At 45.2% G+C, this 123200-nt stretch overlaps 1 protein-coding gene across 1 annotated transcript; it reads left to right on the top strand.

Moving 5' to 3' along the window:
• Nucleotides 1-6613: 6613 nt before the first annotated feature.
• On the top strand, nt 6614-108092 carry inpp5jb (inositol polyphosphate-5-phosphatase Jb). The gene is made up of 13 exons (XM_070887926.1): nt 6614-6793; nt 6907-7008; nt 38851-38958; nt 71110-71218; nt 73387-73503; nt 77169-77344; nt 77815-77926; nt 83445-83554; nt 88638-88854; nt 95740-95877; nt 101539-101622; nt 103054-103158; nt 106649-108092. The coding sequence occupies exons 2-13, from the start codon at nt 6917-6919 to the stop codon at nt 107465-107467; spliced, it is 2187 nt and encodes a 728-aa protein (XP_070744027.1). The 5' UTR covers nt 6614-6793; nt 6907-6916; the 3' UTR covers nt 107468-108092.
• The last annotated feature ends 15108 nt before the right edge of the window (nt 108093-123200 follow it).

The following is a 123200-nucleotide window of genomic DNA, read 5'->3' as shown; positions in this document are numbered from 1 at the left end:
GTATGGTTGTTGGGTTTATCCTTACATCCTCTTTTGAACAAAGGTGTAACATCATTTGCAATTCTCCAGTCCTCTGGCACCACCCCCGTATCTAAGGAGGATTGGAAGATTATGGCCAGTATCTTGCAATTTCCACCCTTACCTCCCTCAGCATCCTAGGGTGCATCCCAAACAGCATCTCAAACAATACAGCTTATATTTCATAATGATACAAAATAAAGAACACACTTCACTTTCCCACATTGTTCATCTTACTTGACTTAAATAAGATCATTTTTGACTATCCTCTCCTGCACTTCAATCTTCTCACAATCTTTAGTTGCCTGATTGCTTTACATTATTCTGTTTCAGAAAATATCAGTTTCACTGTCAGTGTCTGTTAGTTTTATCTCTTGCTATTCATCACCAGAAAAGGAAGATCTCCTGCTGAGCTCCTGGGATCTGCAATTGCCCAACACTGGCCGTGGAGTGTTGATTAATTCATGGGACAAGCTAATAAATTGCATATTATTTACAGTCTATGAGGAAACAACCTCAAAGTTAACTTATTAGCATATTACCTAACTATAATTTCAGACACACCCTATGCTTTTAAAAACCCAACATTAAAAGTAGCTCTTTATATAAATCCTGTCTGTAGAATAAAATGGTCAAAACATTATAAAAAGTGACAATTATTTATAAAGGACATGCATAACATTATACATAAAACATTTTCCTTTTATATATATATATATATATATGTATATATATATATATATATAGGATAAATGCTATATTTTATATATAAAAATATACACATGATACATTTATTATATATCGTCGATACACATATATAGAGGATACACACTATTATATATAATAGCTGCACACTATTATATAGGGGTAGATTTTCCTCTTCACTGCCTGGGCATTAAGCATCACCTGGGCACAGCGCAGAATGAAAGCTCTGTCAGGGAGGATTACAGACCGGTAACATTTTCCTTCCATTGAAATTAATGAAAGGATAATCCATCGGAGTCTGTAATCCTCCCTGTTAAATCTTTCTGTAATTAGCTGAGGCGATACTTAAGGCCCAGATGGTAAAGATCAAAATCTACCCTTATAATGGATGCAGACTCTATTATATTGGGAGGATACATGTGTGTTATATAAAGAGTAAGGATAGCTACAGAAAGAAAAAAAATGTATATTGACAAAGAGGTACTCGTTTTAACTATACTCTACTAATAGGCTCACTGATATACAAGTATACCAGGCAAGATGTTCTGAAAGCTAGTCCATTAATGTGAATTTTGACATGCTTGGTTTCCAATTAGTTGCTTCAAATCTGGGTTGTACTCTTGCATTCCTCCTCTCTCCTTACCTTACTTCTCCATTTGCATCTTATTCCCTCTACTTCTCTCCCCTTCCTGCTGTCACTCTCTCTCATTCCCTGTGACCTTGTCATTCCCTCCCATTCTGTCTCTCTTTCATTCCTGACAACACAGTACTGCACTGATGTGGTAACCTAAACTAGGTGCGCAAATACCTGGGGTAGGGCTTGAACCATGATCTTCTAAATTAGAGGTGTATTACCACTGAGCAAGCTGACACACTAGTTGATTTCCCAAGATGTTGCAGAAAGGGAGTCAAGACCATGTGTAGTCTTCAGCTAAGACAGGGCTAGAGCGTGGGGGATAATTAGACCAGTCCTCCATTCTGTCCTTATTTTTATATAATATTTTGATTTTATATTATTTACTAATTGATCTCCCATAGTATTGCACATGCAAATCAGAGAATATGATATAATCACCAGTCTCTGTTGTCTTCATGCTGTTTCTGTAATTCTCTTCCGCATAGCTCTCTTTCTTTCTGTTGACATCTGATCCCCTCCCTAACTCTTCTTTTTGCTCCTGTCACTGAGGTGATGGGTGAGCCACATGGTGTGCTGGGTGGTATGGTGTGTGGTGTTCTGGGTGGTATGGTGTGTGGTGGGTGGTATGACATGGTGTGCTGGGGAACAGGCTGCATTTGAGGTGGTGATCTCACATGTATCCTAGTATCACGTGTATGTATGCCCAAATTCTTTGCCGTTGATTGGCTCACAAAACAATAACAAATCATAGCTGAAGATTGGAATTGTACAACTCAAACAAATAGAAACATGTGGATAAGCATCCACTGAGGAACCACGAATGATATATGAAAACAATGAATCAAGCGTGATCAGTTAGCGGAAAGTCCAATTTAGTATTATATATAGGCTATACACTGCATTTTATATATATAGAACCTCTCTAAACATTTCCGCCTCTCTACCTCTCTTTGCTCCTTCAAGACGCTCCTTAAAACCTACCTCTTTGACCAAGCTTTGGTCACCTGCCCTAATTTGTCCTTATGCGGCTCGGTGTCAATTTTTTAATCTCATAATACTCCTGTGAAGTACCTTAGGATGTTTTAGGCTGTTAAAGGCACTATATAAATACAAGTTGTTGCTGCTGTTGTAGGATACACTATTATATATAGGCAAGACACATTTTTTGATGAAGACAACGCCCCTTTAAGAAGTAGGCCAAATAGAATAGGTTTGACATGAGGCACTATTTCTCCAAGTACATCCATAGAGCTAAAATATATTCCTATCAAATATAAACACTTTTGCTCATAAGCAGCTTTCTGGATCAGCAGCAATGGTGATCTGACTTGTCATCAATCATTCATGTTCCGTGGTTGGCTCCACTCCTGGCCGATTCATGAACCTACACTGCCTGGCAACAGAAGATTTGCTTTTGAGTGGATTAATGTTGTTCTTACATGGTTTCTGAGCACTGCAATATTTGCAAAAAGTCATTATCTGCAGGAGGGATAGGCTGAATCCGATAAGTGCGGAGGTCAGAGGTTTCTACAGTTACCACCACAACTGTTTGTAATATATTAATTGAGTTAATATACTGTAAATCATTCATTCAGATTAAGCAGTTCCTGTGTTACACTATGACATCACGTGCCTATATGCAAATTTATTGTGGTTGGTTGGCACATAAAACGGCAACAAATGAACAATCCAGCAATAGGTTTCTGTCTCTTATTATTTATTTTACTTTTATTATCAGTTTTGTGCTCATTAAGGTGTGATATACCTGTGCTATGGAAAGAATACTTTCAGTATTCATATTCAGGCACTGAGACACCAGAAGAACTTCAGGTCAGGTGTATAGCAAAGACAGATGTGGTGAACATCTGCAGTCTGCCCCAGTCATGGCTGAGCTCCAACATCACATCAATCCCTCTTCAGCTGTGTCAGCTGTGGCTCAGTGGGTAGCACTCTCGCCTCTGAGTCAGAGGTTGTGAGTTCAAATCCCACTCCAGGGACTTGAGCCCCCCAAATTCTAGGCTGATACTCCAGTGCAGTGCTGAGGGAATGCTGCGCTGTCAGAGGTGCTGTCTTTCGGATGAGATGTTAAACCGAGGCCCAGTCTGTTCTCTCAAGTGGATGTAAAAGATCCCATGGCATGATTTCAAAGAAGAGCAGGGAAGTTATCCCTGGTGTCCTGGCCAATATTTATCCCTCAATCAACAAAACAAAAACAGATTATCTGGTCATTATCACATTACTGTCTGTCATCATCATCATAGGTGGTCCCTTGAAACGAGGATGACTTGCTTCCATGCCAAAAAAGGATGAGTTCTCAGGTGTTTCAATGAAGGACCCGAACTACATCCTCAAGGTTGGAAGATGCCTGTGTGTGGATTTTTAAAAAACTTGTGTTGCATACCAGCCACCACATGGGCTTGACAGAGCTAAGCCTTTATCCAGTGGCAAAGATTACCCAAGACGACTGGAGACCAGCTTTGCTGCACGGACCTAGTGCGCGCACATATCACAGTGTCGGCTGACCCGTGCTGCCCCTGTGCCCCTGGCCCTGAACTCACGCCTCCCCTGGTCCCCGATCATGTCCCTTTACAGTCTCTCGCCGCCCCTTCGCCACGACCTCACCGCTCCTGCTGTATCTGCCCACGCTCCAATCACCGACCTGGACCTTGATGACATCACTCTTCGCTGCCGTCGCCCTCCTGCACCAGCTTGCGCTGCTCCCTGAAGGGGCCTCCACACTGTTCAGGGCCGCTGCTCGTCGCTCCTTTTATGGCCCCGACCTGCCTCTGGTGTTCTTGTGGGAGTATGCTTGTGTGCAAATTGACTATCGTGTTTCCCACATTACAATAGTGTCTACACTCCAAAGAAACCTAATTGGCTGTAAAGCGCTTTGAGACGTCCGGTGGTCGTGAAAGGTGCTATATAAATCCAAGTCTTTCTTTCTGCATTCATGCTCCTCCAGGCCCCACTAAGGAAAGTTTTGTTACCTTATCTTAGAGGGACTCGCTGGCCTCCCAACAACTCTCTGTGGCGAAGGGCTGCCCAGGAGTGGGTTAAAATCCCATTGCCCATGTGTGTCATGGGACCCCTTTATTAGTGGGTCCCAGAGTACGGCAGAACCTCCTCCACTGCCAAAGTTCTGCTGGAGTTCAGAAGAATGAGAGGTGATATCATTGAAACATATAAGATTCTGAGGGGAATTGACAGTGTAGGTGCTGAGAAATTGTTTCCCCTGGCTGGAGAGTCTAGAGCTAGGGCGCACATTCTCAGGATAAGTGGTTGGCCATTTACGACTGAGATGAGGAGAAATGTATTCACTCAGAGGGTTTTGACTCTTTGAAATTCTTTACCTTAGAGGGCTGTGGATGCTGAGTCGTTGAGTATATGCAAGGCTGAGATCGATCGATTTTTGGACTCTAGGGGAATCAAGGGATATGGGATAGTGCAGGAAAGTGGAGTTGAGGTCGAAGATCAGCCATGATCTCATTGAATGGCGGAGCAGACTTGAGGGGTCATATGGCCTACTCCTGCTTCTAATTCTTATGTTCTTAAAACCAGTGGTGTTAAAATGGGGAACTGGTAGGAATCAAACAGGAAATAGAGCTGCTCCATTTTAATTGCCCCTCCTTCTCCTTTCCTGCCAGAAGTGTCAAATTCCCCTTAAAATGTTGGCTAAGGTTTATTCCGTGAAACAGAAGTTTAGGATTTTAATCATAATGAGAGATAAGCTTGAGTATCTACAATAATTATCAATGCTCCCAAAATGATGAGAAGGGCTAAAAGATAGTCAAATATATACCACTTTTTTTCAGAGAAAAGAGAGCAATGCAATTGTGATTAAATTTGTATAACTTTATTCCTATTTTAGGAAAATGAATAAACTAGTGAAATTCGAGCACTACATCGCTAGATTACTGGTAATATTGATATTACAGCGTTAGATGGAACTCAGACAGTATAGAACATTTAGCAAAAATAGACCACAGACCATGTCAGTTCACCCTAAACTGGACTGCACCCACTCCTGGGTAAAGGTTATGTTAAATTGTTCCTGGCTTCCAAAGGTAGAACAAACAAAACTCTAAAAGATTCACCTAATCTCACAACCTACATTTTACAATGGGGAGGGAACCAACATTTCTGTTCCTGATTGCTATCCAGTGACCCCTATCGGAAAATGTGTGTGGTGTGTGTACACCATGGAATCATACTGTGATGCCCCTCATGGTGGAATAGTCTTTCAACACTCAACGCCAAGGCTCAATTGGGTGAAATCCAGGAGGATCCCCCAGATAGTCAGTGTTTGCAGGAGAGAAGGGAAAGATGGAATATAAAGATTTGCATTTATATACAACAACAACAACTTGTATTTATATAGTGCTTTTAACGTAGTAAAACATCCCAAGGTGCTTCACAGGAGTGTTATAAGTTGACAACGAGCCACATAAGAAGAAATTACGACAGATGACCAAAAGCTTGATCAAAGAGGTAGAGCCTTTCATGACCAACAGATATCCTAAAGCACTTGACAGCTAATGAAGTACTTTTGAAGTGTAATCACTGTTGAAATGTAGGAAATGCAGCAGCCAATTTGCACACAGCAAGCTTCCACTAACAGCAATGTGATAATGACCAGATAATCTGTTTTTGTTATGTTGATTGAGGGATAAAAATTGGCCAGGTCACCAGGGATAACTCCCCTGCTCTTCTTCGAAATAGTGCCTTGGGATCTTTTACATCCACTTGAGAGGGCAGACAGCCCTCAGTTTAACGTCTCATCCAAAAGACAGCCCCTCCGACAGTGCAGCGCTCCCTCACCACTGCACGGGAGTGTAAGTCTTGATTTTAGTGCTCAAGTCCCTGGAGTTGGACTTGAACCCACAACCTTCTGAGTCAGAGGTGAAAGTGCTACCCACTGAGGCATAGCTGACACCGAGAATGGTGTTACAGCCCCCCACCAAAGTGCAAGCAAGAGGCAGTGTGTTTTTGTGGGAGCATGTCTGCCTGTGCCTTTAGGCAGGGTTGTGCAGACCGTGACTACCCCTGTCTCGGTGCTGAACGCCCATTTCCCCTTTAAATCGCTCGCTCGGTGTGTTATTGCAATGACGTCAGGGACAGGAGCAGTCTGGAGAGACAGGCGGTGAGCTGCGATCTGCCGGGAGTGTGGGCAGCGCATCGAGCCGCTGCCAAGCCAGCAGCAGCTGCAGCCCCGACCGGCCGACACTGCAGCCAGAGTCAACGTGGATCGGCCAGAGGTCACAGCCTGAGACCAGAGGACACCGAGCGACATCTGATCCGGAGACGCTCTGATCTCCTTCGCTCTCGCTCAGGTTTAAATATCAGAGAGCCGGCGGCACAGAGCGATCCAACCTCAGGACAGACACTGTCTGACCTTCCTGGATACAATCTTACAGTTTATAGATACTCTGCAATGTACGTCTGCTCTACAGTCTTTGCCTTTGGTGGATACATTTATATTTAATGTCTCTTCCTCTCTCTGCGGTGGATATCTCTCACAATCTGTTTTATCTCTTGCTTCCCCGCAGAACCTGCAGGATGAGCGGTTGTGTGGTCCAGGACCAGCCAGCGGTGAGTCTTGGCTCTCTGTCTGGACCAGAGGCAGTCTATCCTGGAGACGATGGGTTCAGGTGAGAATAGGATCTGTCACTATCTCAAACCATCTTATTTTGAACACTCACCTAATCTACATGTGATAACATGGCAAGATTGGAGTCGTGCTTTTTAAAAAATATGTCTCCCTTTCCTCTGCCTCCATCCCCTCAGTCCAGTTCCCACCCTGCACAATGCACTGGTTAGATTTGCATGACATTTTCTGTGATTGTGACTGTGGTGCGGAATTCAACATGGTTACCAACTCCATCCTCCTCCACTGCCTCTCTTCACTTTGTTTCACTGCAGCCAGCTCACCTGTAGCAATGGCTTTATCTCGGGTCACCTTGGGAGTACCCCAAGGCACCATCCTTGGTCCCCTCCTTTTCCTCGCTCACGTAGTGCCCCAGAGACATTAACTGTGGGTGTGGGGTCAGCTTCCACACGTATGTAGACGACACCCAGCTCTACTCCTCCACCACCATCCTTAACTTCACGACCAGCACTGTGCTGTCAGATTGTTTGTCTAACATCAAGCCAGGGATGAATCATAGAATCATAGAAATTTACAGCATGGAAGGAGGCCACTTTGTCCACGCCGGCCGAAAAAAGCTATCCAGCCTAATCCCGCTATCCAGCCTAATCCGCTTTCCAGCTCTTGGTCCGTAGCCTTGTAGGCTATGGCACTTCAAGTGCACATCCAAGCACTTTTTAAATATGGTGAGGGTTTCTGCCTCTACCACATAAGAACATAAAAACATAAGAAATAGCTGCAGGAGAAGGCCATATGGCCCCTCGAGCCTGCTCTGCCATGTAATACGATCATGGCTGATCCGATCATGGACTCAGGTCTACTTCCCTGCTTGCTCTCCATAATCCCTTATTCCCTTTTCATTTAAGAAACTGTCTATTTCTGTCTTAAATTTATTCAATGTCCCAGCTTCCACAGCTTTCTGAGGCAGCGAATTCACAGATCCACAACCCTCTGAGAGAAGAAATTTCTCCTCATCTTAGTTTTAAATGGGCGGCCCCTTATTCTAAGATTATGCTCTCTAGTTCTAGTCTCTCCTATCAGTGGAAACATCCTCTCTGCTTCCACCTTGTGAAGCCCCCTCATAATCTTATACGTTTCGATAAGATCACGTCTCATTCTTTTGAATTCCAATGAGTAGAGGCCCAACCTACTCAACCTTTCCTCATAAGTCAACCTCCTCATCTCTGGAATCAACCTTGTGAACCTTCTCTGAACTGCTTCCAAAGCAAGTTAATATGGAAACCAAAACTGCACGCAGCATTCCAGGTGTGGCTTCATCAATACCCTGTACTATTGTAACAAGACTTCCCTGCTTTTATACTTCATCCCCTTTGCAATAAAGGCCAAGATTCCATTGGCCTTCCTGATCACTTGCTGTACCTGCATACTAACCTTTTGTGTTTCATGCACAAGTACTCCCAGGTCCTGCTGTACTGCACCACTTTGCAATTTTTCTCCATTTAAATAATAACTTGCTCTTTGGATTTTTTTCTGCCAAAGTGCATGACCTCACACTTTCCAACATTATACTCCATCTGCCAAATTTTTGCCCACTCACTTAGCCTGCCTGTGTCCTTTTGCAGAATTTGTGTGTCCTCCTCACACATTGCTTTTCCTCACATCTTTGTATCATCGGCAAACTTAGCTACGTTACACTCAGTCCCTTCCTCCAAGTTGTTAATATCGATTGTAAATAGTTGGGGTCCCAGCACTGATCTCTGCGGCACCCCACTGATTGCCAAACCGAAAATGGACCATTTATCCTGACTCTTTGTTTTCTGTTAGTTAGCCAATCCTCTATCCATGCTAATATATTACCCCAACCCCGTGAACTTTTATCTTGTGCAGTAACCTTTTATGTGGCACCTTGTCAAATGCCTTCTGGAAGTTCAAATACACCACATCCACTGGTTCCCCTTTATCCATCCTGTTCGATACATCCTCAAAGAATTCCAGCGAATTTGTCAAACATGACTTCCCCTTCATAAATCCATGCTGACTCTGCCTGACCGAATTTTGCTATTCCAAATATCCTGCTATCGCTTCTTTAATAATGGACTCCAACATCTCCTTCCCAACCACAGAGGTTAGGCTAACTGGTCTATAGTTTCCTGCTTTTTGTCTGCCTTTGTTAAATAGGGGCATAGGGAAGTAAATAGGGAAGTAGGACCTCATCCCACCGTGCCTCTCCAGCCTTTCTCAAGTGTCTGCTTGGCTCAGCTGCTAATATTCTTGCCCGAGTCGGAAGGTTATAGGCAATCTTGTGACATAGAATGGGCTTAGTTGGGAGGTAAGAGACAGAGAGTAGGGATAAAGGGAATATACTCTGACTGGGGGGCTGTGGTATGCAGTGTTCCGCAGGGACCTGTACTGGGGCCTCAGTTTTTCACCATATATATTAATGACGGATGAAGGAATATAAAGCTGTCTTTCCAAGTTTTCAGATGACACTGTTTGGAGGCACAGTCAAGTTGTGTAGATGGGAGCAGGAAATTAAAAGGGACATAGACAGATAGAGTGAGTGGACAAAGCTGTGGCAGATGGAATAAAAACAGCAAATGCTGAAAATACTCAGCAGGTCAGGCAGCATCTGTAGATAGAGAACAGAGTTACCATTTCATATCGATGACCTTTTGTCAGAACTGGAAAAAGTTAGAGGTGTAACAGGTTTTAAGCAAGTAACAGAGCAGGGAAACGGTGGTGGTGGGTGGGGGGGGGGGTGGGGGGGTTGGAGGAAAGAACAAAAGAAAAGGTCTGTGATCGGGTGGAAGGCAGGTGAGATTAAATGATGAATGGGCAGATGGTGTTCAATGTGGGGAAGTGTGGGGCCATCCACTTTGGTTCTGAGAAAGACAAATCTAAATATTTTCTAAATAGTGAACTGTGGGGGAGCAATGGTGTTTGGGTGTCCAGGTGCATAAATCACTAAACACTAGTGCACAGGTACAAAAAGTAATTACAAATGCTAGTGGAATGTTGGCCTTTATCACAAGGAATGCTTTTCCCATACAAAGGACATTGGCGGTCAGATTGACCAAAGGGCTGATCTTACCTTGATTTCCTTTGGGTTCTCTTCTTTGGCTAGCTGCCTGCAACTTGCTTCAAGCTATGGTGTGCCATTGTGAATTATCTTTTGCCACATTTTCCTGTCACAAGTATCATGTTCCCATGTGTCAGTTGAGATGCCACATTCTTTTAGATTAAGGATTGCCTAAAGACCAGATATTTTGAGTTGACTACCACAAGAGCATTGAGAATGCTTCAGATCACCATAGAATAGCTTTTTGGGTAGTCTAGTATTAGGCATTATAACTCTGTGTCCAGCCCACCTTAGTTTTGCCTTTACTATCATTGCCTCTATGCCTGGCATATATGTTCTTCTGAGGACCTCAATATCTGGAACCTTGTGCTACCATCCAATTTTTCATGATCATCACTATGATCTGTCTGAGGCAAACTGGGTGGAAATGATTGAGTTTTTTGAGGTGATGACTGCAAGTGGTCCAGCTATTGCACACATTCAGCAAGGATATTCTAACTATTGCCTTGTAGACCTTAAGTTTGATCTTCAGTTTAATGCCCCTTTTATCCCATAACCTCACATGGAGCCTTCCAAAAGCATTAGAGGCTTTAAACAATCTGTGGTTCACATCATAATCTCGGAGTGCATCACGTGACATGGTGCTTCCTTGGTAGGGGAACCTATCCATTGCAGACAGCACGTGCCTCTGGATGGCAATATTGGGTGGCACCTAGGGTTTTTGCAGGGGCAGGCTGGTATATAACTTCCGTTGGCTTCAAACCGATAGTGAGGCCAGATTTCTTACACGTTTCTGAGAAATGGTCCATGATGACTTGGAGGTCCTCTGTGTGGGTAACAAGGGCACAATAATCACCAAACAAGAGCTCCCGAGCAAGTTCGTCAGGTGTTTTATTTTTGGACTGCAGGTGGTAGGGGATTGTACAATTTTCCATCCATTCTAAAGTGAATATACATTCCTTTATCCAAATTCCCAAAGGCATAAGTAAGCATAGAAGCAAACAAGATACTAAGCAAGATGGGAGCTAGAACACATTTTCTAGGACAGCCAACCTTGGCCAGTCGTTTCCAGAGGCCCTCTCTACTGACTATAGATCAATAAAGACACAGTAAAGGTCCAAGTTTTGTTCTTGACACTTTTCCTGAAATTGTCTGGCAGTAAAGACCATATTAGTGGTCTTGTATTAAAGCAATCTGAATGACAGGAAGAACATATTATGCTAACAGCCTGAATAAATTGCAGTATTGGTTGAAAAGCATTTAACATTTGGCTTACCAGAGACCAAGAAATAATGGCAGCACCTAGTTGTATCTCCAACGAGAATTAGTTTTCCTAATTCCAGGTATGAAAAATTGGCACAATTATCAAATCATCACAAAGGGTAGCAATAGTTTGGTTTCAGATTAGCTGAGTTCACATCCATATGGCATAACTCCTTTTAGCACAACAGCAGTTCAACCTTTAACTTGGTTCAACTTCATATAACATCTCATCAGTTCAGCATTCTCTATTGAAAATTACATATCGGTAGTCTTCCGTTTGTGTAGCAGCATAATCAATAGCAATTGTATTCTCTCCGTTTAAGGCCATGGTATTAATAGAAGGTTTACAATCACTTGCTCTGGAAGTAGTTGCCCTGTTGGGCCAAGATTGAATGCTCTTTATATTACCATCATAGGCAGTGCCTCAAAATCAAGGAAAACTTGCTTCCACTCCAGAAGTCCACTCAGGTGACTGAACAGCCCAATACAGGAATTACAGTCTCTGTCACAGGTGGGACAGACAGTCATTGAAGGAAAGGGTGGATGGGGAGTCTGGTTTGCTGCACACTCCTTCCGCTGCCTGCGATTGATTTCTGAATGCTCTCAGCAATGAGACTTGAGGTGCTCAGCGCCTTCCCGGATGCTCTTCCTCCACTTAGGGCGGTCTTTGGCCAGGGATTCCCAGGTGTCGGTGGGGATGTTGCACTTTATCAAGGAGGCTTTGAGGGTGTCCTTGAAACATTTCCTCTGCCCACTTGGGGATCGCTTGCAGTGTAGGAGTTCCAAGTAGAGCGCTTGCTTTGGGAGTCTTGTGTCGGACATGCGAACAGTGTGGCCCGTCCAATGGAGCTGGTCAAGTGTGGCCAGTGCTTCAATGCTGGGCATGTTGGTCTGATCGAGAACATTGATGTTAGTGTGTCTATCCTCCCAGAGGATTTGCAGGATCCTGAGAAGACCGCGTTGGTGGTATTTTTCCAGCGATTTGAGGTGTCTACTGTATATGGTCCACGTCTCTGAGCCATATAGGAGGGCAGATATCACTACAGCCCTGTAGACCATAAGGTTGGTGCCAGATTTGAGGTCCTGGTCTTCAAACACTCTCTTCTTCAGGCTGGCGCACTGGAGGTGGTGTTGGACCTTGTCATCGATGCCTGCCCTTGCTGATAGTAGGCTCCTGAGGTATGGAAAATGGTCCACGTTGTCCAAGGCCACGCCGTGGTTTTTGATGATCGTGGGGCAGTGCTGTGTGGTGGGGTAAGGTTGGTGGAGGACCTTTGTCTTATGGATGTTTAGTGTAAGGGCCATGTTTTCGTACGCCTTGGTGAAAATGTTGACGATGGCTTGGAGTTCAGCCTCTGAATATGCGCAGACGCAAGCATCATTTGCGTACTGTAGTTCGATGACAGAGGATGGGACGGTCTTGGATCTAGCCTGGAGACGACGAAGGTTGAACAGGTTCCCGCTGGTTCTATAGTTTAGTTCCACTCCAGCGGGGAGCTTGTTGAGCGTGAAATGGAGCATGGCAGCGAGGAAAATCGAGAAGGGGGTTAGCGCGATAATACAGCCCTACTTGACCCCGGTCCGGATGTGGATTGGGTCTGTGGTGGATCCATTGGTCAGGATCACGGCTTGCATGTCGTCGTGGAGCAGGAGGAAGATGGCGACAAACTTTTGGGGGCAGCTGAAATGGAAGAGGACGCGCCGTACTCTCTCGCAGTTAACAGTGTCAAAGGCCTTTGTGAGGTCAAAGAAGGCCATGTTCAAGGGTTGGTGCTGTTCCCTGCATTTCTCTTGCAGTTGTCGTGCCGTGAAGATCATTTATATAACATACTTGTTACGGCGGGTTAAGACTTCAGCAAGTTCAGCTTTCATGCCTGGTTCATCAGGTGGCTGTTTCTCTGCTTATTCTGCTAATTCTATACTCTAGACACTACTGTTGCTAATAATATAAGCAAATAATTGCTTAACTCATTTGTATAACATTCCCATGCCTGCTTTGTTAATTGATCCTTATTCTATTTAGGGGCTAATGCTCCATTAAATTGCAGACAGTGGAATTTATATGCATGTGTGAAGTGCTCCACTGCTAATGTTCATCAACATGACTTCTAGATGTCTCTTTCTTATACCTTCAGAACTTACCATACAGAAATAATTGGTCACAATAACTGCTAGCTCTCTCTCTAAACTGAACTAACTTTCTCTTGACTCCTGTTAGCTTCTTAAGAACATAAGAAATAAGAGCAGGAGCCATTTGGCCTCTTGAGCCTGCTCCACCATTCAATAAGATCATGGCTGATCTGATCATGGGTTCAGCTCCACTTCCCTGCCCTCTCTCCATAATCCTTTACTCCCTATTGCTCAAAAATCTGTCTATCTCCGCCTTAAATATATTCAGTGATCCAGCCTTCACAGCTGTCTGGGGCAGAGAATTCCACAGATTTACAGCCCCCTGAGAGAAGAAATTCCTCCTCGCCTCAGTTTTAAATGGGCGACCCAATATTCTAAAACTGTGCCCCCTAGTTCTAGATTCCCCCAGGAGTGGAAACATCCTCTCTGCATCTACCTTGTCGAGCTGCCTCATTATCTTATATGTTTCAATAAGATCACCTCTCATTCTTCTGAACTCCAATGAGTACAGGCCCAACCTGCTCAATCTTTCTTCATAAGTCAACCCTTTCATCTCAAGAATCAACCAAGTGAACGCTTCTCTGAACTGCCTCCAATGCAAGTATATCCCTCCTTAAATAAGGAGACCAAAACTGTACGCAGTACTCTAGGTGCGGCCTCACCAATACTCTGTACAGTTGTAGCAGGAGTTCTCTGCTTTTATACTCCATCCCCCTTGCAATAAAGGCCAACATTCCATTGGCCTTCCTGATCACTTGCTGTACCTGCATTCTAACCTTTTGTGTTTCATGCACAAGGACCCCCAGGTCCCTCTGTACTGCAGCATTTTGTAATTTTTCTCTATTTCAATAATAATTTGCTTTTTTATTTTTCTTGCCAAAGTGGATAACCTCACACTTTCCCACATTATACTCCAGCTGCCAAATTTTTGCCCACTCACTTAGCCTATACAGATTTTTTTTGTGTCCTCCTCACAACTTGCTTTCCCACCCATCTTTGTATCATCAGCAAACTTGGCTACATTATACTCAGTCCCTTCATCCAAATTATTAATATAGATTGTAAATAGTTGAGGCCCCAGCACTGATCCCTGTGGCACCCCACTAGTTACTGTTTGCCAACCGGAAGATGACCCATTTTTCCTGACTCTCTGTTTTCTGTTAGTTAGCCAATCTTCTGTCCATGCTAATATATTACCCCCAACCCCATGAACTTTCATCTTGTGCAGTAACCTTTTATGTGGCACCTTGTCAAATGCCTTCTGGAAATCCAAATATTGATGAAGTCTTTTTTCTCTACTGGTTCCCCTTTATCCACCCTGCTTGTTACATCCTTAAAAAGAACTCTAGTAGATTTGTCAAACATGATTTCCCTTTCATAAAATCATGCTGACTCTGCTTGACTAAATGATGCTTTTCCAAATGTCCTGCTACTACAAATTTATCTCTGTTTCTGAAGTGGTCTCTTCCTTAGTCGTGTCTCATGTTTCTTCTAGTCTTGCCAGTCTCCTTCGTCCTCTCTCACATCTAGAAACATGGGATAAAGTAACCTCTCTTTCACTTGAGTATCAATGGACACTTTAGGCAGTCCGATCTGCCAATCATTTCTTCATCAACACTGGATCATTTTTCCTTTAAATGATCTAAACCCATCTGTCAAAACACTAAAAGCTCTGGGTTCCAATAAGTTTTGTCTCCAAACTCCATTATATTCGGCAACAATCTTGAAGTGCCCTTTCTTTACTAGTTCAATACATCTCTATGGTTCTTAATCATGAATTAATATAGTAAGTATGTTTATTACAGTTGATGCCCAAGGTTTGGTGCTCAACAGTCCTTTAGCACTCCACATGAGAACAGAGAATTTGTAACTCTGTTATTTTCTTGTTGAAATTGAAAGTATATCCGGCACTTGTCATTCAGAAACTTTTTGTTATGCATCAATGCATCAATAAACACAGAGAGAGAAAAAAGACTTCATCAGTTTAGGGCCCATAAAGTTTAGTCATTTGTTTGCCGTCAGTATCAGTATCCTTTAAACCATAGATATAATCTAATCTTTTAAAGAATCCGCAAATATTATGCAAAATGGAATATAAACCTGATTCACCCCTAGTTTCCTTGGCCTCCTCCAGACTTGATTACTCTAATGCTCTCTTTGCTGGCCTCCTATCCCCTTCCTTCCATAAACTCCAAACTTCTGCCTGTGCGGCAGAGAGTCCTGTACACCCATTACCCCATTGTCTCTGCCACACTGGCTCCCAGTCCAACACATTACATTTAAAGTCCTTACCCTCAGCTATCAGTTCCTCCCCAGCTTATCTTTAAAATCCAGCAGCCCTCTATCCCCTCCTGAGTGCTTCATCTTTTTGACTCCATCCATCTGTATGTCTCCCCCACCTGCCTTTTCTGCTTTCAGCCGCCTCACTCCCACACTTTGGAACACCCTCCCTAAACCTTTCTGATTTTCAACCTGTTTCTCCATCTTTAAAAACCTTCTCTATGCTTGTCTCTTTGACCAAACTTTCAATCACCCCACCTAATCTTTCCCTGAGGACATTTCCTACCTTAAAGGAGCTTCATAAATACAAGCTATTGTGATTTTTTTCCTAGAATAGGTATAACACTCCTGTATAAAGAAAGAAAGAACTTACATTTATATAGCGCCTTTCTCACCCTCAGGATGGTGAATGGTAGCATAGTGGTTATGTTATTGGACTAGTAATCCAGAGGAATGGACCAATGATACAGAGACATGAGTTCAGATCACACCATGGCAGCTGGAGAATTCAAATTCAGTTAATTAAATAAATCTGGTATCAGTAATGGTGATTATTGTAAAAATCCAACTGGTTCACTGATGTCCTTTAGGGAAGGCAATCTGCTGTGCTTACCCGGTCTGGCCTATATGCAACTCCAGACCCACAGCAATGTAGTTGACTCTTAACTGCTCCTTTGAAGTGGCCTAGCAAACCACTCAGTTGTCAAGAAGGTGGATCACCACCATCTTCTCAAGGGGTAATTAGAGATGGGCAATAAATGCCGGTATTGCCAGAGACATCCACATCCCGTGCATGAATTTAAAAAAAAGATCATCCAAAGTCCTTTATAGCCAATGAAGTACTTTTTATTTGTAGTCACTGTTGTAATGTAGGAACTGCTGCAGCCAATTTTCAGAGGGCAAGGATCCACAAACAATAAAATAATGACCAGATCATCTGTTTTAGGTTGTATAACACACTGTATTAGTGGATAGAAGAACACAGCGCACATTGTATTATAACACACTTTGTGCAAATCGGTATAAACATTATTTTGCAGATTATATAACAACTCTGTAATATATTAAAAGCCCTGTCTATCCTGCAGCTAACACTTTAAATTTGTCATAGCAAAAAAAACTCTTGCTTCTGTGATTAGCTCAAATTTCCCCTGAACCAATCAAAAAGCAGCAGGTCAGGATTCACTTAGCCTGATCGGCTTTATTGTCCCTCATCATCTCTGTCACAAATTTCTACCTTTTCCTGGTAAGTTTGCTCAGACCTGGGAATGAAGCTCGACCCTCTGTCCTGTAAGGCTCAGTACCACACTGGGTGCATGTACACAATAAAATGTCAGAGGCAGCAGGTGATTGAAAAATATTTTCTATATCCAGTTGCGCTGCCGTTTTCAATCTCTGTTACTCTGACAATATAAATTCCTCTGAAGCATATCAGATTTTTCCCAGCTTCTGCTTTGAAACTCCCTCACCCGTTCTGAGTTTCACTCTGCCCTAGCTGACCCTGTTTGCATTCTTTACCAGCTAGTCAGATTGCAGGACTCCTTCATTTAAACTTTTGGTGATAGTGTAAATGGATAGATATCGGATCGCCTGCCCGATATACACCTCTCCCAATATTCGTTTCCAGAACCAAAAATCAAGAGAGGGGTATATGGGCAGGCAGTCTGTTAGAATGACCTCCATGGAGTGTGCATATTTCCATGAAGCAAAGAGCAGGACAGAATCCACCCACAGGGTGCCTCGCTAATCTGGTGTCCTCAGGATGAAAGATTTTTATACATCACAGACAGAATTGGGTCAAGCAGTGATGCCTGTAATATACTTTGCATTCAGCAAATGCATAGCATAATTGGTCGGATAGAGATCTGAGAGGAATGTTCCAGAATCAGGTCCTAACAGAGGCATACCCTTGAAAGTTCAAACAAAATACATTTTTCTTCCAGTATTTAATTAAAAAAATGACTTTGTGGTAAAAGTAATTCTAAAATATGACTGTGTGCAAAAAGTATAAGCTGTCTGCCTGGTATATCTGAGGCTTTGAAACATTTAACATACATTCTCATGGATCAGGTTGTTGTAGGTCTGTTCTTTAAACTTGTTGAGGCTGATTTAAAAAAAAAATTATGTATACATATTTCTTCTCCTGTTGTTATGGAAAATAATAAAACCCATTGTCTGCGTAGTTAAGATCTCAGCTCTGCGGGAGAACATAAACAAAGTGTCAGCTGAGAAAGTGCCCTGGGTGTATCTATGGTGTGTGATTGCTCTTCTAGCTAAGCATGACCCTATCAGCACTTTGATCAATGCTGGAGTCATCAGCAGCAATATCCTGTTTGATCTGAATCTGGTACGTGTATCTTTATATGGGTATTATATGTGTGCTAGTTTGACTTAGTTGGTAGAATTCCCACCTCTGATTGAGACAATTATGGACTCTAAGCCATATTCCAAGACTTGAGCACATTATCTAGGCTGACCTTTCAGTACAGTACTGAGGGAGTGCTGCAGTGGTAGATGTGCCGTCTTTCAGGTGAAATTTCAAGTCAAGTCCCTGTCTGCCTTTTCAAGTGTACATAAAGGATCTATTCAGAGAAGAGTAGCGAGTTCTCCTGGTGTCCTGGCAAGCATTCTTTTCTTACCCCAAAAAGGCAGATTAACTTATCTTTCATTCATTTGCTATTTATGAGACCTTGCTGTGTGTAGGTTGGATGACGTATTTGCTTACATAACAAGGGTGATTGCACTTCAATAAGGAATTCATTGGTCTTCTTCTGTCATATGGTAGTAGCAAAGCAAATCAAATGTCAATATCTAAGTTGGACATCCAGGCCAAAGCTTCTACTGTAACAGCATGGATATCTTGTAGGCTGCCTGCAAATTTCCTCTATGGGCAGTGCTCAGTGAAGTGCTCCAGGGTCTGATTAGGAGCTCCACAGTTGCATGATGGGGATGCTCTAATCTTCCACCTATGGAGAAGGTGACAGCATCTACCATGACCAGTTCTGAGGCGGTTGATGGTTGTAGAGCACTTCGGGATGTTTTTTAGGGCATGATAAGAAAGGAAGAAAGACTTGGATTTATACAGCGCCTTTCATGACCACCGGACATCTCAAGGTGCTTTACAGCCAATTAAGTACTTTTGGAGTGTAGTCACTGTTGTAATGTGGGAAAGGTGCTCCATGAATGCAAGTTCTTTCTTTTACTGCCTCTGCCTCTTTGAATGTCTGTCCCTGTTACCTTTTCTCTTTCCCTGTGTGTGTCACAAGATCAGAAGATAGACACAGATGAATCAAATCATTTGCCCCATCCTAGCTCATTGAACTAGAATAAAACGACAGCTTCGTGGCAGAATGCAGCAGCTTCTAAAACGATTTCAAAGCTGTGCCATTACCCTACCATTCCGTGTGTTGATTACTCCTTACGTGGGGAATAACTTCCTGACATCAGTCTAAATTTACCTTTTGCCAATTTGAGCCTTGTCCTGCGGTCATAGATTTACTTGAAGCAATGTTCTCGATTTACTGCTTGTATAATATTTACTAACTCATACGTTTCTGTGAGGTGTCCTCTCAGTCACCTCCTTTCAGGGCTGAAGAGTCCAATTTTAGCCAACCTTGCTGTTATGTATGGAGAAAGAGTCAGACTGAACACTGTGAGCTCAAAGTAAAGTATGACCGTAGTCTTTTATTGCAGGTCTCCAGAGTGCCTCTCCAACCTATGAGGCCTCCTTAAATACCTGTGCTCCCAAGGGATGAGCCCTCTGGTGGCTGTACAGAGTAAATACAAGTTTACACATTTAACAACACTCCCCCTCAAAGTCAATAGTGTAACTATTTACAATGTGAGTCGATCTGGGGCCCTTCTTGCCCTGGTTGATTGTCTCAGTGTGAAATCTGATATTGTTGAATCATTTGTTGGGCCCTCGCTGGGCTGCTGTGCAGCTTGCCTTGCTGGGCTGCCTGGTGTGTTGGGTCCTCCTGGGCTGCTGTGGATGATGGATTCTGCTTCGTGGTCAACCGTGGTGCCGGTTGCCACTGGTGTGTATGTTGGGGGATCAAAAAAGGTAGGGTCCAAGGTGGATTGCTCAGGATAGTCCGTGAATCTTAGTTTGATTTGGTCCAAGTGTTTCCGGTGAATGAGTCCATTTGAAAGTTTGACCCGAAACACCCTGCTCCCCTCTTTGGCCACGACAGTGCCGGGAAGCCATTTGGGACTTGTCCATAATTCAATACAAATACAGGATCATTGATTTCAATCTCATGTGACACATTTGCGCTATCATGGTATGTACTTTGTTGAAGTCGCCTGCTCTCTACCTGTTCATGTAGATCAGGGTGAACTAACGAGAGCCTTGTCTGAAGTGCTCTTTTCATGAGCAGTTCAGCAGGTGGGATCCCAGTGAGTGAGTGGGGTCTCGTGCAGTAGCTAAGCAGGACTCGGGATAGGCGAGTCTGCAGTGAGCCTTCAGTTACCCTCTTCAAGCCTTGCTTGATAATTTGCACTGCTCTCTCTGCCTGACCATTGGACGCTGGTTTAAATGGGGCAGATGTGACATGTTTGATCCCGCTACGGGTCATGAATTCTTTGAACTCAGCACTGGTAAAACATGGCCTGTTGTCGCTCACCAGGACATCGGGTAGGCCGTGTGTGGCAAACATAACCCGCAGACTTTCAGTAATGGCAGCGGATGTGCTAGCCGACATTATATTCAATCCACTTGGAGTACGCGTCTATAACCACAAGGAACATTTTACCCAAGAACGCCTCCCTGGGTACATTGCTTAACTGTGAGCATGTAATACATCTGTGAACGCAGGACTCTAAGTCCACATCAATACCTGGCCACCACATGTGGGATCTGGCTATTGCTTTCATCATTACGATGCCTGGGTGGGTACTGTGGAGGTCATTGATGAAGGTGTCTTTGCCCTTTTTGGGAACCACTACACGATTGCCCCACAGAAGGCAGTCTGCCTGTATAGATATTTCATCTTTGCGCCTCTGGAACGGCTTTACCTCTTCCTGCATTTTCACTGGGACACTGGACCAGCTCCCGTGAAGCACACAGCTTTTGAATAGAAATAATAAGGGATCCTGGCTTGTCCAGATTTTGATCTACCGGGCAGTGACGGGTGATTGCTCACTCTCAAATGCTTCCATAACCATGGCTAGATCTGCGGGCTGCACCATTTCCACCCCCGTGGTGGGCAATGGCAGCCTCCTGAGAGCGTCGGCGCAGTTTTCTGTGTCTGGCCTGTGGCAGATGGTGCAGTTGCATGCGGACAACGTGAGTGCCCATCTCTGGATGCGGGCCAATGCGTTGGTATTTATCCCTTTACTCTCAGAAAACAGGGATATGAGTGGCTTATAGTCAATTTCCAATTCGAATTTTAGCCCAAACAGGTATTGATGCATTTTCTTTACCCCATAGACACACGCTAGGGCTTCTTTCTCAATCATGCTGTAGGCTCTCTCAGCCTTAGACACACTCCTGGATGCATAAGCAACCAGTTGTAGTTTCCCGAAATCATTAGCTTGTTGCAATATGACGACGCATCACATGCTAGTACCGAAAGCTTACATGGATCATACAACACAAGCAATTTGTTTGAACATAATAATTTTCTCGCTTTTACAAAGGCATTTTCTTGGCTTTTGCCCCAAACCCATTCATCTCCTTTTTGTAGTAAGACATGCAGTGGTCTAACAGTGTGCTGAGACCCGGTAAGAAGTTACCAAAGTAGTTCAGGAGTCCCAGAAACGAACTTGTTTAAGACCTGGGCGCACGAAGTGTCGTCAGCGGGCAATAGCGCTTGGACGTCGTCCCAGTTCCAGCGTATCTTTCCCAGCCAGCTCCTGCCAAGCAGCGTGGCACCATTGCCCGGTACCACCCGATAGCTTGTGCACCGCTCCATCGTAGGAAACCTTTACAGTAGCACTGTCGATTAAGGGAATCAGTTCTTTCGTGTAAGTTCTTAGTTTCATACGAATTGGAGTTAAGACTGTCCTTGAGGCCTTGTTGCACCACAATCTTTCGAAAGTCTTTTTACCCATGCTGGACTAGCTCGCGCCCGTGTCCAGTTCCATTGACACCGGGAGTCCATTTAGTTCAACATTCAGCATTGTCGGGGGACAATTCGAGGTGAATGTGTACACCCCATGTACCTCTGCCTCCTCGGTCTGAGGCTCTGGTTTGTCGTGATCCTCCATGGATCTGTCCTCCTCTGCAACATGGTGGTTTGCAGGTTTAACAGGATTAGCAGCTCGCCTGCACATACGTTGGAACTGTCCCATTGTTCCACAGTCCTTGCAAACATACCCTTTGAATCGGCATGAATGGAAACGATGATCACCCACGCAACGCCAACCAGATGTTAATGGCCTTGCATTCATCACCCTTGATGTTGGACTCTGAAACATCTGCGGACGTGCAGCTGCAGGTGTGTGTGACCTGCCCTACGTTGTGATTCGAAAACAACATCACTTTGTCCACAGTACTTGTAGCAGCACTTGTGTGCTGAGAGATTTGCTTAGTATTGTCACTGGTGGCAATGAACGCCTGGGCTATCGCTATGGCCTTACTCATGGTTGGGGTCTCTACAGTCAAAAGTTTGCAAAGTATGGTTTCGTGGCCAATGCCAAGTACGGAAAAGTCTCTGAGCACGTGCTCCAAATGTCCTTCAAATTCGCAATGTCCTGCAAGGCGTCTTAGCTCGGGTTCAAATGCTCTCGGGCCAGTGTGCAAAATCATTGTACGATTTCTCCGTGGGTTTCGCTGGAGATTTTTCATGAGGCCATACGTTGGTGCCCCGCAGATGGTGAGGAGATCACCCTTCGTTTGGCAGCGTTCTCTTCCCCATCTCGCTCGTTGGCCACGAAGTATTGGTTGAGTCGCTCCGCAAAAGTTTCCCAATCATATCCCTCTGAGAATTTCTCCAGGATGCCCACTGTTCTCTGCATCTTTGGGTTCGCTATCTGTATCTCGTCACCAGTTGTTATGTATGAAGAAAGAGTCAGACTGAACACTGAGCTCAAAGTAAAGTGTGACCTTATCTTTTAGTCTTTTATTGCAGGTCAGAGTGCCTCTCCCACCTGTGAGGCCTCCTTAAATACCTGTGCTCCCAAGAGATTATGGGATCCCTTGGGACTCCAGGAGATGAGCCCTCTGGTGGCTATATACAAGTTTACATATATAACACTTTCCTCATAACTTAGTGCTCCAACATTAGCAATCAGCTTCATGGTTATTGTCTGTACTGCCTTAAAAGCTTGAGTGTCTCAGTCACAGTACTTATGCTGCAATCTGACTGGAGCACTGTACAGTTTTATTGTGATGTCCTTCAACTTGTACTTCATTGACATATTATTCAGCATTCTATTTGTTTTGACTCAACATGTTCAGGGTCGAGTCTACTAACATCCCTACATCTCTTTCACAATCATCCTTAGCTACTTTAGCACCATGCTGCGTATGTTACTCAATAGCCAGAATTTTAACTTGGAGATGGGTAGGGAGCGGGGTGAGGCGGGGTGGTTGGGGTGGGGGTGGAATGCAGCCGGGAGAATGGGTTTGCCTCTGCCCCTGCCGAACTTAACACCAAAGCCTGATTAACATTTTGGCTCTCTGTTTCCTGGCAGCAGCCAGCCAAATTGAGAGGCTGTTTGCCTGTTGGGCGGGTAGCAGAGAGGAGGGAAGGAGGAATCATAAATCCGGAGAGGGTGTTAGGAAAGCTGGGGATCGGAGGGTCTGGAGATCGGGGAGATGGGTTAGGAAAGCCGGGGATTGGAGGGGGGACTGAGATCAGGGGTGGGGTGTGGGGGCTGGTGGTAGGAAGGCTGGGGATCGGAGGGAGCTGGAGATCGTGGGGGTCGGTGGGGGTAGGAAGGGCGGAGGTTGGAATGCTGGAGGGGGGGCGGGGGGGTTGGGTCGCAGGTTGGTGAGGGGTTCAGGGGCCAGGGATCAGAGACAGGACAGGGTGTCGGGGGTGTTGGGGGCCGGGACCGAGGATTGGAAGCTAGAGAGGGGTCGGGGGCCGAAGATCGGAAGGCTGAGCGGGTTCAGTAGGCCGGACGGGGGATTGGAGATCGGTGGTCTCGTGGGGGGAGAGGAGGAGATTGGAGGCCTCGGGGGCGGAGGGAAGGTAGGAGGGAGATTCGAAGGTTTGAGGTGAGGGGTGCGATCATTGGGATTGGTGAGGCAGGAACGCTGAATCCAGCTGGTAAGTAGAAATGCTCTTACCTCCTTGATCCAGCAATCCCCGCCTTCCTTTAGCCGGTGGATTTTTCCCGAGGCCTGAGAAACCTGGCCAGACAGAATTAAATTCAAAATTGTGCTTCTAAATGAGACACGGAGCCTCATTATAATACTTAAAGTGCTGCCAGCTTCACCCCCCAGCATCCTGCCTCCATTAAAACCAGAGGTGGGTGAGTTGGAGGTGGGTTGAGGTTGGGATTCAGTTTTCTAACACAGTAACCTCACACCCGACCCCAACAATTTTTTGGATTTAACATTCCCCCCAATGTGTCCGACTCTAAGGCCGGAATTTTCTGGGGTGTCAGCGGGCGGGATCGGTGGCGGGATGGGTGAGAAAGTGTTTTTTTTTTACAGCAGCTCAGGAACCGTTCTGTATGGTACCTAATGTACCTGTTCTGTATGGCTCAGCTAATCACCGCCTTGACCAACTCATCCACAGTGAAGCCTGTGTTTGTAATTCCAGAGTTACTTATATTGAAGAGAGACTCAGGCTTACTTACGATGCTTCCCATAGTGGAGAAGCCCATTGACACTCATTGTCTGGTCTCATAAATGAAGAATGAGCACTTGGGTGAACGATCAGAGGGTTGTTGGTGCTGGGATTCTGTACCCTAGCAAGAAACAGAGGCTTATGATGAGGGTGTGGGGTGGGGGAACCTTTTAATATTGCAATGATTTTAAAACTTGACCTTCTTCCATCATTGACAATTATCCTTGGGCTACCCCATCCTGCTGTCACTGTTTGTGACAAAGGAGGATTTTATGGAATAAATAATTCAAATACCATCTGGCGCTGTATCAACACCCGTCTTCGCACCTCAGTATGTATCGGGGTGGGGGGGAGCGGGGGGGTGGGTGAGAGTATTTTTCAGAAATGAGCACCTGTAGTCTGGGACAGGTCCTGGAGCTGGCTGTTGCTCACCGAGATTACCTTTCTTAGAAAGATGAAGCTGAGCCCTCCCAAGGAGATGATGTTTTCCATCCTAACTGCAGCTTTGGAAAATGCAGCCCTGTATTTAGCCACGTCAGCCACACGGTCTGACTGCTCTCCTGAGGTGGAATGTCTGATAAGGTAGAAGCTAAGAATAGTCTTGCTGTGTCTAACGAGAAAGGACAGAGGAAGCTGTTGCTGAACCAGTAACAGAGCGCTGAGCAGACGGAGGCAGATCCTACTCTGGCCGTACACAGCTCTGGGCTTGGCTCAGCTCTGGTTCTCATTTCTCACCCCGATTTTCTTTGGCTGAGGTCTAGTTCTAGATCCAATGGCTTTACCCACACTTGCTTGGACATGGAATTATGTCTGGTCAGATGGGAGCTGCCTGCTGCTGCTCTCTAAGTACGCAGTCTGGATAATAGTTTACTCATTGTGTGGTTCAGACATGCATGAAGGAGTTTCTCAGGGCAGTGTTCTAGGCACAACCATCTTCAGCTGATTCATCAATGACCTTCCCTCCATTATAAGGTCAGAAGTGGGGATGTTCACTGATTCTATCACACTGTTCAGTTCCATTCATAGAAACATAGAAAATAGGTGCAGGAGCAGGCCATTCGGCCCTTTGAGCCTGCACTGCCATTCAATAAGATCATGGCTGATCATTCAACCTCAGTATCCCTTTCCTGCTTTCTCTCCATACCCCTTTGGCCGTAAGAGCCATATCTAACTCCCTTTTGAATATATCTAATGAACTGGCCTCAACAACTTTCTGCGGTAGAGAATTCCACAGGTTAACCACTCTCTGAGTAAAGAAGTTTCTCCTCATCTCGATCCTAAATGGCTTACCCCTTATTCTTAGACTGTGACCCCTGGTTCTGGAACTCCCCAGCAACAGGAACATTCTTCCTGTCTCTAACCTGTCCAATCCTGTCTGAATGTTATATTTTTCTATGAGATTCCCTCACATTCTTCTAAACACCAGTGGATACAAGCCCAGTTGATCCAGTCTCTCCTCATATATCAGTCATGCCATCCCGGGAATCAATCTGGTGAACCTTTGCTATACTCCCTCAATAGCAAGAGCATCCTTCCTCAGATTAGGAGACCAAAACTGAACACAATATTCTAGGTGTGGCCTCACCAAGGCTCTGTACAACTGCAGTAAGACCCCCTTGCTCCTATACTCAAATCCTCTAGCTATGAAGGCCAGTATGCCATTTGCCTTCTTCACTGCCTGCTGTACCTGCATGCCAACCTTCAATGACTGATGTACCATGACATCCAGGTCTCGTTGTACCTCCCCTTTTCCTAATCTGTCACCATTCGGATAATATTCTGTCTTCCTGTTTTTGCCACCAAAGTGGATAACCTCACATTTATCCATATTATACTGCATCTGCCATGCATTTGCCCATCACCTAACCTGTCCAAGTCACCCTGCAGCCTCTTAGCATCCTCCTCACAGCTCACACCGCCACCCAGCTGTGTCATCTGAAAACTTGGAGATATTACATTCAATTCCTTCCTCTAAATCATTGATGTGTATTGTAAATAGCTGGGGTCCCAGCACTGAACCCTGCGGCACCCCACTGGTGACTGCCTGCCATTCTGAAAAGGACCCGTTTATTCCGACTCCTCAGATAATGAAGCAGTCTGTGCTCACATACAGCAAGACCTGGATGACATTCAGGCTTGGGCTGATAAGTGGCAAATAACATTTGAACCACACAAGTGCCAGGCAATGACCAGGCATGCTTAAGTGATCCCATCATTAGAAGGCGTCTATTTTAGCCCTTCACTTCCTGATGAAACCAAAACTGTAGCTTGAGGGCAGCGCCTGTCAGCCGGGTACTGAAGTGTTCAGCAGCGCTCCTCTGTGCTCTTTGCACTTTGCTTTATGGTGAGGTAGTATCAAAACCGATAGCAGAGCTGTAATATAAAAAGGCAGCACTAGTGCTTCAGCGGCACAGCTTACCACTGCAATAGATGGTTTCGCCCCCCTGCTACATTTTGTTCTAGCTGTGGGTCAGCCCACTTATACAAGCTTGCAATGCAGTTTAGTGTTGTTGGGTCGTGCGGACCTTCCCGCTTCAGCATGGTCCTCAGCGAGAAAATGAAAGCGGTAATCATGATTTTGAACCAACAGCTGTTCACAAGTGCACACACTCACCACTCTTCACCTGGCACTGCCAATGGTGGCTGTGCCTTCAGCTGCCAATGCCCTCTCTGGAATTCCCTCCCTAAACCTCTCCACCTCTCTCTCCTTCTTTAAAACCAACCTCTTTGACCAAGCTTTTAGTCATCTGCCCTAATTTCTCCTTATGTAGCTCAAAGACAAATTGTGTTCGATTATGCTCCTGTGAAGCACTTTAGGATGTTTTACTACATTAATACAAGTGCCAGGCGCTATATAAATACAAGTTGTTGTTGCCCGTGCTTGGAATCTACTAGGCCACGTACACTAAGCAATGCCACCGGGACAGTGGGATCCAAGACAAATGCAACCAGTTTTGTTTGGCGGTTTAATGTAATTTTTAAGATAGCTCTTCGAGGAGATGTATTTGGAGCCTGCAGTGATGATTCTGACACAATACACATTGGTTTGTTTCTCCTGACCAAAAACAACCCTCCAACAAAGACAACAAAATGTGCATTCAGTTAATTAGAATTCTGCTCCCATGGTGATGCTTTGTCAATCAAAACACACAAGAATTTTTCAAAAAAGTAAACATCTGAGTGTAATGTATTTGCTTCATGGGTTCTTTGCTTAAGGATTCATAGCAACACATTGTTATTAAGAACTAGTTGGTTTATTAACAAAGGTTTAACAATCACACTACACATTACCAGTTCATCCACTAGGCTCACAACTGCACATCTCATCGTGGATGACCTAGACCCAACTGACTGGGGTTTTATTGAGTCTTGTGAACATCACATGACTGGCTAAGCCACTCACAATGCAACAGCTCTACAAACCTGTGAGCATACTCAAAGGCGCATACATTACACTGAGTTTCCCCAATGATTCAGTGGGTAAGTACATCGCCCGATGTGGAGCTAGTCATGGAGACCAAGGGCTGGACTTTCCCCTGATGATCGCTGGGCTAACGTTCATCTATCGCCCAAATAGGCAGGCTATCGCCCAGTTTACTTAAAAAGTGGAAAGTTGGGCCGGAACATCACCCAAAGATTGTGCACAAGAATTTCACATCGCTGAGGTGATCGCCCACCGCAACTTTCAGCACATTGCCCACACATTTTTGATCCGTGCCAAGTCAGCTGATCTCAGTCAGAGTGGCAGTAGGACTGCTATTGGTCTCAGCACCACTGAGTTGGGGACGGGAGAAAAACATCAGGCAGATTCCCGATCCTGATTATTTTCCACGTGTGAACATTTGAAGAGGCTGAGGACCAGGCTTGCAGGTGAAGAACAAATAGTTCCTGTTACTCATTGGTCAAGGCTCACGTATGCAGTGGTCATTGGACGATGTACTGGAGGGTGACCAGTTCCTATGGAATCATATTTCAGGTTAAATATTTCTTACTGTGTTCTACTGTGTCCAGCTAGTTAATTCTCAATGGCCCTGGCCATGATTAGAAAAGGCAGGTCAATAAAATAGATTTTTTGAGCTGCCAGTAAAACTCTGCTTTTAAAGTCAATTGGTTCAAGCAGGAAGTTACTGATGACTAAGTACACAGTGACACTAAACATCAACGTAGGAGGCTTTTATAAGACAATTTGATAAAAATAGGTTATAAGTAAACAGAACAATTTTCTATGTATTTTTGGCTATTCTGTATGTTCCTGAACAAAGAGAAGTTAGATTTCATGTTCAGCACTTTGAAGTTTCTTGATATTTCTTCACTGTGATATGGGAACATAGACGTCCTTAGGCACAGGAAAAAGCCACTTGGCCAACATGCCTGTCTTTCTTCATTTAGCTCAGCTCCGTCTTCAATCCCTGCTCTCTCCAGAAATATCAAGATATATATGTTAGCAGAATAATGACAGTTAAAGAAAGACTTGCATTTATATAGAGCCTTTCATGATCATCGGACGTCCCAAAGCGCTTTACAGCCAATGAAGTACTTTTGAAGTGTAGTCACTGTTGTAATGTAGAAAATGCAGCAGCCAATTTGCACACAACAAGCTCCCACAAACAGCAATGTGATAATGGCCAGATAATCTGACTTTGTCATGTTGATTGAGGGATAAATATTGGCCAGGCCACCGGGGATAACTCCCTTGCTCTTCTTTGAAATAGTGCCATGAGATCTTTAACGTCCACTTGAGACAGCAGATGGGGGTCTCGGTTTAATGTCTCATCCGATCGGAGATCGTGAGAGGCGGGAGTTCGTCGAGAGGCAGCGGCCTATAAAGGCTCAGCAGTCGGGCAGTCCGGGGAATTCATGAGAAGTGGGAGTGCTTCGAGAGGCAGCAGCATATAAAGGCTCAGCAGTTGGGCAGTCCGGGGAGTTCGTGAGAGGCGGAAGTTCGTCGAGAGGCAACGGCCTATAAAGGCTCAGCAGTCAGGCAGTCCTGGGAGTCGTGAGAGGCCAGCCAGTGCAGCTGCAGCAGGGAGGCAAAAAAGAAGTAGAAAGAAATCGAAAGGTGACGTCACAGCCAAGGGGGTAAGTGATTGGCTGGTGATTGGTAAGTAGTTTTTCTTTTTCCTTTCTAAATCAGTAAGTAACCTTTAGCATTGTTGTTGCCAATTTAAGGGTTAAGTCATGGCAGGACAGCTCGGACATGTGTTATGCTCCTCCTGTACTATGTGGGAAGTCAGGGAAGCTTCCGGTGTCCCTGACGACTACGTGTGCGGGAAGTGCATCCGCCTGCAGCTCTTGATGGACCACATTGCAGCACTGGAGCTGTGGTTGGATTCACTCTGGAGCATCCACGATGCTGAGAATGACATGAATAGCACGATTAGCAAATTGGTCTTACCGCAGGTAAAGGTTACACAGCCAGATAGGGGATGGATGAGCAACAGGAAGAGCAGTGCAAGGAAGGTAGTGCAGGTGTCCCCTGCGGTCATCCCCCTGCAAAACAACACCGCTTTAGGTACTGTTGAGGGGGATGACTCATCAGGGGAGGGCAGCAACAGCCAAGTTCATGGCACCATGGGTGGATCTGCTGCACAAGAGGGCAGGAAAAAGAGTGGGAGAGCGATAGTGATAGGGGATTCAATTGTAAGGGGAATAGATAGGCGTTTCTGCAGCCGCAACCGAGACTCCAGGATGGTATGTTGCCTCCCTAATGCAAGGGTCAAGGATGTCTCAGAGCGGGTGCAGTGCATTCTGAAAAGGTAGGGTGAACAGCCAGTTGTCGTGGTGCATATAGGTACCAACGATATAGATAAAACACGGGATGAGTTCCTGCAAGACGAATTTAGGGAGCTAGGAGCTAAATTAAAAAGTAGGACCTCTGAAATAGTAATCTCAGGATTGCTACCAGTGCCATGTGCTTGTCAGAGTAGGAATCGCAGGATAGCTCAGATGAATTCGTGGCTTGAGGAGTGGTGCAGAAGGGAGGGATTCAAATTCCTGGGACATTCGAACTGGTTCTGGGGGAGGTGGGACCAGTACAAACAGGACGGTCTGCACCTGGGCAAGACCGGAACCAATATCCTAGGGGGAGTATTTGCTAGTGCTGTTGGGGAGGAGTTAAACTAATATGGCAGGGGGATGGGAATCTATGCAGGGAGACTGAGGGAAGTAGAATGAGGGCAGAAGCAAAAGATAGAAAGAAGAAAAGTAAACGTGGAGGGCAGAGAAACTTAAGGCAAAAAGCAAAAAGGGCCACATTACACCAAAATTCTAAAGGGGCAAAGTGTGTTAGAAAGACAAGCCTGAAGGCTCTGTGCCTCAATGCGAGGAGTATTCGGAATAAGGTGGACAAATTAACTGCGCAAATAGCAATTAATGGGTATGATGTAATTCGCATCACGGAGACATGGCTCCAGGGTGACCAAGGCTGGGAACTCAACATCCAGGCGTATTCAACATTTAGTAAGGATAGACAGAAAGGAAAAGGACGCATGGAGGCATTGCTGGTTAAAGAGGAAATTAATGTAATAGTAAGAAAGGACATTAGCTTGGATGATGTGGAATCGGTATTGGTGGAGCTTCGGAATACCAAGGGGCAGAAAACGCTAGTGGGTGTTGTGTACAGACCACCAAACAGTAGTAGTAAGGTTGGGGACAGCATCAAACAAGAAATTAGGGATGCATGCAATAAAAGGTACAGCAGTTATCATGGGGGACTTTAATCTACATATTGATTGGGCTAACCAAACTGGTAGCAATGCGATGGAGGAGGATTTCCTGGAGTGTATTAGGGATGGTTTTCTAGACCAATATGTCGAGGAACCAACTAGGGAGCTGGCCATCCTAGACTGGGTGATGTGTAATGAGAAAGGGCTAATTATCAATCTTGTTGTGCGAGGCCCCTTGGGGAAGAGTGACCATAACATGGTAGAATTCTTTATTAAGTTGGAGAGTGACACAGTTAATTCAGAAACTAGGGTCCTGAACTTAAGGAAAGGTAACTTTGATGGATTGAGGCGTGAATTGGCTAGAATAGACTGGCAAATATTACTTAAAGGGTTGACGGTGGCTAGCCAATGGCAAACATTTAAAGATCTCATGGATGAACTTCAGCAATTGTACATCCTGTTTGGAGTAAAAATAAAACAGGAACAGTGGCTCAACCGTAGCTAACAAGGGAAATTAAGGATAGTGTTAAATCCAAGGAAGAGGCATATAAATTGTCCAGAAAAAGCAACAAACCTGAGGACTGGGAGAAATTTAGAATTCAGCAGAGGAGGACAAAACTTTTAATTAAGAGGTGGAAAATAGAGTATGAGAAGAAGCTTGCCGGGAACATAAAAACTGACTGCAAAAGCTTCTATAGATAAGTGAAGAGAAAAAGATTACTGAAGACAAACGTAGGTCCCTTGCAGTCGGATTCAGGTGAATTTATAATGGAGAACAAAGAAATGGCAGATCAATTGAACAAATACTTTGGTTCTGTCTTCAAGAAGGAAGACACAAATAACCTTCCAGAAGTACTAGGGGACCGAGGGTCTAGTGAGAAGGAGGAACTGAAGGATATCCTTATTAGGCAGGAAATTGTGTTAGGGAAATTGATGGGATTGAAGGCCGATAAATTCCTGGGGCCTGATAGTCTGCATCCCAGAGTATTTAAGGAAGTGGCTCTAGAAATAGTGGATGCATTGGTGATCACTTTCCAACAGTCTATCGACTCTGGATCCGTTCCTATGGACTGGAGGGTAGCTAATGTAACACCACTTTTTAAAAAGGGAGGGAGAGAGAAAGCGGGTAATTATAGACTGAGTAGCCTGATATCAGTAGTGGGGAAAGGTTGGAATCAATTATTAAGGATGAAATAGCAGCGCATTTGGAAAGCAGTGACAGGATCGGTCCAAGTCAGCATGGATTTATGAAGGGGAAATCATGCTTGACAAATCTTCTGGAATTTTTTGAGGATGTAACTAGTAGAGTGGACAAGGGAGAATCAGTGGATGTGGTGTATTTGGACTTTCAAAAGGCTTTTGACAAGGTCCCACACAAGAGACTGGTGTGCAAAATTAAAGCACATGGTATTGGGGATAATGTACTGATGTGGATAAAGAACTGGTTGGCAGACAGGAAGCAGAGAGTCGGGATAAACGGTCCTTTTCAGAATGGCAGGCAGTGACTAGTGGAGTGCTGCAGGGCTCAGTGCTGGGACCCCAGCTCTTTACAATATATATCAATGATTTGGATGAAGGAATTGAGTGTAATATCTCCAAGTTTGCAGATGGCTGGGTGGCGGAGTGAGCTGTGAGGGGGACGCTAGGAGGCTGCAGGGTGACTTGGACAGGTTAGGTGAGTGGGCAAATGCATGGCAGATGCAGTATAATGTGGATAAATGTGAGGTTATGCACTTTGGGGTCAAAAATGCAAAGACAGAATATTATCTGAATGGCGGCAGATCAGGAAAAGGGGAGGCGCAACGAGACCTGGGTGTCATGGTTCATCAGTCAATGAAAGTTGGCATACAGGTACAGCAGGCGGTGAAGAAGGCAAATGGTATGTTGGCCTTCATAGCTAGGGGATTTGAGTATAGGAGCAAGGAGGTCTTACTGCAGTTGTACAGGGCCTTACTGAGGCCTCACCTGGAATATTGTGTTCAGTTTTGGTCTCCTAATCTGAGGAAGGACGTTCTTGCTATTGAGGGAGTGCAGCGAAGGTTCACCAGACTGATTCCTGGGACGGCAGGACTGACATATGAGGAGAGACTGGATCAACTGGGCATTTATACATTGGAGTTTAGAAGGATGAGAGGGGATCTCATAGAAACATATAAGATTCTGACGGGACGGGGCAGGTTAGATGCAGGAAGAATGTTCCCGATGTTGGGGAAGTCCAGAACCAGGGGACACAGTCTTAGGATAAGGGGTAGGCCATTTAGGACTGAGATGAGGAGAAACTTCTTCACTCAGAGAGTTGTTAACCTGTGGAATTCCCTGCTGCAGGGAGTTGTTGATGCTAGTTCATTGGATGTATTCAAGAGGGAGTTATGGCTAAGGGGATCAAGGGGTATGGAGAGAAAGCAGGAAAGGGGTACTGAGGGAATGATCAGCCATGATCTTATTGAATTGAGGTGCAGGCTCGAAGGGTCGAATGTCCTATTCCTGCACCTATTTTCTATGTTTCATCTGAAAGACGGTACCTCCGACAGTGCAGCACTCCCTCAGCATTGCACTGGAGTGTCAGCCTGGATTTTTGTGCTCAAGTCTCTGGAGTGGGACTTGAACCCACAACCTTCTAAGCCAGAGGTGAGAGCGCTACCCACTGGGCTACAGCTGACACAAGTTAAAATCTAATTTGGGCATGTGTAAAGAACTGCATATAATAAACGAAAATGGGTGACAATCATACTTAGTGAATTGTATTGGAATAGCTAATAAATTGAAACAGATCGAGGGGTGTTTGTATATTTGGTGCTCAGTGTCCAGCCATTGAAGAGCAACAATCAGCAAAGCAAATGTGGAGCTATATGGTCTAGTGTTAGAGGTCTGCATTCTGAAGAAAGACTGAAGAAATGTGTTTTTCAGCCTTTAAAGGTGACCGAAAGGTGACCTTATAGAAGTACATGAATAAACCCAGAAAATTGGTACAAACTAAATAGTGAGAGTCGGAGAAGGGGACACACGTGCAACTAGTAAAATGCAAATGATATCAGAAAATTCTTCACACAGACAATGATTAACACATTTGAATGGAGTTCCAGATGGAGCAGTGATTCAAAAACCTTGGAATTATTTAAGAAACAATTCCGTGTTGCAATGGGGAGACTGTAGGGTCTTGCTGGATGGATGAACGAAGTTGGGCTTATTGGTCTTCCTTGTCCAGAACTATCTTGTGATAGGCAGCTTGAGAGGATTTACTGACTGCATTTGAATTCTAGTCTTCCACTCGATGGGTTTCTTTTATATAACGTACGTGTGCCCTGAAATAACTGTGTGAATGAAATGACACCAATGAGAGGTGATTATAGGGTAAATAACAGAATTAACTGCCAGGTGACAGGGAAGCAATGCAATAGGGCTGAGGAGTTAATGGGTTATATTTCTTTGTGAACTGTCTTTATTTGTCTTTTAGACCCATTCATACTTCAATGCATGCTTGAAAGGCCTCCCCAGTAACTTATTTCACAATTTTTTTAATGTGCTGGTATGTGCACTTCCTAGCCTAGAATCATAGAAAATTATGATACAGAAGGAAGCCACTTGGCCCATCGTGTCCGTGTCGGTCAAAAAAGAGCTACTCAGTCTAATCCTACCTTCCAGCACTAGGTCCGTAGCCCTGTAGGTCAGGCTCTTTAAGTGCACATCCAAGTACTTTTTAAATGTGATGAGGGTTTCTGCCTCTACCACTCTTTCAGGCAGCAGTGAGTTCCAGACTCCCACCACCCTCTGGGTGAAAATTTTTGTCCTCATCTCCCCTCTAATCCTTCTACCAACTACTTTAAATCTATGTCCCCTGGTTATTGAACCCTCTGCTATCCACTCTATCTAGGCCCTCGTAATTTTATACACCTCAATTAAATCTCCCCTTAGCCTCCTCTGTTCCAAAGAAAACAACCCCAGCCCATCAAATCTCTCCTCATTGCTAAAATCTTCCAGTCCTGACAACATCCTCGTAAATCTCCTCTGCACCCTCTCACGTATAATCACATCTTTCCTGTAATGTGGCGACCAGAACTGCATGCAGTACTCAAGCTGTGGCCTAACCAGTGTTGTATACAGTTCTAGCATAACTTCCTTGCTCTTGTATTCTATGCCTCGGCTAATAAAGGAAAGCATTCCATATGCCATTTTAACTATCCTATCGACTTGTCCTGCTACCTTTAAGGATCTGTGGACATACACTCCAAGGTCCCTCTGTTCCTCCACACCTCTCAGTATCCTCCCATTTATTGTGTACTCCCTTGCCTTGTTGCCCCTCCCCAAATGCATTAACTCACACTTTTCCAGATTGAGAATTCTATTTTCCTGGATAGTGATCAGGAGAAGCAACACTGGGAGATTTTTTTTGTCTCTGCAGCTCAAGGACACAAACGGCGGTCTCGCGCTAGCGCAGATCAGGCATCAAACGTGGAGCCTTCCTGGTCTGAAGGCCTCCTGCTGCAAAGTAAACAAATGTCAGCCTGAAGTGACGACAGGATCAGACTTGCCAGTGGTTGAAAGCTTTCTGGCACTTGCCATCTAAGTACACATGTGAGGGATGCCACTTCGCTGAGATACTGTGGGGTGGCCAGAAAAGTAGAGCTCTACCTCAGCAAAGGTCATAGTCTCCAGGAGAGTAGTGAAGGTAAAAAAGCTGAGCTGGTTATTTTTAGTTATACCTTTGAACTATTTGGATTCAACTTACCCAGCCTCTGATACTATGAGATCATATATGAAAAGCAAAAATTATGCAAATTGAGTTTCCTTGGTACATAATGAGCTGTGTGTTCCAGTACAATGAAGGGGTTACAGCTGTTGAAGTAATTATTCCTTATCTTTAAGTAACTATTACAGGCAGATCTAAACGAGCTATTGTGTGATCTGAATGTCAATGATGCCCAGCTCGTATGGAACATGGAAGCAACTGTTAATCGCTGGTCACCTGGAGCAGACTCGAGGGGCCTGTTTAATCAATGAGAAAATGGCTAACTCAAAGCTCCATAAAAAGGCAGTGGAGAGACTCCCGCCAGTGATTGTTTCACCAGAAGTGGATTGCATGTCAGTCACAACATGTTCTGTTGTAGGTATTCTATTTGAGGCATGATAAGGCATGCTCGGGCTGCTGGAAGAGCCTTTCCCTCTCCCTGTCCGTGCCTCCAGCTTCACAAGACCCGGTGGTGCCATTGGTTCTTTCAAAATGGGACAACTGCCCTGTTGATGACCCGACATCTGCACTTGTAATTCTGTGAGGAGTCCCAACAGCAGAAAGAGAGCAAATTGAGGAGGAGGAGACGGCAGCTTGAGAACAGTTGGAGAGAATCTCCTGACGTCATCTCAATTGTAGCCTTCGACTCGATGGGTTCTTTTTATATAATGTGCTGCGTCTTGAAACTGTGTGCATGAAATTATATTGATTCATACCACTGAGAGGAGATTATAGGGTAAATAACAGAGAATGAACTGCTAGGTGTTTGGGCAGGAATGCAGTTTGGCTGAGGACTTAATAGGTTATATTACAGTGTAATTACTGCTGATCTGTTTAATCAAAGTCCCCCAGCCACTAGAGGAATTCTATATATAGAAGATGCAGGTTATAACCTGTTGGTGCTCCGATGGTAAATTAACAACTGCTTTTTGTCCATGTTTTAAATTTTTGTATTGAGCCTGTGGAATCTCAATTATCATACGCTGTTTTTTGTTCTGTGGGGGTGGGGGTGGCGTTTATTTCCCCCTGCAGATTGTGGACAATATTTCCACAGCTAAGCTTCCACCAGTGAAGGTATGACTCTGCCCTGGTGATGGCCTTCCATCTTAGACTTTTTGCCTCTCCTCTCCTGAAGATGCTGACTCATGTCAGGGTATGGTTCCATAGGCCTAGGGGAACCCTCCCATATCCCACCCAAATAGAAAGAAAGACTTGCGTTTATACAGCGCCTTTCATGACCTCAGAACTCCCCAAAGTGCTTTACAGCCAGTGAAGTACTTGAGAAGTGTAGTCACTGTTGTGAATGGCCCTTTTTAATGTGTGAGCCCAGGCAGTGATCATTGGCAGGCTATTTTACCATGGGGACCATCACAAGCCAATGTTCCCTTCCAACATCCATTCATGCATTTTTTTGCAAAGGTCAAGAAGCAGCAATCAGGAATGTTTCCCTCCCTAGTTAGGAAAACTAAGACCAATTATAGCACTAATGCCAAAGCAAAATACTGCGGATGCTGGAATCTGGAATAAAAACAGAAAATGCTGGAAATCTCAGCGGGTCAGGCAGCATCTGTGGAGGGAAAGCAGAGATAACGTTTTGGGTCGACGTTTTATAGCATCAATTATAGACCAATTACAGCACCCTTCTCACCACTCTGACAGAGATCGGATAACTCAGTCAAGACTCATCAATTCCCAGCAGACTTGAACGAGGTGAGTGATATGAATGAAAAGTGCTCACATTATTTTGAGGAGAGTTACATTCTACTGCATACACTGAATGTTTCTCATTCTCTTCTGGAAATTCTTAAATGAGAAATTGCAAATAAAGTAAATTCCTTTAATTAAAAAAGGACTTTCTAACTAAAACATATTAAATAGGACACACATTTAGAACAGGTAGATTCCAGGATGAGGCCAGGGATGGGAAACTAAAGTTATGAGGAGAGACTTGAGATACTGGGATCATCTTTGCTTGAGCAGAGAAGGCGAAGAGGAGATTTAATGGAGGTTTTTTAAAATTATGATGGGTTTTAATAGTGCATTTACCTGTTCCAAATGGTCTCCTGTTCATGATAATATATTTTAGTTTGAAAGTCTTTTTTATTAAAGGAAGTTACTTTATTTGTAACTTTGTATTTGAGAATTTCCAGGACAGAATGAAATAACATTGAGAAAAATGAACATTCAGTGCATGCAGTTGAATGTAAGTGTCAAAAAGTAGTCCAGATATTAAAATTGAATAAATGGATATTGACGTGAGGTGACGGAATCCAGCAGGCCGAGAGTCAGTGCAAAACCAGAACCTCCTGGGAATAAAGTCATGTTAAGAAAGGAACAAGGGAAGTCAAAATGAAAAAGTGCCATTTGCCCCATCAAGCCCTTTTCTTCCATCCACCATGTGCAGTTTATCCTATCATGGACTCTACCCACCTGTTTAATCTCTTGAGACACAGTTCTGCACAAATACTCCCTGATAGCCTAAAACCCATCATCATTTTAAAAACCTCCATTAAATCTCCTCTTCGCCTTCTCTGCTCAAGTGAAGATGATCCCAGTATCTCAAGTCTCTCCTCATAACTTTAGTTTCCCATCCCTGGCCTCATTCTGGAATCTACCTGTTCTAAATGTGTGTCCTATTTAATATGTTTTAGTTAGAAAGTCCTTTTTTAATTAAAGGAATTTACTTTTTTAAAGCAAAACCCCAGAATACTGATCCATCTCCAGAACGCCAGTACTTGATCCTTCCTTGTCCGCTGTCTCACAAACATTCCTCGCTAGCCTCCTTCCCCCCAACTCCCCCACCCTTTCGAGCAGGCCAAAAAACATTATAACCCAGACTATTTGATCCTCTCAGTTTACACCTATCCTTATAGGCTCCAATCCCATTTTATTCAGCAACGATTTGAAAAAAAATCATTGGACCTGTGCTTGTTCAACATGCGCTGCTTCTTCAATGTTCTGTCTTCTCCTTTTTAAAACTTATTTCCAATTTTGACAGTATGCAAATAGTCACATGGAATGTTGGCACCGCTGTTCCGCCTGATGATGTCACTTCCCTTTTGGGGCTTAATGCGGTTGATGGAAAAATTGACATGTACGTCATTGGGTAAGTGAAGGCTTTTCTCTTTCTGGGGAGTTGGGAATGATGAGTGATGAAATGGAACATCTTTTCATTTACATTTGCTAACTCAGCACAAATTGGGTATCAATCCCAAGATCTTCTGGTCCGAATGGCTCATAGATAGTCTCTCCTAATGTGGTGTTGTACAGAAGGTCCAAGGTTTGATTGTTAGTTTGTGCTGAGTTATTCCATGTGAGCTGAGATAAAAGATGGGTGTTATAGTTGGCCTCAGTTCCCACTGGTAAGAGGGAAATGAGTTAATCCGAGTTCCCGTTTGCTGTCCAGTGGCTCCTGCTGGAAATTGCATCTGCAGACCTCGGGCGAGAAGAGGATTGGGCTGAGTGTGATGGCTACATTAATGAATAGCCTGTTGACACTGACCGTCTAGGTTCACACATGAAGAATGGCCACTTGAACAAAGTACAGGGAGATGGCTAGTGACCGTGGAACTGTTCTACAGCAGGAGAGGAGAAGAGAAAATGGAAGGCTTTGAGGGGCAAGGCATTCCCAGATCAGGTTAGATGTAAGTGATCTACCTGAGCGAGAGAAGGAGAGAAATGAGCAAGTGAAGTAGAAGTTGTATTTCCAGAGCTGCAGTTTTGGACAATGTGGAACTTTAGAAAAGACCAGTAGCTGTAATCCCCATCTCCCGGAGAGGATCAGTACAGAGTGGGGGAAGATTAGGGTCTGCTTGTGAAAAGAAATGTAGACCGTTACTGGGATTAGGTTCTGACATCTGATCCTGACATTCACTGCCGAGGGATCAGGGGCAGGGATGTTGGTTCATTTTCCCCTCTCAAGCCCAGGGACACTTCGACTAGCGGTAACTGCCCAGCTGAGATCTGCATGCTCAGCACTGATCAGCAGTTGAACCTGGGATCCTCCTGGTCTGTGAACCTTTGCTTTAAAACATTAGGTTCCTCGTGAGCCTCTCCAGGTGTGCATTAGATTCACTCTTATGGGCAGGTAGAATTTTCTACTTTCATTTCTGAGTGAATCTTCCTTTAGAATAAATGAAATTGCTTAGTCAGAGAGGGAGCCAGCAAGAGTCAGGAGCGAAAGGGAGCGACATGTGTTTGTGGTTCTTGTGTTTGAGCATCAGTGAGCACAAGAGTGAGGCAGTTAGAGGGAAATGAATCTGTCCAAACATTTCATCAATCAAATTAGTTAGAGAGGAAGAGATGGAAAAATACCAGAAAAACTAGGCAGCTCAATTGATGCCTACATTAATTATTGATCTGGGTTCATTATACTTGTTGCTGGCAGGAAGCTGGAGGACAAGCTTGTTGGGATTATGCACAGCGTAAATTACTGACTTCTTCAAAACCTTTTCACAACACTCTGTTAAGGCTGGATTTTCGGTTGTCTACAGCCTCCGTTAGCGGCCAGAGGGGGCGTTAATGCGAGAGTTAGAGCTTAGCGACCGGGCGTGCAGCTTTTAGCGCCCCGACGGAAAATTCATTGGAGGCTCACAGTGGGTACAAACCATTAGTGCCTGGTTGCTGACGATCACTCCAATCATGACGTATTCCTGGTGCAATGCACACGTTTGCGCACTGGTCGGTAAATTCAGTGCATGTGACTCATTGAGCATCCGCCAATAACAACGTCTGGAAAAACTGTTGGTATAGGATTGCAGAGTCGTTAGCTGGTGGCTACTTAAAGGGATGAGGAAGTACTTCTGTCGGAGGTCAGTCAGTGCAACGTTTACACAGAGCATGGTGTGTGAGCCTCCAAGTTTGCAGTGGCAGACAGACATAACAGTACAGATTGAAAACAAGTGATTTTGAAAACTTTAATGGGTGCATTACTGTGCCGCACCTTTAAGACTCAGCTTTTCCCGGGATCAGATTCGGAGTTCCGCGCATTTGCAAAGGGTCTGCAAAATTTACCTTCCAAACTTTTGTTATCGCCCCCCACGCGAGCTCTGCAACGGCTGATTTATCGCCCTTGTCAGCACTTCGACTGATTCTGACGAATTTCTGGGCAAACATTTTCAAGATGCTAAAAGTACCGCTCTGCCTGGATTAACGCCGCAACAGATGCACAACCGAATTTTTTACCCACAGTGTTTTACAGTGCTGAATCATTGGTATGATCCTATGAGGTGTGTTGAAGGAGCAGCGGTTCTGGCCTATGTGTTGGAATGAAATGAACGCCTATTGTATCAAAATATGTGGCAACCTGTCAAGGACCAAGATCCTTCATGCTCCGTATGGTTAATATGGGGACAGAGAGCTGATGAAAGTGCAAGATCACGCACCATCCCAGTGTGAATCTTATGTTGTTAACACTTGTCCATATACCTGAGGTCCTTTGTCTTGTGCTCTGCAACTTCCTCACATCCAGTTGAGTTGGATGAAGTAATTTGATTTATATGGAAACATTTCTATCTACAATGTATGAAATGGCTCATTAAAACTCAAAATATGCCCATAATCTGACCTGAAATCAAAGAACTGAAATCACCTCCAAACTGTTACGCTGTGTAAAAGCCCTTCAGACCCAGTGGGATGGATTTTGACTTTGTGCAATAGAGTAAAATGGTTGATAGTGAATTGGCAGTCTGTTGTACATCGCTATCCATTGACTTCAATGGAAATGGAAATCAGGAGCGATGCAAAACAGACTACCAATTTGCTATCACCTATTTTGTTTGGCGGCCTTGCCTTCAGCTGTCTAGGCCGTAAGCTCTGGGATTGGTTCCCTAAACCGCTCTGCTTCTCTACTTCTCTCTCTTCCTTTAAGACACTTCTTAAAATCTACCTTTGACCAACCCGTCCTAATATCTCCTTATGTGGCTCGGTCAGATTTTGTTGGCAATCACTCCTGGGAAGCGTCTTGGAACATTTTACTACATTAAAGACGCTATATAAATGCAAGTTGTTGTTACACTATCGCACAAAGCCAAAATCTACCCCGGTGAATCTTGACCCTGGGTGGTCCCTCCCTGTCTCACTGACACTGCTCATCCCCTCCTTTTATCACTTATCCTTCTGCAGCTGAGCAGCACCTCTGTCTCTCTGTTGGTCACATGTTCCTTCCGTCCCTGTGTTACTGATCTTTATATAGAATTACATAGAATATATAGAAACATGCCATTCAGGTCAATTGGTCCATGGCGGTGTTAATGCTCCACACAAGCCTCCTTCCACCCTAATTCATGTAACCCTATCCACATACCCGTCTTTTCTCCTTCATATTTATATCTAGCTTCCCACATTGATTCTCCTTTTCTATTAAAGGAATGCTGGCTCTATGAATTAGTGTTTGGCAATTTTTTCTTGTTGGGTGAGGTACAAAATTCAGAGGAGCTGTATGTGCTGTTCATCCTGCTGGTGTTATGTGCTAATAAAATAATGAATTTTGACATAATTTACACATTTACAAACAGATGAGGAAAAGTTCGGCATGCATTTTTTCCATGAAGACAATGCCCCTTTAAGCAGCCTACCACTGGTGCGTGTCACTCACATCCAGCCCTCTTCACTCTGCACTCACGACTGAATTTTAAATGGAGCAGGCTTGTTGCAACAGCTTAAATTACCAGAAGCTAATAAACAGCATTGTAAAAGTGATTATTTACGCAATACCGATTTTCCTTACCCTCCCCTTGCCAAACAAGGTATCAGAGACTGTATAAACATCAGAGTACAATATTGGATAAAGATTTTATATTATTTATTAACACTCTTAAGAATCCAAATCAATATTTTAACAGCAGGGGAAATGGTGGTGTCTTTTGTGGCTTCATTTGTGTTGTCTGAACAAACCGCACTTGGTTTGACTGTGGGCCATGACCCTAAAAGGTGTTTTGGGTAGTTTAAAAATATATATTTGTGGCATACTTGCACCTATTCTGTCCCTTCTCCCACACCTGCTGACAGATAATTTAAGCCGCCCTTATTTTGTTCTGCTGCCGTTGGCAAAGCTAAACCGATCAGATTTTTTTTTAACGACTGATGTTTAGCAAACCCGTCTTCCTGACTCCCTCTGGTCTTTCTGAGCCCAGTAAATGCCCTGTTCCATCGACAGCTTGACCTCGTAGTGACATTGTGATGTCAGCATGCAGATGTGCACGGCAATTCATTGTCATGTTGTCATGGCACTTTCTGCATGTGTGTTGGCCAAACTGTCACAGCCACCCTGTGCCTGCGCAATATACCAGGACCCAGATGCACATTTTGAGCGTAAATGCAGGGGAGCACTGCACTTAGGTAGTTCTCCCAAGGGCCAACTTGCAAAATGTAAGCCACTTAAAAGAAATGAAACATGGATGAAGAAAATCAATTTTTTCCAAAATATGGATATGTGCAATTAGACCCTGTTTTGGGGCATATTTTAAATGCCTTGCTTTCTCATGCTCCTATCCTTCTGCCCTGTTTTGGACAGGGTAAAATGTTGCCACCTTTTCTAGAAGCAAATGACTGGGAATAGGATATGGACTGGGGGATGGACAAGAACAGGTCAGAGTGAGATCATGGCTTGAGTTCTGAGGATTGATTGGCTAACGTTGAAAGTTCAGTTAAAACCTCAGTAACATCAATAACATGAATCATTAATTGCTGCCTCTACATTTTGAGACAGAGTAGTAAGCATGATAAAAATGGATTTTTATTTTAACAAACAGTTTTATTTTGTGTGTTCAGTTCACTCAAAGCCAAACCGTCAGATCCAATCCCGACAGGTAGTAATTCTATCTGGAAACTCTTTTAGACATCATGACAAACCGTTAGCTTCATGAAAACATCTGTTCAGGTTGTCTTGCTGAAACTGTCTGCTCGCAGTATACCCTTAGGCTTTGTGATTTTCCTGAATTTATTTCAAAGTTCAGAATTTGTTTCAAATCAAAAATAAACAGAATGTTCATAATCAAAACTTTAACCAGCAAATTATTTTTGGAAGGACGATTACGAAGTTTTAAGTGAATAAATTCATGCAAATTATAACGCTAAACAAAATTAATGTGCATTGTCAGCTGAAAGAAAGAAAGACTTGGATTTATATAGCACCTTTCACGACCACTGGACATCTCAAAGCGTTTTACTCAAAGATACATTTTTTATCTCATAATACTCCTGTGAAGTGCCTTGGGATGTTTCACTACATTAAATGCGCTATATAAATACAAGTTGTTGTTGTTTACTGCCAATTAAGTCTTTTTGGAATGTAGTCAATGTTGTAATGTGGGAAACGCGGCAGTCAATTTGCGCACAAGCAAGCTCCCACAAACAGCAATATGATAATGACCAGATAATCTGTTTTTTGTTGTTATGTTGATTGAGGGATAAATATTGGCTCGGACACCGGGAATAACTCCCCTGCTCTGCTTCAAAATAGTGCCCTAGGATCTTATGCGTCCACTTGAGAGAGCAGATGGGGCTTTTGACTGCACCTATAGTAACCCCTTCACCAGGGAGCCTCATTTAATAGAAGACTGAAGACGCTCTCAATGTCAAAGCTGCCAAACTCGATGAAGAGTAAACGAAGACAGAGAAAGCAACTGCACATGTCACACCAGAACTGCAGTTTGTTGACACTGTCCCTTCTGGGTTTATAATCAAAATCAGAAGGTCTATTAATCCTCAATAGCAAGGGTACTCACTAACTCTTTTTATGAGTCCTGGACAATGACTTGTTTAAGGGTCACTCTTATAGACCCACAGTAAAGCTTTATGAGTTATACATTGGCTGATTGCTCAGTTGGTAAAGCCAATGTGTAGCTGAGCCATATGGACCATAAGGTCCTCAGTTTGATTCCTGCCTGGGCAGCTGGATGGAGTTAAAATACAGATCAGCGATGATCTAATTGAATGGTGGAACATGCTTGAGGGGCTGAATAGCCTACTCCTGTTGCACTGGAATGACGGTATTTTATTTTCCATCTATCAAAAGGGGAAAAAAATATGGTGGGCTTCCCACATATTCTCCACTGTTCAATTTGTTGCACTAGGGGTTAATGGTTAAATCTTGGCGTACTTAATGGTATATGGCCCATATAAAGGAATAGGTTTCAGATTATTAGATTCAGCAAACTGCTTTTCTGACATGACTATGGAGGCGTTACAGCCACATCTTATCCTGTTTATACAGGTTTACTTTCCAGCAGATTTGAGGGCCTGGTCTTCGAATGACCACCAAACTTATGGTCTACAGGGCTGTAGTAATACCCGCCCTCCTATTTGGCTCAGAGACATGGACCATGTACGGTAGACAGAACCAAAGGTGGACAGAGGAAACGTTACAAGGACCCCCTCAAAGCCTCCCTGATAAAGTGCAACATCCCCACCGACACCTGGGAGTCCCTGGCCAAAGACCGCCCTAAGTGGAGGAAGGGCATCCTGTAGGGTGCTGAGCGCCTCGAGTCTCATCGCCGAGTGCATGCAGAAATCAAGAGCAGGCAATGGGGAAAGAACATGCGGCAAACCTGTCCCACCCTCCCTTACCCTCAACGACTGTCTGTCCCACCTGTGGCAGGGACTGCGGCTCTCATATTGGACTGTTCAGCCACCTAAGGACTCATTCTAAGAGTGGAAGCAAGTCTTCCTCGATTCCGAGGGATTGCCTATGATGATGACTTTCCAGCAAGGATCTGATCAGAAGGGATTTTTGTCCTCTCTAGACCAGGAAAGCTAAGGCCAATTGTAGTGTCTGTGCTGCCACTCTGGCTGAAGTTACACAACTCAGTCCACGGCTGTAATGCCTTCACTGTGCGGAGCCTAGAACTGTACACTGTACTCCAAATGTGGTCTAACCAGGCTTTGTAAGCTGCAGCAAAACTTCCTCCCCTTTATATTCTAGCCATCTAGTGATAAAGGCTAACATTTCATTAACCTTTTTGATTATTTTTGTACCTGACTACTACTTTTTAATTATTTGTGTACATGGATCACTAAATCTCTTTGGACCTCCACTGTTCCTAGCTTTCCACCATTTAATAATACTCAGATCGCTCCTTTTTTGATCCAAAAGGGATGACCTCACACTTAACTACATTGAAATCCATCTGCCACAGTTTTGCCCACTCACTTAATCTATCAATGTCACTTTGTAATTTTATGCCCCCGTCTATACTACTTACCAATTCTTGTGTCATCGGCAAACTTGTATATGTGGCTCTCTATTGTGTTATCTAAGTCATCAATAAATATAGTGACTAGTTAAGACCCCAGCACAGATCCTTGTGGGACACCACTAGTCACTCCCTTCCAATTTGAGTACATACCCATTATCCCTACTCACTCTCTTCTGCCGCCTAACCAATCTCCTCACCAAGTCAATAATTTGCCTTCAATTCCATGAGCTTTAAATTTTACCTAACAGTCTCTTAATTGAAACCTTATCGAATGCCTTCTGGAAGTCCATATAAACTACGTTCATAGACATTCCCCTGTCTACTACTGTCTAGTTACTTGCTTAAAAAATTCAATTAGGTTCGTTAGACCTGACCTACCTATCACAAATCCATATTAGCTTTCTCTAATCAGCTCAATTTTCTCTAAACGCTCAGTCATTTGGTCCTTACATGCTAAAACTGCTTGGTCAGATTTATTCACACAATTTCTGTGTATTATTAAATCTAAGACACAACAAGATACTGAAACATTACAATAAATAAAAATAATAAAAATAGATTAAGTCCAAGAGGGGTTACTAGAGCATTTTTTTAGGGAGTTGTTTTGTAAAGAATCTGGTCAACAACAGGACTTTTGGGTGGAATAGTCAGGCTTTATCTTGGTATAAATTGATATAAATTCCAGTTCATCCAGAGATTCCAGAACCCTTGCCAGAACTAAGACTCAGCTATGATTTGTGCCACGGGATGTCTTTCACATTTCGGTGATGTAAACAAACAGACTGAGGCCTAGAAATTGGCCCACTTACCAGCTTGAGTTTTTGCCGCAATCTGGTTTAAAAATGGCAGCCACCATTGTAGCGTCCTTCTCTGGCGTGGGGCTCGGTAGCTGCCGATAGCAGCACTGGCCCTGGAAATGTAAATTAAGAGAGGGTGACATCAGTCAGCGTGCAACGCCAACTTAATGTCACCTCAGCAAACTTGGATTCTAGTGCTAAGCTCAACGCTAGATCCTAAGCTCACCACGAAAATCCAGCGTTCAGCAGGCTGACAGGGGCGCTGTCAGCACCTCTTAAAACACACACATCTTTCAGGTAAGTTTGCATTTAAGCTTTTGGACTGGATTTTTAAAATGTTATTGAAGTAGTGATGCCAGAGGACTGGAGAATTGCAAATTTTACACCCTTGTTCAAAAAAGGGTGTAAGGATAAACTCAGCAACAACAGGCCAGTCAGTTTAACCTCAGTGATGGGGAAGCTTTTAGAAATGATAATCCAGGACAAAATTGACAATCACTTGGACAAGTGTGGATTAATTAAGGAAGGCCAGCATAAATTTGTTAAAGGCAAATCATGTTTAACTAACTTGATTGAGTTTTTCGATGAGGGTTGATGAGGGCAATGTGGTTGATGTGGTGTACCTGAATTTCCAAAAGGTGTTTGATAAAGTGCCACATAATAGGCTTGCCATCAAAGTTGAAGCCCATGGAGTAAAAGGGACAGTGGCAACATGGATATGAAATTGGCTAAGTGACAGGAAACAGAGAGTGGAGGAAGGTACACAGTGGTGTTCCCCAGGGGTTGGTACTAGGACCACTGCTTTTCTTGATATATATTAATGACTTGGACTTGGGTGTACAGGGCACAATTTCAAAATTTGCAGATGATACAAAACTTGGAAGTATAGTGAACAGTGAGGAGGATAGTGATAGACTTCAAGAAGACAGACAGGCTGGTGGAATGGGTGGACACGTGGCAGATGAAATTTAATGCAGAAAAGTGTAACGTGATCCATTTTGATAGGAAGAGCGAGCAGAGGCAATATAAACTAAAGGGTACAATTCTAAAGGGGATGGATGAACAGAAATACCTGGGGTATATGTGCACAAATCATTGAAGGTGGCAGGGCAAGTTGAGAAAGCGGTTAAAAAAGCAAAGGGATCCTGAACTTCATAAATAGAAGCATAGAGTACAAAAGCAAGGGTTATGATGAACCTTTATAAAACACTGGTTCGGCCTCAACTGGCGTATTGTGTCCAATTCTGGGCACTGCACTTTAGGAAGGATGTGAAGGCCTTAGAGAGGGTACAGAAAAGATTTACAAGAATGGCTCCAGGGATGAGGGACTTCAGATTCGTGGATAGACTGGAGAAGCTGCGGTTGTTCTCCTTGGAGCAGAAAAGGTTGAGAGAAAATTTGATAGAGGTGTTCTAAATCATGAGGGGTCGAGTCAGAGTAGATAGAGAGAAACTGTTCCCATTGGCTGAAGTGTTGAGAACTAGAGGATCACAGATTTAAGGTGATTGGCAGAAGAACCAAAGGCGACATGAGGGAAAACTATTTTACGCAGAAGAGGGCGCAGAAGAGGAGGAAGCAGTAGGAAGGTTGCAACCCAGACAGCCTCTTTCTGGCCGGGTTATCCGGGATGGAATCATCTGCCTGCGGTACCAGTGACCATTACCCCAAATCCCCTTTCAACATTTGTCCTACCTTTTCTTCCCTCTGTTATTGATCATCACAGTGTCCTCCTGGCCACAATGCAAACTATCCAATTGAACTTTATACACCAAACCATCCAATATGACATCAAGAAATCAACTCATCACCCTTACACATTCCCTTAGTGACTGTCTTGTGTGTGCCTTTGCTTATCCTACTGATGTCACGCAGTGCTACCCCAGTGGCTGCAGCATGGCTGGTGGAAGGCTGCTGACTTTCAGTGGGGGACACTACAAATGGCCTTGGTGGTTGACCTCGAGTTGCTGGTGGCTGGGAGTGTCAAATCAAGTGACGTGTTTCTGTTTCTCCTCCTTCTCCTACTCCTCCTCCTCCTCTTCCTCTTCTTAACTACTGGCTGACAGGCTGCATTTCTTGGGTGTGTGAAATGAGGAAAGCACAAGAGTGGAGATGTTGTGAGGGGAGGGTGGGAAAGCAAGAGAACATAAGAACATAAGAAAGAGGAGCAGGAGTAGGCCATATGGCCCCTCGAGCATGCTCCGCCATTCAATAAGATCATGGCTGATCTGATCTTAGCCTCAACTCTACTTTCCTACCTGTTCCCCATAATCCTTGAGGTGCATGTGAGAAGGAGGATAATGTATGAGGATACCAGCATCTTGTATCCTTTCAGCCCTGCCATTGGCCAAGAGCTCAACCATGCCCCGCACTGCCTCTCCCAAGGGGGTGAGGTGAAGCTAGGAATCGGATGTGTGCCTCATGATTGGTGTAGATTGTTGGTAGGTGAGTGATGGGGGGGGGGGGAGGGGAAGGGGAGTTGTATATTGAGAAGTGTGTGAGGCTAGGGATGCAGTTAGTAGGAGATGGCTTTTGAAGATGACTTTGACTACTGGTCTGAGGTCATGAAGCTTCTTTGGGCACTGGAGCCAGGAGGTGGGGGGGGCAACACTGCTGGCCCACATCATTCTTTCTGGAGGGCTTCCTGGTCCCTGTGTAATAGAGGACTTTGCTTGTAGTGTTGACCCCCTGCACAAAGATGGAGTGTTGCATGTGAGACCCCTGGATGCCCCTTCTCCGGCTTGCTAAGCCATTTGTGTTCGTACTGAAGCACTTTTCCCATTTTTCTAGATGCGGAAGGCAATTCAGCTTTAAGAGCTGAAGACTCCCAGTTGGGACTTCTTTTAAATGCTAATTTTTTTAAAAGAAGCCAGTTGAGCTGTAAGGGCTAAAAACTGCACATTTTTATATCATTTTTATTTGTTATAATTTCAGAAGGCAAAATCACAGCCTCGCTTTCAGAGGCTGTTGAAGCACACCGCCGCTTGGGCCGCGCCACATTGGGGCCTACTGCCGGGTCCAATGCCACCAGGATGGCATTACACTCTGAGTTTAGCGCTGAGCTAATGATAATTAGTTCCCAGCGCTAATTGTTTGGACCTGCTTGCGCCACCATTTTTGGCAGCCGTTAACACCCGGCCGTGGTAGCATCAGCAAATTTCGTGGCGGCCACGAAATTCTAGGCCTGAGAGTTTAACAGACCTTATTCCTTGGCGTCAATGTCCATATATTTTGTGACTTCTTTCATTAATTTACTTTAATGGTTTAGTATTCAGAGAACATGGCAAATGTTACTACAAATAAACTGTTGCAGCGACTAAGCAACTCTTCCTTAACTAGTTCTGGACAAAGTTTGACGCAACAAAGAAAACGTATCTAGGATTGACTTATGCCATTGAAATCCAAAGACGAGCTCTGAATTCATGCAGCCACTTAAGTGTGTTGGTCACCACTGCAATGAAATAAAGGGATCCTCCCAGAGTTACAGCCCAGGCTACTTATCAATTGATAACAGACATCACATGAAATAAAATACACAAGTCTCCCTATTTGTTACAGCATCCCCCAAACTGTATTAGAATTATCACTGCTCTGGAGCATATCTAGCTTGGCCAAGGCCGGAAATGGAGCCACTATGATAAATATTCTTTCCGCGCGCAGTCCTGTTGCGAAGTACTGTATAATTCAATCTTTGGGACAGTAAAAGCCTCTTCTCAGTTCTCAGGGTGTGAGCACAGATTCAATCAATAATGATCTGTGCTGCTGATGCTGAGAATAATTGAATACTGGGGAAAGAGGAATATTCTCAATACAGTTAGCTTGAGCTTCAACTCAATTAAGTTCAGCAGCTGGCTGCATGCTCGAGCTTTCAGCCGGAACGTGCTGAGTGAGAATCCAGTATCATAACATAGTGGACTGTGGGAATGACACGAAAAGAAAGCAAGATTGCATTTATATAGTGTCTTTCACGACCACTAGATGTCACTTTATAGCCACTGGTGCTTTTAGAGTGTCGCCACTGTTGTAATGTGGGAAACGCGGCAGCAAATTTGTGCACAAGCAAGCTCCCAGATACAGCAATGTGATAATGACCAGATATTCTGTTTTTTTTAATGTTGATTGAAGGATAAATATTGGTCAGGACACCGAGGATAACTCCCTTGCTCTTCTTCAAAATGGTGCAATGGGATCTTTTGTGTCCACTTGAGAGAGCAGATGGGGTCTCATCCGAAAGATAGCATTTTTGAGCTCCTTCAGCACTGCATTGGAGTGTCAGCCTAGATATTTTTGTGCTCAAGTCCTTGGAGTGGGACTTGAGCCCACAACCTTCTGACTCAGAGGCAAGAGTGCCACCCACTGAGCCACAAGCAACACACTTGCAATAAATCCCTGCCTATAATGAGCAGTTTGAACTATGCAATGTAACTGCCTAGTAATACTACTCACTTATAACTCAGATTACCCATTTATTATCACATAGTTTGGAACATTTATGCTGCATTTATAGTTAGAGATCCTGGCTAATGGGGGTAAAGGAAGGCCCCTTGGGGAAGAGTGACCATAATATGATAGAATTCTTTATTAAGATGGAGAGTGACACAATTAATTCAGAGTCTAGGGTCCTGAACTTAAGGAAAGGTAACTTCGATAGTATGAGACGTGAATTGGATAGAATAGACTGGCGAATGATACTTAAAAAGTTGATGGTGGATAGGCAATGGCAAATATTTAAAGATCACGTGGATGAAATTGTACATCCCTGTCTGGAGTAAAAATAAAACGGGGAAGGTGGCTCAACCGTGGCTAACAAGGGAAATTAAGGATAATGTTAAATCCAAGGAAGAGGCATAGAAATTGGCCAGAAAAAGCAGCAAACCTGAGGACTGGGAGAATTTTATAATTCAGCAGAGGAAGACAAAGGGTTTAATTAGGAGGGGGCAAATAGAGTATAAGAGGAAGCTTGCTGGGAACATAAAAACTGACTGCAAAAGCTTCTATAGATATGTGAAGAGAAAAAGATTAGTGAAGACAAACATAGGTCCCTTGCAGTCAGATTCAGGTGAATTTCTAAGAATGGCGGATCAGTTGAACAAATACTTTGGTTCTGCCTTCACGAAGGAAGACACAAATAACCTTCCGGAAATACTAGGGGACCGAGGGTTTAGTGAGAAGGAGAAACTGAAGGAATTCCTTATTAGGCTGGAAATTGTGTTAGGGAAATTGATGGGATTGAAGGCCGATAAATCCCCGGGGCCTGATAGTCTGCATCCCAGAGTACTTAAGGAAGTGGCCCTAGATATAACGGATGCATTGGTGATCATTTTCCAACAGTCTATCGACTCTGGATCAGTTCCAATGGACTGGAGGGTAGCTAATGTAACACCACTTTTTAAGAAAGGAGGGAGAGAGAAAATTGGTAATTATAGACCGGTTAGCCTAACATCAGTAGTGGAGAAAATGTTGGAATCAATTATTAAAGATGAAATAGCATTGCATTTGGAAAGCAGTGACAGGATCGACCCAAGTCAGCATGGATTTATGAAAGGGAAATCATGCTTGACAAATCTTCTAGAATTTTATTAGGATGTAACTGGTAGAGTGGACAAGGGAGAACCAGTGGATATGGTGTATTTGGACTTTCAAAAAGTTTTTAACAAGGTCCCATACAAGAGATTGGTGTGCAAAATTAAAGCACATGGTATTGGGGGTAATGTACTGACGTGGATAGAGAACCGGTTGGCAGACAGGAAGCAGAGAGTCGGGATAAATGGATCCTTTTCAGAATGGCAGGCAGTGACTAGTGGGGTGCCGCAGGGCTCAGTGCTGGGACCCCAGCTATTTACAATATACATTAATGATTTAGATGAAGGAATTGAGTGTAATATCTCCAAGTTTGCAGATGACACTAAGCTGGGTGGTAGTGTGAGCTGTGAGAAGGACGCTAAGAGGCTGCAGGGTTACTTGGACAAGTTAGGTGAGTGGGCAAACGCATGGCAGCTGCAGTATAATGTGGATAAATGTGAAGTTATCCACTTTGGTGGCAAAAACACGAAGGCAGAATATTAGCTGAACGGTGGCAGATTAGGAAAAGGGGAGGTGCAACGAGATCTGGTGGCATGGTACATCAGTCAATTGAAAGTTGGCATGCAGGTAGCATGCGGTGAAGAAGGCAAATGGTATGTTGGCCTTCATAGCTAGGGGATTTGAGTATAGGAGCAGGGAGGTCTTACTGCAGTTGTACAGGGCCTTAGTGAGGCCTCACCTGGAATATTGTGTTCAGTTTTGGTTTCCTAATCTGAGGAAGGATGTTTTGCTATTGAGGTAGTGCAGCAAAGGGTTCACCAGACTGATTCCCGGGATGGCAGAGCTGACATATGAGGAGAGACTGGATCGACTGGGCCTGTATTCACTGGAGTTTAGAAGGATGAGAGGGGATCTCATAGAAACATATAACATTCTGACGGGACTGGACAGGTTAGATGCAGGAAGAATGTTCCCGATGTTGGGGAAGTCCAGAATCAGGGGACGTAGTCTAAGGATAAGGGGTAAGCCATTTAGGACCGAGATGAGGAGAAACTTCTTCACTCAGAGAGTTGTTAACCTGTGGATTCCCTACCGCAGAGAGTTGTTGATGCCAGTTCATTGGATATATTCAAGAGGGAGTTAAATATGGCCCTTTAGGTTAAAGGGATCAAGGGGTATGGAGAGAAAGTAGGAAAGGGGTACTGAGGTGAATGATCAGCCATGATCTTATTGAATGGTGGTGCAGGCTCGAATAGCCTACTCCTGCACCTATTTTCTATGTTTCTGTGTTTCTAAGATGGACTTGCTTACCGAGGCTGAGAGTGTGAGCAAGGCTACTGAGTAATTTATAGCTTCAAGCCTGAACAACTGGGACTTGGGGATTGTCCTGAGCCCAAATGACTGGGCACTGAGAGATTGACAGCTCCAAGCATGAGCAGTTGGTCATCAGATGACTGACAGCCTAGAAGAAGGGAAAGAAAAAAAGCCTTGCATTTATATAGTACTTGTCACGACCAGCTCACGACCCAAAGTGCTTTACAGCCAATGAAGTACTTCTTTTTTTGAAGTGTAGTCACTGTTGTAATGTAAAAAACGCAGCAGTCAATTTGCTCATGCAAGCTCCCACAAACAGCAATGTGATAATGACCAGATAATCTTTTTTTTGTTAGTGATGTTGATTGAGGGATAAATATTGGCCAGGTATGTTGAAGGGAACTGTCTTTATTGGAATACAGGATGTAGTTGACAGGTAATCTCAGGCATTTAAAAAATAGAAATATAATCAACCCAGCTCCAATGGAATGTTATTGAGGGAATACCTTGAACCCGTCGTGAGAGGCACAAGAATGCTCGAACGTCAGCTGTCACAGCGACTTACTTTGTAATTTCTTTGTACTGAACCATCAAGACCGAAAGGCCCCAGAATGCAACCCATTCCTTTGCTGAGTTGGTCTGATCCAGGCCAACAAGAGTTGCTACAATATGCCTCAGGGCGTGTGGGGAGGGGCTGGGGTGGAAATCCTGCCAAGTTCTGGTTCCTGATCACCGCTTCGTGACTCCTGCTCAATAGATAGACTGGCTGCATCCACTAAGATCCCGCCAAACATTTCTGCCGGTATTGAACCTCCTACTTGGCAACAGCTGTGGGAAACTGTCCTCACAGGCTCTGCATCAGCAGAAAGGGAGTTGCTGGCCTGCTTTATCACTTGTCTCAGGCTGGTATCAGCACCTAGGTTTCATTTCTTTTCATTTTTTCCTGTCACTCCTCAGTACTCTTCCCCTTTCAGCATTGGCAAAGGATGTCAATGGGTCGCGATGCCTCTTGAGACTTGCGTAGCTGTTGTTGTGACACTCCCCTCCTACCATCACTTGACTCTCACACAATTTACCACTCGTACGGCTAATGTGTTCCTTGCACAGGTCCAAACCAACACTTGGAGAATGCATTGTTACTATAAACTGATCTTGCAAAATTCAGTGCAAGTTGCACTCTTTCGCTCATGTCAGTGCAAAATGTGTTTCTAATCATTGGGATGCAAACTGCAAATATATTGGAAAATGTAGGTTTCGCCATCTAAGCTCGTGCCAAAGAGTCAAAAGTTCATGGCATTTATCACATCTCTCATAAACATGTTAAAATGCTTTACATACAATGAATTACTTTGAAGTGCAGTGACCGTTATGCAGATAAATGCGTCAGCCATTTTACATGTAAGATTCCACAACCAGCAATGAGATGAATGACCAGCCTATCAGTGTTTTTCTGGTGTTATTTGAAGGGGGCATTTTGGCTAGTACACCAGGAGAGCTTTCTGCTTTGCTTTGAATCACACCATAGGATCGTACAATACACCGGACCAAGCAGCTGGGGCATTAGTTTAACAGTTCATTCAAAGGTTGTCACCTCAGACAAATGCCATGCTCTCAGTACCATACTGGCATTTCGGCCTCAACCAGGGTGGCCAATTATTTGGGCTGGAGTGCCACTTAACAAGTTTTGGTGAGCTGTTGAGGGCCGCCCACCAATGTTCCTTCTAAGGCGCATGGCAGCACGGTCATGTACCAATCACGCGCTCCCATGCAGGCTGCTCCCCAGCTACTGCCACTGGAAGAGATACTGCGCATGCACGGCTGCATTGCGGCTGGCTGTGCAGTAAATTTAAAGGGACTGCATGCGAAAAAAAATTAGAGGGAACATTGCATAAACATAAATTCAGATAGTAATCAGATGTTATCTTAAAAACACAACATGAATTCGATACTGCTTTAAAATGTTGTGGTATATTCTGGTCTCTGTAAATCATTGCTGGGAAATAGAACTGTACCCTATTCAGAACCTGTGTCAGCATCAATTTCCCACCTCCGTCATCCTTATGTCCCTCTGCAAAGATTACTAATGCCGTCCCAATTGTTGCCAGATGAGAACTCCCCTGCCATTGTAATCTGGGTACCGGGAGAGGAAAGATGCAGCGCCAGTACTTTCTCTGGTAAAGAGTCATTGAGATGAGCAGCCATGACTCCACTCTAAACTGGATAGGGCATAGTCCCGTAAGCAGTGCATTCTGGGTATGGACGTCCACATTAGAGCCCAGAATCACAGAATGGATCATTTTAAGATCTGGTTGGGAAGAATTGCTTTTGCGAATTATTAATTTGAATGAAGTATTACTATGTTTTTTCCATGGCTGCAGTTTGGGTCTTTCTCTGACCCATGAGAAGTGAAAGTGGATAGACGTTTGTGCAGCTTGATCTCTGCTCGTGTCCTATTTCTGTCCCATACAGTGAGCCGGATAGAATGACTTGGTGGGCCCGATATGGCCCACGGGCCGTATTTTGCCCACCACTGGCCTAGATTATGTGCTCAGACCCTATGAACTTCTGGCCTAGGAGCAAGTGTACTACAAACTCTGCTACAAGGACAATGTAGCTGATCACAACCAATAGTTGTCCATAATGTTCGAAAATGTAATTAGATGCTGGGTGAAAACGGCAATGACAGTATCAGTTTTGAACATTTTGATTCAAATTGTACCGTCATTGGGTTCTTTTTATCTCTGAATATCCTGAATATGCGTTTTTGGTGTTTGGGCTATTCAGAAGGCTATGTACTGTTGCTAAGAAATGTGCGTCAAGGATTCTCACATATAGTGTTATCAGAGAATGTGACAAGAGAAGGAAATTACTTTGTGCCAATCATCTCAGTGTAAGCCTTTAATATGGTTACAGTTAAAGTCTGATTTCCGTTTCTTACACAATGTCAGTTGGTTATTATTTCAAAATCAACTGCATATAGTTTCCAATTGCTTTTTAAAAATGTTCATCCTTCTCTAAAGGTGCTGACTCCATGCTGGGTGACAGTTTTATATTTGCATCCAACTACTGCCCTCCGTCTCCCGTTCTGGTACTTTGCCCAAATGGCCATTCTTATTTACAGTGAGTGTCAGTCGGATGTTCAAGCCGGCGCCTCAGAACTGTGCCAATCCTGCCCTCAATGTCAGCCGTGGATCAGTGACTAGCACACTTGCCTCTGAGTTAGAAGGTTGTGGGTTCAAGTCCCACACCAGGGACTTGAGCACATAAATCCAGGATGACATTCCCAGTGCAGTACTGAGGGATTGCTGCACTGTCGGAGGTGCCATCTTTCAGATGAGACGTTAAACTGAGATCCTGTCTGCCCTCTCAGGTGGGCGTAAATGATTCCATGGTGCTATTTCGAATAAGAGCAGGTGAGTTATCCCCGCTGTCCTAGACAATATGGATCCCTCAATCAACGTAACAAAAACAGATTTCTAGTCATTATCACATTGCTGTTTGTGGGAGCTTGCTGTGCACAAATTGATTGCCGCATTTCCCACATTACAACAGTGACTACACTCCAAAAGTATCCATTGGCTGTAAAGAGCTTTGAGATGTCCAGTGGTCGTGAAAGGCGCTATATAAATGTAAGTCTTTCTTTCTTTCACATGCACTTTCCACCAGGGAACTCAGTAAGGAATGCTGGCTGCTCTCTCCTCCATAGCCCAGTGACACTGACGCTAATTGTAGTGCCCCCACCCGCACCCCCCCCCCCTTTTGTCCCCCGTTCTCCCCCAACTCATCCCATCTGTCCCGGCTGCCTCTCCCTGCACTGGATCAGCTATTTCAGCAGGGATCCGGTATAGAAGCTGGGACCTCCCCGGGTCCGTGATGGTCAGGAACACCAGGTGGTGCCATTGCCCAGTGAGCCAATGGAGCAGCTTCTGCTGGTTTCTGTTACTGGAGCTTCGTGTTACCTGCGGGTTGTGACCATTCACCTTGCCTCAGCTCTTTTATACAACTTGTAGCTTAAGGTTTTCTTGCCGCTCAATCCAATAAACCTTGAATTATGAAATCGAATCAGTCATTTGTATATCGAATTCTTTCTCATACTATAGAGTGGTTCATGGAAATGATCCCATTAAGTCTTACAGCAACAGCACTAGCAAGTGCCTTGATTCCAAGGTCTCATATGGAGGACTTTTGCATTTTCATGTTTTGAAAATGAAAAGGCTCCTAAGAGAGCCAGATATTGCACTCAGAGTTTAAAAATTCAAGACATTCACAGGCTGACTGCGTATAAACTGCCATTCTCTCCCCCCCTCCTGAAGGTGCTGAATCATGCTGTGGTGGTTTCTTTGCTGAAGGGCGTTAACACTTTTCAGAGATGTGTTTCTGTGGGCGTCGGAAGTCACAGACCCACCCCCACACTTGTGTCAGCAGGCTATTCTGGGGGATGGGGGGTGGATGCGGGCACCACAGCCGAGCCTGACCCTATCTTCACCCAACATTTACATTCGCACGTTTCCCAGTGGGAGTCCTGGTTGATGTTCCCGCCCCTAACCCAGGCCCACTCAGACAAGTTGTAGACCCCTGTGGCCACGCTGGTTGAGACTTAAGAACATAAGAAATAGGAGCAGGAGTAGGCCGTCTGGCCCCTCGAGCCATAATAAGATCATGGCTGATCAGAAGATCACTTGACTTAGCACAGATCAATATGTGAACCTACGGCCTCTAACCGTTGTGGTTTACATAGCTTCACTGCTGTGCTGATTTAACCAGCTGAACCACTGGGGGAGCCGGACCGCAGTTTACGGGTGTCAGGCACACCCTCCAGTACCTCACACATGTGACCACTCTCACCAGGTTACTAGACTGTAGGGAGAATCAGAGCCAAGTTAAATACTATCTTTACCAAATGCCCATATACAGGTCCTTCAATTCCTGGGGGTTCCAGCAGTTTCCCTGGGGGGCGGGGGTTGGGGGGGGGGGGAGGCCAATGGAATTCCCGGGGCAATGGCAGTGACCTGCTTACCCTCTGATCTCGGTTGTTTCAGGGAGTTTCCACCTTTACCTCTAAAGAGTGGAACTTCCATCCACCTGTACAAGGCAAATGGATCCCTCTGCTGCTCCTCAGTCAGAACGTGGCATTTTTGTGGTGGCCGGTACCTCCACCGAGGTATATCAACCTTCACAAGGGCATGTGTAGGCCCTACCGGTGGATCAGCCGAGGCAAGTAAACTGGACCGTTTTAAAAAAAAAAGTCTGAGAATGTAGCAATATTGGTCTCCTTGCTCACGGAGCTGATCAGTGCAGTGCTAGGGATGAAGAACTTGGCAACCCCCTTCAAGGGTAGAACAAGGCCAGAGGTTCCAGCAGGATGGGGCAGGTCCCTAAACCTTCCTGGCTGAAATCAGCTAACTAAACACAGATCAGGGATCAAACCTGGGACCTTCCTGATCTCTTTTAGTTCCCTAAAATGGGTTGCATTTACTAACTGAGTCAACAGAGAAAACCTACCATTGCTTTTCCTGTTGCTCCTACGGCATTCCACCAACATCTGCCGGTGTAAATACACCTCCTTTTCCTGCTCTACTGCTACCAGTAGATCCAACATCAGCTCCACTTACTGTCTCACTATTATCCCAATACTGTCACTACCACAATTCTCACTAGCTAAGACAGTCAAAGAGAGAAAATGGCCCCTTGACAAGTGTCATAAGCCCCCCATCCCTCCAGCTGAGAATTCAAAACAACTGTTAATGGCCCTAAAACTCTGCAGGAATTTCCCCAGTCATACAACAGAGGAAGCTACTACACTGCTGAATTTTAATGGAAATTCTTAATGTGCCTTCAGTAATACAGTAGCTCCCTCTATTGTATGTTTTGAGTAAAGTAGCTAAAGAAAAGATGTAGGCCTCAATTTTCCCAGGTCATTTGCGCTGTGTTTTTGGGTGTATTTATTTTTTTCAGTTTCCCCTGTGATCTGCGCCGGTGTAACTGATTTAGTTACGATTTTTCTAGGCCATTTTTTTTTAATGTCATGTCTGCGCCGGTTTTTATAATTTTTTCGCAGTTTTGCTAAAATTTTGTCCTCCTAGATCGGCGTATCTGGCCACTCCCGAAAAATCTTCTTGGCACTTAAGAAAACCAGCGCACATTGACAAATCGCCGCTAAAAGACGTTGTTTCTAATCAAAGATTTTGGAGGGAGTCAAGAACACTCTAAAAATGAATAATAAAGTTCAACTTTTTTTACCTGTCAACGTAGTAAATGGAAATTTGTTGGATTTCAGAAGTTTTCTCTTTTTTTTTTACTCACTCACACGCCACTACCGAACGTCTTGAAGCAGGGCTGGAGAGTTGTAGCTTTGGCCGGCAGAATCGGCCCCGTGCCCGGACACAGGGGCTCGGGGCTCAGCTGGAAAACAAACCCGGGGGTGGGGAGAGGTGGGAGGAGAGAGAGAGAGAGAGAGAGAGAGAGCGAGGTGCCAATCGGAAGGCTTCTGCAGAATGAGCCCGGGGAGCGAAGTACCGATCGGAAGGCTTCTAAAGAATGCAATGAGTTGGGTGGGGGTGGCGGGGAGGGAGAGAGAAGGGCAGAAGTCACAAGACTGCAATTAGTTAGGGGGGGGGGGGGGGGGAGAGAGAGAAGTCACAAGACCATGGATGTGGTCCATCTATACAACCTTGGGGGGGAGAGAGAACTGTGAACATGTCCTGCCTACTTTCCTGCCATTTTGAGCTTCTTTCAAAGGTAAAATTTAAGATATGGGGGCAATACTGACAATGCCATACCTTGTGTGAGCCTTCTGCATCATGGTACAACGTAGGAGACAATTGATTTGACGTCATCGCATCAGGAACATCAGAGCCCGTAGGGTGCTGGGCAGGAGGCCTTACCCACCTCGAGACAGGCGTTTGTACCTCCACCTGAGTGGTGCAGACTGTGTCAGAAGGCTGCGTTTCTGCAAAGAAGTTGTAAGTGAGATCTGTGAGTTGGTCAAAGCAGACCTGCAACCTAGAAGCATCAGGAGGACTGCTTTGTCAGTTGAAGTGAAGGTTACAGCTGCACTTTCATTCTATGCCTCCGGCTTGCTTCAAGCTACAACTGGGGATGTGTGCGCCATCTCTCAACATGCAACACATGTCTGCATTTGCCAGATGACAGCTGCACTGTATGCGTAGAGGAATGACTTCATAAAGTTCCATGACCAGCCAAGCAATGCATAACTGGGCTGTGGGCTTCTCTAGGATTGCTGGCTTCCCAAAGTTACAAGGCTGCATTGATTGCATACCCATATCACCTTGCGAGCACCTTTGGAGGATTCCAAGACATACAGGAACAGAAAAGGCTTCCACTCCATTAATGTATAGCTCGTGGGTGATGACATGCATTGTATCATGTCAGTTAATGCAAGATACCCTGGGAGCACCCATGATGCGTTCATACAAGCGACAGCGTTATATTTGCCATGTTTCAGCAGCAGCCAGAAGGGCATAGCTGGCTACTAGGAGACAGAGGGTACGGCCTCGCCACCTGGCTCATGATGCCCCTACACGTAACCCGGACGGAAGCTGACCGTGAATACAACATCACACATTGCGACGTGGAGCATCATGGAGAGGACCATTGGCATCTTGAAGCAGCATTTCTGATGCCTGGGCTATTCCGGAGGCTACTTGCTGTACTCCGCTGAGATTGTCGGTCAGTTCAGCGTTGTGTGCTGCATGCTGCATAACTCAGCCATCATGAGGCAGCAGCACCTGGTAATGGAAGACCCACCTGTGGTGAGAGTGGCTGATGATAATGACATGGAAGATGCAGATGATGAGCAGAAGGAGGATGACGGGGACGAGGAAGCCATGCAAGTGCCTGAGGCCAGAGCACAACGGCAGAGAATGGCGGGCCATCGTGCCCCTTTAACGATTGCTCGAGCCTTGTGCCAGCAGCCTATCCGTGAATGCTTTATTGCTGCCTGAGGGCTCAGCGACAACTATTCCACATGGACCATGTTTACTGTTTGGAGCTGTTCTGAAATGTTGAGTTGTGTTAATGGAACAAATGATGGAAATTATTCTTGTTTACTTCAAAAGTTGTTTTAATAATCAAGCAGATAATGGAAATGATTCTTCTTGAGTACCAAAAGTTGTGTTAAGAATGGAACAAATAATAGAAATGATTCAGTTTTAATGTAAAATATATTTTATTCAAAAATTTAACAAACAGTTCTTTTGTACTTAACTTTAATAAAATTATTCTTGTATCAAACTTTACTTTAAGATTACTCTTTAAGATCACTTACAAACTTCTAAACTTGTAAATTTACGTAACTTACAAAAAACTTTTAATTTGAGAACAGTTCCAACAGTAACAACAATAATAATAACAACAACAGCAAAGAAAGGCTGCACCCACCCATCTCTCCTCCACCTTATTCTAAAACCCCCACTGCGCTTGGTGTTGGACACTCCACCACCCCTGCCCGCAGGCATTGGCGCAGTGTTTCTGGGCTTCGCACCAAGCTTATTCTTTCTAAGATCTTGGGTACTGCGCACCTGTTGAGGGGGGTGGGGGGGGAGGGGGGGTGGGATTGGGGAAGCGTCGGCGGCAGGCGGCAAGTTGGAGGGCCCAGGCAGCAAGTTGGAGGGCCCAGCTTTAAGCTCTTCAGAGGCTGGTGTGGGGATTGGAGTGGGAGTGGCAGTTGATTCTGTCAATAGTTGTGGGGTCTGGGCATGTTCCCTTACCGTGGCAGCTAACTCCAACATGCCGTCCCTCATGCGCCCTGACAGTGTCTCAATGACCTGCAACATTCCCTCCCTCATGTTGAGCAAAACTGTCTCAACTACCTGCAACATGCCCTCCCTCATGGTCAGTGACAGTGTTTGCACTATCTCTGACATTCCCTCCCTAATGGTCACTGACAGCGCATCAGCTACCTCTGACATTCCCTTCCTCATAGTCACTATTCCCTCACTGATGGTCCTGGACATCGTTCTCATTTCTCATATCATTGCTGTTACTTCTCCCAACAGTCCCGCTACCTCATCACTCACCCCACTGATGGCGTCCAGGAATGATTGGGTAAGGTCAATGCTTTCCGCACTCAATGACATCATCTGAACCACATCTGTTCGATGCTGCACCTCAGGAGAGCTCTCCTTCCCCTCCTCCCCACGTGTGTGGCTCGCACCCCACGACTGGGAGCTGCAGCCTGGGACGGTGGGGCCCTGAGTGTGCCTCGCTGCACCCCACCATTGGGACCTGTAGCCTCGGACATTCGGAAACCATGGAATGTCCCACCAGCATTCAAACCACTAGTCCCGGAAGGGGCTGTCACTGCAATGAACGATACCTCCTCTAAAGTCAGTAAACAGTGGGGACTTCATCCAGCTCCATCCTCACCCCCTCCCCCTCACCCCCATGTTCTTGATCTAAAGAGCTGGATTTGAAGATGTTATCCTGGTCAGGCTGATCCTCATCTGATTTTTCTTCTACATTATCAGGGTCAACCTCAAGTTCTCCAAAATATAACAGAACACAGACAATGATTAGCAGCAGAGGGGGCAAGGTTGCTGGCATGAGTAGGCAGGCCAGGCAGCAGGCTGATTTGAAGGACCACGATGAATGATAGCACATTGCATAAACTGAAGCATAGCTGACAGAGACATCCACAGGAACCAAAGCATAGCTAGCCCGCGCAGTACTTAACATTTAGCAAAGCCAAACTGTGGAATTTGCAGGACTTACCCTCTCCCTCGAGTGTGGGCCCAGTTTTTGCAGTAGTGATTGCTTTTCTCTAGGCAGGACCCATCTAAGCAGCGACCCTCTGTTCCAAGGATGTCAGTGGCATCAGATTTGCCGGGCCTCCTCCTGTTCGGGTTCTTTCTCGTTTGTTGCGTGCCACTTTCCTCTGCAAAGATGAAAACATAACTTTTTAGAGAGAGTGTCTTACTGCTGGATGGGACATATACAGCTGGTCACATTTGCATTGAATAAATGAAAATATTACTTACACTAACTAATTGACCAAGGTCCTGCCACTTCTTTTTACACTGGCCTCCAGAGCTCATAGTGGTCACCATTGCTCAGTAATCTTCTGCAACTTGGTTCCAGTGTTTCTTCATTTCTTTGGGTGGAACTTTTATGTGACCTCTGTTGGTGTCCAGCTCATGCTATCTGCCCTCAATCACAGTAACTAGTGCCTCCACTTCTTCCTGTAAGAAATTCTTGGTCCTTGCACCACGTTGCGGCATGTACTGCTGAAGCTCCGATTTTTCCAATGCTCTCACACAGCACTCCTTCTTGCACACACAACTGGCTCTTTAAAAATGGCCGATTGCCAACGTGGAGCTGTACTGCGCAGCCACGTCCATTGCAACGACGTCAGCAACGTAATTTTCCCCCCTGTGCATGCGCAGAAGATGCGGCATCGTTTTTCGGTGCAGACAGCAGCCTCCACCCCCCTAGGGCGACTGGACACGCTGTGTGCCGTCAAATTCGAATTAAAGATCGGGGAAACTTTGGCAAATTATTTCCGGTGCATTTCTGGCCTAGAAGAATGGGTGTAACTCTGGCAATACGCCAGAAAACGGGCTTGGGCAAAATTGAGCTCATGGGTTGCACATTTATCTATATAATTATAAGACTTGCATCTTGCATGCGTCTTTTGCATTATGCCTTTTACACTTCAGTGTCGCATGTCAGGGCAACAGATCTCAAAAGTGTTATACCTTAGGGCATCAAATTTCCATAGGGCAAACATTAATGATAGGGTGAAATAAGCATTTATCTGTTAAGTTACTAATCAAATATCCAGTTAACCAAACAAGAAAGAACAAAAGAAGTTTGGTTCAGTTTGTACGTACCAATAGGGAGTGAGTAAGCAGAAGAAAAGTAAGCAATCAAATTGCTTAATATTTGTTCAAAGCTATCCAGCTGTTGGTATCAGCGCTTTGGGGCGTTTTACTATGTTAAAGACAATATATAAATGAAAGTTGTTGTTGTTGAAGCACGGTCCTCACCTTTGACCTAGTGTATGTTGTCTTCCCCAATTTTCTCCCTTCCTTTCCTGAATCTTAGCTGGTGAACGATTCCACAAGTGTTGTTTGCCATCTGATTCCTTGCCCAAGTGGCAATCCTTCATTGTGCGTGAATACATTAAGTGTCTTTCTGACTGGAAGGGGCATCTCAGATGAGCCCAAAACTCTCCTCACCGAATCTCTACAACAACTCGCACTTTCCAGCAGGAACCCTGGCTGCTCCCTTCCCCAACTCAGGGTCACTGATGCCAGTCAAAGTGCTCCTTTGAGATCAGTAAATTCAGCACAGGCCAGGATTGAAGCTGGGACCTTCCTTCTTTGAATGGCTCTGTTAAACACTGACCATAGTGCCATTACCAAAGGCATCATTAGGGGAACCTTGATTTAAGGATCTTGTGAATTGCATCCTACTTTGTGCTGATGTGTTGTGCACTACTTTAGCACCTTTCTATTCCCTGTACAGTGTTCTTCCACTCTACTCCTACCATCTTCTTCTCTTTAGGGTCTTAACAAGCAAGACATCGATTTGGGAGCCTGAGACAACTTTTAGTTCTGCTTCTTCTAACAAGTAAAGCTTATTCCCAACTAATATTAGTTTGACAAGCAGTGCTTCAGACATGGGATTTAAGTTTCTGATCATAATGTTTATTTTGTACCATATTATGTTTTTCAGAAACAGCCCAAATAGAATCATACAGCACAGAAGGAGGCCATTTGGCCCATCGTGCCTGTGCTGGCTCTTTGAATGAGCTATGCAATTAGTCCCACTCCCCTGTTCTTTCCCCACAGCACTGCAAATGTTTTCCTTTTCAAATATACATCTAATTCCCTTTTGAAAGTTACCATTGACTCTGCCTCCACCACCCTTTCAGGTGGTGAATTCCAGATCAGAACAACTCATTGCATTAAAACAATTCTCCTTGAGTCGCTTATGGTTCTTTTGCTAATTACCTTAAATCCGTGTCCTCTGGTTACCGACCCTCCTGCCATACTTCACATGTAAGAGGCAATTCCTTGGTTCAGTAGACCCATCATGTGAAACCAGCCTGTGCTTTTCCATTGCTTCATTTTAATAGTAGGAAAATCAAAGGCTACGTGCCTGTGATTTCCTGCAGTGAGTTTCCCGCTGGGAGTGCAGAACCGCTCCTGTAAGGAATTAGCTTTGAAGTGCAATCACTGTGTTGTGTTGACAAAAAAACACTCATTTTGCTCGCTGCAATGTCCTGCAAACAGCAATATCAGTCAATTAATTTTTTAATGGTGTTGCTTCAGGGAATGTTGGCCATGACATCAAGAAAACTCCCTACTTTCCTTCATGAAGTTCCAGGGGATCTTTAATATCCACCTGTACAGGTTTAACATCTCATTTCAAAGCAGAACCTCTGCCAATGCACTATTGCCCCCACAATGTCAGCCTAAATGATGTGCTCAAGTCCTGAAGTGGGGTTTGAACCCACAAACTTCAAGCTCAGAGGCAAGAGTGCTGCCAGTCACTGCCTTCAGGATAGAATATTTTTTATATAAAGGAATAAACAAAAAGCAGATGCTGTACATCTGAAAAAAAAACATAAAAATGCTGGAAGCATTCAGCAGATCAGTCCATGGCTGTGTAAAGAACAGATAAGTTATTGTTTCGGGGATGGACCCTTCATCTGACACATCTGACAAGATATTCATACCTGAAGTGTTAACTTGTCTGTTCTCTCTGCAGGTGCTGATTGACCTGCTGAGTATTTCCAGCATTTTCTGTTTTTGTTTTAAAAAGGAATGTCAGGAATAGAATTCCCTGTTATTTGTAGTTCTTTGAGGTATTTCCAACTCTGAGTTATTTATGAGGCTGATGGATTCAGCTGCTGCCATTTTCAGCACCCAGCAAGCTCCCTCCCACTGTTTTTATTTTGAGCTTGATTTGTCGCTTCTGATGTTAGCGCACTTCCTGATGTTTGGTTTGTGCGCATTGCAAGTCATGTTAGAAGCTGCCATTACACAATGCCAGACTGAATACATAAATATGACACCAGATGCATTTTAGGTGGGAGTGATGCTGATTATAAGAAGCAAAGACAAAAGCAAAATACTTTGGATGCTGGAAATCGGAAATAAAAACAGAAAATGCTGGAAAAACTCAGCAGGTCAGGCAGCACCTGTGGAGAGAGAAACAGAGTTAACATTTCAGGTCGATGACCTTTCGTCAGAACTGGAAGCGGTTAGAGATGTAACAGGTTTTAAGCAAGTGCAGAGCCAGGGAAAGAGGGGAGGGTCAGAAAGAACAAAAGGGAAGGCCTGTGATAGGGTGGAAGGCAGGAGTGATTAAATGACCAAAGGGATGCTGGTGCAAGGCGAAAGGAGATGGTAATGGGACAAGTAAAGAAACAAAAGATGGGTCTAGAGGAGGTGAAAATGGGAATATCAGAATCATCTTTCCTCCCCTCCTCTTTCCTTGCCTCCGTATTTACTTAAAACCGGTTACATCGTTAACCTTTTCCAGTTCTGACAAAATGTCACCGACCTGAAATGTTAACTCTGTTTCTCTTTCCATAAGAAGCAAAGGCTTGGTCCATCTGAAACAACAGGATATTTCTGACCTATTTGTAACTCGAATATATTAATCCATTATAGTCCTGGCCAATATTTATCCCTCAGTCAAGATCACGAAAACAGATTATCCGGTCATTATTGCATTGCTATTTGTGGGAGCTTGCTGCGTGTAAATTGGCTGCCGCATTTGCTACATTGCAACAGTGACTACACTCCAAAAGTACTTCATTGCAAAATGCTTTCTTTCAAATTTTATAATCTAAATTTTTCTGATGCTTAACATTTTGTTTGAGGCTATTTACTCTCTGGTGAAGAGCAGACACCAAGATTTCTCCATAATGTATTTCTGTCAATGCTAGGGCAGGCTGGTGACAAAGCTCTACCAGTGGCTTCTTTGGCTGATCACCACAAGGCATGTGACAGCAGCCCAGGGACAACACCACACATTACCTGCTCCCTGTAGATAGATGCACCTTCTTTCCTGGGTTGCGATCTGAGTGGAGTAAGTGGAGGTTAAGGGTATGTTTTCCTGTTGTATGATTCTATGTGCTCAACCAGCAGTACCACTGTGCAACATATTTCCAATCTTGCTTTGTTAGCAGGTGGTTGAAGATGTTGAGAAGGAAGCAAGGGGTTGCTTTATTATAACATCCAGCCTGGCGGCGCATCCTGTATCTTTCGCCTTCACATACACATTTCTGTCTTGAATAGCAGGTTGTCTGTCATGTCTGGAAATCATAGAATCATACAGCACACAATGAGGCCATTCGACCCATCATACTTGTGTTGGCTCTCTGAAAGAGCTATCCAATTAGTCACACTCCACTGCTCTTTCCCCGTAGTTATGCAATTTGTTATTTTTTATGTATATATCTACTTCCCTTTTGAAAGCTACTATTGAATCTGCTTCCACCAGCCTTTCAAGCAGTGCATTCCAGATCATAATAATATGCTGTGTAAAAGATGTTCTCCTCATCTCCCCCCTGGATTTTTTGCCAATTATCAATCATTATATTTGCTGGAAAGTTGCCACATTCTTCCCCACTCCCCATTTATGCTCTGTGAATCTCCCGGCACCACGTCTTCACTACTTCCCTCAGTGCAGTGCTAAGGGAGTGCTGCACTGCCGGAGATGCTGTTTTTCAGATTAGATATTAAACTGAGGCCCCATCTGCCCTCTCAGGTGGATGTAAAAGATCCCATGGCACTATTTGAAGAAGAGCAGGGGAGTTATTCTGGTGTCCTGCCCAACATTTATTCCTCAAGCAACACCTTAAAAAGAAAACATATTATCTGGTCATTATCACATTACTGTTTGTGGGAGCTTGCTGTGCACAAATTAACTGCCATATTTCCTACATTACAACAGTGACTAAACTTCAAAAGTACTTCATTGGTTGTAAACCGCTTTGGGACGACCTGAGGTCGTGAAACGTAGAAAATAAGAGCAGTAGTAGGCCATTCGGCCCTTCAAGTCTGCATTCAATATGATCATGGCTGATCCTCTATCTCAACACTATATTCCTGCTTTTTCGCCATACCCCTTGATGCCTTTTGTTTCTAGAAATCTATCTCCCTCTTAAATATATTCAGTGACTTGGCCTCCACAGCCTTCTGTGGTAGGTTCACCACCCTCTGAGTGAAAAAATTTCTCCTCATCTTGGTCCTAAATTTCCTACCCCGTATCCTGAGACTCTGACCCCTTGTTCTAGACTTCCCAGCCAGGGGAAACATCCTCCCCGCATCCAGTCTATCCAACCCAGTCAGAATTGTGTACATTTCAATGAGATCCCCTCTCATTCGTCTAAACTCTAGTGAATATAGGCCAAGTCGACCCAATCTCTCCTCATATGACAGTCCTGCCATACCAGGAATCAGTCTGGTGAACCTTTGCTGCACTCCCTCTATGGCAAGTATATCCTTTCTTGGGTAAGGAGACCAAAACTGCACACAATACTCCAGGTGCAGTCTCACCAAGGCCCTGTATAACTGTAGTAAGACATCCTTGCTCCTGTACTCAAATCCTCTTGCAATGAAGACCAACATACTATTTGCCTTCCTAACTGCTTGCTGCATCTGCATGTTTGCTTTCAATGACCGGTGCACAAGGACACCCAGGTCCCTCTGTACATCGGCACTTCCCAAGCCATCACCATTTAAAGGCACTATATAAATGCAAGTCTTCCTTTTTTTTTCCTTTCTCCTGGTGAAAGTATCTGAGCTAGTGCATGGGAATGAGAAAGCAAGTGATGCAGGGAATGACATTGAGGGAGTTGGGGTAGTGAAACATGGGGCCGTGTCTTACTCCAGTGATTGTTGTGTGGCGTTGCCTTCATCAGTCCCTATCTTGTCATCATCCTTTGCTCCCTTACTGCTGTGATGCAGAAAGGATGACATAAACTAAGAATATTCGAGGATAACCCCTTGAGATTAGGGTGACAATGAAGAGTGAGGTCCTTTTCTGATTCTCTGCTGTTTCACAAGGATGCCAAATGGCAATTGTTTGGATCTGCTCTGCTCCACCAATCTACCTATCTACCAGCCCGATAGACTCCTCCTTATAGGGAGTCAGCTCTCCAATGTCCAGTCAGTCTCCTCTGGATTCCTGCCTTTCATTGACATTATGTGCAAGTGCCTATTGTAACTAGATTCTGATAATTAGGTGAAGCCGAGGGATCTCTCTTAGATGTAATAGATCTCCTGGTAGCACCCTGTTAGAAGGTGGAGGAAGGGTTTTTAAGGTCCTGCAAGCAAGTAATCCCTGTCAGGGGAGTTGACAACAGTTATTATAAGATATGGAGCTGGTGAACCCCTGAACCACAGTGCGGTGTGAAAGATTATTAATGCAGCTATTCATTTTAGAAGGTGAACAGTGAGCTTGTTTCCATGGTGCCCAAGGGACAATGGCCTGTCTGTTACCTTGCCCGTCTTCGTCAGGTCATTTATGCTGGTCTGCTGTTCTGCGGGTGAGAAATCTGGCATTCAGTGCCAGTGCCTCCTCTCTGCAAGTGACATGTGAGGCACTTTTCTGAGGTTTCGTCCCATGAACACCAGCAATCTTTCTCTACTTTGCTGCAGTTCATCCAGGAGTGTCGGAAGGCCAGCCTCATTAAAATTCTTTCCCACCTCCTTCCAATGCCCTGCTGCCTTCTTCGGTGTGCTTCTGCATGTTCTTTCTCTTGTAGATAGTCTTTAAAAGTGCCACAAGAGCTCACACAGGTACCTAACAGTCAACTCAGTCTTGCAAAAGGTATACCATTTACCTGCTGCTCCTCCAGCCTTTTGCTGAAATCTTAAGCCATTCTAGGATTTTTAACGGGTGCACTTTAAATTCCACGCCCCGCCCCGCCCCGCCCCAGCGCAGTACTCCCACAGATATGCAAATGAGCCAACCCCATGGTATATGGTCGGGTCAGCGCTAGAGTAGATCGACAGTAGTGCAACATTAGAGCAAATGGTCATGTGCCTCTGGTACCTTACCCAAGTGGCCATTCTTTATTTGTGAGACAGGAGAGACAGTGCCAGCAACCATGGTGGCAGGTGATGGGATCTCAGTTGAGCCCAATCCTGTCTCATCAAATATCCACATTTTGTCCAGCAAGAGTCACTGGATAGTAATCAATGGAGGGAACTCTGGCTGATTTGACTTTCCTTTCCTAGCTGAGTGGCATCAGGCTCGGGTATAATGTCCACCCGCAGTTGAATAAGCCACGCATCGAGAAAAGTCGCCTGTAAGAGCCTGTAAAAGGCTGACAGCAGCTATAGATCCACACTGTAGCAGAGGGACCACTTTGAGGAGAGGAAGACAGAAAATTGGGAAACAAGTTCTTTAAAAAAAATTGCTGTAACAATATTTTTGTGTTTGAAGTTTGCAGGAAGTGAACTCAATGATAAATAAAAGACTGAAGGATGCCATCTTCACTGACCAATGGAGTGAGCTCTTTATGGATGCACTTAGTCCCTTTGGTTATGTGTTGGTAAGTTTTAAAAATATATTAAAAACTGTTACAAGGATATAAGCCCTTGGTAACCAGGTACCCATAATAATACTCGCCGAAGCAGGAGGACCTTATTGATTTTCCTTTGATATTCTTTTCTTTCCTTCCTCGCTGCTTAATGACTCTTTCTGGGATAAGTCCCATGGACACCAGCACCATCTGGTACTTCACCCAGGAGGCCAGCCTTTATGTGTGAGCCTGAACTGTGAAGGTCAGCAGGCTACACAATAGTGGGCATCACAGCTGACTTAGATCTTGTCCTCGCACATTGCTCATATACACATTTCCAGCCAGGAACATTGGATAATGATCAGAAGAGAAACTCTGGCTTTTTTCCCCACAACCGTAACCCGCAGGAGTTTCTGAAGTTCATTGGAGCTTGTCAACTATCATCTTTATTCAGATCAACTAACGTAGCACAGATTGGGGTAGATCTTAACATTGTAAAATGGATGATAGCACTTGACAGCCCGGTTTACCAATTTTTATTTCCATTGCCTTCAAAGGAAAGCTTTTCTACATTCCTCATTGAACCATTGAACCAGGGTTAGTTCGATGGTGATAGACGAGTGAGGGATATGCCGGGTCATGACATTCGAGATTGTGGTGCAATGCAATTTTGCTGCTGCTGATGGGCCACAGCACCTCACGGATGCCCAGTTTTAAGCTGCTTGATCTGTTCTTAATCTATCTTACTTAGCATGATGCTAAAGCCATCCGACACAATGGAGGATGTCCTTAGTGTGCAGATGTTCCACTTTTACCTATAGCCAGAGTATCTACACCAATGGCATCTCTTCCCACCTTTCTGCCTACCATTGCCTCTGAATTCCTCCAAGTATCTGTCCTTGGTCCTTTCTCTTCCTCATCTACATGCTCTCTCCCTTGGTAACATCATTCAAGACAAGCGGCCAGTTTCCACATATTTAAAAAAAAAAATAATGAATTCTTTGGATGTGGGCATCATTGGCAAGGCCGGCATTTATTGCCCATCACCAACGCCACCAGAGGGCAGTTAAGAGTCAACCACATTGGTGTGGAACTGGAGTCACATATAGGTCAGACAGGGTAAGGACGGCAGGTTTCCTTCTCTAAAGGACATTAGTGAACCAGTTGGGTTTTTATGACAATCTGATAGCTTAATGGTAACTTTGACTGATACCAGCTTTTTATTTCCAGATTTCTTTTAAACTAAATTCAAACTCTCAAACTGCCATGGTGGGCTTTGAACTCACGTTCTCTGGATTATTAGTGCAACCTCTGGATTACTAGTCAAGTAACATAACCACTATAATGCCATACCTGTGGTAACACACAGTTCTCGACCCGCTACTTCCTCTGTCCTGTCAGACTGCTTGTCCGACATCTAGTGTTGAATGAACTGTAGTGTCCTCCAACTAAAAATTGGTAAAACTGAAAAGCATTGTCTTGGGCCCCCAACATAAACTCCTCATTCTTGCCACTGATTCCATCCTTCTCCCGAGTCACTGTCTCAGACTGCATCCGCCTGTTCACAACCTGTGTCCTATTTGAAAGTAAGCTGAACTTCCGACCCCATGTTCTTTCCAACACAAAGATCACATCTGTAACATCACCTGATTCCGCCCCTGCCTCGGGTCACGTGCTGCTGAAACCCTCATCCCTGCCTTTATCACCTTCAGACTCAGCTATTCCAATCTTCACCTAACCGGCCTGCCATCCTTCCCCCTTTGTAAACTTCAGCTCAACCAGAACTGTACTCCCTATCTCTATGACCTCCGCCCCCTAAACTATCCGTTTCTCTGGATCTGGCCTCTTGACAATCCCTCCCTGTCTTCCCCCCCCCCCCCCCACCATTGACAATTTTGCTTTCAGCCACCGAGGCCCCACACTCTGGAATTCTTTCCCTAAACTCCTGCGCCTCCCCACCTCCCTTAAGACCCCACTTGAAAACTGCCTCTTTGACCAAATCTTTGATCACCCCTCCTAATAGCTCTTACTTGGGCTCGCCGCCCATTTTTGTCTAGATTACACCTCTGTGAAGCTCCTTAGGTGATATTTCTGCGTTAAAAATGCCATATAAATGAAAGATGTTGTTTTTGTAATATAATATTGACTAGCTATTGCTGTGTTCTAAAGGTTGTGACAGCCTTTCTCCACTTGTCTAGGTCACCTCTGAGAGGATGCAGGGGCAGCTGCTCTTAGTCTTTGCCAAGTACTACCTCCTGCCGAACCTACAGGATATCCAGACCGACTGCACCAGAACTGGGCTTGGTGGATACTGGGTAAGCCTCAAAATCCTGACGGATAGAAATCTTGTAGAAAATTGGTAGAAATTATGTGGAACATTTGGAGGAATTGTCTGACCCTTCCCCACAGCACTAAGAATCCTCATCATCTAATCATGATCAGTCGGGTCAAAGATGGTGTTGTGGTGACCACTATGTACAGTTCCTCCTGAAGGTGCTGGAATACAGTGCCAACGTCCTTTCAGTACCTTGCCTAAGCGGCGATCCTTCATGTGTGAGTCTTGTTCTATGAGGGTGAACAGGCTACTCCATGCTGAGAATATCACAGTCAAGTCTGTTCTTGTCCTCAGCTGACATAAGGAAGAGGTCTCAGGACAGCAATTGAGAACAGCCCTGAGACAAAGCAGCCCACTTGATCGGCAACCCATCCACCACCTTAAACATTCACTCCCTCCACCCCCGGCATACCGTGGCTCCAGTGTGAACCATCTACAAGATGCACTGCAGCAATTCGCTAACGTTTCTTCGGCAGCACCTCCCAAAACCATGACCTCTACCACCTAGAAGGACAAGGGCAACAGGCGCATGGGAACACCACCACCTCCAAGTCACATACTTGGAAATATATCACTGTTCTTTCATCGTCGCTGGGTCAAAATCCTGGAACTTTCTCCCTAACAGCACGGTGGGAGTACATTCACCATACGGACTGCAGTGGTTCATGAAGGCGGCTCACCACCATCTTCTTGAGGGCAAATAGGGATGGACAATGAATGCTGGCCTTGCCAATGACGCCCACATCCCATGAACGAATTTTAAAAAATTATCTTCTCCAGAACTCATAGGTCCTGAGGCCAACGCTACTACCATCGGTTAAGTCAGCATAAACAAGTGATCTAACCTGGGCCTTGCCTCGCACTCTATATGACTCAGTAACGCACAGTACTGGCGTGTGCAGTTACCACATGCACTGTGAGGTAAGCTCTAGAAACCTGAATGTAATACTAATACTGCATCTCATCATCATTATAGGCAGTCCCTCGGAATCGAGGAAGATGCTTCCACTCTAAAAGTGAGTTCTCAGGTGGCTGTACAGTCCAATGTGGGAATTACAGTGTCTGTCACAGATGGGGCAGACAGTGGTTGAAGGAAAGAGTGGGTGGGGAGCCTGGTTTGCCGCACACTCCTTCTGCTGTCTGCACTTGATTTCTGCATGCTCTCGGCGATGAGACGAGGTGCTCAGCGCCTCCTGGATGCGCTTCCTCCATTTTGGGCGGTCTTGGGCCAGGGATTCCCAGGTGCTGGTGAGGATGTTGCACTTTATCAAGGAGGCTTTGAGGGTGTCCTTGAAACATTTCCTCTGCCCACCTGGGGCTCGCTTGCTGTGTAGGAGTTCTGAGTAGAGCGCATGCTTAGAGAGTCTCGTGTCGGGCATGCGGACGATGTGGCCTGCCCAGCAGAGCTGGTCGAGCGCGGTCAGTGCTTTGATGCTGGGCATGTTGGCCTGAGCGAAAACACTGACGTTGGTGCATCTATCCTCCCAGTGGATTTGCAGGATCTTGTGGATGCAGCTTTGGTGGTATTTCTCCTGCGTTTGAGATGTCTGCTGCATATGGTCCATGTCTTTGAGCCATATAGGAAGGCGGGTATCACTACTGCCCTGTAGACCATAAGCTTGGTGCCAGATCATGGTCTTCAAACACTCTTTTCCTCAGGCGACCGAAGGCTGCACTGGCACACTGGAGGACCTGCATCTACCATTAACTAGCAACCAAGTGCTGGTTATCAGCTGATTACATCACACTCGTTTGTCATTCACTGTGGCCTAAAAATTTATCTCGGGCGGTGGTGCAGAACAGGCGATATCGGATTGGCCAACCGTTATACGCAGCGGCCGACTGCAATGGAGCTGAGTATCAGGTGTTGTGTGTAATGGGCGTTCGATCCGACACTGCCCGAGACGAATTTCTAGGTCTGTGACTTTACAGACCCCAATCACCACAATGGCATAGCTTCCAGAATATTACCTGCCCCTCCCCCCTCCCCCCCCAACAAGGAAAAAAAACAGCTCCATGACTCCCACGGTAAACATCACAAACACATTCATTCTGCAATCAGTGCAGACAGAGATTAGAAAGCAACTGGAGGTTTATGTTGGGAACCTCTCATTGAGATTACTGTAATCACCCCAGCTCCGTTATAACCATTCGTGTTTATTTTGTGTATTAGGTCAGAAGCAACTCATTGTGCTGCTTGTTCACATCCTGCCCACATTGTTCATAGTGTCGTTTGATATCAGAATCAGCTCATTATCCGAGATGTGAATAGGAACATATTCACTAATTACTGTCTGCAGACGGTTAATCTAGTCTGTGACGCAGATTTGACAACACCGTGCTGTTTGCACAGGCCTTGCTCAGAGGGAAATGACATGTGACTGCATGTGTTTGACAATGTATATGTCTGGGTGTCCATGCATGCCTCAATGGATGTGAGTGTGTGCGTAGATCTCAATTTTATCCTGAAGCTGAGTTGGTGCAGGAAGCAGAATGTTATCTGTCATCCCAGACTCACTGTCTGTCACTCTCTGGGCCATGTTCCGTCATCCCGTGACTCACTGTCTGTCACTGTTGGTGAGTGGATCATCAGTAGAGGGGCATAATTTGGGATGGAACCTTTACATGCCATCAGAAATCCCAATTGAGGGAGCAAGCCTTCTGCCCACACTTCCCAAAGTCTGCAGCCATCTTTGGAGGGTGTCTGAGGGACATTCCCAGGCTCCCCCAGGAATTCCACCTCAGCATACCATCTGACAGATTCACTGGATCCCACACTTGCTGGGAGCTGGCATTGATTCCGTATTGGGTCTGCTGAAAGCCCCAAACATCTTAGAGGGCAAAGGTAATCAATCTGAGACTGGGGTTCATTACCCAAGAATGGTACAGGGAACTAAGATTTTTATTACTTTTAATATTCAGGGGCCTCTCTGCCTACCCTCCGAGTTTTTTTATTTTTATTTATTTATTCACAGGATGTGGGCGTCACTAACAAGGCCAGCATTTATTACCTATCCCTAATAGCCCTTGAGAAGGTGGTGGTGAGCTATCTTCAGAGTCAACCACATTGCTGTGGGTCTGGAATCATATATAGGCCAGACCGGGTGAGGACGGCAGGTTTCCTTCTCTGAAGGGCATTAGTGGACCAGATGAGTTTTTATGACAATCCAGTAGTTTTATGGTCATCATTACTGATATCAGCTTTTTATTCCAGATTTATTTCATTTACTGAATTTAAATTCCCCAGCTGCCGTGGTGGGATTTGAACTCATGTCTCCGGATCATTAGTCTAGGCCTCTGGCATACTAGTCCAGTGATATAACACTATGCTTCCCGTAGTGGCAGAGCTCTGCTCTGATTTTCTTTAGGGCCAGGTGTGCAGCCCCTCTGTTTCACCTCTACAGGTGCAGGCCACCTGCCCTGAACATTGACACGACCCTGAGATTTGAGATGGGGCCAACGGGTTGAGCAGCCAGTGGTCACAAATCCCATTCTGCCACACTTCCAGTGGCAAAGCATAATCCCAGCATTTTTGGGCCCTGTGCGCGCACACTCAGCAAGAGGCCTGTGCAATGGTTCCCCGCTCTAGTGCGGTACTGCAATGGCCACGTGAATGACTAATCTTTTCTCAATATATTGCAACAGGGGAACAAGGGTGGTGTCAGCGCCAGGCTGTCTCTGTGTGGTCACATGATTTGTTTCCTCAACTGCCACTTGCCGGCTCACATGGAGAACTCTGAGCAGCGGATGGGCAACTTTGAGAGCATCCTACAGCTGCAGCAGTTCAACGGGCCCATTGCCAGTGGAGTCCTCGACCATGAGTAAGTATCAACTTCATCCCTTGAGCTAAATCCTTTACTGTCAGAATCCACCACCCTTTTGGGAGAGCAACAGATTTTAAGGAAGCTTTTGAAGATGAGGCAGACTCGACGCACTGAATAGCCCCCTTCTCCACTATTCTATGATTCTATATTAGCGAGGTAAAGGTTTGGGTGAGAATTCTAGGCTGGAGCGGAATGATGGCTGTAAGTTCTGCCATTGACCGTGTGCAGGGAAAGGGTGTGGGGAACGTACAATAGTGCAGACTGAGAAGGCCCAAGGATTTGAGCTGGAGTAATTCGCAGAGATAAGGTGGGGTAAGGCTGTTGTGGGACGTAAAAACAGGGATAAGGATTTTGACATTCTAAAGAGTGTAGGAGGAAAGTAAGATTGATTTCATGGAAGAGGGAGGAGTTTAAGGAGGAGCTCTGGTGAATCGTAATCGTTTTCGTTGTGTTGTGTTTTTGTACAGTGTTGTGTTCTGGTTTGGTGACCTGAACTTTCGAATCGAGCAGTACGATATGCGTTTTGTGAAAAGTGCCATCGAAAGGAACAAGCTGTGCATGCTGTGGGAGAAGGACCAGGTAGGATCAATAAGGCAAACACTCTTCTGGGGCATCTCAAACCGAGCACCATGGCATAACTCATCTGAATAAACAGCCTCACAAAATCTGGCACAAGATTTGTGTGCCATTGTGTTACTTGCATTGCATGTTCATGAAGCAAGTGGCCCAATTAGTGCAACAACAACTTGGCTTTATAACGTGCCTTTAATGTAGTTAAACGTCCCAAGGCGCTTCACAGGAGTATTATGAGACAAAAAAATTTGACATCGAGTTGCATTAAGTAGAAATTAGCGCAGGTGACCAAAAGCTTGGTCAAAGAGGTATGTTTTAAGGAGCGTCTTAGAGGAGGTAGAGAGGCGGAGAAGTTTATGTAGGGAGTTCCAGAGCTTGGGGCCTCAGCAACAGAAGGCATAGCCACCAATGGTTGAGCGATTATAATCAGGGATGCTCAAGAGGGCAGAATTAGAGGAGCGCAGACATCTCGGGAGGTTGTGGAGCTAGAGGAGATTACAGAGATAGGGAGGGATTTGAAAATAAGGAGGAGAATTTTGAAATCAAGGCATTGCTTAACCGGATGCCAATGTAGGTCAACGAGCAAAGGGGTGATGGGTGAGTGGGGCTTGGGACTAGGAAACGGGCAGCCGAGTTGTGGATCACCTCTAGTTTACTTAGGGTAGAATGGGGGAGGCCAGCCAGGAGTGAGTTGGAATAGTCAAGTCTAAAGGTAACAAAGGTATGGATGAGGGCTTCAGCAGCGGATGAGCTGAGGCAAGGGCAGAGACGAGCGATGTTACGGAGGTGGAAATAGGCAGTCTTGGTTATGCTGCAGATAGGTGGTCAAAAGCTCATTTCAGGATCAAATATGACACCATGGTTGTGAACTGTCTGGTTCAGCCTCAGACAGGAGTTGGGGAGAGTGCAGGCCTTTAACCTCAAGGTCCTAGATTTCACTCTAACCCCAGGCTAATGGGATACAAGGCTCTCTGTTTGCCACTGTCAATTGAGCTTAGGGCAATCTCAATCCAGCTCCCAGTGGACAATGAGCCAATAACACAAACTGCCCAATTGATACTCATTGGAAATCTCACTGAGAAATGGCTACCCGATGTCTGATCGGAGAATTAGAAAATGCCATATGGCTGAGTTTTTTAAAATTTGTTCATGCAAAGCCAGTATTTATTGCGTATCCCTAATTGCTCTTGAGAAGGTGGTGATGAGCTGTCTTCTTGAATCGCTGCAATATGTGAGGTGAAGGTACTCCCACCACAGTGCTGTTAGGGAGGGAGTTCCAGGATTTTGACCCAACGGTGATATATTTCCAAGTTAGGATGGTCTGTGATTTGGAGGTGGTAGTATTCTCATGCGCCTGCTGCCTTTGTCCTTCTAGGTGGTAGAGGTCGTGCTGTCAAATAAGACTTAACAAGTTGCTGCAGTGCATCTTGTAGATACACTACAGACGCAGTACTCTGGTGGTAGAGGGAGTGAATGTTTAAGGTAATGGATGAGGTGCATTCCTCCAGGCAAGTGGAGAGTATTCCATCACACTTGTGACTTGTAGATAGTAGAAAGGCTTTGGGGAGTCAGGAGGTGCGTCACTTGCCAAGAATACCCACCCTCTGACCGGCTCTTATAGTGCAGTAGTGGCTGGGCATGTTGGTATTCTGTATCAATCCTGGTTGTGAATGAGTCTGGCATTGGACGTAATAAAATGGAAAAATTTGTTACCAAAACGAACATGAATTCACTAGAATTTAAAAAAATGTGCCTAGAATCTATCCGATGGCTGAATGGGTAAATACATGGTGTTGCGATGGTTGTCACTAGAGACTTAGGCAGCAACCTTTTCTGACCTGTAACATCTTTGTATATTCTTTCTAATATGCACGCTGCATAAATAGAATACATCTGCAACTGCTCACAAGAGTGTCTGCAGTGGGGTCTGCAGTCTCCCATACCGGGATGTGATAGCAACCACTGCGTGGCACAAAGAGTTAACACTAGAGCTGCACAGCCTGTCCTCTCTGTGTTCTTGGCCTACCTTTACCTCAATGGAATCTTACAGCTGCCCATTTTGTCATAGCCCCAAGGAAATAGGGACTGAACAGTAGGCGCGTTGTCATGACAACGGGTCCATTTGGGACATGTAAAAATAGAAAATTCAAGCGTTTTCTGGCTGAACCTAAAGCTCTTCATCTTTCTGCCTGAGTGGGATAAGCAGACCCGCACCGGCTGAAATAAAAAGGGAATTGTTGCAAAAACACAGCAGGTCGGAAAGGAGATAAGACTGGTTAGTGTTTCAGGTGTTGCTTCAGTAGAACCCAGGCCTAGTTTGCTGATTTGTTCTGAAAGTGGCTGAGATTTCTTTCTTTTAAAAATATCTTTGCCTCAGTTTCCTCCCTTTTCTCCTAAGTGTCAGCTGTGACTCAGTGGGTAGCAGTCCCACGTCTGAGATAGAAGGTTATGGGGACCAGAGCACATAAATCTAGGCTGACACTCCAGTGCAGTGCTGAGAGAGCGCGGCACTGTCAGAGGTGCCGTCTTTCGAATGAGACGTTAAACCGAGGCCCTGTCCGCTCTCTCAGGTGAATGTAAAAGATTCCATGGCACTATTTCGAAGAAGAGCAGGGGAGTTATCCCCAGTGTCCTGACCAATATTTATCCCTCAATCAATGTAACAAAAAAACGGATTATCTGGTCATTATCACATTGTTGTTTGTGGGAACTTGCTGTGTGCAAATTGGTTGCTGCATTTCCTCCCAACAAAAGTGACTACACTCCAAAATGACTTCATTGGCTATAAAGTGCTTTGAGACGTTCGGTGGTCGTGAAAGGTGCTATATAAATGCAAGTCTTTCTTTTAAGTCTCATCTGAAGATGCTGACGGATGCTGGGATGGGTTCTACAGGTTGTCCTCACCCAAAGCGACCTTTCTTCATGTGTGATCCGGGGCACTTCTATGGTGGACGGCAGCAGCGCTAAATGTAATCTTGTCCTGAACTGACTTACACACGGGAGCTTTCCAGTATTTCCCTCCTAACAAAAGTGACTACACTGCCAACTAACATGATTTTCAGAGTCCCGGTGAGTCCTTTGGCGCTAGTGTAAGGGCTGTGCAATCCTCGGTCAGTACTACATGCAGTTCTGGTCACCACGTTACAGAAAAGATGGGATTGCACTGGAAAGGGTGCAGAGGAGATTTACAACAATGTTGCTTGGACTGGAGAATTTTGGCTCTGAGGAAAGATTGGAGATGCTGGGTCTGTTTTCTTTGGAACAGAAGAGGCTGAGGGGAGACTTGATTGAGGTGTATAAAATTATGAGGGGCCTGATTAGAGTGGATAGGAAGGACCTGTTTCTCTTGGCAGGGGGGCAACAACCAGGGTGCATAGATTTAAAGTCATTGGGAGAGATTTAGAGAATATGAGGGGAAATTTCTTCACCCAGAGGGTAGTGAGGGTCTGGAACTCACTGCCTGAAAGGGTGGTAGAGGCAGAAACCCTCACCACATTTAAAAAGTACCTGGATGTGCACTTAAAGTGTCGTAACTTACAGGGCTACGGACCAAGAGTTGGAAAGTGGGATTAGGCTGGATAGCTCTAGGTCGGCCGACATGGACACAATGGGCCGAAATTCTCTCCTCCCGTGCTTAAATTTCTATGATTCTATATTGAGGTCTTGGCACCTCCTGTTGGTACTGCGAGAACTGATCACTCTTTATTGTACTGTGAGCACTGGGCACCCTAGGTCAGTACTGTGGAGACTGGGTGTCCTGTGTCCAATACTGTGTAGACTGGATGTAGTATTGTAAGGGTTGGATGTCTCCGATCAGTACATTGGTTGATATTATGAAGGGTGGGTACCCTCTGTTCGCATAGTGAGGTCATGGCTGCCCTCTCTCAACTCTGTGAGGTCTACATGGCATCTATTGGCGTTGTTAAGTCTGAGCACCATCTGCTGCTACTGTGAGGTTAGATCGTCCTCTAGTGGTACTGTGTGTTCCTGCCGACCTAAACCAATGTTTCCTGATTGACATTCGTGAAACTAAGAATGAATAGATCACGAGCCTGAGTTTCTGATTTATTCAACCAGAACTACATTTATTTCTTATTACAATATCTTTCGCCCTATTTTGAGCACATCAGAATTTGAGCAGACTATAAACTCAGTGATGTTCCCTGATCCCAAGTGTCATAAAGTAACAGGAGAACACAACAAATCGTTCACCCCACATAGCCGAGTATCTTATATTATCAATGTTGTGACACACTTCACAATACTTTAGATACAGACATCAGTGACGAGTGTGACTATGTACTGTAAATATGATCAGGCTCTTTAACTGAAGGATCCTTGACATCAGCACCACTTTATATTAAATCTTTATTAAAATTCATTAATGAATTGGTGTTTATCAAATTTAGGGATGTAAGTACTGAGAATTGAATATTCTCCCATCTTTTTTGTGCAGTCCTAAAATCAAGCACTCCCTGTCAGAGGCAGAGTAGTCAGAAGCAAAGTAGTATTGAGCGAATGCTGCACTGTTAGAGGCGCCCTCACTGTACTGACCGAGGGTGTCCAGTTCTTGCAGTACCGATAGGAGGTGGCCCAAAGATTGCCCAGCCCTCTACATTTCATCAACGATGTTCCTCAGGCCCATCTTCAGGAGTGCGTGAGTGTGATATTTTCCCATTCCCGACACCAGCCACCCTGAGTAAGATGGTGTGGACCCATGCCCGTCAGGAATTGGGTTGTAATTGCCCCAAATTCATTTCACTCAGGATCCTTACAGACCACAGACAGAGGAGACTTTTATCCCATTTATCTGGGCTGGATGTGAATGAATATGTGTTACAGAGAAGGACAGTAAAGCTCTGTCCAGCCCCTCTCATCACAGCCGTTATAAAACAATCAGTATTGGAGAAAAAACTTACATTTACACAGCACCTTTCACAATCTCAGGGTGTGGCAAAACACTTCACAGCCAGTGAATTAATTTTGAATTATAGTCAATGTTGTAGTGTCGGGAAATGTGGCAGCTAATTTACATACATTACATACAGTCTATAGCACAGAAACAGGCCATGGTCTATTCCGGCATTTATGCTCCATGCGAGCCTTATCTAACTCTGTCAGCATATCCTTTTAATTCATACACAGCAAGGTCTCCCAAACAGCAATGAAATAAATGACCAGATAATCTTTCTTTGGTAGTGTTACTTGAAGGATCAATGTTGGCCAGAACACCAGGAAACTCCCCTGTTCTTTTTCAAGTATTGCCAGGGGCCCGTGAGAAGTGGATGGGGCCTTGGTTTAATGCCTCATGTGAAAGTCTGGCACCTCTAACAGTGTAGCACTTGCTCAATACTGCACTGAAGTATCAGACTAGCTTATGTGCTCAAGTTTTGGACAACCTTCTGACTCAGAGGTGAGAATGCTGTCACTGAGCCAAGGCTGACACCAATCAATTGATGCTAAAATAGTTTGTGTGCCCTAGTTTCTGCACTGCTTATAAACAATGTTGTTTGTCTCTTGACAGTTGAACATTGCAAAGGTGATTGAGCCAGCACTGAATGGATTTCAGGAAGGTCCTCTCAACTTCAGACCAACGTACAAATATGATGTAGGCACAAACACATTTGACACCAGGTATGACAGCTTCAGGCCTCTGGGATCTCTCAGATTTCTCTGCATTCGCAGCATTTGTTATTATGGCTAATCTGTGACAAGCTAGAAAAATCACCTTAACTAACTGCGTGTGGTCATCCATTATACAAAACACTTCTAGGTCAGAGGGAACAGTCAGCAAATTTCCTGTACTTGACTATGGATATAAAAATACACCAATATATTGTGTACATCCAATGGAAAAGGAATTTAATCTGAAATACCTGCTATATTTCTCAGTTGTTTGCAGCTGATTTGATGGGAAATTATTGGGAAATGCTTGAAATCTATATTGAAAGATTATTTTCTCTCTTTGCCCTCAGTGTTCTCCCCTTTTCTTCTGAAAGTGCTGGCTCCTGCTAGGGTATAATTCTGTGGTCACCAGTTGCCCCCCCAGTACTTTGCCCAAGTGGCCTTCCTTCATAGGTCAGTCTAGACATTGAGTGTCAGCAGACTTTTTTTACGATGGCTAGCACAGCCAAGCTTGATCCTGTCGCCACCTGATGCCCACACACTATAGTGTTTAAGGGCGAGAATCTTTAAGAGGGCCAAAGGCACTTGTGAAATCAACCACAGCATGAATCAAACAGAGAGAAATGGGTGGAAAATAAATCTTACTATTGTGCTAGACCTGCCACCTAGGAACTGATCCAGTGTAGGGAGCTGTTCCTGTGTATTCCCATTTCCTTTCTTCTCCCCTTGTCCTTGTAGTCCATTGTACTGACCGAGGGTTCCCAGCTTATTAAACTGGATGTGTAGTGACTGATAGGAGCAGGCTTGTGCCAGGCTAAGATCTTTCAATAAAAGTACACAAAAAAAGATTTTTAGGGGAACAGATAGGGTAGATAGAAAGAAACTATTTCCGCTGGTTGGGGATTCGAGGACTAGGTCGCATAGTCTAAAAGTTAGAGCCACACCTTTCAAAAGTGAAATTAAGAAACACTTCTACACACAAAGGGTGGTAGAAGTTTGGTCCTCTCTTCCGCAAACGGCAATTGATGCTAGATCAATTGTTAATTTTAAATCTGAGATTGATAGCTTTTAGTTAGCCAAAAGTATTAAAGGATATGGGCCAAAGGCGGGTATATGGAGTTAGGCTAACCCAGAACCCAGGTACTGATCTTCAGTGAATGGCAGAACGGGCTCGAGGGGCTGAATGGCCTCCTCCTGTTCCTATGTACTCTTTTGCTTGCTCCACTTTTCACTTCCTGCCTTCCAGGACTGAGCACTTTGTTTGCTGTGAGCTGGGCTGGAATCCTGTTCCTGTGGCTCTGCCAGGGGTCTGCATAGGTGGATGCCTGGTGAGGGCCCAAACACTGAATGGATTTCAGAAAGGCCCCCCCTGTACCACCCTGATAACACATTAGCGCGCCGTGTGGGAGGACCCATACACGTTACAGGGTAATAGGATGTAGTTTTGATTCCTTCATTCCATAAGCTCCCACTGTCACTGCCTGGATGCCTATCCACGGCAAAGGGTAAATCAGAGGAAGTGCTTTCCCCACCTCCTTATGCACATGGCCAATTCTGAGCACTGTTGACGGAGGCCTGGAGTCGGTCATGTACCTGTTTGCTTAATCAGAGTGTATGTTTGTGTGTGGCTTGGTAAAACTGCAAAGCAATGAGACCAAGTGTCAGCCTTGGTTCAGTGATCGCCTCTGAGTCAGAAGGTCGCAAGTCCATGTCCCACTCCAGAGACTTGAGCAGATAATCTAGGCTGACACTCCAGTGCTGTAATGAGGGAGCGCTGCACAGTCGGAGGTGTTGTCTTTCAGATGGGATGTTAAAGATCCTATGGCACTATTCAAAGAAGAGCAGAGGAGTTCTCCCTGGTGTCCTGGTCAATATTTAGCCCTCAACCAGCACTCATAAACAGATTATGTGATCATTAACACATTGTTCTTTGTGGGACCTTGCTGTGCGCATATTGGCTACCAAGTTTCCTACATTACAACAGTGACTACTCTTCAAAAAAGTACTGAATTAGCTTTAAAGCGCTTTGGGAAGACCTGAGATCATGAAATACGCCATATAAATGCAGGTTCTGACTGTCAAGTTCACAGCTCACAGTAAAAAGAGAATATTGGGCTGGATTTTGTTGTGAGCGGTGACTTGCCCATAGACTTTCTATAGGGTTTTGCACGGCAAGTTGCTCTCAGTGGGACTTCCAAACAGCGCAGCACCCTTTACAGGGCATCTGGGGCCTGTGTGAACAGGGTAAGCGACTGTGTATCTCCTTAACTAATTAGATTGAAAAATAGTTAGTGAACAGTGCAGTCTGAACCAGGAAGTGTCAGTTAGAATATTGAATTCAATGTCAAATCAGGTACAGAAAGTGAAATAAAGAGAGGGAAAGAAAGATTGGATTAAGGGAGGGAGATAAAGAGACAAAAAGGAAAACAAGTTAAAAAAAAAATTCAGTTTATAAAAAAAATCTGTAACTGTTGTGTATGCACGCCTGTTTACTCTGTGATGTCTGTAACACTGTAATGCAACACTGAATGTACCCTTACACTACACACCTGACCTGTACACCAGAGGGCGCTGTTGCTGGAGACCCAGTATAAAAAGGAACTCACAGCTTGTTGTCCTCACTCAGGAGCTGCAAATAAAGGACTACAGGTCTACATAGTTTAAATATCATACCCCACCTCATGGAGTCATTACTAAAGGTGCCTACATACACTACAACTGGCGACGGGAATATGAGGTCACAAACCACAAGCTCAGCATGTCGAATCTCAGCGTCTTTCAGCAATTTACCGATGGGGAAGATTGGGACACTTTTGTAGAAAGATTGAAACACTCAAGGAGACTGGCTGCACTGTGCGACTTTGGCGACCACCTAATTGAAGCACTAAGGGACTCTAAACAGATGAGAGCAGTGCACCGCATTGATACTTCTAAGGGCAGAAACGCTGCCTCAAGTCCCGCAACCCTGGGTCTGCCACATGGGGCAAACCGGCTAGCCCCGTGCTGGCGCTGTGGAGGAAACCACAGGGGCCACCAGTGCCGCTACAAAGACTATGCATGCAAAGAGAAAAGGCACCTTCAAAGGATGTGCAGAAAAAGCTTTACTCACCGCGTCTCTGATGAGTTGGTTGATCACCGCGGCTCCGACACAGATGAAGGTGAAGTTGCTCAACCCCAGAAGAAGAGTATGGAACTCATACCTGCTCCATCGAAAGTTCTCTGTGGACAATGAAAGTAGACGTCGACGGGATCCCAGTTTCTATGGAGAGCGACACAGGGGCGAGCCAGTCTGTAATGAGCCAAGCGACCTTTGAAGAACTTTGGATGATTCCCGCCAATCGACCTCGAACATGGATCCATCGCTGCATCCAGAGGTTCCACTGTCCAGCTCGACGGCGCGGCGACGACTCCATAGCACCACGGCGAAATCTCCAGGACCGAGGATCCAAACTCCACTTTCTGGGCCGAGGCAGGACTCCAAGAGGTGAACATCGATGAAAGAAATAGATTCCCAACATCCAGGATCAAACCTGTGGAAGAAAAAAACCACCACAGCCTACCTGCAGCAGGGCCAGAAAATGGCTGCAGCACCACAAGCAGCAGAACCTAAAATCAAAATGGCCATAGCCATACCACGAGGAGCATTGGGGGAGCATCACGTGACACTGAGCAGCCAGTCAGATTTGAAGGCTCCCTTAAAGGAGACCGGTAACCAAAAAAATTTAAAGGGGAAGTTTCAACTATTTGAGTACACAGACTTTAAAGCTACAGATGCAATTAAAGGGTGCAAGTATGAAAATGTATGCAATGTAACCATGAATTGTGACACTGGTTTAACTAATATGACTAATGAAATGAAGGCATGTGTCAGTAAGGTTAAGAACAAGTTTATTATGCTTAACAATAATGATAGAGAATGTGATGCCCCTTGCAGGACACACACACAGCCAGTGGGAGCATACCCACTACAGGGACAGTGGGCAATAGGCAGCCCAGCCACCACTAATGGCAACCTGCACCAGACCAGCCCTACAACCCCTGGCCACCAGTGCCAACACCAGGAGCATGAGGCCAATATCCTCCAGCTTCCCTGGCAAACCCTGGGATGACCTGACCCTCATCTCAATTGGTGGACAAGGAGCCCACCCAGTCTTGTGGCCCTGCCCACCACCCCACAACAATGGTGGACAAGGAGCCCATCCAGTCTTGTGGCCCTGCCCACAACTACCCACATACACACCACCCACTGCTGCCGTGGCTACTCCCCCTGAGGGATCCCACAACAGTGACACCCACATGGTCTGTGTGTGAGGGAGGGGAAATGTACAAGGCCAGCCTCAAGCACAGGGGGTCACACCTGGCAACCACACAACCCTCACCACAACCTCCCATAGCCCACCACTGATCACCTCCTCTGGGCATGACAATAAGGATATGAAAAATGCTTAGGGGGGAGTGTTGTTGTGTATGCACGCCTGTAACACTGTTATGCAACACTGAATATACCTTACCTGTACACCAGAGGGTGCTGCTGCTGGAGACCTAAGGGTCTGCAGGTAACCCAGTATAAAAAGGAACTCACAGCTTGTTGTCCTCATTCAGGAGTTGCAAATAAAGGACTACAGGTCTACATAGTTTAAGTATCATACCCTGCCTCGTGGAGTTCATTACTAAAGGTGCCTACATACACTACAATAACAATAATTAAAAGCTGAAGGAATGAGACCTCACACATGTAAAAGTTAATTTTCAGTGCCAGAGAGATTGTTTGGCAATAATTAAGACTTATCACACTATTCAAAGGGTACTTAGACTGGAATGGATAAGCCCTAACTTTTTGTGGCGAGTTTAGTCTGTATCTATGATGTCAGTTCAGGAACTTCACACCTTTTGTGTGGGGGGGGGGATACCGTTTTTGCACAGCTTACGGAGAAGCAATATATCTCAGACAGCAACTTATGGATTTTTGCGTTTAACTATGTGTCTCCGCTCACTAGAAGTTGATGTCCGATTTAGCCTCATAGCAAAATCTGGGCCATTATGCTTTTTAATTTGAAAGCACACACTGCTCCAATTATCCAATGTTTCCTAGTTCTAAGAAACGCAAACCTGCCTGGACGGATCGGATTCTCTGGAGGGTGAAAATGTCCGACTGCTACGACCTCTCAAAGAATTCCACAGTATTGGCGAGGAGCAAATCCCCAGATGGCAATAGCAACCACATTCAAGTGATCCAGCATGTTTACCGCAGTCACATGGAGTACCTCATCAGTGACCACAAACCCGTCACCGCCATCTTCTCCCTGAAGGTGGGTCATTGCAGCTCGAAATATTAGCTCTGAATATCAGAAAATGAGAAAACGGTCTCTGAACTATGCGGGAGTAGAGGATTGTAATATAGACTGTGTGTAGAATACTGTCTCTCTCTCTCTGTCTTGTTGTGGGAGGGATGTTAGTTCTGGACACAGCAGTTTACCCAAGAATCCTGTGGTTGCCTGCTGAGTTGGATGAAATATTGGGGGTGCAGTGCCCATTCCTTCCTGCCAACTCTTGCAGCCCTGTCTGTTGCTGTCCTAATTCCAGATTCTCTGCCTGCCGCTCTCCAAGGACGAGTGTGTGATTAGGGTGTTGTTACTTATTTTAGTCATGATGATCCGGCAATCTTGGTGTGGGACAGACTTGATGGACCAGCTGGTCTTTTCCTGTCCATCAGCAGAGACTCTGTACACTGGCAAAAAAACACATCTACCTACATCAAATGGGTGAAATAGACCACATAGAATTATATATAATTGCATCGAATTTATAGCACAGGAACAGGCCATTCGGCCCAAATGATTTATGCCAGTGTCCTCATCAGCCTCCTCCCACTTTATCTACTTCACTTATCCTATAGATATATTTTTCTATTTGTTTCTCCATCATGTACATATCTAGCTTCCCCTCAAAAGCATCTATGCTATTTGCTTCAACCACTCCATGTGGTAGCAGGTTCCGCATTCTAACCACTCTCTGTGTAAAGAAGTTTCTCCTGAATTCCCTATTGGATTTATTAGTGACTATCTTATGGCCCCAGGTTTTGGACACCCACAAGTGGGAACATCTTCTCTATGTCTACCCTATTGAACCCCTTCGTAATTTTACAGACCTCTATCAGGTCACCTCTCATAGAAACATAGAAACATAGAAAATAGGTGCAGGAGCAGGCCATTCAGCCCTTCTAGCCTGCACCGCCATTCAACGAGTTCATGGCTGAACATGAAACTTCAGTACCCACTTCCTGCTTTCACGCCATACCCCTTGATCCCCCGAGTAGTAAGGACTTTATCTAACTCCCTTTTGAATATATTTAGTGAATTGGCCTCAACTACTTCCCGTGGTAGAGAATTCCACAGGTTCACCACTCTCTGGGTGAAGAAGTTTCTCCTTATCTCGGTCCTAAATGGCTTACCCCTTATCCTTAGACTGTGACCCCTGGTTCTGGACTTCCCCAACATTGGGAACATTCTTCCTGCATCCAACCTGTCCAAACCCGTCAGAATTTTAAACGTTTCTATGAGGTCCCCTCTCACTCTTCTGAACTCCAGTGAATACAAGCCCAGTTGATTCAGTCTTTCTTGATAGGTCAGTCCCACCATCCCGGGAATCAGTCTGGTGAATCTTCGCTGCACTCCCTCAACAGCAAGTATGTCCTTCCTCAAGTTAGGAGACCAAAACTGTACACAATACTCCAGGTGTGGCCTCACCAAGGCCCTGTACAACTGTAGCAACACCTCCCTGCCCCTGTACTCAAATCCCCTCGCTATGAAGGCCAACATGCCATTTGCTTTCTTAACCGCCTGCTGTACCTGCATGCCAACCTTCAATGACTGATGTACCATGACACCCAGGTCTCGTTGCACCTTCCCTTTTCCTAATCTGTCACCATTCAGATAATAGTCTGTCTCTCTGTTTTTACCACCAAAGTGGATAACCTCACATTTATCCACATTATACTTCATCTGCCACGCATTTGCCCACTCACCTAACCTATCCAAGTCACTCTGTAGCCTCATAGCATCCTCCTCGCAGCTCACACTGCCACCCAACTTAGTGTCATCCGCAAATTTGGAGATACTACATTTAATCCCTTCGTCTAAATCATTAATGTATAATGTAAACAGCTGGGGCCCAAGCACAGAACCCTGCGGTACCCCACTAGTCACTGCCTGCCATTCCGAAAAGTACCCATTTACTCCTACTCTTTGCTTCCTGTCTGACAACCAGTTCTCAATCCACGTCAGCACACTACCCCCAATCCCATGTGCTTTAACTTTGCACATTAATCTCTTGTGTGGGACCTTGTCGAAAGCCTTCTGAAAGTCCAAATATACCACATCAACTGGTACTCCTTTGTCCACTTTATTGGAAACATCCTCAAAAAATTCCAGAAGATTTGTCAAGCATGATCTCCCTTTTACAAATCCATGCTGACTTGGACCTATCATGTCACCATTTTCCAAATGCGCTGCTATGACATCCTTAATAATTGATTCCATCATTTTACCCACTACTGAGGTCAGGCTGACCGGTCTATAATTCCCTGCTTTCTCTCTCCCTCCTTTTTTAAAAAGTGGGGTTACATTGGCTACCCTCCACTCGATAGGAACTGATCCAGAGTCAATGGAATGTTGGAAAATGACTGTCAATGCATCCGCTATTTCCAAGGCCACCTCCTTAAGTACTCTGGGATGCAGTCCATCAGGCCCTGGGGATTTATCGGCCTTCAATCCCATCAATTTCCCCAACACAATTTCCCGACTAATAAAGATTTCCCTCAGTTCCTCCTCCTTAATAGACCCTCTGACCACTTTTATATCCGGAAGGTTGTTTGTGTCCTCCTTAGTGAATACTGAACCAAAGTACTTGTTCAATTGGTCTGCCATTTCTTTGTTCCCCGTTATGACTTCCCCTGATTCTGACTGCAGGGGACCTACGTTTGTCTTTACTAACCTCTTTCTCTTTACATACCTATAGAAACTTTTGCAATCCGCCTTAATGTTCCCTGCAAGCTTCTTCTCGTACTCCATTTTCCCTACCCTAATCAAACCCTTTGTCCTCCTCTGCTGAGTTCTAAATTTCTCCCAGTCCCCAGGTTCGCTGCTATTTCTGGCCAATTTGTATGCCACTTCCTTGGCTTTAATACTATCCCTGATTTCCCTAGATAGCCACGGTTGAGCCACCTTCCCTTTTTTATTTTTACGCCAGACAGGAATGTACAATTGTTGTAATTCATCCATGCGTTCTCTAAATGTCTGCCATTGCCCATCCACAGTCAACCCCTTAAGTATCATTAGCCAATCTATCTTAGCCAATTCATGCCTCATACCTTCAAAGTTACCCTTCTTTAAGTTCTGGACCATGGTCTCTGAATTAACTGTTTCATTCTCCATCCTAATGCAGAATTCCACCATATTATGGTCACTCTTCCCCAAGGGGCCTCGCACAATGAGATTGCTAATTAATCCTCTCTCATTACACAACACCCAGTCTAAGATGGCCTCCCCCCTAGTTGGTTCCTCGACATATTGGTCTAGAAAACCATCCCTTATGCATTCCAGGAAATCCTCCTCCACCGTATTGCTTCCAGTTTGGCTAGCCCAATCTATGTGCATATTAAAGTCACCCATTATAACTGCTGCACCTTTATTGCATGCACTCCTAATTTCCTGTTTGATGCCCTCCCCAACATCACTACTACTGTTTGGAGGTCTGTACACAACTCCCACTAACGATTTTTGCCCTTTAGTGTTCTGCAGCTCTACCCATATAGATTCCACATCATCCAAGCTAATGTCTTTCCTAACTATTGCATTAATCTCCTCTTTAACCAGCAATGCTACCCCACCTCCTTTTCCTTTTATTCTATCCTTCCTGAATGTTGAATACCCCTGGATGTTGAGTTCCCAGCCCTGATCATCCTGGAGCCACGTCTCCGTAATCCCAATCACATCATATTTGTTAACATCTATTTGCACAATTAATTCATCCACCTTATTGCGGATACTCCTTGCATTAAGACACAAAGCCTTCAGGCTTGTTTTTTTAACACCCTTTGTCCTTTTAGAATTTTGCTGTAATGTGGCCCTTTTTGTTCTTTGCCTTGGTTTTCTCTGCCCTCCACTTTTCCTCATCTCTTTTCTGTCTTTTGATTTTGCCTCCTTTTTGTCTCCCTCTGTCTCCCTGTATAGGTTCCCATCCCCCTGCAATATTAGTTTAACTCCTCCCCAACAGCACTAGCAAACACTCCCCCTAGGACATTGGTTCCGGACCTGCCCAGGTGCAGACCGTCCGGTTTGTACTGGTCCCACCTCCCCCAGAACCGGTTCCAATGCCCCAAGAATTTGAATCCCTCCCTGCTGCACCACTGCTCAAGCCATGTATTCATCTGCGCTATCCTGCGATTCCTACTCTGACTAGCACGTGGCACTGGTAGCAATCCCGAGATTACTACTTTTGAGGTCCTACTTTTTAATTTAGCTCCTAGCTCCTTAAATTCTTTTCGTAGGACCTCATCCCTTTTTTTACCTATGTCGTTGGTACCAATGTGCACCACGACAACTGGCTGTTCTCCCTCCCATTTCAGAATGTCCTGCACCCGCTCCGAGACATCCTTGACCCTTGCACCAGGGAGGCAACATACCATCCTGGAGTCTCGGTTGCGTCCGCAGAAACGCCTATCTATTCCCCTCACCATCGAATCCCCTATCACTATCGCGCTCCCACTCTTTTTCCTGCCCTCCTTTGCAGCAGAGCCACCTACGGTGCCATGAACTTGGCTGCTGCTGCCCTCCCCTGATGAGTCATCCTCCCCAACAGTACTCAAAGCAGTGTATCTGTTTTGCAGGGGGATGACCACAGGGGACTCCTGCACTATCTTTCTTGCACTGCTCTTCCTGTTGGTCTTCCATTCCCTATCTGGCTGTGGACCCTTCTCCTGCGGTAAGACCAACTCACTACACGTGATACTCACGTCATTCTCAGCATCGTGGATGCTCCAGAGTGAATCCACCTTCAGCTCCAATTCCGCAACGCGGACCGTCAAGAGCTCGAGGCGGATACACTTCCCACACACGTAGTCGTCAGGGACACCGGAAGTGTCCCCGAGTTCCCACATGGTACAGGAGGAGCATATCACATGACCGAGCTCTCCTGCCATGTCTTAACCTTAGATACCCTTAAATTGGTAATAACAATGTTATAGTTCACTTACTGATATAAAAAATAAAAGAAAAGCTACTCACCAATCACCAGCCAATCACTTACCCCATTGGCTGTGACGTCACTTTTTGATTACTTTCTACTTCTATTTTGCTTTCTCTCCCGCTGCAGCTGCACCGGTACGCTGGCTCTCGATCTCCCGCTGGGCTTTTGACAGGTCGCTCCCCTCTCACCAACTGCCGCTGGCACTCGATCTCCCGCTGGGCTTTTGACAGGTCGCTCCCCTCTCACCAACTGCCGCTGGCACTCGATCTCCCGCTGGGCTTTTGACAGGTCGCTCCCCTCTCACCAACTGCCGCACCTCTCGATCTCCCGCTGGGCTTTTGACAGGTCGCTCCCCTCTCACCAACTGCCGCTGGCTCTCGATCTCCCGCTGGGCTTTTGACAGGTCGCTCCCCTCTCACCAACTGCCGCTGGCACTCGATCTCCCGCTGGGCTTTTGACAGGTCGCTCCCCTCTCACCAACTGCCGCTGGCTCTCGATCTCCCGCTGGGCTTTTGACAGGTCGCTCCCCTCTCACCAACTGCCGCTGGCTCTCGATCTCCCGCTGGGCTTTTGACAGGTCGCTCCCCTCTCACCAACTGCCGCTGGCACTCGATCTCCCGCTGGGCTTTTGACAGGTCGCTCCCCTCTCACCAACTGCCGCTGGCACTCGATCTCCCGCTGGGCTTTTGACAGGTCGCTCCCCTCTCACCAACTGCCGCTGGCTCTCGATCTCCCGCTGGGCTTTTGACAGGTCGCTCCCCTCTCACCAACTGCCGCTGGCTCTCGATCTCCCGCTGGGCTTTTGACAGGTCGCTCCCCTCTCACCAACTGCCGCTGGCTCTCGATCTCCCGCTGGGCTTTTGACAGGTCGCTCCCCTCTCACCAACTGCCGCTGGCACTCGATCTCCCGCTGGGCTTTTGACAGGTCGCTCCCCTCTCACCAACTGCCGCTGGCACTCGATCTCCCGCTGGGCTTTTGACAGGTCGCTCCCCTCTCACCAACTGCCGCTGGCTCTCGATCTCCCGCTGGGCTTTTGACAGGTCGCTCCCCTCTCACCAACTGCCGCTGGCTCTCGATCTCCCGCTGGGCTTTTGACAGGTCGCTCCCCTCTCACCAACTGCCGCTGGCTCTCGATCTCCCGCTGGGCTTTTGACAGGTCGCTCCCCTCTCACCAACTGCCGCTGGCTCTCGATCTCCCGCTGGGCTTTTGACAGGTCGCTCCCCTCTCACCAACTGCCGCTGGCTCTCGATCTCCCGCTGGGCTTTTGACAGGTCGCTCCCCTCTCAGTCTTCCCTTTCCTAGAGAGAAGAGCCCCATCCTCTTCAGTCTTTCCTGTGAGTATCAAGCACTCCCGGATCATGAGTAGATGTAAATAAGCTCTCTGTCCCAATCTCAGAAGTGTCCCTTTACATCTGCGTTGACATTTTTTTGCTTTGCGCTAGCCATCCTCATCATCATAGGCGGTTCCTCGAACGAGGATGACTTGCTTCCATGAGTTCACAGGTGTTTCGATGAAGGACCCGATGTTCCAGTCCTAAGCTCCAATTGTGGGGTGGAAGATGTCTGTGCGTGAATTTTTTTAATGTCTGGTGACCATTGCACACCAGCACATGGACTTGACAGAGTACCTAGGTCTTGGCCCAGTGGCAAAGATTAACCAAGACAACTGGAGACCAGCTCTGCTGCACGGACCTAGCGCACACATATTGCAGTGTGGGCTAGCCCATGCTGCCAAAGGCCCCTGGGCCCTTGGCTCTCCTTGGCCCCGTAACCTCATCTGTAGCCATCCTATGACCTTTCTGAGTGAGGTTATCATTTTAATGGCAAGTAGTGTTGAATTAAGGGTAGCTTTTCTCTGTAGGCTCATAGCCACCAGGAGTGGATTGCTCTTTGTCCAAACAACATTTCACTTAAGGCTCTGTGATTTTTCTGATTTTTTGGGGGTAGTTTTCCCATAAACTGCAGGCCCCATTGATTCAGCTACAGGTGGAGGATGAATGGAACAAACCATCGGATGCTGTGGTCAGATACAGGATGGCTGGCTCCTTCACCAAGAGCTCGTGGGACTGGCTTGGATTGTACAGGGTAAGCTATTTACAGCACAATTCTGGGATGGCTGAGAAAGGCCAGTATGGCCAGAAATCAAAGGTCAGCAACAGGCTGGTGTATGAAAGCTCTATCATAGACACATTCGTATCTACAGGATTCCTGTATTGTCATGGGGTGGGAAGGAAGCCCCGATGTTAACACCAGGTGGATTCCCCGCTCAGGCCCGAGTTAAAATTACAGTCAGATCTCAATGATGTCATCGGGCCACCACATGCATATGTAAAGTAGGACCCTGTTGGCTCTGGGCACATGTCCTTGCTGCCTAATCAGGAGAGCAGGTTAAAATTACAGATGTTGCGATCATGGCAGCTTTTGAACAGGTAAGAGCCAGGGTGATTTTAACTGCCCACCTGCCAGGTTTCTGTTGAGCGATTAGAATTAAAATCGCCCCCAATAACACAGAATCAGTGATATTTTTACATTTCTGTCATCTTCTCAAAATGGCTGTCTCATGATTCTAGAATCCAAAATCTTATACAGGAGCAGATTAAGCATGGAAATATTGGGATTATTCAAATTCTCAAACCACATGGCATTTTGAGACCTGCCATCCTTACCCGGTCTGGTCTATATGTGACTCCAGTCCCACACCAATGTGGTTGACTCTTAGCTGCCCTCTGAAGCGGCCTAGCACGCTACTTAGTTGTATCAAACAGCGCAGCAGTTCAAGAAGAAGGCCCACCGCTATCTTCTCAGGGCAACTAAGGATGGGCAGTAAATTCCAGCCTTGCCAGCGACCTCCACACCCTGAGAATGAATACAACAAAAATCTGCCTTGGTATATGTTATGACAGGATAGAACCCAACGCTATTGTACACTTTATTGAGAGACCAGATTATCCTGGGTGGAGGAGTGGTTCAATTTCTCTCTAGTCTGATGATGTATCGAATGCTACATTTACATTGTACCGCTCCCACAGATGCCCTGGCTTTAGTAGTAGCAATGGCTCCAATGCCCACCGAGAGGGGTGAGTTGTATCGGTAGCTCTGGACACTCGAGGGCAGATGTTACCGAAACTGCCAGAGGGAAATGCCATCATGTTATGGGGTCACCCTTCCCGTATAGGTTTACCTTCTCGCTCACCGGCCTGTACAGACGAGCCTGGGGTGCTGGTAAGGTTACAGAGCCATGAATTTAATGTTAACATGAGAAGGAGATCTGTGTTCTAAATAGATTAGACATACTGAAGAGCTTTTTTTCCTTGCCTCACTTGTTCTGGAAACAGGAATGGAAAGTAGGAGTATTGTCCGAGGACTGGAAACAAACAACTTTGCCTTTCAAGTGGCCCAGGCTCCCCCAGTAGCACCTTTGAATAAATTGTCAGCAGTTGCTATTTTAAAACCAGCTAAACTGTAAAAACGGTATAACCTTTTGGAAGTCCAAGGTTATTTCTGACCCAACCCCTGAAAAAGCTGAATATAATGAATTTCACTACCATAAAATTTAGTTTCTATCCCAGGAAACGGAATAGCGTGGGACCAAATTTCCAGGGCCTGGTGAGCAGACTGCCCTCACATGGTGGGGGGAGGGGGGCACAGATTGAGCAGACTGCCCCCACATGGGGAGGGCACAGTGTGAGCAGACTGTCCCCTATGGGGATGGCTCAGAGAGAACAGACTGCCCCCACATGGGGAGGGCACAGAGTGAACAAACTGCCCCCATAGGGAGGGCACTGAGTAAGCAGACTGGCCACAAGGGGAGGCAGAACTCAGATCTGCTAGGTTTCTGCTCTGTGCAAAATCTGGTCCAAATTCTAGTCAGAGGAAGCAGAAATTACCAACCCATCCTCATTGTGAGTGGGAAGCTTGCTTTTTGAGCCCCCCCCCCCCCCCATTTGCTCCATTCACATGGTGACTCCTCAAATAGTATTTGAAGGTTTGTCTGACTCTCGCCATGTAAATATAGCAACTAGCCTCTGACATCACACATGTATAAGAGGCTGGCGCTATACTTTATGGAGCAAGAATCAAATTGAGTAAGAGGCATTCAGAATCAGCTTTTAACATTAATGACAAAGATTGAATTGTGAAATGTAATCCCAAAACAAGAACATAAATCCTGAAATCCAATATAATTTAACTTGTTCAATTGTCTGAAGTAGTGGCCTTGGTCACAGGCTTATTCATAAGAACATAAGAAACAAGAGTAGGAGTAGGCCATCTGGCCCCTCGAGCCTGTTCCACCATTCAATAAGATCATGGCTGATCTGATCATGATCTCAACTCCACTTCCCTGCACGCTCCCCATAACTCTTGACTCCCTTATCCTGCAAAAATCTATCTATCTCCACCTTAAAATTATTCAATGACCCAGCCTCCACAGCTATCTGGGGTAGAGAATTCCAAAGGTTCATGACCCTGAGAGAATTCTTCCTCATTTCCGTTTTAAATGGGCGACTCCTTATTCTGAGACTATGCCTCCTAGTTCTAGATTCCCCAGTGGAAACATCCTCTCTGCATCCAACCTGTCAATCCCCCTCAGAATCTTAAGCGTTTCAATAAGATCACCTCTCATTCTTCTAAACTCCAATGAGTATAGACCAAGCCTGCTCAACCTTTCTTCTTATGACATCCCTTTCATCTCAGGGATCAATCTCGTGAACCTTCTCTGAACTGCCTCCAATGCAAGTATATCCCTCCTTAAATAAGGAGACCAAATCTGTATGCAGTACTCCAGGTGTGGTCTCACCAATACCCTGTACTGTTGCAGCAGGACTTCCTTTTATACTCCATCCCCAATGCAATAATGACCAGCATTCCATTTGCTTTCGTAATTACTTGCTGTACCTGCATGCTAATTTTTTTGAGTTTCATGTACAAGGACCCCTGATCCCTCTGCACTGCAGGATTTTGTAATCTCTCTCCATTTAAATAATAATTTGCTTTTTTATTTTTCATACCAAAGTGGACAACCTCACATTTTCCAACATTATACTCCACCTGCCAAATTTTTGCCCACTCACTTAGCCTATCTATATCTCTTTGCAGATTCTTTGTGTCCTCCTCACAACTTGCTTTCTCACGTATCTTTGTATCATCAGCAAATGTGGTTACATTACACTCGGCCCCTTCATCCAAGTCATTTATATAGATTGTAAATAGTTGCGGCCCCAGCACTGATCTCTGTGGCACCCCACTAGTTACAGTTTGCCAATCTGAAAATGATCCATTTATCCCGACTCTTTGTTTTCTGTTAGTTAGTCAATCCTCTATCCATGCTAATATATTACCCCCAACCCCGTGAGCTCTTATCTTGTGCAGTAACCTTTTATGTGGCATCTTATCGAATGTCTTCTGGAAATCCAAATACACGACATCTACTGGTTCCTCTTTATCCACTCTGCTTGTTACATCCTTAAAGAACTCTAGTAGATTTGTCAAACATGATTTCCCTTTCATAAAACCTTTCTAAATGTCCTGCTACTACTTCCTTAATAATGGACTCCAGCATTTTCCCAATTGACAGATGTGAGGCTAACTGGTGTATAGTTTCCTGCTTTCTGTCTCCCTTCTTTCTTAAATAGGGGTGTTACATTTGCGGTTTTCCAATCTGCTGGGACCTCTCTAGAATCCGGGGAATTTTTGTAGATTACAACCAATGCATCCACTATCTCTGCAACCACTTCTTTTAAGACCCTAGGATGCAGGTCATCAGGTCCAGAGGACTTGTCCACCCTCAGGCCCAATTAGTTTGCCTAGTACTTTTTCTCCAGTGATAGTGATTGTTTTAAGTCCCCTCCCCGCGCCCCCTCCCCCACACCTCACAATAGCCCCTTGATTATCAATTTTTGGAATGCTTTTAGTGCCTTCTACCGTGAAGATCGATACAAAATATTTGTTCAAAGTCTCTGCCATTTCCCTATTTCTCATTATTAATTCCCCAGTCTCATCCTCTAAGGGACCAATGTTTGCTTTAGCTACTCTATTCCTTTTTATATAGCTATAGTAGTTCTTACTGTCTCTTTTTATATTTCTAGCTAGTTTACTCTCTCAAACTATCTTCTCTTTCATTTTTTTAGTCGCCCTTTGCTGATTTCTAAAAATTTCCCAATCTGCTGGCCTTCCACTATTCTTCGCAACATTGTATGCCTTTGTTTTCAATTTGATACCATCCTTTACTTCCTTAGTTAGCCAGGTTGGTTCATCCTTCTCTTAAGAGTCTTTCTTTCTCACTGGAATATATCTTTACTGAGAGTTATGAAATATCTCCTTAAATGTTTGTCATTGATTACCTACCGTCTTACCCTTTAATTTATTTTCCCAATTCAGGAGTGACATCCAGTTGTACATTGTATTTTTCAAATTGCAGGCTGTTTGTGGCCAAGTCACCTTTTTTGAAGCAATTTGTAGCTTTTGCAGGTTGGCATATATGAAGCCGGCAAGTTCTGCACGCCGCCTATTTTGAGGGTATGTCTGGGGAGTTCCTGGACGACCTCAGAAACTCTACACGTTATACTCTCTCTAGGCCCAATTCAACACACACTATTTGAGAGCTGCTGGTTTAAATTCTATTGTGAGCCTAGTAAAGATCCCCCTCCCCACTTCCACCTCCAAGCCTGCATGAGTGAAAGGTGGTCAATCACAGAGTGAAAAAAAAGAAAGAACTTGCATTTCTTTATCGCCTTTCACAACCTCAGGATGCCCAAAGCGCTTTACAGCCAATTACGTACTTTTCAAGGGTAGTCATTGTTGTAATGTAGGGAATAATGCAGCAGCCATTTTGCACACAACAAAATCACACCTACAGCCATGTGTTATTGACCAGATGATCTATTTTAGGGATGTTGGATGAATTCCCCTGCTCTTCTTCGAAATAGTGCCATGGGATCTTTTACGTCCACCTGAGAGAACAGGTTTAACGTCTCATCTGAAAAATGGCAGCTCCGACAGTGCAGCTGTCTGGAGTGGGATTTGAACCCACGACCTTCTGACTCGGAGGCAAGAGTGCTATCACATGTCACTTTGCTCCCATAGAAGCAGTGGATTATTTGCAGCGTTTTGTCTTCCCAGTTTGTGGAGCGTTCCTTCTGGAGTGGCTGGACGCCAGTCCGAGTTCCGTTAACACACTAGGATGGGCACCTCTGACAGACCCGTACGGTCCACCTGCCCCCATGTTGGCAATGAACTTTATCCTTGCGCTTGGGTACTGGGGTCCGTTCACAGCTAAAGCTGCAGGTGGCCATGCATCCTGCTCCACTGCATTTCCACCGGGGAGAAGGGACACTAGAATTCCGGGACCTTTGTGCTAGGTCGGCCCTCAAAGGGTTGATGCACCGGTTGTTCTCCTTCAGGTTTCTCTCTGAATTTTCCGATGCTGAAGGCGGTGACTCAGGTCAGTTACAATTCCACAAAAAGCTGCCAGACCCTGGTGCACTGCCCGGGTGTAGTGGTAAAAGATCTGAGTCATTTCACTGGGGAACTTTCAAAGAAATTCAGCTTCAGCAGTACTGGGTTCTGAAAATGCTGCTAGGCAAAGGCTACTTCAGCGCTAAGCTTCGAGCAGTAGTGCTGGCCTGCCCTTGATCAGATTAAGCATGGGGCCAAGGTAGACTGAAGAAAAACTAGAACGACTAATAACTTCAAACAAAAAAACCTGACAGACCTCTTTTGCTTTTACTTTCTTATCCATTCTCGCAGGTTGGCTTTAAACATCACAAGGACTACGTAACCTATGTCTGGGCAAAGCATGATGAAGCCGACACAATGAAGCAATGCTATCAGGTAATTACTGCCATGCAATCGTTCCCTGATGATACTGGAAGCAATCTCATTGTACTCCTGGGGGACCGGGTGGTGTGGTGGGTTAGACTTAGGGCCTCTTCTTTCTGTATATGGGTTCACATCCAAGCCAGATTGTTTAGGCAGGACAAACTTGTTGACTAAAGAGTTGTGAGGCTGTGAATTTACTTTTAAGGTTTTGTGGTTGAGCCAGAAACCATGTCAACATTCAAGATTATATTGTTTGAAGGAAAGGGGGATAAAAGGACATGTGATTAGGACTGTTTGCTCACAGGGCGGGTAAATGCTGACACGGACTGGTTTGGCTGAATGGCCTGTTTCCATAGCGTAAGCTATGTATTTCTATGTTTAGATGAAAATCTCCTCTCTGCTGGCTGTAGGGGTCCTATCCAAAATGAGTTTGTACAATCTCAAACCAGTTTAAATGGGTGTGAGTTCACTGAATAAAATTGCCATAATTTGGCATTAAATTGGTTATTTTGTACAGTGCAATAAAGCTGCTCGACAACGTTTGTTGGCATAGAGTAGAATCTGCATCTAAACTGTGCTACACCTGTGGTTCCTCACCTCGATGGATTTGTGCACCTCCTTTTATTTCTCAGTTATTTCAATAGTTCAAATACTTTATTAAAGTTATGGCTATCTTACGGTGAAAAAAGAAACCTCCTTTCACTGGGGATAATTACATTGCACAGGGCAACAAAACAACACAAGAGCAAATGTCACTGTGGAACACCCGCTTACCCCAACATTGATCTCGTCCCTCCGCTCCAGAAACCACTGACTCATGCTGGGTATGGTTCCCAGTACCCTCCACTATGTTGTGGTGGGAGGGGGTGCTCTGTGATCAGGAGCAGGAATCCCCCACTGGTGACAATGATGCCAATTGTAGCAATGCAGCAGTTGCCCTGAATGAGATCAGTTAGCTCATCACAGATCAGGGATTGATCGTTCTGATCTGTGCAGCTCAGGACTACACCAGATGGTGCATTTAAACACTGAGACACCAGGGGTGCACAGCTTGATTCCTAAACAAAAGTGAGACTCCTCTCTCTTTAAAGGTTTAGAGTTAATTTTGGTTGATTAAGACAACCCAGGCTGCGGCAGGACTAGGTGCAAATTCAGCTACTCTATCCAGTGACCCCTGCAGATGTGAACATCGAGTTGGGGTGGGACCAGGCACAGCTGTGATGCCCTCCACAGTTAATAGCCTGATGACACTCGCTGCTTAAGCTCATATATAAATATGGTGGTGAGCGAGGTGGTGGAAGGTGGCTGGCACCCAGCCAGAGTCAACTTCAGGGGAAAGAAAGAATGGAGAGAAAATTCAGCAAAGACCATATACAAACTCAAGCTGCATTGTATCAGTTCCATGCTATTATTTGTTGTGGAATTTCTTCCGTCTCTCTGCAGGTCATGTTCAGTGAGGAATCCGTGCCAAAGGGCACCGGGGAGTACATCCTGTGCTACTACAGCAACAATTTCAACACCATTGTGGGAGTGACTGAGCCATTCCAGGTCAGAACATGCAGCCCAAGAACTGCCCTCGATGCTTACCACTTGTCCCTGCTGCATGTGCTTGCGTTTCTGTATGCAAGGACGTATTTCACAAATGAGTGTCACAATGCATGTAGTTGAATGCAGTACTGCCCAGGTTTGATGATCAGTGGAATGCCATGCCTAGCGCCAGTCTACCAGTAGTTAAGTTGGTGACCCAGCTCTTGCTGAGACAGGAGTTGGGCATGTGCTTGGTGATTGCATTCCTGCTCTGGCATATAAAGATTTCCTTGATTCTCTGTCCCAGAAGTGGGATGCTGGCAATTAGCTGGCATCATCGCCAGAAACCTGGGCGCAGTGTGGGTAACTACAAGGAAAACTTGTTTGCAAAATTGAATTTTCTCCCATCCTCTCCTGAAGGTCCTGACTCTTCCTTCCTCCAAGGGTGCCAAAAATTCTTGACACGTCAATCAATTGGCATGTTGCCCTTTATTGCAAGGGGGTTGGAGTATAAGAGGAAAGAAGTCTTGCTACAATTGTACAGGGCCTTGGAGAGACCACACCTGGAGTACTGTGCACCGTTTTGGTCTCCTTATCTAAGGAAGGATATACTTGCCTTGGAGACGGTACAACGGAGGTTGACAAGATTGATTCCTGGGATGAGAGGGCTGCCTTATGATGAGAGATTGTGTAGAATGGGTCTATACTCTCTGGAGTTTAGAAGAATGAGAGGTGATCACATTGAAGGGGTTTGATAGGGTAGATGCTGAGAGGTTGTTTCCCTTGGCTGGAGTATCTAGAACTAGGGGGCACAGTCTCAGGATAAGGAGTAGGCCATTTAAGACAGAGATGAGGAGGAATTTCTTCACTGAGGATTGTGAATCTTTGGAATTCTCTGCCCAGAGGGCTGTGGACGCTGAGTCTCTGAATATATTCAAAGCTGAGATGGAGAGATTTTTGGAGTCTAGGGGAATCATGAATGGATATGGAAATCGGGCGGGAAAGTGGAATTGAGGTTGACGATCAGCCATGATCTAATTAAATGGCGAATAAGGCTCGAAGGACCGTAGAGCCTACTTCTGCTCCTATTTATGTTCTTAATTGGCCAGTCTTAATGCGAAAGCCTTGTTGATGACTCTCGAGGCTTTCGCAGCAGCTCAGTGAATTCATCCAATGAGTAACTGAGCCAAACAGACCAGGAAGATCCATACCTTTTGAAAAGGTTTCGGTGACATGCGGGCTTAGTCTACTACAAAAAATACACTGGAGCTCATTTTGAATGATGCACAGGAACATTTCAGTGTGGGGAGGGGGAGCTGCATGGCCTGCTTTCAACTTGCACTAACACTGTTTGTCGGGACAGCCATTCGAAGGAATGCAAAAGTCACCCGGAAACATGTCTTTCCCCCAATGTCACAAAGACTTGCATTTATATAGCAACCTCAGGATGTCCCAAATTACAGCCAATGAAGTACTTTTGAAATGTAGTTGTAATGTAGGAAATGCAGCAGCCAATTTTCACGTAGTCAGGTCCCACAAACAGCAATCCGATAATCTGTTCTTAGGTGTTAGTTGAGGGATAAATATTGGCCAGGTGTGAGAATATTCTGATCCAGCGATGGATCTTGATGCTGTTTCCCCAATTCCATATGTCGTCCCACCAGGTGGCTACTGGAATATTTTTTTAAAGCTGGTCACAATCACTACATCGCTGCGATCTCCCGGCATGCTCGCCTCCCTCCAGATGAGAGTGATGAGGTCACGTATTTGCGTCAACAGTGCCTCTCCACCATGCTTCAGTAATACCCCCCACCCCCTTCACTAAACCCCCCCATCACACACCTCCACCCCCCCACACAGCCAACCTCCCTGCAGCACCACACAGCCACTGCCCCCTCTCACCCAGCGAGCGTCAGTCAGTGAGGGTTGGAGTCACAGCCAGCTTCAATAACAGGTGATGTCTCTCGGTTCCCATTCGATATCTTCACCATCTACGGCCGGTGGCCTTTAGTGCTGCCCTTCGATATACTGTAGACCTGGATTTCCCTTCTGTTTCTTTTCCAGCACTTTAAGTGGCAACATTTCCCATATTTCTCAACTGAAACAGAGCGAGAGATGGTGAGGCACAGGGAGGGGAGCCTGGGCCCAGACACAGCGACTCTCACACACCAGCCTCCCCTACTTCATCCTCAGTCCCGTGTTTGGCTCCAAATCTAAGCATGTGGAGTGTGGATCACGGAAATCGTCGTGGTCCCGGCCTGCAAGACCATCAGCAGGCCGGGGCCATTGGAGGGAGCAGCGTGCAATGGCCCGGCCTGGAAATCGGCTCGGTCCCGGCCTACAAGACCATCTGTAGGCCGGGGCCATTGGAGGGAGCAGTGTGTGGCGACATACCACTGCAGGGAGCAGCGCGTGCTACTGCAGGAGGGCGACGGCTACGAAGCCAGGTCGTTGATTGCAGTGCGGGCAGGCACAGCAAAAAGGGGCGAAGGAGTGGCAAGAGTCCGTAGAGGGAAGTGATCGGGGCCCAGGAGAGGCATGAATCTGGAGCCCAGAAGAGGCGAGGGCCCAGGGGCAGCATGAGCAAGCCCACACTGCGTGCGATATGTGTGCACGCTCGGTCTGTGCAGCAGAGCTGGTCTCCAGTTAGTCTTGGGTAATCCTTGCCATTGGACCAAGACCTGGCTCTGTCAAGCCCGTGTGGTAGCTGGTGTGCAACGGCCACCACACATTAAAAAAAATCCAAGCACAGGCATCTTCCACCCTTCAGGATGTAGTCCGGGATCCGGAATATTCGGTCCTTCATTGAAACACCTGTGAACTCATCCCTTTTTGGCGTGGAAGCAAGTCATCCTCGCTTCGAGGGACTGCCTATGATGATGATTAGCCAGGACACTGGGGAGAATTCCTCTGCTATTCTTCGAAATAGTGCCAAGGGATCTTTTACGTCCACCTGAGAGAGCAGACGGAGTCTCAGTTTAATGTCTCATCCGAATGAAGGCACTTCCAACAGTGCAGCACTCCCTTAGTGTCAGCCTAGATTTTGCACCTAGAGTGGGATTTGAACCCACAATCTTCTGACTTAGAGGCAGTGCAGTTTGCAGAAAACAGGAAATCAGAATTACATCTGACCAACCTGGACTACACAACCATAAGCTCCAATATTAAAAGTGCATTTAAATATTTTAAACAAGGCGCATTAAAGAGAGTTAAAGGTGTCACATGGACACCCCTGCACTGGCATTCTCCCAAAATATTACGGATTGACACAGTGATCAGGAGGGGCTGCGTACTGCAGACAGAAGGTACCTGGGGTGAAGACCAGTCTCCAATGGGGTGCATGGCACTTCGATCTTGTTACGAATTATTCCCACATATTTGGGTGCGAAGTGGCAGCAGACAGTCAGACACGGAACCGCTTTCACCTTTACTCAAACGACAGAGGTCGCGAGTAGAAAGAGGATTACATGCAAACGAATTCAAAGTAAATTTCTTATTTTTCCCCCCTTAGATAATTCTGCCCTCCTCAAGTTCCAACTCCAGCAAGTCCGACAGCTCTGATGACAGCTCTGATGGAGAGGAGATGAGCACCTTGAAGCTGATCCGCCTCAAATCCCGCAGCCCCAGCCCGGGCAAAATTAAGAAGCGGAACAGCAGGAGTCGGAGTCGGAGCAAGAGCCCGGTTATCCCGATCGCCAAATCCCTGCAGGGCCTCAATCTCAGAGTGGGCTCCAAGCACAAAAGCAAAAGCCGCAGCCCCTCGCCGAGTGGAGGCGGGGCAGCAAAATCCGGACAACTCAAAATACCAAAAGTGGGGGCCAGGGCGGGAAACGGCCAGAACTCGGGTAGCCAATCGAAGGTCGCGCCTTCACCCTCAGCTCCAGTTCGAGCCGCTTTCAAAAGCCCAGCCAGTCGGGGCAAAGGTCAAACCGTTGCTGAGGCAGCAACTGCCAGTGCGGAGAAGCCCGGCAGCCGGGCCCGGGAGCACGCGGCGCCGCCGCCACGTGACAAGCAGCAGAGCGACAGCGTGCAGCATCCGCGCCTGTCCCCGAAACCCTCCAAATCGCCCCGACGGGATGGGGCCGTCCCCTTGAAGCCAGATGAAGCGAGGCAGTTCACCGGCCGCCGGACACATCACTCCAGCAGGTCTCCGAGCCCCAGTGTCCAGGTCACCGCAGCCGAAACCAAGCCTCAGGCAACAGGAGGCCGGGGCAGAGCAACGAGTTCAGAGAGAAACACGGGCATCATGGCCGCGAGAGAAGGCGACGCAAGTCTTCGGCTCGAGCTGAAACCTGTCGCGCACCCGCCGGCAAAAATAACACCCAAGTAACAAGAAAATCAACGGCCTCTTATCGCCGTGACGGGTCCATAAAGCACAGAGAGACTATGGACAGACTGTAATTGTTACTCGTAGTTCAAGGACCTGTGGGACAATCAGCCTTCAAGGGTTATCCTGATTTTTAACGTGATGGTGAGCTCTCCTATGAGGCTTAATAACTGAGCCTCTGGAGCTGTCGTGTGAATGCGATCATTATGTAATTATTTAATTAGTTACCTAACCTACACTGTAAATACCATGACATTGTGTGATTGGTACTTAGCACACACACACACTCCAGCACACCTGCTCCTTGTCTTCATCTCTCTCCTGTCGCCTTTCTTTTTGTGTCTCTCCTTTTGTACTAGAAACATAGAAAATAGGTGCAGGAGTAGGCCATTCGGCCCTTCTAACCTGCACCGCCATTCAATGAGTTCATGGCTGAACATGCAACTTCAATACCCCATTCCTGCTTTTTCGCCATACCCCTTGATTCCCCTAGTAGTAAGGACTTCATCTAACTCCTTTTTGAATATATTCAGTGAACTGGCCTCAACAACTTTCTGTGGTAGAGAATTCCACAGGTTCACCACTCTCTGGGTGAAGAAATTCCTCCTCATCTCGGTCCTAAATGGCTTACCCCTTATCCTTAGACTGTGTCCCCTGGTTCTGGACTTCCCCAACATTGGGAACATTCTTCCTGCATCTAACCTGTCTAACCCCATCAGAATTTTAAACGTTTCTATGAGGTCCCCTCTCATTCTTCTGAACTCCAGTGAATACAAGCCCAGTTGATCCAGTCTTTCTTGATAGGTCAGTCCCGCCATCCCGGGAATCAGTCTGGTGAACCTTCGCTGCACTCCCTCAATAGCAAGAATGTCCTTCCTCAGGTTAGGAGACCAAAACTGTACACAATACTCCAGGTGTGGCCTCACCAAGGCCCTGTACAATTGTAGCAACACCTCCCTGCCCCTGTACTCAAATCCCCTCGCTATGAAGGCCAACATGCCATTTGCTTTCTTAACCGCCTGCTGTACCTGCATGCCAACCTTCAATGACTGATGTACCATGACACCCAGGTCTCGTTGCACCTCCCCTTTTCCTAATCTGTCACCATTCAGATAATAGTCTGTTTCTCTGTTTTTACCACCAAAGTGGATAACCTCACATTTATCCACATTATATTTCATCTGCCATGCATTTGCCCACTCACCTAACCTATCCAAGTCACTCTGCAGCCTCATAGCATCCTCCTCGCAGCTCACACTGCCACCCAACTTAGTGTCATCCGCAAATTTGGAGATACTACATTTAATCCCCTCGTCTAAATCATTAATGTACAGTGTAAACAGCTGGGGCCCCAGCACAGAACCTTGCGGTACCCCACTAGTCACTGCCTGCCAATTCTGAAAAGTCCCCATTTACTCCTACTCTTTGCTTCCTGTCTGACAACCAGTTCTCAATCCATGTCAGCACACTACCCCCAATCCCATGTGCTTTAACTTTGCACATTAATCTCTTGTGTGTGACCTTGTCGAAAGCCTTCTGAAAGTCCAAATATACCACATCAACTGGTTCTCCCTTGTCCACTCTACTGGAAACATCCTCAAAAAATTCCAGAAGATTTGTCAAGCATGATTTCCCTTTCACAAATCCATGCTGACTTGGACCTATCATATCACCTCTTTCCAAATGCACTGCTATGACATCCTTAATAATTGATTCCATCATTTTACCCACTACCGATGTCAGGCTGACCGGTCTATAATTCCCTGTTTTCTCTCTCCCTCCTTTTTTAAAAAGTGGGGTTACATTGGCTACCCTCCACTCCATAGGAACTGATCCAGAGTCAATGGAATGTTGGAAAATGACTGTCAATGCATCCACTATTTCCAAGGCCACTTCCTTAAGTACTCTGGGATGCAGTCCATCAGGCTCTGGGGATTTATCGGCCTTCAATCCCATCAGTTTCCTCAATACAATTTCCCGACTAATAAGGATTTCCCTCAGTTCCTCCTCCTTACTAGACCCTCCGACCCCTTTTATATCCGGAAGGTTGTTTGTGTCCTCCTCAGTGAATACCGAACCAAAGTACTTGTTCAATTGGTCCGCCATTTCTTTGTTCCCCATTATGACTTCCCCTGATTCTGACTGCAGGTGACCTACGTTTGTCTTTACTCTTTCCCTTTCTATCTTTGTGTCTCTCTTTATGCCTGTGCTCGTTTTATCTGTCCTTTTTATCTGTCCTCTTTTCCTGTCTGAGTCCCCTTTTTTAATTGTCTATCTATTCCTCTATATTTTCCTAAATCTCGCTCTATAACACGGTGGTTCTGAAGTTGTGTGCTCTCATCGGGGAAGCCACATTCTCAGGGAGCATGGGTCGAAGACATGGATACAACAATATTTTTGACCTTTGACCTCCATTCCCTGCGAGCATAGCTTCTTGTTGGGAGTGGAGATCATAGAATCACCTCATATCTCTATTTCTCAATTTTTGTCTGTATCTATGTCACTGTCCATCTCTCTACAGCCTGAAATTTGCTGTTCCTGTTACAATGAAGGCCTATGCTATTCGTGTGGGTACCAGGAACTTAGGGAGTGTGGAACAATACATCATATGCTGCTGCAGAAAACAGACCCAAGGTATCTTAATTCCAGATATGCTGCCAGTTCACTTCTCGCCTGGAACGGGAAGGATGCAGCAGATGGCTTTTGGAAAATCGGGTGACCATTGGCCACCCACCAGCTCTCGGATAAGTGTGAGGAAGGTTGTTCCTGAGAGGATGTCATGGTTGGGGAGGTGGATGGAGGGAGGGGGGGGGAGGGGGTGGGAGCCTGAGCCTGAACTTTCCTTAAGGGGTCAGGAGCAGCAGTCCTGTAGCTCCTGTTCTGTGGTCTTTTCTTCCTGGCATGTACTGACTGGCCTTCATCTGGTGTGAAAGCCATGGCAGCTTCCCCACTCAGGCTGGAGTTAAAATTGCAGTCAGGGACTGATGACATAATTGGACTCTGATCTGCACATTTATAGGAACCCACTGGCTTTATGAAGGCAACTTAGCCGTCCGTCCAGAATCCTGAGTGAAATCACTGTCAGCAGGATCCGGCTAGCTTTCCGGCGGGTAAGTAACCCGGGCCATATTAACTGCCCATCCACCTGGCCTGATAGGGTTAAAATGGCTCGTCAGGTCTATAACGTTGAATCCATGTGGTAGCCTTGTTGAACTCATTATTGCCAAATTAATGGATGTTTAAGTAGAACTTGCAGCATTTTCCAAGGCTCCCACTTTGCCTATGCAGCATGTGCCCAGCCTTTATTTCACACCGATGCTGGAGCAAAGCTGCAGATTGCTGGGCTGCATTGATGGCTTTCTTCTCAATTTCCCAAGGCCTCTCTGTGCTATCCATCTTTCATTGATGGGTTGCTCTGCAACCAGTCAGTAGCTGGCTGTTAGGTTGGGGTGTGGGGTTCTTGGGTGACTCACCCACTCACTCTCAGGGACAGGGGGGTACCTGGCCTCTGTTTAAGTCTCCCCTGCTAGTTGACATTGGAAATTCATCCAGTACAGATGTAAAAGTACAGTAACTGTGAATGTGTGTGAACATCAGGCTTTGATAAATGTGAAAAATATATATAAAAAAATAAATGATGCTGTTGAAGAATGTGTATAATTACATAAACGTCTTGTATGAAATATTTAATTTATTTGCCTTCTCCCTCCACTCTGATCAATTTCATCCTCTCCCATCCTGAATATGCTGGCTTTAGCTGATGTACAATTCTCCAGGTGTTAGATACCTTCCCGTACTCAGCCCCGCTGGCCATTGTTCATCTATGTGGCTCGTCAGTATTGGTGAAAATGAGAAAAGAATATGGTGTGCTTGTTAGATCTCTTAATTTCCAATGAAATACGAACTCCGATGGTAGTTTTAACTTTTTAATCTCGGCAGAGAGTAACAAATTGCTTGGCTTCAAGCCAGGTCTTTGTTCTTACTGAGACACATGGTCAAAATGGCTGTACTTTATACCTGGATCAATTTACAGAAAAGAACTCGCCTTCTTTGACCTTATTGGCTCAATTGAAAGTCTTTTAACGTTTTATTGGCTCGCTACCCAAGGTCTGAAAATGTCAAGTTGATTGATGAGTTAATGCAACATGCTGAGCAGCACGTAGCAGCCTTGACTTGGGGGTCTGTGAATTTTCACAGTCTGTCTAAATGAGCCTGTTTGAATACTCTATCAATCCCCCCTTTGATTCTTTCACAAACTGAATCATAAAACATCAGGTATCACTGGTTAAACATTCTACAAAATAATTTCATACATGTTAATAGAGTTGCCTTCTAAAATTTGTTGATGTGTTTCGCCACATGTCCGGACTAGTAGCTTCCACACAAATTTACACCAACCCGAGTTCCATCGTGGCCACAATGGAAGTCTGGTTTTAGTAGGTTAATTAACCTTATTCCAATTTAATCCAAATCAATATCTTAATTCAACCAGTAAACCACCTTTCCTTAAGCATAACATAAACAAGCAATATAAAAGTAAAAGGTATTTACATGTAATTCCCTTGCTACCCTACTATTTCCCTTTGGTGCAGAGGGTCGGCTAGTAAGAAGTAGGCCTATGCCTAGAATACCTACAATCAATACTACAGTAAATTTATACATTTTCGCAAAATGTAATTGTCCTTATTAGATTTCAGCTTCAGTTACGGGTGCTCGTTTAACGTGTGAAGCGTGGATCCAGACTTTCTTTCCTTGGACTTTAACAGCTGCCTGGGTGGTCAATAACACTTGATAAGGTCCCTCCCACTTGGCACCCAAAGGTTCTTTATGCAACTTTTTCACATAGACCCAGACTCCCGGGTTGATGTCGTGTCCTCCTTCGGGTGGATTACCCCAAGCTGCCGATACCTGTCGGGAAACAGAACTAATAGCATTGGTTAAGTTCTGACAGTATGATAACAGAGTGTCACTCATTAAGTGAACATCAGCTTTCCGTAAATCGATAGTTCCTGGCAGCGACATGGGTCTTCCTGTTATAATTTCAAATGGGCTTAGACCTGTAGTTCTGTTCGGGGTTGCCCTAATGCTACATAGCACTATTGGTAGTGCCTGGGGTCATGGTGTTCCTTCTTGGTGATATTTTGCAAGCCGTTGTTTCAGAGTTCGATTCATTCGTTCTACTTGTCCTGATGATTGTGGATGATAAGGACAGTGTAAATCCCACGTAATGTTCAGTAACCTACAGACTTCTTGGCAGACAGCACCTGTGAAGTGTGTTCCCTGATCTGAGTCAATGCTACTCGGAACTCCCCATCGGGGAATGTAATCCTTACACAAGACCTTTGCAGTGTGATTGGCTGTGGCTCTTTTAGTTGGGACAGCTTCTACCCATCTAGAGAATCTGTCGACCATGACAAGAATGTTAGTGTATCCTTTGCATGAAGGAAGAGATATATAATCAACCTGCAGATGCTGGAATGGTCCGACAGGGGCAGGGGGCCTCAGTTGGGGCATTACCGTGATGGGTCCAGAATTATTTTTCTGGCAGACCACACAGCGGTCTGTTACCAGCTGGGCATGTTTTTTAAATCCCCGACCCCACCAGCTTTTCTGGAACCGTGCCGTCATCTGTTGTGAGGCCAAGTGTCCCCACGAGTGGATCTGTTGGGCTAAAAAAGGCATAAGCGCTTGTGGCGTGACTGGCTTGTCGGTAACTCTTTGTCTCCAGACACCATCTTCGCATAGCTTAATTCCTGCCTCAATCCATGTCCATTTTTCCTCTCGGGAGCACTCTCCTTGCATTGTTTGAAGGTCTCGTGTCAGAGTCCTGAGTGCTTTCAATCTGCACATCTGTGTTGGTTCTTCTGGAGGAACGCCCTGTGAGGCGGCATCTTTAGCTGCCTGGTCGGCTTGGGCATTTCCCTGTGCTTCTGTGGTATTTTCCTTGGTATGGGCCATACACTTCAGGATGGACACTTCCTGAGGTAATTGTATGGCCTCCAGTAAGTCTCGGACTTCTTTTCCATTTCGGATAGGTGTACCAGCAGCAGTGAGGAATCCTCTTTTCCGCCATAACATACCAAAGTCGTGAGCGACTCCAAAAGCATAACGCAAATCTGTGTAGACATTAGCTGTCTGTCCTTCTGCTATTCGACATGCTTCTGACAGGGCCCGTAATTCGGCCTGTTGTGCTGACGTTCCTGAAGGTAAACATCCTTTTGCCACTACCTCATATAAGGTTGTAACTGCCCATCCTGCTTTTCTGGTACCATTGTCAACAAAGGAGGAACCATCTGTAAACAGGATGAGGTCTGGGTTTTGCAGAGGCTCCTCTGCTGCTAAGGTTGCTTCTTCTGTTTCTTTTAAAATCTCCACGCAGTCATGCTCTTCACATTCTCCCCCCTCTTGCTCCCTCGATTCTGACATCGGGAGCATAGTTGCGGGATTAACTGGGCTGGCCCGGACGATATGGAGATTAGGAGCTTCCAAAACTGCTGTCCAGCGGGTCCATCTTGCTGCTGTCACCTGAGACATTCTATTCATAGACAGCAAAGCGTGTACGGTGTGGGGACACTTGACAATAAGCTTTTGGTCGAGGACTAGACCCGCAGTGATCATTACCGCTCGACATGTAGCTTCCATGGCCCTTAGGCAACTTCCCCATCCGAGGGCTACCGCATCCAGTTTTGCCGAATAATAGCCAATAGGTCTTTGCCGATCCCCATGTTCTTGTGTCAGTATAGCTGTCATATATCCTTCTTTCTCATGAACAAACAGGGTAAATGGCTTACCACTGTCGGGGATTCCCAGAGCCGGTGCCGAATACAAAGCCTTTTTCAAACTCAGGAAGGCCTCTTGCTGTTCTTTAGTGAGGGTGATGGCTTCTTTAGAGGCACGTTTCCCCTTTAAAATATCATTCAGTGGCTGAGCAAGCTGTGTGAAGGAGTTAATCCAATTTCTGTTAAAGTTACACAATCCCAAAAAAGACCTTAGTTCCTGAATAGTGGTGGGTTTTTTAGCAGCCCGAATGGCTGCAGTTCTATCCTGGGTAAGTTCTCTCTTTCCTTGTGAAATCTTTTGTCCCAGGTATAAACCTCTTCTTGGGATATTTGTGCTTTGTCGATGCTGGCTTTATGTCCTTTCAGCCGAAGGTGATCCAGCAAAGCTCGTAAATCATGTTCATGCTGTTCTTCCGTGTTTGAAGCTAGCAGAATATCGTCTACATATTGGATGACTGTAGATGACAGGGGAGGTAATTCTCGCAAATGGCTTTGTAAAGCCATGTGGAATACCGTAGGGCTGTTGTGGAAACCCTGCGGTAACCGGGTCCAAGTATACTATTGTCCTTGGACAGTGAAAGCAAACCACTGTCGAACCTCCGGTGCCACAGGCACCGACCAAAATCCGTTGCCCATATCTATAACCGAGAAATATTTATGTTCCGGTTTGAGGGCATTAAAAATAGTGGAGGGATCTGCGACCAAAGGAGCTTTTTGATCAATACACTGGTTAGCTTTCCTATAATCGACAGTCAACGCCAAGTTTCATTAGATTTCTGTACCGCCCACACGGGGCTATTGGAGGAGCTATGCGTTTTAATAAGCACCCCTTGTTTCTCCAATTGCTGAATAACCGGTAAGATTCCCGCGATGGCAGTTGGGCTGATGGGATACTGTTTAGTGCATGGAGGCTTGGTCCCTGAAAATGACGCAGGCTCCATCTGGAGTAGGCCACAATCGTTCTTATCTTTAGCCCATATCGGGTGTTCCTTCAATTCTTCTTTCTTCAAAGTTCTAATTGACTATGTCACCCGACCATCCTCGAAATGCAACGATGAATCTATTTGGATTAGAACGTCCATTCCCAAAAGGGGTTGATCTACTGGGCCTATCCAGACTGGCGTGATTAGTTCATGTGGACCCAGCCCTATAAGTACCGGTGTTATCCTTTTAATTTTCATTTTATGGCCCCCAACTCCATAGGCTGTACGTACCCTACCATCCAACGGCAAAAAGTCTCCATATTGTAGGGGTAAGCATGTTAATTCCGCCCCTGTGTCTAAAAGACAGTCTACATCCTTATCGCCCACCCTCACAGTTATATATAGCCCATCTCCCCTTTGTTGTATTAGTGCGAGGAGGGGGGCCAGGGTGGGCTCTAATCGTTTTTTGCTATCCCAAATAACTCCTTCTGTTGTTGTATTGTCAGTCGCTTAAATGCTTCCATGAGGTCATTATCTTGTGACAAGCCTGGCTTGTTGGCTGAATTGTATCCCTGGCTGCGTCCTCTTCCCCGGCCACGACCTTTCTGTTTTGTCCTGCACGTCTTGGCCCAGTGACCTTCTTTCCCACAATAATGACATTTTCCGGGTAATTTTCCAAATGACTGTTTATCGGAATCCTGGGATTTCCATCCCATAGCCTGTACAGCTCGGACTTTAGTTCCCATATCCCGATCTAATTGGTTACATCGATCCACCAATGCTGCAAAGGTAGTTTCTCTACCTTCCCAGTCCGGTAACACTACCTTAAGCATTTTGGACAGTTCTGGCTTTAGACCTGCCACGAAAGCTGCTTTCAGGGGTCCAAACGCTTGTTCATCCATTTCCTCATCCGTATTATTCATACCCGAATGTTCTAGCCACGTGCATCTAAACCGCTCGTCATACTCCAGGACCTCCTCTGTTCCTTTCTGTTGGCAGGCTGCAATTTTTCCCCAGTCTGTCTTAGCTGGACTGAAGGCTTGCAGCCAGTGTTTAATCGCCTTCCATCCTGCGTCTAATTCTTGCTCATTCTGCCCCAAAGCTTCATCTACCTTGTCGTGCAATTTTCTTCCCTGTGTTTTTGGCACCATTATGGTCAAAATTTGCACTCCGTCCCAGGGATGAAGTTGATATAAATTTCTTAAGCGGTCCAATTGGTCCCACGTTTTTACTCCCCCTTTCTTTGGATTGGGCAATTCCTTGGACCATTTATCAATTTTCTCTGGGTCTGCCGGATCATGAACTAAGTATTCTTCGTACACCCTTCTCTTTGTTTTTTTAGTTCCGCCCTCATCCGCAGTCTCTTCTGATTTGACTACAACTTGTCTTTTTTTAAACGGGGCAAAGCGCACCCCTAATTCTTCATCATCCTCCGACACTGTATTGTCGGAGGATTCAGAAACCGTATCTATTCCTCGGTCGTGTCTTCGGGTTTGCGCTTTTAATTTATCCAAACACGGGTACCCTGGGAATTGATCAATACATTTTCCTTTTCCCATTACTGTCTCTTGACCTAATGATTTTTTCCATTCTTTAATTTCACCTTTAAGATCTTTAACTTCCGCTTCCAGCTTTTCAAGTTCAAGCTTTTTCTGTCGCAGCTGTGCACAAACTGCTTGCAATTGATCCTTTGTACTGGTCAGTTCTCGATCATGTTGGGAACGCATTATAATTTCATTCCGGTTTCGGATCTGTCCCATAACCGCTAGGGACCATCTAGTTCGCTCTTTATTTTTCATACGGGTCGTTTTTCCCCAGACCCTTTTAATCTCGTCCAAGGACCATTGTCCTTTGGAGGTTCCGTACTTTTGTTCGATCTTAATACAGGTTTTCGATAAGTTGAATTGTTGCTCTATGTATTCTTTCAACTGTTCGAGAATTAAATCTAGTGAAACTTGAGGTGGTGCCTGTCCACCTTTTAACAGTTGTAGGCAATTCTTTGCCCTTTTCTCCTGCTGCCATTTCTTTACTGAGTTCTTTACTGGGGTCTCGAGTCGTAGGCCTGCTAGCCGATCAATAGGTCGGTGATTAATTAACTAACACACCGCTGAAGTTTAGACGTCTATGGGACCTCGAGCCGACTACCAACCGGAGGGTTTGCAAACCGAAGGCTTTTGGAATCGCGTAGAAGGAGAGGCAAATTTAGACTTTTGACCGAGGACTTTTTTAAAAAAAAGAGGAGTCCTTACCTCTATATGTAGGTCCGATGTCCAAAATTCAGTTTCTTTCCTCAGCGATCCTGTTCGCAGCGCCAAAGTTGTTAGATCTCTTAATTTCCAATGAAATACGAACTCCGATGGTAGTTTTAACTTTTTAATCTCGGCAGAGAGTAACAAACTGCTTGGCTTCAAGCCAGGTCTTTGTTCTTACTGAGACACATGGTCAAAATGGCTGTACTTTATACCTGGATCAATTTACAGAAAAGAACTCGCCTTCTTTGACCTTATTGGCTCAATTGAAAGTCTTTTAACGTTTTATTGGCTCGCTACCCAAGGTCTGAAAATGTCAAGTTGATTGATGAGTTAATGCAACATGCTGAGCAGCACGTAGCAGCCTTGACTTGGGGGTCTGTGAATTTTCACAGTCTGTCTAAATGAGCCTGTTTGAATACTCTATCAGTGCTCTTCAGTATAAGACGAGGACTATTCTGTCATGATGAGGACTCTTCAATAATGACTTAGATGAAAGGATGGAGAAGCTAGGTGGGACTGAGAGCACAAAGAGTCTGAAAGGGATATATACAAGTTAAGTCAGTGAGTGGGCAATAAGGTAGCAGATGGAGTATAATGTGAGGTTATCATTTTGGTAGGAAGAATAGAAAAAGAGAACTTTTTTTAAATGGCGAGAAACTATTAAATGTTGGTGTTCAGAGAAATTTGGATGTCCTCGTACAAGAAACACAAAGTTAACATGCAGGTACAGCAAGCAATTTGGAAGGTGAATGGCATGTTTATTGCAAGGGGTTTGGAGAACAAGAGTAAAGAAATCTTGCTACAATTGTACAGGGCCTTGGTGAGACCACACTTGACGTACCGTGCACTTGGCTTGGAAGCTGTGCAAAGAAGGTTCACTAGATTGATTTCTGGAATGAATGGGTTGTCCTGAGTAGATTGGGCTTATACTCTGGAGTTTAGAAGAATGAGAGGTGATCTCGTTGAAACATACAAGATTCTAAGGGGGCTTGACAGGATAGATGCCGAGAGGTTGTTTCTCCTGGCTGGAGAGTCTAGAACTGGGGGCATAGTCTCAGGATAAGGGATCAGCCATTTAAGACTGAGATGAGGAGGAATTTCTTACTCGAAGGTCGGAAATCTTTGGAATTCTCTACCTGAAAGGGCTGTGGATGCTGACTATATTCAAAGTTGAGATCGATAGGGGAGGACCTACTGCCGCTGCCGCCATGTTTTTTTTTAAATCGTCCGACTGCTATGTCGGCCTGACAATTATGCCCCTGGGTTCGGCCAGGCCGCCAACAGCCAGCCTGACATCCTCTCTTGGGTGCCAGGCTGCTAGCCCGGCCGAAACCCTCCCTGGTGCCGAAGTTTTAAAAGCATGGAGGCTCTCCACTTTAAGTGAAGGAGAGAGCCGTGGTGAGGTGGCGCTGTGATGAGGTGGCAGAGTGACTCTGCACTCCCCCCTCCCCCCCACCCCCCCACAACTTCCACCCCTCCGTTGCTGTCACCGTCGTGTTTTTGCCCCTCGGGTGTAATCACCGCCCTCATTATGACCGACTTACGGATCAAAACAAAAAGAGCCAAATATCGCGCAAGAGGCGACCTGACCGCAGCTGCAGTTAAAAAAAAACATCGAAACGGGGCGGGAGCACTCTATTTCGGATGGGGGGCAATTTCTACCCCCAGGACTCTTCCATAAAGACGTGGACTCTGCAGCATAGACGAGGACATTTCCGTATAGACGTGGTCTGGGGACTGGGAAATGCAGTGTCCGGTCACACAACTTTATAGGGTGCAACGAGAAATCAGGGAACGAAAAGTGCTGAGGGGTTAGCGGTGAGATAAAGAAAGTGGCATTTTTACACTGGGTGATGCCCTATTCAGTGTTGTTAAAAGTGCTCAGTTCCTGGGCTCGATTCCTGCTAAGTACAGTATTCCAGCAGTATTTTTCCGATTTGGAGAACCACTCTTAAGTTTGTGGAAATAGTTAACCAGTTTCTATCCAACAAGAAATGTTCCGATGGGATTTCAAATTAGGATAGAATTTCCTTTCACCATAACTTGGAGCGCCATAACATCACAGTAAAAAGTTTCAGCACTTTCTACATGTAAAACCTTCATATTGCACTGAGATTCTTGCATGTCGAATAGGAAGCAATCGCTTACATTTACTGGATTCATTTTTGCTGTAGGATTCTGAGTGCAGTCATGTACAGTTTGAGCTGGAGACAGTGGCTGGCTGTAATTGCTGTGGGTGTGTGTGTGCGAGAGCGAGAGAGAGACTCCTGTCTTACATTGATTGAAGTCAGCTGTAAAACATGACATGCTCTGTGGATGTAAAAGGTTTCACTGTGATTAAACATTGATGAACAATAAAGTTTGAGTGTAATCCTGAGCTTGGGTTTGTTTTCCAGAGACATTAGGCTAGATCTTTTTCTTCTTTGGCTTCTTATTCTGAACGGTTAGAAACTGGCCTGCTTGAGTTATGCCAGTTTTCTGGGTAGAGCAGGAGCCATTTAAAATTTAAATGCATTAAAAGCCCATGCAATCAACAACTTAGCAATCAATTTCATAGGTTTGGGTGCGACATTTTTTTTAAATAGAATTTTATTAAACCAGTAACACGGAGGCCAACAGGAACACAATGCTGCCAGAAGTCTGTTATAGTCAATGGCTCAGGGTGCGGTAGCATAGTGATTATGTTACTGGACTAGTAATCCAGAGGTCTGGACTAATGATCTGGAGATAGAAACAGAAATTTACAGCTTGGAAGGAGACCAGTTCCCACAGATAAAAACCCAGGCCAATTTCTGGAAAAAAAATCTGGAAAAATTCCTCTCCAACCCATCCAGACAATCAAAACTAGTCTAGGAGATCACCCCAGCCGTATTCGATTCCCTGCCGTACTTACCATTATATCTGTGGCCTAGCTAGTGTTTTATACAATTTAAGCATAACCTCCCTGCTCTTGTATTTTATGCCTCGGCTAATAAACGCAAGTATTCTGTACCTTCTTAACCAACTTATGGACCTGGCCTGCTACCTTCAGGGATCTGTGGACATGCACTCCAAGGTCCCTTTGTTTCTCTACACTTCAGTGTCCTACCATTTAATGTGTATTCCCTTGCTTTGTTAGCCCTCCCCAAATGCATTACCTCACACTTTTCTGGATTGAATTCCATTTGCCACTGTTCTGCCCACCTGACCAGTTCATTGATATCTTCCTGCAGTCTACAGCTTTCTTCATTATCAACTACACAGCCAATTTTCGTATCGGTGAGTCCAAATACCACCACGGCAGTTGGGAAATTTAAATTCAGTTAATTTAATACGTAATTTAAAAAAAGCTAACATCAGTAATGGTAACCATGAAAGTATCAGATTATTGTAAATACCCAACTGGTTCACGAATGTCCTTTAGGGAAGGAAACCTGCCGTCCTTAGCCAATCTGACCTATATATATTAACAATCTATATTAATGACTTGGAAGAAGGGACCGAGTGTAACGTAGCCAAGTTTACTGACGATACAAAGGTGGGAGGAAAAGCAATGTGTGGTGAGGACACAAAAATCTGCAAAAGGACATACGACAGGCTAGGAGAGTGGGCAAAAATTTGGCAGATGGAGTATAATGTTGGAAAGTGTGAGGTCATGCATTTTGGCAGAAAAAAAATCAAAGAGCAAATTATTTAAATGGAGAAAGTTTGCAAAGTGCTACAGTATAGCAGGACCTGGGGGTACTTGTGCATGAAACACAAAAGATTAGTATGCAGGTACAGCAAGTGATCAGGAAGGCCAATGGAATCTTGGCCTTTATTACAAAGGGGATGGAGTATAAAAGCAGGGAAGTCTTGCTACAGTTATACAGGGTATTAGTGAGGCTACACCTGGAATACTGCGTGCAGTGTTGGTTTTCATATTTACAAAAGGATATACTTGCTTTGGAGGCAGTTCAGAGAAGGTTCACTAGGTTGATTCCGGAGATGAGGGGGTTGACTTATGAGGAAAGGTTGACTTATGAGGAAAGGTTGAGTAGGAATTCAGAAGAATGAGAGGTGATCTTATCGAAACATACAAGATTATGATGGGGCTTGACAAGGTGGATGCAGAGAGAATGTTTCCAATGATAGGGGAGACTAGATCTAGAGGGCATAATCTTAGAATAAGGGGCCGCCCATGTAAAACTGAGATGAGAAATTTCCTCTCTGAGGGTTGTAAATCTGTGGAATTCGCTGCCTCAGAGAGCTGTGGAAGCTGGGTCATTGAATAAATTTAAGACAGAAATAGACAGTTTCTTAACCGATAGGGAATAAGGGGTTATGGTGAGCGGGCAGGGAAGTTAACCTGAGTACATGATCGGATCAGCCATGATCGTATTAAATGGCGGAGCAGGCTCGAGGGGCCATATGGTCTACTCCTGCTCCTATTTATTATGTTCTTATATTTGACTCCAGACCCACAGCTAGCTCTTAACTAACAAGGCATTCTGTTGTATAAATAAAAACTGCTATGATGGACTGCAGCGGTTCAAGAAGGTTGCTCACAACCACCTTATCAAGGGCAATTAGGGATGGGCAGTAAATGTTGGCCTTGCCAGCGATGCCCACATCCTGTGAAGGTTGCAGAACCTGCTAAAATGATAATGATTCATAGCTGGAAAATGGGGTTGGGTCAGGTGTGCAAGTGTTATTGTGGCAAGCATTCACATTTCATAAATATACACAGTGGGGTAAAACTTTCGCTTTGGTCGTGATTGGTGATCTGGGTGCAAATTGTCTAGCTTTGAGAAGTTTTTTTTCCTAGAGTTGTCACTTAATCTCATTTGTATATCGCCAAACGTAAATTCTGCCATGAACCAGCACAATCAGGCAGAGTTTTAAAATGTAATTTTTATCCCCCAAATTTTTGCCTTAAAATATATTCCTTGATATATTTAAAAGCAGTAACTTTGTGCAGTTTGATTAATTCAGCTGAAAGTGGGTTTATTACAAAAAATAAGCATTTTTAATCAGCGTCAATCCACCACCTGTAAGAAACATGATTTTTAATAACCGAAAATGACTTAAAATATACAGAACCATTTGCTAGTTATATTGGCGCACTGTAGTCAGTTTCTTAAGTGAATTTTTAAAAAATATATTGAAAAGCTTTTAAACCATGCCCATTAGTGTCCTTGCACCCAAAAGAGCCAGTTTAATTTTTAGAGCCTTCTCGAAGGCCCACAAATAAGCGCAATTAGCAGAACCTCCCACTGGTGATTAATTCAGCCTGGGGACATGGCCAGTTTAGTGGGTGAGGCTGGCTTCCAGCACGATGATTTTTAAACTAGCACAAGAAATTGCAGAAACTCCATTTGCGCTGAACATAATTTGTGCTTAAAATTCTGCTGATTTCGCACGACTTGTGCCAAAATACTCAGTGCACCCAAGCGGAAACTCTACCCCTTGGTCTATTGTATTACTTATAGATACAAGATTTAATATTCCCTATATATACAGGGTCTGCTTTACTCACTGCTTCTGTGGAAATGTATTTTTATCTAAGCTGTACCACACTGTATTGTTGTGCCCTTTTTAATATAAAACAAAATGGAGTCCTGGTCCTTCCAGGAATTTCGGCAACAAGCAGTCGGTTTGCATAAACAGCTAAACCTGGCTTGAAATGGCTGATAGCCACCAGACAGCTGGGAGGCAAGTCCTGCTGAGACAAGTACCCCTCCCATGGTGCTCTCCTATTGTCTATAAGACAGCAGTTCCACTCCACCCCACCCTTTTCGAAGTACTCAAACCACCAGCCATT

The sequence above is a fragment of the Pristiophorus japonicus genome, chromosome 8 (genome assembly GCF_044704955.1).
Source record: "Pristiophorus japonicus isolate sPriJap1 chromosome 8, sPriJap1.hap1, whole genome shotgun sequence".
In the NCBI taxonomy this organism is placed as follows: Eukaryota; Metazoa; Chordata; class Chondrichthyes; family Pristiophoridae; genus Pristiophorus; species Pristiophorus japonicus.
The sequence above is the reverse complement of the archived record's forward strand: the minus strand, read 5'-3'. Positions and strand labels throughout refer to the sequence as shown.

Bases quoted from the DNA above. Each gene is read 5' to 3' on its own strand.
- inpp5jb (XM_070887926.1), top strand. From the start codon at position 6,917: ATGAGCGGTTGTGTGGTCCAGGACCAGCCAGCGGTGAGTCTTGGCTCT. The intron at 77,927-83,444 runs GTAGGATCAATA...GTCTCTTGACAG, and splicing joins TGCTGTGGGAGAAGGACCAG to TTGAACATTGCAAAGGTGAT. The intron at 88,855-95,739 runs GTGGGTCATTGC...TTTTGGGGGTAG, and splicing joins CCGCCATCTTCTCCCTGAAG to TTTTCCCATAAACTGCAGGC.